The sequence below is a fragment of the Anguilla anguilla genome, chromosome 6 (genome assembly GCF_013347855.1).
Source record: "Anguilla anguilla isolate fAngAng1 chromosome 6, fAngAng1.pri, whole genome shotgun sequence".
Classification (NCBI taxonomy): Eukaryota; Metazoa; Chordata; class Actinopteri; order Anguilliformes; family Anguillidae; genus Anguilla; species Anguilla anguilla.
The window spans coordinates 58576956-58717584 of record NC_049206.1 but is presented as its reverse complement, the minus strand read 5'-3'; the positions used below and the strand labels follow the sequence as shown (position 1 = coordinate 58717584).

The window sequence follows — 140629 nt, the reverse complement described above, 5'->3', positions numbered from 1 at the left end:
AGAGAGAACCCTCCCCCTTCCCCTCCCCTCCCCTCCCCTCACCTCCGGAGCTCCATAGGTCCTCAACCTACCCCCATAACCGACGGCACAATCCCCCCCCCCATATCACATCCATCTGTGTCCACTTCCTGTGCATCTGCTGGTTTGGGAGCAGCAGACTCCTGCGCCTCCTCACCCCCAGCCCCCCCCCAGCCTAGTGACCAAGGGGCAGCTGACAGGCCGGAAAGACCCACTCAGGACAGGACAGGAAGTACGGGGTGGGGCACGAGGAAGAGACAGGCCTCAACCCAAATCCCCCCCCCCTCGTGCTGCTGGTTTTCAGGGCTGGCTGGAAATAGCCCGGTTTGGGACAGGAGGGGCGAGGACGTCCCAGGGCCGCAGACTAACGCGCCCCTTTCTCTCTGCTGATCCCGTAGCCCCAGAGCTCGTTTTTAAACTCTCTGCCCCGACTACGGGTGGATTCCCCCCCCCCCCCCAAGATCAAGAAGCCCGCACAGTGGTCGAAACGTGTTTTCAAACACGTCACAGAGATATAAATTGATTTTTATGCTCATATGAGCGAGTGTTGGGAGTACCTCACTCTACACAGTATTTCTGTTGGACAAGACCAGTTCTCCCCAAACTGTACTGCGACATCGAAGCCTACAGATAGAGTTCTGCAGGAATTAAATGTCAGCAACGTTTTCCTACGGATTTCCTGTTTGGCAATTGTAACACCCTACAAAACTTTACAAAGTAACGAGTAATTAATAAATTCATTGTGAATAATTTAAAAAATAATTGCGGCAATGTGTGAAATAAAACTCAATTCTCTCCCAGATTCTTAAACGCATTTAAAAATCTGACTTTAATCCTTAGCGCCCCCCAGTGGTAACCTACGCTGATGCTGTAACACACCAACACACAAATTTACCAGGGAGTTTTGATTTGACTAGTAATACCATGAAAAAAAAGTGATTTACAGCTTGTCTAGGCATGCATAAAGCAAAAAAAAAACCTCCCAAAAACCTCATAACATAATTGCTATAATTCAGTCAGCATTATTCATTGTCAATCTTAGTAAAGGCTCAAGGCGACAAAAATAATAATCACTTGCATAAACCTGCGATTTGTATTAACCACTACGCAAAACAGCCACGTATTGTGATTGAATGTTAACCTTCATAAATTGCTGGGTTTACAGCCAAGGGAGAGAGAAAAAAAAGCCATCACAGTACGCTATGTTTTGCATACCCATCGGCGTTCGTTTAACAACGTCAAGTCATAACAAAAAATACGAGATGTATCATGTGAAATAACGATGTGAATTCGACAGATTAGCTGTAATAATCTTGGCAGGCGCTGTGAATTCCATTATTGGCCGACCAAAATACGGCATGTGTTTTCCATTATTCCGCACTGTAATTTGCGTCTATCAAGTACACGAATAATACGTCAATTAAAAAGCGAAAAGAGTGCGGCGTTAGAACAAGTACTAGACTTGAGAATAAGCACCAGCGAGGCAGAACTAGGGCAAGTTACAGACGGGAGTTCCCTCAGAACTCGCAGAGCGGAGTTCCAACCACCGTCTCGATCCAAATAAAAGGTGTCGACAGTGGCCGCTTTGTCTGACGAATTCCTTGGCAACCGCTACTTTGAGAGGAACTCAGCTGCGCCTCGCGGCGAGGATTTCACGTGCAGAGAACGAGACCTGCCTGCAGCGCGTCTCTGACCCGAGGACTTTATCATAAACCCTTCTGTTCAGAGCTGGGGGGGGTTCTCTGTGCAACTAAAAGAGGGAAAGACTGAATAAATAAAAGATAAAAGCGATTTCCGGTTTCTGATTCTAACAAGTATTGATACACGGCGTTGGGTAGGATCGCATGTAATCTGGATTACGTAATCAGAATACTGACATGGGCTAACTGTAATCAGTCCTTGATACTTTTTTAAAATGCACCAAACCTTATTAGTTACTTCTCTAAAGATTGCATGCCTACACTTTGGATTACCTCAGTGTACAGTGAACACACACGTGTCTCTACACACACACGCACCTGCACAGGAGGATGAGCAGGAAGATGAGCAGAAAAAAAGAAAAGAAACACATTAAGTATACCTGCATGAGAAGCTTTAAACTCAAGGACGAAACCCACATTTGTTTGTGTCTAACATTCTCAACTCGGAATGGTGGAAGCAAGTGTGGTTTTACTGTTTCTTCCGTGAATCTCGAAGCTCATAGTTTATCGAAATAACAGAACGACATGGAAATAAAACACAGAAACGCGCTACGTGTATACATTGATAGGCAAAGTGGATGAAGCACTCTGCAGAGGCATTTAATGCTGGTCTCCGCAGAACGGGAGCGGATTAATCAGGAAGAGCAGCCAGCGTTCGCCGCATTTTCAATCCGTTCCGGAAATGTGCAGTAATGCTGCACTAATGCAGTTCCCCGCAGAGATCCTCATTTTGCAGAGACTGCAGCCAACATCCTGAGCATCTTAGACAGCGCCAGGCTGCTCTGATTACTGAAAGAATTCATCATTTTAGAGTGCCAGAGTCCATATAAAACATAAAAAAAACAAGAGTGACAATTGATTCTGCATCGTTAGAAAAAGCACACCTGTTTTCGCAAATCACTCCAATTTGTCTGACCTAATTGATTTCTGGGTCTAACTCTAACTGGGTCTGACTTATTAGATGCACTTGCAAGTCATTGGGAATAAAGAAAATCTGCAAAATGTCTAAATGTAAAATAAAACGAAAAAAAAGAGATTCTCCCCTAACAGTCGAGTCCTCTCAATACCTCGTCACGCAAAAGTCAGAGAGTAAATGGGACTGCATTTATATAGCGCTTTTATCCAAAGCGCTTTACAATTGATGCCTCTCAATCACCAGAGCAGTTAGGGGTTAGGTGTCTTGCTCAGGGACACTTCGACACGCCCAGGGCGGGGGATCGAACCGGCAACCCTCCGACTGCCAGACAACCGCTCTTACCTCCTGAGCTATGTCGCCCCTTAGAGGTCCTGAGCTATGTCGCCCCTTAGAGGCCCCAGAGAGGTCGCAAAGACATCTGTTTCCACTGTAAAACTGCGCACAGTGCAGCCCTTCAGCGTAGTCATAACACGCAGGTGCGCAGGCATGCGATGACGGACAGGTGTGCATGGACACGCTGACGGACGCTGGGCCTCCGCTGCGTCTGCGGGTTCACCTTGGTCCAGGTGCGACCTCGCTCTCCTCCGCCGGACAATTACGCCGGAACCTTCCGGGAGGCGGCGTGCCCCCGCAGGTGCAAGAGCGGCCGGGGTGCTTTATTACGTTGCCACGGCGATGGTCGCCACGGCGAAGGTCGCCCCCGCAGCCAGGATGGAAACGGCTGGTTGGTCCTCCAAGGTGAGCGTACCGACGTACCTGCCTCAAGGTGACATCACGACTCGCCCACAATTCCACACGGGGAGATACCGCCCATTATTTATTAATTTTTTTAATTACAATTTTCAGCAGCACTTACTGAATTTGTGTTTAAGAGAATAAGACATGTAATACATTTTGATTGGGCTTACAGAGAGGATCTTGATTTGAGTGGAAAGCAAGAACAGTAAAAGTTGCTTGAATTCGCTTGAACTGCTTTGCAGTTTACATCCTTTTAAGCTTTGAATCAACACATAGTCGCTCTTATCTTCTTAGTACACGAGCTGCTGGATGTATCACAAGGTCATGATACGTGACGTCATGTTTTTACCAGCCACACACACGCATCCAGGGCCAGCGTCACACGAACACCATGATGTCATCCAGGTTCTTCCGGGTCAGGTTGGGCACCGTGGCGTCGCTGGCGGGAAACCCAACGGGCAGGAGCATCAGGAGCTTCTCATTGGCCGGCCGGCGGAGGAGGAGCCTCACCTGCGGGCCGCAGTTCAGGGGCGTCGACGTCACCGTCACCAGGCCGACGTTCTGCGACGGGTGGGGGGAGGACGAGGGTCAGGTGCGGTGGATTGAGCCAAAATGGTGCCATGTGTGTGTTTGTGCACAATGGTGCATGTGTGCATGCTTGTGTATAAGAGTGCATGTGTGCATGTTTGTGTGTAAGGGGGCAAGTGTGCATGTTTGTGTATAAGGGTGCATGTGTGCATGCTTGTGTATAATGGTGCTTGTGTGCATGTTTGTGTATAAGGGTGTATGTGTGCATGTTTGTGTATAATGGTGCTTGTGTGCATGTTTGTGTATAAGGGTACATGTGTGCATGTTTGTGTATAATGGTGCTTGTGTGCATGTTTGTGTAAAAGGATGCATGTGTACATGTCTGTGTATAAGGGTGCATGTGTGCATGTTTGTGTATAAGGGTGCATGTGTGCATGTTTGTGTATAAGGGTACATGTGTGCATGTTTCTCATCTCACCTTTAGTGCAGCCAGTAGGATTCCACAGGCTATAGACACGCTGATCTCATTGTAGTAGTGTGTCTTCTTTTTGCCATTGCCCTTGAGCCCGTAGGTCTGCTTGAACACCAGGATGAGGTAGGGAGCGATGTCCAGGTACTCCTTAATCCAGTTTGTCCTGCAGTTACCAGGGAAACAACACACACTAAAACACCAGCCCGGTCTGCTCACCCCATAATCAAATCTGCAAACTCCCTCAGCGCCAAATGCACAGTTTATGATGCTGCAATAGAACCTGCGGTGGGTGGCAAACTGCAGGCCCACAGAATCAGACAGGGAACAGCCTCATCAAAGCAATAAGCTTTCAATGCATAAAAAATGCACCAGGGGGCGCCCCTGTGCTATGAATGTGATCAGCGAGGAGCTATACTTTGAGCTCCCCTCCGCTGAACAATCTACCAATCGGATGAGACGTATGGAGAGGGGAGGGGTCAGGGGTATACCTGTGTGTGTGTGTGTGTGTGTGTGTTTGTGCTTCCCCTCAATAATGACCAAACTGCCAGTCTGGGTGTTACACACAGTACCTGTATGTACCCTGTATCTCTCTCTCTCTCCCCACACACACTCTCTCTCTCTCTCTTTCCCCCACTCTCTCTCTCCCTCTCTCTCTCTCTCCCTCCCTCTACCCTCTCTCCCTCCACCCTCTCTCACTCCCCCTCCCCCCTCTCAGGTTTGTTTATTATTGGATATTGTATCCTTTTCTTTGGGCTGGTTCTTTGTGGCAGCTGCCTGGCAGTGCTGGTGTAAACTGAGGACAGACGGACTGAAGGTCAGACAGACGGACTGAAGGTCAGACAGACAAACTGCTGGGGGCCGGACTGGATTACATAGGGACAAGATCAATATGAGAAAAACACAATATACATATTTTAATGGAAAGAGATCAATGATTTTGTAACTAAGCAGAGCCTTGGTTTTTCCTTATGTGATGTCCATGCATATACAGTGTACTGTGTTTGCATACACTGCATGTCCAAAATTATCCGGACATGCCTTCTAATTAGTGGATTCAGCTACTTGAGCCATATCCATTGCTAAAGGCGCATAGAATCAAGCGCACAGCCATGCAGTCTCCATAGACACACACAGCAGTAGCAGTACTGAAGATGGGCTGTACTGAAGAGCTGAGTGACGTTCAACGTGGCACCATCGTAGGATGCCAACTTTACAACAAGTGTTTGTGTGTGTGTGTGTGCATACATGTGTACGTGTGTGTGTGTGTGTGTGCGTTCGTGTGTGTGTGTGTGCATGCGTGTGTATGCGTGTGTATGTGCATGTTTGTGTGTGTGTGTGTGTGTGTGTGTGCGTGTGTATGCGTGTGTATGTGCATGTTTGTGTGCGTGTGTATGCGTGTGTATGTGCATGTTTGTGTGTGTGTGTGTGTGTGTGTGTGCGTGTGCATGCATATGTGTGTGTGTCTGTGTGCACGTGGCCACTCCCCTCACCTTAACCTCTGTAGGTCACTGACCCACTTGTCTCCCATCCTCTGCCTGTAGTTCATCTCCTCCTCCTGCTCCACAATCTCACGGATCTGGTGCTTGACCTCAGCGTCCGCCACAACCACGAAGGTCCAGGGCTCCGTATGAGCCCCACTGGGGGCCGTCCCTGCCCAGGATTATTATTATTATTATTATTATTATTATAAGGGTCACATCTGCCTTTTGTGTACTAATGCCGCTTTAGCTACCATTTTAAATTCTACTACTTTGGGACTTAAATTTGCTGGAAATAGTGATAAACCATTTTAAATACAGCACTTGGACATACCGCCCATGTAACCAGACGAGGCGGGTAAACTGTGTGGTCAGCTGTTTTAACTGATTAATGCTAGCGCTGGCTAGCAATGGAAGGCCAGCAGTCTAAACATATATTTCAGTTCACTTTATATTCCAGAAAAGCGGCGTACAGAGGGTATCCAAAAATCCTCGGAGAGCCATTAACAGCATCGTCTTTGATCTTTCAGTAAAGGCCGTATTTTAGTGGGTAATAAATCCTCACTGCCGCCTGCAGTGCGCGAGGCTCTGGCGTGAGTCCGGCGGGCAGAGCAGCCATAGAAAGAGCTCCCCCTGCTGGACAGAAGTGCGCATTACGACATGTCCGGTCAAGACGTGCTCGTGGGCTAAAAATAGAGCCTCAGCCGCTCATTAGACCCCTGCCTCATTACACTGAGCCGACTGTTTTAACCTTGTAGCCCTGGCTAATGAAAGCAGATCAGCTGGCCATTGATTAGAGCAAAGGACTCTGGGACTGGTTCCAACTGAAACACCTTCCACACAGCAGGGAGGTGATCATCTTTCACATCAAACCCCCGGGTTCGAATGTCAATATTTCCTGATACACCAACTACCCCCACCCCACCCCTCTAATCTTACTGGCCCACTACCCTTCTTCCCAAAGTATCCACTTTCACCTCTACCCCATTACCCAACAACCCCTTCTACTCTTACTGCCTCTGTATGCTTCTACCCAGACTACATTACCCATCTACACCTCTACCACACTACCCAACAACCCCTTCTATTCAAAACGCCCCACTGCTGCACCTGCTACTGCTCAAATCCCGCTATCTCTTATATCCCTTTAGTGGTACTCAAACACCCGCTGCCCCTCCCCCTCCCCGCGCTGTGAGGGGGGCGGGCGTTACCCTACCTGCGGTTTGGACGACGTAGTCGATGACCTCGCGGGGCACCGGTTCGGGGCTGAGGAAGCGGACGGACCTCCTCTCGTTCATCAGCTCGTAGAACTCCCGCGAGCGCTGCAGCATGACGTCAGAGGGGTACCGCGGGGGGGGCGTAGGGTACGTGGGGGACGTCCTCCTCGCTGGGCGCCCAGTCTTCGCCTTCCGCTAATAACCAAAAAAACAAAACAAAACAAAAAAAAAACTAACATACATCCAGACTATTAGAGAACCACCTGGAGGCATGTCTCCATGGCTCAGTAAAGTCAGTGTGTGGATAAACGTATTAAGAGTAATGAAAACCAGGATAAGCGGGTATAGATAATGGATGGATGCATGGATGGAACCCGCCCCAATCTCTCGGAAAGCTGTGCTGTAAAGTGTGTGTGTGTGTGTGGGGGGGTGGGGGGGTGGGGGGGGGGTGTCTCAGCACACCCTGTCCACCTGGATGAGTCACCAGAGAACAGGACGATTCAACACAACAGAGTTACACTCTACCTGACCTGTGTGTCAGTGAGCCAACAGCCAATCTGTCCGAAGGTCTTAATCCTTGGCATTAAGAATCGGTACGTGTACATAGTTTCCGCCAAAAAAACTCCCTCCTTCTAACATGCAGCAGCTAATCGATTCTGAATTCTGATGATCTCTCTCATAAATGATTCAACGCCGGTCAGATTCACCACACTGGTTGGTTTGATAGCCAACCTATTCTGAGACATTTTCAAGAGCAATGACTATTTGATAAAATGTTAATTATATAATAACAAAAATGAGTGTGTGTGCAAATGTATTCAACTTCAAATGTTCCTCCAATTTTACTCAACCAGCCAGTTCAACTGACTGGATTTACATTTTCTGCGATTGTTGTAGTTACTGAGGTAAACAAACACCGTAGTGATTAAAGTTCAGGTTTTGGCAAACATTGTCAAGGTCGTTAAAACTACACAGGAAACGAAAGTGAACACGCAGAACCGCACAGAGCTGATTTCTGAATTCAGCTTATAATCAGCAAACAATACAGAGCCAAGAAACCAGGTGAGGTGAGTTAACTGTCCAATCAATGGCTTCAATTGCTCAGTTAAGTGCTGAGTAACCATGACAACCTGCAGACTCAAACTCAAGTCCTCTAGGCCCCCGGTGTACAATTTTTTGTCTGTTCCAATCACAACTGCAATTTAGGAATTATATATATATAAGCGCTTCATTTTTTTTAACTTATGCTTTTCATGTTTCGACGGATTATTGACCCTCTTCAGCCACATTATGTCAGAAATAGGTATGCCTGCTATGAAGAATAAGTGTCTCATCGCAGGGGAGGCCGACCTTTCCTCGGAAACCATTCTTCAGTGGATGGACATAAGCTTTATTTTTTTTGTGCAATTTTTCTCCCATTTTCTCCCCAATTTAGTCGTTATGCGTTATGGTTGATGCGCTACCCTCTGTTGGTCTGGGGAGGGTGTGGACTACCACATGCCTCCTCCAATACACGTGTAGTCGCCAGCCGCTTCTTTTCACCTGACAGCGAGGAGTTTCACTGGGTACACGAGCTTTTTAAGAAATTTACGAAACATTTCAGATTAATGAGTGGGCTCAGTACAATAATTCCGAGTGGATGTTGGTATGAAATCCAGGAAGTGACCTCGTTCAGCATTTGGCAGATGTTATTTTCCCTCCCAGATTTACATACAGAAGTCCTCTGAACTTCGGTATGACAGCGTACTGTTTGAATGTATTCATGTATTTAGCAAGAGTCTGACTGTACACATAACTGTTGTCCACACACCTTGTGGTGCCAAGTTTAATGTTTGCTTAGTTACTTTTTTTACCGTAAAGATGGAGTGGCTTGGCAATTATAAAACGCGTTTTCAGTCCAAAGGTTGCGGGTTTGACTCCGTGCCAATGTGGTGCCTAGACTAATTCCCTTCAGTAAGGTAACCGACCTCACTTCCCACTCTCAATGCCCACGTGAATTAATGATTAACAAATTCAACGAAATCCATACACTGCGACAATAACTGCTGATTAGCTCAATAGTTGGGCAATTAGTTGAATATGTATAAAACATACAACTGCTGCAGTCAGGCAAACTGAACAGGCTTCATCATAAATTACATTACATTACATTACAGGCATTTAGCAGACGCTCTTATCCAGAGCGACTTACACAACTTTTTACTTAGCACTTTACATTGTATCCATTTATACAGCTGGATATATACTGAAGCAATGCAGGTTAAGTACCTTGCTCAAGGGTACAACGGCAGTGTCCTTACCCGGGATTCTAACCTTCGACCTTTCGGTTACAAGCGCAGTTCCTTACCCACTGTGCCACACTCCGTCCTAGATAGCTTAGCTACAGTATGATGATATTGTGAGGCAACTCCATCTGCTTTAGCCGCGCACAGTATGGTATTTTGGCACCTCACGTCTTTATTTAGGGTTGTAGCCTAGACGTGGACGGAATTATTTATCAGACGTTGGATGTCTGTGCCGTGCGCTTCTGGCAACACTCGTTCTCTGACATGTTTGTGCTGAGTCACCACGTGAGAGAGAGAGTGAGAGAGAGAGAGACAGGGTGTGTGTGTGAGAGAGGGAGAGGGTGAGAGAGTATGAGAAAGAGAGAGAGAGAGAGAGAGAGAGAGGGTGAGAGAGAGAACGACGGAGAGAGAGATAGAGATAGAGACAGAGTTACACTGTTACACTGCAAGCATTCTCAAGAACAGAATGTGCGAGGCTATATTTCCCCTTAAGGTGCAAGATCACAGACATGTAATTAGAATTTTATTAACTGGATATTCTAATGCTAGTGGTAACAATCACTACTGGTAACTAGAAAGTAACTGAGTCCTAGAAAGATTGTGGGAAAAAAACATTCCAAAGTAAAAACCCTTAAACAGGTAAATAGAGTTCTGTTGATTGCAAGAGCGAATGGGGAACGTTTTTAGGTTCGGAGAACTGTCAATCATAACTGTCCACTTATTCCCACATAAATCGGATTCTTCGTGGTCTATACGAGATAAAAGATTATTGGCATAGCCTATAGCAACGCAGGTTGTGAATCAGCATCACCTATCAACTTGTAGGCTACGTTAAGCCTACAAAAAAAGAATAACTCTAAATCGAATCATTCTAAATCAAAACTGATTTCACCTTCAGATGATAAATCTGATGAACGTAAGAAAGGCCTACTGAATAACGCTGCTGTTTCAATCGATTTTTGGAAAGAACAGGTTATGCAAGTTTTCCATAGATGCATATCCATAACGGGGTGCGCGCGCTGCAGTTACCTTCATCTTTGGTGTTGATTTCTGTGTCGTCTTGGAGGTCCTCGTCTACCCACGGCCTGGATTTCACCGCGGATTTGGAGTCGGTGTCTGTTTCCTTGTGTTTCTTCTGAAAACTTTTGAAAAAACGGGCGACGACAACGACGCATAAAACTGCCACGAGCACAGGTGTCAGAGAGGAAAACAGCGCCATAGCAGCAGAACCCAGTCAAAAGGAATCCACGCTTCTAACTGAAAACTCTGACAAACTGGCACCTCCTACTGTTAATGTACGTCGGTCGTTTGAGGTAAGCCTTCAGTGTTCGGTCGTAATCAAACAAGTATTCCAAACAACGGATTGATCCGGGGTGTAAATGAGTCGAAGCAACGAAAGTTTCAAAATTGAAAACATTTCAGACTTTCTTCACTGGCAGCTCTAATAAGCGCGCGAACAGTAGGCTACAGTTAGTACAGTTACAACCGCTACAAAGCTATTGCTAAATACCGTTAACAACACAGAAAAACTACAAGTCTACTACGAGTCATTTTTATTTTGGAAAGAATAACAGTGCAACTTTCTTCACGGAAAGTCATTCAACAATAACAAGTAGGCCTATTATATATTGTTCAAGACAGCACACTGTTTGGCAGTTACTCTGTAATTAATAATTGAAAAATTATCGAGGTTTCCATATCTGTCTATTCTCCAGGCTACTGTTCCACATTATGATATTTCTATGATCTGGTTATACGATACTATCATTTTAACTCGATGAAAGGAAATGCCCTCTGCTTGAAGGACGTGGTGGGCATTAGCCTATTTGGAATGAACCCCAAAAGCCAAAAATCATATTAATCTGATAAAAATCAACTTAAATCTCAGAAGAAAAAAAATCAAGGTCTCCAGCAAGTGGGTGGGAAAAGTATGAAAAATCTTTAAAAATGACACCCAAGAAACCAGGTGAAGTGAGTTAACTGTGTAATAAACTGCTGTAATTAAAATCAATTAAATGCTGAGTAAAAAAAAAACCCCCAAAACATCTACTCAAGTTCCATTTAGGTAAGACTGAACCTGGACCTAAGGCAAACTGTCACATGACATTTTCTTTGACAAACCCTTACCTATACAAGTCCACAGACTCTAGCTTCTCAAGGGGGCATAAATTATATTACCAAAGACACAAGGAGATGATGATTAAATCAGACTCTTGCTGACTGGGAGAGTCTTCAGACAGGGCCGTGTGGAGAGACAGAATTGACATGCATCACATTAAATAAACATCACTGTCTGCCGGGATCCCAGCCCACCGCACTGGCAATACAAAACAGCGGACGGTCGCTCAGTGTTGAAGAAACAAGTCTGTTACCTTTCAGGCCATTTTTAAAATCACGGGGATTTAAAAATCACGAAATCGATTCAGCTCATCTCGTGCGCGCGCGCGTGTGTGTGTGTGTGTGTGTGTGATCGCCCAGTGATCGTTTAAGCTGCTTTTCGGTGAAACTGGTGAAACGTCGTTTCCAGGGCAACCAGCTGTTTTGGCAACCCCCAGGAGAGACAGATATCCAGTGGATATTTCCTCCTGTGCTTACGTGTGAATGAGACTCATCCGTGTGGAAGTAGGTCAGGAAAAAGGTGGGGAAGAGTCGGAGTATTTTTATCAACGGGATATTCTCCCATCTGTCCGGAGTGAAATTTGCATCCTGCATGTAATAATTTTTATTTTATTTTTTTACTGAAATGTTTGTTCTTTCATCTAAATGAAACCACGGCTCATAGTCAAGACTTCTGTAAGGGGGGATGGGGGGTGGTGGGGGGTTAGGACAAATCCCAAGGGCCCTAACTGACAAGGGGCCCTCAAAGAAATTGTGCTGGGATGGGGTAACCTGGGGTGGTGGGGGCCCAACGTGAGGCCCTTTTTCATGGGGCCCAAAATCCCTGGTGGTGCCCCTGCCCACAGTATCCGCACAAACAGAAGCACCCAGGCCCTGAAACAGAAGATTCCGTCCAATGAAAGCGGAGCTGTGTGAACGGCTAACACACAGGAAGCTTTCTGTGCTTCTGAAAGGCATGTTCTTGGATAAATAAGTAATACACACAAGCTGCTCGTCTTGGAGATAGAGAGAGGGAGAGAGAGAGAGAAAGAGAGAGAGAGGGAGACAGAGAGAGAGAGCAGGGGAGAGAGAAAGCGATAGGGAGAGAGAAAAAATGGGAGAGACAGAGAGAGAACGAGAGAGAGGGAGTGAGGGAGAGAGAGAGAGAGGGAAGTAGACGGGGGAGAGGGAGAGAGAGAGAAAACGGGAGAGAGAGAGAGAGAGGGATTTGCTGGAGAACAGGAGAGGGGGATCAGACCTGTTCACACTCCTCTCCTCCGTCTCCCTGACAGAAACAGCCTGAGCTGCTGTCAGCGGCTGATTAAAATGACACGCTTCACTCGCCCCTCAGCGCCGTCAAAACAGAACCGGGCTCTTCCCGGTGATTGCCTTTTTAACGTGGAGTGGTGGGGGGGGGGGGGGGGGGGGGGGGGGGCGGTGTTTTCATAGCCTGTTTGTTCAGCATGCGCACCCTCATGCTGAGTGTTTGCAAAGGTAGCCTATGAAAAAAAAACGAAAAACCAAGCCAAGTCAGGCTTGGTTTGGATCGAATGCCTTATTTAAAGGGAAATCAGCTATTTAAAACGCGAATACCAAAAAAAGTAAGAAATAACAGGAAACGACCACAACTTCCAAGATATGGATTAGAAAACAAAGTGGCACAGGAGAGAATGGTTGGCGTTTCCTAAACTAAATTGGAATCACAGACAGACATAATACACATGAAAGTAAATACCACTTCCTTTTGGAAAAAAAAATTGTTCAACGGTGACATTTTTTTTCACACCAAGTTCATTTGTCGCTCTAATTTTGAGGGGCTCTCAATTCTGCCGACAGTTTGCATGGAAATAGAACCAGTCCTTACTGCCGACTGCCAGGCACCCACATACGGTGTGTTTGGCATTTAACTCCAGCCATGTTAAACGCAGGGCATGCGGTCATGTGATTCGCCGTCTCCATGGTAACGTGATGTATTCCGCTATGATTTGCGTGACCTAAGTGAGCCAGGCCTGAATCTGCCCTCATTCTCAAGATTGCCAGGAAAATCTTGAGATTTTTTATTTTTTTTTGTATGGTAATTTGCAGAGACACGCTCCCCCACACCGTATCTCAGCGAAACGATGGCTCCCAAATTGTCAGGGATCAACCGTTCTTCCTTATTCTTGTGATTCCTGATACTTTGGGGGGTATTCATTCAGCATCATTGGTAATGGTGCAGATTAATCACACTTTTACAACTATTTATTATCCGTCCATCCATTATCTATACTCGCTTGTCCTAGGCAGGGTCATGGGGGGTGCTGGAGCCTATCCCAGCACACATTGGGCGAGAGGCAGGAATACACCCTGGTCGGCCAATCTGTCGCAGGGCACACACACTCACACATTCACTCACACTCTCATACCTGTGGGCAGTTTATAGTTTCCAAGTAGCCTAACCTGCATGTCTTTGGACTGTGGGAGGAATGTAAGCATAAAAATGTGTAGATCCAACAATATTTGCTTATTTTGGCTGCTCTATTCCTGAACAAATGTGTGAATGTTAAGATTCATAGTTTTATTATTGTGGTTCAGATACATGAATCGCTCATTGGAGCCAGTGGTAATCTCTTTGTTGATTAAAAAAGGTGGAAACAGATGGTCTAAAACAGCAGACTTGGTTTGCTGGCAAACAGTTTACAGTAAGCTGTCTAAGAGGATTATCTTTTGTGTGATGTCACTATACCTCCCCTGACCTGGGGGGATCTCACAGAATCTGGCAACCTGTCAAGGTTAACAAAAGCTGAAGCTAAAACGTACAAAATCAATGAAAAAAATCAATTTGTTAAGTAAAATAAAAAAACATTGCGTGGGCACAGAATATCACAAGCGTTGGTGCTTCAAGGGAGGGGTGGTCCAGACCAGGGTTTTTTATGATTCTGTGGGGTGAGCTTTTGAGTGTGTGCAGTGGACTAAGGCAAATATACATTCCTGGGACCAACAGTAAACACGTCACATGACCGTGACATCATGTTGGTTGTATTCCTGAAGAACACAGCCCTGTTCCAACAGCTGGGAAGAAGGTTAATGGAATGGATGTAAAACATTTATCGTCCCTGAGTGCAGCTCTTACGCACAGCGAGCCGATCCGTTTAAATAGGGCGACTTTATCTTCCTCTCTTTGAGCGAGAGAGACACTGCCTTTACACTTTACTATGTCACTCTTTGCTGTCAATCACAACTTTGCAAGAAAAGGCACAGTGCTGTAAATTCAGGGTGTGTTTTTTTTGGGGGGCCCTGTCCCTGAATCAGTTCTTCACCAAGGATCTCCTTGAAAGCGAGCAAGCCATGCTTTATGGAGCAGAAATCCATTAGTTATGCCTTCGGTAAGAGCAAGGCATGACTAATGGATAGAGCTTTTATGTGCATCACTTGAGAAGTAAGGTTGCGGTGGACTTACTCGACCATAAGCTAACGTAAGAGACCAGGCTCGTAAACTCGCCTCCCTTCCCCGCCGAAGACTGCTCACGTGATTAAATATCATCTTCTAGACCGTGCGCATACTACAGCGTTCAGGCCTCGTTTGTTTTGCGATACATCAGGACGACGGCTTCATTGCGATTTTGCGGACTCTTAGCTCTTCTCTCCCCGGCTAAATCATTCGCATTAAGTAGCCTTGCGAGCGCCCCGGCTGATTATTCAAACTGAGGGGAAGGGAGTTAATTCAGCAGCAGACAGAAACGCGCGCGCGCGCGCGCTCGAAAGCAGGGTGCTTCCTTCAGCAGAAATGAAACGCTCTCTCTGTTATTTCACGGCTGGGAGCTGCCAAGAGTTTGTGTGATTTATAGTCACGCGATTGATTTCTCTCTTCTGGCTGCACTGCGCTGAGCAATCGAAGGCAATCCGCTGGTGCTATACGACCTGGACCAGTGAGCATTTGAAAAACATACCAGCCATAAATATTTATTCACACAAAATATCGATAGTATTTTATTCTCCTATTTGCATTCCGCGTTTGTTGCCTTTAAGGCTATGAGAATCTCTGGGTAGAGGTATATGATGGACTGATTGATTTATTTATTGATCTGGTCAGACTGACATTTAAATGTTATTTGTTATATTATTAATGGACTGTTGTCACTCCTGCAGACATCACCTTAATAAATGTATGGATTTTACATTAGATTCCAAATAACCTTATGAGAAAAGACATCATTGAGCAGCCTATTCACTCACATAACTAGTCTTTATTTATAGTGGATTCCAACTGACAGATAGACAGGTGGACCCCTCAATATCAAATCTGTGCACCATAACGTGTCAGTGCGAGATGAAATGTCAGGCCTGCTGTTTGAATTTCAAAATCATCCATCATGTTTTTTATTTTATTTTTTTATTTTTTTACAGGACATGTTAGATGGATTTCAAGTGACATTTCTCATTTGGTTTCATTATTAACATACGTTAACCGTAAAACAAAACCGTTACGCGTTAATTCCTTGTCTCAAGATTCCGTTGGATTTTTAAAATGCTGAGCTTCGAACGGCTTTGCCGGGAGCGATGCGTCAGCGTTCCACCGCACTGATGCTCGACCCCCCAGCGTGCGCGCGCGCGCAGCAGTGCGACCATAGCGAGCGTGCTGCGCGATCGCTCCCGTCATTAGCCATTCTCCTCGCGTTCACCTTGCAGTCATTTATTCAGCCTCGCCGCTCCACTGTCGGCCGGGAAAAGTGGGTCACGGAATTTAAAGAGGCAGCTCCCCCCCCCCCCCTCCTCCATTCCAGTTTGGCTTCTCGCTATCCTAGCGCGTGCCTGCAGTGCAGCAAGGCCGGTTAGGTCTGGGAAAATATGTCATATGAAATAATAAGTATTTACCCTGCAATACTCCATGACAAAAGACAGTGACATCTATTTAAGCTTTTCCTGTGATCTCCCAATCATTATTTATGTTTTACCTACAGCTACCACCAGATCATTTCATGTTAGTATTTATATATATGAATGTATTATTACACATATGCATGTATTATTTTTTAATAATTTCATTTTTTTGGTGGCTCTCTCTTGCAGCAGAAAAGCAAACAAGATGTGCCTGAGGGGGAACTGACTGAAACAGGTATGGGAAGAGCTGGCTGGAAGCAGTGAAGTGGAGAGGAGACTGGTGTCTGAATGCCAGGTAACCAGAGGATTGAGGTGTGTGATGTTCTGACAGGTGACCCCTCTCATCTTACCTGCCCACAGTCAGAAGAGGGAGTGAATGACTCATCTTAACTGGGACTGGGGGTTTGGGTGGGGGGGGGGGGTCACCCTGTGATGATATTTGCCTCACATTTTCAGGTGTCAGTATTAATTCTCTGCATTGGGAAACATTAGATCATATGACTGCAAGAATTTGTTTCCTATTACACCTAACATTTTTCTGAGGGTGGATCCATTCCGATGATGGACCCAGTGTAGCAAGGTCAGCTGTAAATTCCTTCTCAGCGCTGTAGCCGAATTCCATCCTTCATTTCATCAATTAACCCTTCAAGGTGTGTGATCACAAATATGCGATTAGAATGTTCTAAACTGAACATTCTAATGCTGATGTAACAGTCACTGCCGGTAACTGAAAGCAGTGGAGTTCTAGAACACTGACTCTGAAAAACATTCCAAAAAAAACCTACTCTACAAAGGGTTAAAAGAAAAGAAAATTAATTTTACATTCCAGAATGAACTCCAGTTCAGTACAATATATGGGCAGATATTGCTCTGTACAGAATTTCGGTTCTGTCAGAATGGATAATAAAGAAAAGATTGGATGTCATTTGTGTCTTTTTCTCCCTGGAGTGGAATAGAACAGAGAGCACATTTTCTCTGCTGTACTAAACCGTAAAAAGCAGATAAGAGAGGGGGAGGGAGATTTCTCTGCGCAAGACGACAGGATCGCAAAAAGCCCAGTCAGTCAATGTGTCTCTTAAAAGGCTGCACATTAAGATTTATATGAAAAAAACACATCAGGACCACCTACACTCCGAGCCTTCAGAGATTTACCTCACTGAAAAGGCACAGGATGAATCGGGGATGAATGCATGTATGCTTATAATCCAAAATGAAAAACAACAATCTTCAGTGATGTACTACGGAAAATTAGGCCAGACATTTCGCAAAAAAAAAAGTATAATTTCACCATGTTCGTACACTGACTTTGGAGGAGTAAGAGAAGACTGTCCCAAAATTTCACTCGAGCTAATTGCTGCTTCGAGCTGCTCTGCGTGGATGTAGTTGTCAAAGCTGGAGGAACGCCAGGGCCCTGTTCTGACCTTTTACAAAAGCAGAGACCTCAACAAATTCCGACGGATCCAATACCAAGAAAAACGCACCAGCCTTTATGGACGTTTTTTTTAATTTTTTTTTTAAAATGGCAGTTACTGAGCATGTGCGTTTAATTGCACGTCAGCTGGTCCACTGAACCGTACAGATGTTAAATTAGTAGTTACACAATCAAATGAGCGTTTTCGTAGAAATACAGAAATCGTACAGGAAAGGAGAGATGGTTCCAGATCTAACTTCAGTTACGAGGAAGCATTTAACACCTAACCTCTTAATTTCAGTTTGAGAAGAGCCGAGGGATTTAATGGCGAGATTTCTAACATGTTAAATCGAGTGGACTTCTTAAGCTATTTTAAGTAGAACTCCAGGAGTAGAACAACAGGAAAAAGATGGAAATTAGCTGAAGGAGAAGTTTCACTCTCATTTTCTCAGGCTTCTTTAAGTAGTTTAATCAGCTCAAAGATGGGATGGGATTAAATTGAAAAAGGCACCAAGCGTTAAAATGGGGGGTGCAAATCTAAATTCCTGGAGGGGGCATGCCATCTTTCGTTCCTTCCAACCTCACCCCTTAATTTCTTAATCAGTGCAATCAACTGCCACATCCAGAATTTTTTTTTTGAAAACAAATCACGGATGATTTTTGCAAGCTACTCAAATGTTTTGCTGCAGTGCCTTCTACGCCAATTAATTGGTTTAGATCTGCTGTTCTCTGCTAATTACCTGATCTAATTAACAGTACTACCTGGTCGGAATGAAAAACAAATGCATTGAACCTGACCAACCAGTGTGAAAGGCTTATCATTTTTAAAGGTCCACAAAAAGATCATATGGCTAAATATAGCCCTTGCTCATCATACTGCATATCATCTTCCATACTGCATTTTATGTTGCAAATTGAACTGTCATTGGTGCACTTCTCTGGAGAAGTCCTTTAAAGGCATCATGGGTATTGCAGTTTCTTAGAATCCCCCCAAAAAATGTTTTGAACATCTTAAAACCAACATCAGCCCTGATCATCAGAAGTGTTACATTACAAACAAGTGCAATATTTCAAACCACAAAATCATGGGGTACAAAAAAAAAAAACAACCAAGAACAGCACACTTTTTATTTAAAACAGATTAGTCATTCTGCTTTATTGTCAGCAAAACAACTCAATTACCACACGTTACATTTTTATAAAATAAAAACAAATGCTTGCAGATGTATGGAAAACAAATCCTGCAGACTCTGTGAGTTTCTTTAATAAAGTATAAAAAGGAAAAAGCAGTTTAAATAAAAAGCTGGGTCTTTATATATTTCTTTCGTGACACTTAATCCATGCGGTTTGAAAACTTTCACACATTACCATCTCTCAAAATACTTAGAACATCAATTTTAAAACCACTCCATAGCCCTGAATAGAAACTCTTCATACAGTAAATGAACATACCTGAATATTTTTACCAGAGGAAATATTAAAGAGATCTACATTTATATTGTCAATAACACAGTCTACGAGCAGTGGATGCCCTGGAAACAACTGGTATTTGGGGGAAAAAAAATCTATTTTAAAAAAAGCAAAAACAGCACCATATTTTTTTCCTGGTTTTCTAAAAAGGTATTGAGTAACTAAGTATAAACAGGTGTACTGCCAGACAGGCATGAAAAAAACAGACAGTTCTCTTAGCTTAAGCTAGCCAGCATTCCCTTCCTTCTCACATCCCCTTGTTCAGTTATACCCAGTGCTTCATGAAAGAAATGGCATTTTCTTTGGCCGCTTGAGAATAATATGGTGGAGAAAATGCAACCAACAGCCACAGATCTATTCTGAAACAATATTGTCCCTGTAACAGCTTCTGCCAACTCCTTAAAAAACTACACTTCACTTTCGTAGTATTTTGTACAGTCAACAACTTTATAACCTGAAGTGATATAATTGTAACAGCTTCAAATAAACAACAACAAAAAAACAAAAACAAAATGGAACGGTTGTGTCCAGCTTCATTAGTTGAAATTCAAAATTCTCATTCTGTTTGTCACCTGTCGTGACAGCCCCGTAATTTCCGACACGTTCAAACGTCCCCTAGACGGACCAACAGATGCAAATGAGGTGTAGAGCTCTAGAGGTTTGTGAACTTTCAAAAAAAAAAAAAAAAAAATGTCACTACGATTTGTTTGTGTTATTGTGCTTGAGTCAAGCGCAGACAAAAAAAGGTGCGGTCGTTTCTTAAGTCTACATAAATAAAAACCGTTAGAACTAGCTACATCGTACGAGAATAAGACGGCGACTTAAATTTACGTTCGGATTCTCAGTAACGGTACCCGAGGTGCGGTGTTACACGGACTGCAAACTGAACTTCAAAATAATAACACGGGTAACATACACTATGGACCCGTCGTGAAAACGGTCATACTGAAAGACTTGAAGTTTTAAAAGCGCTTATCACACAGGCTTCACGGCCACACGCTGGGCTACAATGCCCATCATGCCTTGTTCTAAGTGAGAGCCCAAGGCTGAGATTTCTGTGGTCTGACCACATTATAACCTGGGTCTGCAGGGTTCAACAGGTTCGCTAAGTGAATAGCTCATGTAGTAACAACAGTGCACACTAGAGGGAGCTTTTGGGAAAATGGCCAACAAAGCAGTTACAGTCATTAGCCGTTTCATGTTAAATGTTTTTTTAAAATATGTTCATTTGTTAATAATGGCTTCACTGAGAATTCAAAAAGGGCTTTTTGGGACTAAAATTACAAAAAAACAAACAATTCTTACACAAACGGTTCTCTACATACTGTTGTGGTAAAATAATGGAAGTGATATGCATCTAGAGGGAAACGAAGAACAGTCAATATGACATGGTTGAATGGTGTTCTCGATTGTTAACCGCTCAGTTGTGATTGGCCACTAAGTTTTTGGTTGTTATACATTTAAAAGCCCTCCGATGATGTCCTTTACCCCCCCCCCCCTTCTCTTTGCAAACACACTCACCTCGGGGTCAGTGTGTAATAGTGTGTAACAGAGTAACAGATTAATTCGGGGGGGGGGGGGGGGGGGACAAAGAAATCCAAGCTGTGAGGCTTTAAATATCAACCTATTGGCAAAAACAAAACCGGTTCTAATCTTTAAAATCTGAAAAACACCATTTAAAAAAAAAAACTAACAAACAAACGGAAAAAAAACAAACACGTCCTTCGAGTAGCGGCCATTTTTTTTTCTCCTTCAGTTTCAGTTTTTTTGTTTCTACATTTAAATACAAACATTTCCTCGATCACTGTCGATCACAAAAAATAAAAAATAAAAAAAGGCGGGAAAAACCCCGAACTCAAAACGTGAGGACCCAGAGGCAGGAGCCCGCTGCGCGTGAGAGACGTGGAGCTCGCGGCTAACGGCTCGCGGCTAACGGCCTGCGCCGCGGCGGCCATTATAGCGGCTTCTTCTGGGGGGCGCTCAGCTTCCGCATTCCCCGTATCCGGCCCAGGAGCTCCTTGACGAAGTCCTGCAAGACACAAGAGCGCCGCACGCAGGAGCCGTTAGCGGTGTCCGGGGGAACCGCCCCACCCCGAGAGGGAGGAGTGGGTGGGGGTGGGGGTGGGGGTGGGGATGGGGGGGGGTGGGGTCCGAGAGGAAGAGGAGGCAACTCGCAAATTTATAATGAGCCACCGCAGAGATGCTGAAAGCGAAGAGTTATGGGGCGATCAGGTGTGTGTTTGTGTGTGTGTGTGTGTGTGTAAGCGTACGTGTGTATGTGCCTGCACTGCAGCCAAAGCACACAATTCACAACCCATAATTCATCAGCTAATTGGCAAAAAGACAAAAAAAGCAGGGGTACACTCCACAGCAAGTCAGGGGTTGTAATTCAGGGGTGCTCTGGCGCCCCTTTATGATCAGAAGACGAAGGCAGGCCTCTGTGCCAGTCCCCTGGGGTTTCCCACGCACTGCAGGAGGGCTGAAGATACCGTGCGCCTCACACACAGGGAGCTGGGAGCCCTGTATCAAAGCAAACGGAAATACTCCACACCTCCTCATCGCCTGCTCTAGGAACGAGTGTGCACTACGTCCTTACAACCACAAAGACAGAGATGTGGCCATTGCGACTTTCACAACAATTAAAACAACTACACAATTACTACCTTAGGAACAGAGCTGTTGAGTTTGTGCAACAATAGTTCCACAAAACACAAAGCTCTCTTCCCCCATTGGTCAGTATGTGTTCGTTACTGAACAGCATTACACACACTGGGCCCCAAAGTAATGACGGTACCGTTACCATACTGACCATGTGACCTTATAGGCTAGTGACCATATAGGTCAGCGTTACAGAATATTTAGTTTGGCAGATGTGTCAGCAGAGGCCATTTTGTTCAAGCACCAGTAGTTCTGTTTAGCAGATTGGACGTGGGCACATTGGGGTCACCCCGCTGAGATGGGGGGGCGAAAAAGCAGTTCCGTCTGGTGGCCCTGGGGGAGGGGGGGGTCCCGACACAATCAGAGTGGGGGCGGTGACCCAAGTGCTGAACATCTGGGGGGGGGGGGGGGGGGTAAAGCTCCAAGCCGAATGCGTCCCACTTCACATGACAGCAACGGACCAGATTTTACACCGCGGTCACGTCAAGTCAAGTCACGAGAAAACGTTCCCCCCCCCCCCCCCCCAAAGCAGCAAGACCGCATTTCATTTTCGCACAGCACGTCAGCTTAAAATAGCAAGCATTGAGGAGACTCACTTTCATCTGACTGCAACCAATGTTGAGTCTCTATCCTTGTGCACACCACGTAAAATTACTTCAAAGGAAAAAATGTTCTGCTTAAAAAAGAACAGTTAAATAATTATCTCACGTAAGCCAATCGTCCCAATCACCTTTTTAGTAGTTAGACCCTTAGGTGGTGTTCAAGTTCTTTAATTCGGAGGGCTAATCATAGCTCTTGCACAGAGTGGTCTGTGAAGGCCAGGGTTCGAGAGCAGCGGCAGACCTATCCTCATTATAGATAATTACATCAACTCAAAAAGACAATTTAAATACAGCGTACTATTTCCTGGAAGCGCCTCCTGTGAAAGGTTTTACTCAAGGTTACAACCACTGGGCCTCGAGTAGCCTGACAGGTTAGAAATCACTACACTGCCAGCCCCCAAATTTAGTCACTTGGTTCCACTATAAGGCCCCATATGTAGGCCTTAGATCTGACCCCATGACCCCTCTAGAGAGGAAAACAACAAAACAAGCGTGCCTTGAAACCCCGCCCTGCGGTAACCATGGTGACAGTGACGCAACACTCTGACGGGGGAGAGCCAGTGACCCGCGGGTCCTATTGTCCGAGCCCGACCAACCGAGTCTCTAATTTGGGCTGCATCGATCCTCTCCGCTTCTGCACATGTGCAGAAGACGGGGTGTCGCTCGTCGTTTGTGAAGAGCGTCACGAAGCCAAACTGTCAGCTTCTGTACCCCCCCCCCCCCCCCCCCCCCCGGTGCACTCCTAAGTCAGGGGCTTCAGAGTCGTCTAGCCCCTGATTGGCTCATCTGTTCCAGCCAATGGGATCTTTTATTTTCTTTTTTCTGTCGAGAGCTCTTCGGCTCTTCAGCAAAGTGCTTTCGCCCTTCTAACTGTGTTCATGTGCAGACAATGGGAGGTTGGGGGGGCACTGACTCGGACTGTGCGCTCCTTGAGAGGGATGAGTGCACCCCAAAAGACGGAGAGAGGAGCAGGTGGGCACTGGCGCATGACTGGGGGGGGGGGGGGCGATGGGGGAGCTAAACAAACACGCTCCACTTCTGTAGCCCCTACTAAGTGGGTTAAGAAGTACAGATCCTCTGCCTCTAGTGATGACCCCAGGGCTCTGTGTGTTGGCCCCCAAAAACAGAGAGCGAGAGAGAGAAAGAAAGAGAGAGAGCGACAGAGAGGAGCTGCAGATATTTTTCATAAACTACAGTAGTACAGACACTGCCTGGTCCCTAACCTCTAACCCCTAACCCCTAACCCCCCGCCCCCCCCTCCTCGTGTGGTACAAGCAGCACAGTACTCACATCTGTGGGTTTGTAGCAGTCCATCAGGGACTCCTAAAGAGAGAAGAGAAAACAGTGAAAAGCTGCACAACTCTGAAGGGTCAGTTAATGTAGTACGATGTGTTTTTTTCATTCTTCCTTCCCTCATACACGTATACACACCTGTAAGGTGAACGACAAGGCAGAATGACCAGAAAATAAGGTTCAGTCGTCAAAAACGAAATGACCTAGCAGCCTGACAACCTTACATTACATTACATTCATTTGGCAGACGCTTTTATCCAAAGCGACGTACAAAAAAGTGCATTTCATGGTCGTAGACAACTGCTAAACACGGGTTCAGTAAGGTACAATACTTATTTTGTACAGCTATTCTAGCCGAGAACAGTGAACACTATTCTGGCCTAACATCTGCAAAGCCAACTAGGCAGAAGAATAAGCTACAGTGATCTCACCTTCAGCTCCACCTATGCGTGGAGTCATGAACTTAAGAGCTTCAACGAAAGCAAAATCAAAAAAAAACAAAAGAATAAAAATAGTAGCATTAGCTCAAGGGTAACGGGTTGAGCGGGATGGATTGTTACTCGCTGACAGCTCAGCGAATCCGCCGATCCGGGCGCATTCCAGTGGCGAGAGCGATGGCGGGCGGGTTCGAGGTGAGCTATGGCACACCGCCTCGAGCCGGCCGCCTGCATGAACACTCAGACCAGGCGTTCAGGGCCACACACATCCCGGGGCCACGCAGTCCAGGTTTTAAAAGTAGTTGCATTTTAATTGTATGAAATTTGTGTGTCTGTGGCTATCAGTTCCCCACCGATCCCAGCTTGCTCCTGGCAACCCCCCAGCAACCACCCCCCTGACCCCCCCCCCCTCCAGGACCACACCTGCAGATGTTTGGCCTTACACAGTGTATTCTGGGGAACAGACATATAGGGGTCAGATAGGGGTCACCACACCCATCCCATCAGGTGAGGCTCCTCCAGGTGAGCTCACCTGCAGTTTCGTAGCCCTCTCGTCCTCGCTGTTCACCTCCAGAAGGTCGTCGATGTCGATCTCCACCTCTGGCATCTCCTCCTCCTAGAATAGACAAGAGAGAAGAGAAAAAAAAGACCTTTTCAGCAAATGATGAGAGATCACGAACTGCATTACAAAGACCCCAGCCATTCTTATTAAGGACCAGGGACAGCGACCCATTGAACCATCCACCGTACATATTCACGAGAATAAAGGTGCTGGAAAGAGAGATTTTAATCCACAATTATCCAACAGAAGAACTCGGGGCAAAACCTAATTAAGGAAAGGACGCCATTTTAAAGTCCCAGAAAGCCTTCGGGTTCTGGAGCACGTTGCTGCTAGGCTGTGCTGACATTTCCACGGGAAAGAAGCTCACGTCTGTGCGTTCATCAGAAGATGCCATTAAAATGGGGGAGATGAGGGTTGGGGAGGGGCGGTGATGCCATTAGCTAATAATATCTGAATTAAAAGCAAAGTCACAGACAAACCAATAAAACATACACGGCACAAGGACAGAACATAGTTATTTAAAAAAACAAAATGTTTCAAATGTACAGCAGCAATTAGGACGGCAACAGATGAATCGTATCTGTGGGGGAGAAAGTTAAAAAAAAACCCCATGTCCACATTCCCCCTCACATTAACAGTTGGGGGTGGAGATCGATCAATTAATCGATCGATACAGGCCTGCATGCTGGGCGATCATCTGTGAACGGTGTCCACTCCTCACCCAGTTATCCAGCTCATACAGGACGGCCCTCATTCAATTCAAGGAGAAGGTTTGGACAGAAAGTGTTTTTAAAATTGATTTTATTATTTTTTTTAACTTGGTAATGAGGTGCTCCCAGCATTTGTCCTGACCACTAGAGCCCCCCCCCCCCCCCCCCCCCCCCCCCACACACACATCCCCATGGACTAAAAACAGAGTAAAAGAAAGAAAGCCAAAAAAAAAAAAAGGTCTTTGCATGCCTGAAATCCATTAACTGCGAGGTGCACTGGAGCAGGACGCCCCATACGCCCCACTTTCTGCTGGAGGACGCGCCAAGAAACACTAACGTCAGCTTCGCTTTTTATTTATTGTCCCCGTGTTTACAGCACGTGAGCGAGTTTCAGAATTCACCCTGGCAGCCCTTCGGTGTGCCAGTTCCCCTGACAAAAACAACGGGACCCCCAGTTCCCCTGCCAGAACCAACGGGACCCCCAGTTTTCCTGACAGACACAACGGGATCGCCAGTTCCCCTGCCAGACGCAATGGGACCCCCAGTTCCCCTGCCAGAACCAACGGGACCCCCAGCTCCCCTGACAGACACAACGGGACCCCCCTCCCCCCAGGAACCTCAAAACAGACACCTGTCTTACCCGGAGAACGCCGGCACTGACACGGACCGAACGAGAGCGTTCTGCAACCGCAAAACAACCCTCATGAATTCGGGCTCTCTGTGTTGGGAAGCTATAAATAACATATAGCCACGAGGGGGAAAAGGATTTCACCATCAGCAATGCACATGAGGGGGGGGGGGGGGGGATAGGGTGCACACAGAGGGGGGTGGGGGAGGGTGGGCACAGCTCTGTAATGGGGAGAGATACTGAAGGAGAAACAGAGACTCCAGATCACGGCCCATTAAACTGGAATTAACGCACAGAATCGAGGCACAAAGGAGGCGCGATTTGTTCACCACTTTATAAATAAGCACCCGTTTCTCCACGTCCAAGGACGGTCGATTCAAAAATCAATTTTTATGAAGTATTATAGTCGTATTAAAAGCTTTGCTCGCCCACAAATGTTCCGTCAAAAGAACAGGTAAAAGGCAAAGAACGTTTGTGAGCAATTTAAAGTAAAAATCGACTAAAAGATATTTTGGAGTATGGGGTTTTTTGTTGTACAGCTAGCCTCAGCCGAGACACCACAGAGGCAGAGTTTGTGTGCGGGTGCGGGTTCTTGTTTTAGCCCAGCACTTCGACACCTGATTCTACTCATCAAGGTTTCGTTAAGGACAGTTAATTGGTTGAATGAGGTGTTGTATTGCTGAGCTAAAACAAAGACCTGCACCCACACCGGCACCTTTTCTGATAAGATCGGGGACTCCTGGTTTCAGTGCATCGGCAGTGAGATCTGAGGACTACCTTCACCCCCCCCCCCCGTCAACACCCCCATCTGCTACCCCTCTGCATCCTCATTTCTCATACCAGTGGAAAAGGAGGGTGGGGGGGTATGGAGGGGGGGTATGTGTGTGTGTGTTTGAAAAATGAGGTCAGGATAAAGGACGTCTCTTCAGAGCCAGTCTCCCCACAGCTGATAGCGTTCCATAGCACCGCGACTGAAGATCGCATTTCGACCCCCCCCCCCCCCCCCAATGCCATGAGATTGTGCTTTTGATCTGGGGGGGGAGGGGGGGTTTAAAAAAAAAAAAAAAAAAAGAGTAAATAACATTCGCCAAGAGGAGGGCGCCGACGTGCTCTCAGACTGCCGACGCACTTCCTGTAACCGTAGAAACCAGAACCAGCGCGCTGCTCCCCGAGCGTCGTGTGATTGGTGTTCCTCGGTAACGTGCGGACTCGGGTGCCAACAACCTGAGAAGGGCTGTTCTAATGCGTACGGCCGGTTCAGCCCGCTTCGCACTGCGAATCCCAGAATTCAGTGCGGGTGGTAATGCCACGCTAAGCCCAATGATAGCTGAATAATCTGATGAGTTTTTGCTTGTAGACTATAATTCAGCATTTTCCATAATTTTTCCAAATTTTCATATTTTTACACTATGCTTATGACAGTTATACTGTATTCAAACCTAGGTCAAATATGTATTGGTCGTACTTTGACTCGTTAGATGCCGGTAAAATGTGGTTAAAAAATAAGAAGAATATTCAACAGACCGAATACATTAAACCTTAAATACCCATAAACGAACAAAAAGGAATCGTTTTCGGTTCGTTAGATAATTATTTGCCTATAGAATGAAAGCCATGAGCCCTATAAAAGCCGCCAATTTCGCCGTCAGTTTGGAGGGGGGGGGGGGCAAAAAAAAACAGGGTCGGGCCTCGTTAACGAACTTCACGGGGGCCGTGGGTAATTGCCCCCCGTGATAAATTTCACGATGCCTTTCATTAATCCGATTAAAAGGTCAAGAGATATGGCTTTAAAAATCATTCCATGACGTTCCGGATCATTCCACGACGTTCCGGGCGTCTCCCGCCCCCTCCCTTGGGGGGACCGAAATTGAATCGCACTCTAATAGGTTTCAAAAGAGAGAGTAGCTCCTCTGTTTGCTCCACCCGGAAAGACTCCTCTTAAAACGGCCACTTAAGACACTTTTCATTAGGCCCCTTGAAAGGCAGCGAGGCGTTTTTCTGAAGCGTATTTATCGGCGCACTTCCTGTTGGAACGCCGGGGAGATCGATACGCGCCCGGCGTCTCCGGCTCCTGCTTTTTTTTTCGGCAGGGAGCTCGCCGTGCACGCGAGCGCTCAGCACGCAAACGCCGACGGAGATCCGAACGCGCCGATGATTGACAGCTCGGGTTGACACGGAGGTTCCAGATGCCGGACAACAGTCGGGTGTTCAATCGAATGGTAGTACGGTTCAATCTAACCACACTACGCTTCATCCTCAACTACCAGATGACATAAATGATGGGACAGTGGTTTTCTCAACAAAAAAAAATGTAAATGGGCACTGTGATAAGATCAGGGTCCCCAACCCTGGTCCTGGAGAGCTGTAAGGTCTACTGGTTTTCATCTAAAAATCAGCAAATATTTCAGACCAAAGTAACAAAGCAAGGCGAGTTAATTGTGCTACTGTAATATGCTGCTATAATTGGTCGAATAAGTTGTTGAATATAATAGCAAAAACCAGCAGAACCCTACGGCTGTCCTGGACCAGGGTTGCAGATGTGTAAATACACATAAATATGTATAAATACACATATAAATACACATAAATGCACTGTATTAGGCCTGATGGACAATGGAAGGAAGGCATTTAAGATGATCTGAGGCAGACTGAATCCAGTAACGCGACAGGTGAGAGAATGCGTCCGCAGAGCGAGCCTGCCGTTCTCCAGTGCGGTGACTTCTGCATGGCAAACCAGCCGTGACGCCCCAGGGTCACCAGATCAATAGGTCACCGCTCACTCGGTCTGGAAACAACTCCAGAGGTGATTTGTTTGCTATTTGCGTTGCCTCAGGGGAATCTGTGCGTCAGGTTTAAAAGGCATCGCTGCGTAGAGAAAGCATAGAGAAGACCGGAACCCATACATGCGCCAAACATGACTGGGACAGAAAAATGCGCAGCTGATGTACATTGCGCACGCTGCCACCGCATTGACTGCAGTGGCTGCGCAGTCTCTGACATCATCGGCCGCAAGCTGATTGGCTGGAGCGTGACAAAACACATTAAAACCGTCTGACCAGAGCAAAGAGCAATTTCCCCCAGAAGGCTTTGCGCTTCTGCCACTGAACCAGGGAGGCAGGAAGGAATCTTATTCGCCGAAGGAAATACATTTCTGTGATTTGATTTTGTTTGTGAATCACACAAAGTCTTGTCAACTGGAAAACACACTGAACACACCACTGTAATCAAAATCAAAATGGGCTGCTCTGTTTTAAACATTACATTTATTATTACAACTGTGTTTAAGGAGGTGACAACAAATTGACGGCACAAAATGAAATATTATGGTTTTGCAAAATGCAAACCCAATGCTTTGTAAAAGAAAACATCTTGAAAAAGGAAGTAAATCACAATCCAAACGTGAAAACACCCCCTTAAGCTTTCTATCAGAAAGTTCCGGACTATGAACTGAACACCAAGTTCATTTCACTGTAATGCAATTACATAAGTCACTGAGTGAAAGATCAGGCTACACTTTCTCCCTCAAATGCGAAAGCAGACGTCACTGGAAACTTTACCTTCCTTCCGCACACCTGAGGCCGTCATCACACACGCAAGCACGGCGCAGAAATAGCCCTGTCTGTACACACGCCACATTAATCACCGTCAATCAAACCTATTACCCAGATTAAAGCTAATGCATTCCCATTCATCTCAGACATTCTGCGCCCAGATGAACCTGCTCAGAACACAAAGCAAACCGGCGCCCGACTGCGGCAGTGGCCAATTAGAGCCGACCGCAACGAGGACTGAGAGAGAAATGCAAGAAAGCCGAAGTACGGCGCGTTTAATTTCACTCTGTGACCTGCGGGCCGTCTGGCGGGAAAGCCAAACTAGTCTAAACCGGTTTTGTGTTGGTATCGTCTACCGCTAGACAGCGAGATGAAGACTGCCCCCCCCCCCCCCCCCCCCCCAAGTCCCTAGGCAGCGATTGGACAAGGATGGAGATCATCATGTAAACATTCCATCAGTGTGCCACATGTCACATGACCTTGCGATGTCACTTCCTGTCAAGGTCACAGGACACAAAAGCATCGCTCCTCTGGTCCGTGTTAAACGTTGTCTCCCACGATGTGACTACGGACGCACAGCAGTTACAGACGCGTGCTAAATCCACGCCAACGCGCCCGGGGAACACCAGCCTTCGGGCCACAAGTGGGAACGTTTTAGATCTGGAACGTGCGAAAGGCCAAATGTCCGAAGGAAAGCCTACAGTTCCTCGTAGCTGGACCTTAAACACCCATCACCACACCAGAGCGATAAGAAGGATACCAAAACGGGCAAAAACCAACAAAGCCGGTGACGTCCTTCGAAAACCCTCAAGATTACACACCTGTAACCAGAACAGGGCCAGATGTTTAAGAGATTGAGCCATCCAGCTGTTAATGGGAGAGGACTTACCCTTGGAAAGGAAAGGTTGACTAATTTAAAAAAAGAGAAAATAACTGAAAGCAACAGAACAAATGATTAGAGTGCACATATGTCAGCGTAGCCTCAGAGAACAGCAGCCTGGAATATGGAACATAATTACAAGCAGCCAGGCTCCATGAAGCACCATAATGGATGGAGCCACAGAGCTGCCAATCATGGATTTTTCTTTTTATTTTTTATGAATGAAGGCTACTCCACTCAACAGTGATTGGCTGAACTCAGAGCCATTCATAAAAAAAATAAAAAAACGGCGAGTTCCATGCAGTCTGCTTTAGCACACAGAAACGTGGACATTCACACAACTGCTGTGATCCAAACCAAGATGAAATTTGTCAATTCAGTCCAACACACCGCACGACGGCATCCCAGTCCGGCTAGATAAGCAGGGAAGTAGTTCAGAATTAATGTGGACAGGAGCCTTCACTTCGGGCCCCCTGGCGACATCTGGCACATCAGAGCGCTCAAAAACTAGCGCTGTGACAGCTGCGGGTCGCTCCGCTGGCTGGAAGCAAAGCATTGTGGGAGTGTCCGCGCGGGGGCGAAGGGGCGTTCCGGCAAGATTTGAGGCTCAGGAGAACGTGAGCGGCATCCAGTTAAGCAGCTGGCGGGGTGGGGGGGGACGCGCTGGAAAAGTGGGTCACCGCGATTAGACACAGTCTACAGGAGGCGCTGTGACACGCACGCGTGGGCGTCCGATGGGGGGGCGGGGGGGGGGGCACCGGCACTGGGGACACACACACGCACAACTTTTGCAGAGTCTGCTGGATTTCTGTGTAACTCAGGACTTAAAGGAGCAGTTGACTGGTCTCTTGTTGTTCCAAATTGTTTGATTGGCTGATTTTGAAGTGAAAAAAAAACCATTAACTTTTCTGTATAGTACCCCCCCCCACTTCAAATGACCAAGAGGACAGTGGCCTTACATTTATATCTCACTTCAGTGACCGCACAGAATTGACATACGTACCTTGTACAGTATCATGGTTACATTTCCTGAAACAATTCAGTTTAAGTGCTTTTCTCACGCGTATGACCAACCTTCCTGAGGACTGAACGCGGACACTTCCCGCGGTCGGACCCCGGACACGCCCCGCGTAAAAACGGCAGCAGGAGACGCACGGGCGTGGCCCTAACGGCTGCAGTGGCAAACTGCAGGCTCGCCGCTCCTAATCTACAGGCCATATAAAACAAAAACAAAAAACAAAGCATAACACACAAAAAACATCTGCCATCTGTCTCGGATGTAGACACAGCCATTAAGCCACCGTCTAATCTGCCTCACTTATCGCTCACAATTTAAAAATCGCTGGCTGCCATTTGCAATGTGTGATTAATGGCCATAACCAGAGAGGCAAACACAACACAGCACCTCTTGCATGGTGACTGGTAACATCGCCATGGAACCCGGGGACGGGGACGGGGGGGGGGGGGCGTCACTAAAAAATATTGACTCATTTCTAATACACTTTACACTTTTACACACTTTAGTGTGTAGTTTACTTTAGTGTGTTTTTTGCTTTGTCGTTTTGCACTACCCATAATAACGTTCGTTCATTGTAGAATAACTTTCATATTTGTGCTCAGTCAGATATTCAGGTGAATTCAGTTTAAATGTATTTAGATTGTAGTTTACCTAGTTGAGTGTAGTTGTGGTCATTCTTGATTCAAACCCATCCTCATTCTTTACTTCTCTTCAACTCTGACCCAGTAAAAAAATCAATTGATTTTTTAAATTAAAATAATAATAGTACTAATAATAATAATAACAATAATAATAAAATAAGCGGCATTTTAATTTCTAAGCAGCTGTTTGCTTTTTGAACCGGGATTTTTCCATTATGACTCACAGCCGCCCGTTATTATTCACAGGCGAGGAGGACTCCTGGTGATCATCTGCGGTTAGGTAATCATCACAGACATCTAATCAGCATCTGCTGTTTGTGTAAGAGATGCGGCTTAGAGAGGGACTGGTGCGGAATATCAGATGAAGGAGCTGGAGCACAAAAAAAACACAAATTATCTTTAAATGTTCAGAACAAAAAAGTGCAACAGCTAGGGCCTGCCGAAAGGTACATTCCGTCATCCCAAAAACGGAATCTCGCCAAACACGCGCCGGGCGTGCGGCTTTCTCCTCGAGAGGACGGCTGGTCCTGTCAGCTGGGCACCTGTCGTGGCACTGTGCCAACTGCGTGCCCAGCGCTACCCGCTGGTGTAGCGGAGGTTCTGAACGGAGCATCGTAGTTTTCCTGCCGCAAAAAACAGCCAGTAGCTGGGGTTGCATCAAGGAACACAAAACTGGTATAAGACAAGTCCTGTAAAAATAGATCCACCAACAATAGAGTATGTTGGATAAATAAATAATAAATAAAACAATGCTGCCAATTATTGGTGGATCTGTTCTGGCTGTAATTCCAGCCTCCCAGCATGTAAACGCAGGGAAGTGTTATCCACCAATCACCATCAGCGTCTGTAACCTGTGACATCACAATTGTGCCCAGTGTTCTACCAGTACGGTGATGTCACAGTGGCCTTATTCCCACTATTCACACCATTCCTGGGATGGTTCAGGGGTTGGAGTGAAGTATGAAAACCTGAAGGCTCAAGGCTGAGTATTCACACATATTTAATCAGCCCTGGGATGGGAGAAGCCAGCGTGAAGCCTCATCTTTAATGCAGCAGCAGTATAACGCAATTATTTCAGGAGCAGAACATCGCCGTTTCAGCAGGGCACTGCTGTCGTAGCCTTGAGCGAAATTACTTATGTTGAATCAACTCGGTAAACACACAGCTGGCTGAATGAATTAAAAAAAGGTAAAATGCAAAATGGCTGGCGTGTGCACATTACACTCGGAAAAGCCAACTATGTAACACACCGCCATGCAAAGGAACAAGAGGTCATACACGCACCTCTAAGCAGTTTCAGATGCAGGTGGTAACTGAAGGAAGGGGGGGGGGGGGGGGGGGGGGTAAGATCACAGTGATGTCATCTTACTTGTATAAAACAGATGAGCTACACCAATCACTGATGACAACCATTAGAACAACGTTTGATTGTGATTGGTGGTGGTGGTGAACCCTGTGGGAATTCCCAGAAAGTAGCCAGTTAGTATCCACCAATCACCACTGGTGGTGTTCCATTTGTCCTTAGCAACGCGTTCCACGATTGGTGGAGCTCCTCTGTTCTCTACAAGATGACATCAGGGCTGTTGGATTCCATCTTCTGTCACCCCCAGGCGAGGATTCTTGAAAAAAAAGCAACTCTTCTTCCACCAGGCGCAGTAAATCAAAAGTGCAGCCTGACTCGCAGGCTGAGGAGTTACCATCATTTGCAAGGCAAAGCAGCCCCCCCCCACCCCCCCCCCCCCGCCCCCGCCCCCGCCCCCGCCCCCCCGACCCATGCGTGTTTATGGCGCTCCAGGCTGCATTTGACGGGCAGAGCCGGATACAAAGCGGATTTCCCCTCTGTCCTTTACCACGCACGCGTGCACGCTTGTACTCCGGACGACGACGTGCAGATCAGAGAGTTTTTCCCTCAAACCCCAGAGTCGCGGCCGCCCCCCTGGGATTCGCACCCCCGCTCCGCGGACTGCCTTCGCTGGAGGGCGGGGCTGCGTGCGTACAGGGTTCAGGAACACCAAGCTCTGCAAGCTCCCCCCCCCAACCCCCCTCAACCCGCCCCCCCCCCCACCCCCATGTTTCGAGGTGCCTTTGAGCACAAGCCCTATGCAGCAATGCCGATGTAATGACACCACAGGCGGCCTGCGCAGACGCAGACACCAGAGGTGGCCTGCGCAGACGCAGACACCAGGGGCGGCCTGTGCAGACGCAGACACCAGGGGCGGTCTGCGCAGACACACAGGCTGACAAGGCTCACACGGATCAGGAGGGGGCCCGCGGCACTGCCACTCTGTCAGAGACCGCATTGTACGCTGGCCTGGGACAGACCCGCCGTGCCCCACTGACACAGCGAAGGGGGCGGGGCTACAGAGCCCGCACAGAGCCCGCCGTTGTACGATCCGATCCTCACGGTCGCCCTGGCAACAACGCGGCAGAGGGCACTGGAACCCTGGGGTAGGAAGGCGCCCCTCCCCCCTCCCCCCTCCCCCCAACTTCTTCTGGACGCGGCCTAGTGGCGATACTGCTCCCAGAATGCAAAGCCCTCCGATGGCCATCGACCAGACACAGGGATCCACCAGGAGTGAGTCAATAACCATCCGAGGGATGCCTTTTTCTAATTAATACGCTTTTGTTTCCAAAGCAGTCCCTGTGTGTGTGTGTGTCAGTGTCTGTGTGTTCACAGTGTGCGTCTGTGTCTATGCACAGTGTGTGTGTGTGTGTGTGTGTCTGTGCGAGTGCACTGTGTGTGTGTCTGTGTGTGTCTGTGTATCTGTGTGTGTGTGCACAGTGCGTGCGTGTATCTGTGTGTGCGCGGTCAGTTTTGTGTCTTGCATCGCTTCCTCCGCTGAATATGCATCAGAATTACTGGAGTAGAAAATCCATCGAGCAGCCTGGCCCGCGGGAAAGTGGGACAAGTGCATCTGCGCCTCGACTGGAATTACCGTCACCGCTCCCTCCTGGCAAGCGCCACCGCCGCCCAGCTTCTCCCCTTCAGAGTTCCGGGATTCGGAATTCCAGAACACTTGCGTTCCAAATTCCATCATGAACCCCACAAGGACTGATCACAGGGCAAAGATTCATCCCTCAAATAAATGTCCTGAAACCATTTTAAGAGCAGGTTTCTTCCCCGAAAAATTCAAAGTCAGTGTTCTAGAACTCCGTTGCTTTCCGTTACCAGTAGTGACCGTTACATCAGCATTGGGATGTTCAGCATCAGAATGTCGGAACATTCTAATCACATATTTGCAATCATACAGCTTAAAACGGCCAAATCCAAGAGGAAACGGACACACAAATCTACGTATCTTTTAGAAAAAACGCACCCCTCCCTCACAGTCTTAGCGCGCGCACACACACACACACACACAGTGTCATCTTTGACATATCAACCCTGCAAATGAGGTCATCTGAACGCGATACATTGTTAATCGATGCATTAATTGTGAAAGTCCGGATGCACAGGACAGGCCCTGGGGAAATGGGCCAGTGGTGGTTAACTGGGGACCCAGCACATTCCACTAGAGCCTGGGTTCAGACTTGCACATGAAACCAGTATAACTGCACTTAAGGCCAGCCCGGCAGATTCAGTATATACCCCCCCTCGGCCTCACCCCCCCCCCCCCCCAGGCTCTGTTGGCTTCCCGGCAGCCAGGGTGGGGGGGGTGGGGGGGGCGGGGGTGGCGGGGGGGGGGATTGGGTTTCGCGGCCGCGGCACCACGACCTCGCCAAGTCACACCGTGGTGCCGCACAGGAGCAGATCTTTCACCACACACACGCCAGTGAAGTACACGGCTTTCAACAAACTGCGAGTGGTGGGCTGGACATAGAGAATCTGTCACCAGAAACCCCGCTCCCCTCCCCCGTTCCCCTTTTCCCATCCTTCACCCAAAGGCAAGTGGCTGCTCCACAAGCAGATTTAATGTAGGGGGTTGGGGGGGCTGCCATTACCATGCCTGCCCATTCAAAGAACAGTTTTTTTTTTTAGGGAAGCCGTTAATGGGCCAAGGCTAATCCAGGACCCACTTCAAAAACACCCCCCTGACCACAGTGCCATAAAACACAATGCCAGAGACGAGCCTTGTGCTTCCCTTGTGAATTTTCCACCTTTCAGACACATGCTAGACAGGTATGTGCTAATAGGAACCATGTGTCTTTGTGGGGGTGGGGGGTGGTTGTGGGGTTGGAGATTGGGGTGGTACACAGCTGGTACACAGACTTCCTGTTGTAAAGTCACATGACCACACTAAGAACTTGTGGAAGGCCGATGAAGTCACCACTTAGTTGCTGCCTGTTTTCCACAGGTAGGCAACGGCCATTTAAATGCACCATGTAGAAAAGCTAGACTAGCTTGTCAACTGAACCTCCCCCCAGCCCCCATTACTCTTTCAATACAACACTTCTGAAAATTGGGAAGAAAATACAACTGCCTTAATTTTCAGTACTTGTTTCAGATTTATAATGCAGCGAAGCCATCGCTAGAAAAGATTCAGTGTGCCATAAAATATAATTCCCATCCAAACGTCAGCTGGTTAAAATGAGGATTAGTAAGACTATAGTGTATCAGTAGCAATACCCTTTGAAGTGACAGTCCCCATGTTATACATCTCATCCGTGGGCATAATCTTTTAAGTTAAATCTGGTCCCTTTCATTTTCAACTCTCTCGTGTCGTTAAAAATGAGAGAGCCGATCATCTCTGAGGGGAAGCGCGCGCATCATGTGAGAACGCGGCACAAATCACAGACGCTGACAGGGGCAGGCAGGTGTCCCCGCCACCAGTACTGTCTGAGCCTCGCGCGCTCTCACAAAGTGATGAGCCCAACCGCGTGACCCTCCCGTCCCCTGCGGATTCTCCGCCTGTGCAAGGGCAGACACCTTTGATCGTGCACCACGTGAAGCACCTCGCTCGCGCCGTTTTGATGTCCACTTGTTACAAAAAAAAAACGGCGCATGATCGATGCCTCAAAATGTCAGGGAAGGACATCTTGTTTTGACATTGTGTTCCACTCACCCCCCCCCCCAGCTTTCATCTTCCTTCTCCGACTTTTTCCCCCCAATCATCTAACCGCTCAATGAACATAATTGCCGGTGAAGCCTCCCGACCAGTCGGCTGTCAAACACACGCCGGTTTATGGCTTAAACAGACGGCTGCGCTCGCGCCGGCGGTGCTCCTGTAGAAATTCTCAACAAACTGAATGGAGGTCAACGAGAAGTCACGGGATTGGCTGGCGTGGGTTCATTAGCATACAAGTCTGGATCCAGGCCGCTCCTCCCCCTCCCCCCATCCGCTCCCGACTCGGTCATACAGAATTTGACACAGAAGTGAAAATAAACGCAGCACTTCTTAATATTCAAAGCATACACTGGCACTTGTTTGACCATCACGGCCTGACCAGCACTACACCTCTTCTGAGAAAAAAAGGGTAATGATGCAACCACACTCCGAGGACGAGTGGCTATTATGCCGAAACAGCTTGCCAGTTACATCCCTAGCATTGCCCTCGAATTAAACGAATAAAGGCTGTATCTAATGAAACTGACCTGACTCACTCCAGATCCGAGCGCAGGGACGGTCATTTAAACCAATTTCATTCAAATCGATCTCTGATACGTTTAAATTCGTTTAAGTTGTGTTTTAATATTAAAATAAGACTAAATCAATTTTTTTGTTAAATTATAGGTAACTTGAGGTTGGACTCGTTCAAGGTCGCAACAATAATTTCCCAATATTCTCGATTTCCGAAAACGTAAAGAAAAAGCTTACATTAATTCCAAATGAAACGAAAATATGAATAATATCAACAGAAGACACCCAGTGAAACGGGTGCAGGCTTGCAAACCCAGATACAGAGTATGGGGTACAACAATTCAAGCAGACAGCAAAGGCTTCACGAAACATAAACTCTAGCAGACAAATGTGAATTTTTCCAATGCTAATATACCAGCCGAAACAAATCCAAAATGCACTACAAAATCGCAAACGCGTTAAAAGTGAAGGGAAAGAAGATAATGAAACGTAAAAATGCTCGCGCACAGACGTAGGATAGCACGGTCGGATATATCCGTTGGTCTCGCGCATATCTGTAGGCTATCCACTATCCAGCCTCGTTTGCTGAAACGGATGCGGCAATGCCGGCGCAACAAGACAAAAGACGAGCATCGTCCTGCAGACGCCACCTGCACTAAGCTATAGCTGCGGTCCTAGGAAAAAAAGACTCCTATGTCCAGCACAAAAGGTGCTGCAAACGTGAACCCCTTTGAAGCAAAATGCATCGGTACTCTTATTGTCTAGACAGGTTTTCGCCTTTTTTTGGGGGGGGGGGGGTGCACAATAAGGAGTAACGTTCTCCATAATAAACAGCTGTTTGAAATTTGGCAGGCAGTCTCCAGACGTCACAGGATAACCCGTGTAATTTATCATTGTCAAACGAACGAGGTGTCGAGTCAGCTACGCGCTCGAGCATTCTCAGTACCATGCAAACAAAGATGTGAAGCGGTGACACGTTTAGCCGGCTGGTTTGTCAACTAGTTGGCTAAAAACGAACGAGCCGTTGTCTTACCTCGCAGTCATACAGCTCGCTAAGTTGCTCAATGATCCACTCTTCTAGGATTAGCCTTTTCCTCAGTTCCTTCCTGTCGTATTTCACGGTGACTTTCCCTTGTTTCTTCTGGACCGGATCATCCCGTGGCACCGGTCCGCTCCCCGCGCAGCCTCCACCGGTAGCCGCCTGGAAAAAAACTCTCCCCGCGGGTGGAGGGAGCTGGGCGCTCGTCTCTGTGCCGGTGGCTGACATTGTGTGTGGACTGCTCACTGCGTTAAAACAGACTCGATATATGCTCACAATATAAAACACCTGCTATTTAAAGCGCACCACAGCAGTAGCAGTCGGTCATCAAAAAGGGAGGCGCCTTTCAACGAAATTTACCCGGCTGTTTTTAACGCTTTCGACGCTGCTAGGCTGTTTTGCGGTAAGAGACGGGAGTGCAAGCAAGCAGTCGCCGCACTTCAGCGAAGCCGGTCTTCGCAGAAAGTGGCGATTGGCTGTTTTAGAATCCGATTCTTCGCATTTTTAGCATGGGCGGAACCCTGTCCCGCCTTTTAGCCCCTCGCGGACGGGAGGTAGGCATAAGCAAATCTACAACAGGTGATTTTTGACTGTCGGGCAAATTTCAAGCTTCGTGACAGTGGTGGATAAATAGATAACCATTATTGGGAAGTGGGAACTAGACAAAAGGAAAACAGTTTAACAGTTCGAGTTATACACACGCAAACTCTCTTTCTAACAAATTAGGTTGTTGTAAAACAAACAAACAAACAAAAACAACCTTTAAGCAACATATCATGAAGTAGCCTATAGTAAGACAAAAAACCTGAAACCCGAAATAGGAGTTTATGGATAACAGCTATTTCTGCAGGACTTCATTTTTCCCTTTATTTAAATGAAGTATACTAATTAGGTTTTACAACAATTTTGAATGTGACAACATACGTAAAGCTTAAGCTATTTTGGATCCAGTTAGGCGCTTGTCTTTCTTTGCAGCAAAAGTTGAAAGCCACTCATTTGAGAAGTGATCTAAAATTCTAACCTTCTAATTCAAACTGCAAAGCAATTGAGCTGACGAGAATAGGCTATGTGTGATACTGGGATCGCACTTAAATATAACGCTTAAGAAGCTGCATACGGCTTCATTTTGAAACAATAACGAGGTGGTAGGGCGCCAAATAATACCAGCCGCTAAAAATAGCCTTGTTAGACTATGAGGAAAGACATTTACGCTTCCACGAACAGTGGCTCCAGTGCGTTCTTCTAAGGTGATGAGTGACGGATTAAAAAAAACTAAATTTAGATCAGCACGTCAGTGGAAAGTGAAAGGCACTCGTTGTCGCTGCGGGACGTGTCCAAGGGGTCGGGCATGTGTGTGTGTGTGTGTTCCTGACCTAGTTGTGGCCGCGCCTGCCTCGAGCCGCCGCATTTAAAGGGCTGTCATGTGTTTGCTCGCACCTGGGACCCTCGCCTCGCGAGGAACTCAAAATAGCACCACGTGCTTACAATACGCACCCAAGTTTCTTTAAGCAGTCCAGGGCTCCCAGGCTCGGTTCCCGAAGATCTACAGTCCTGTGTGGGCTCTTTCATTTCAACCCTAATTTGGCACACCTGATCCTGATAATTACCAGCACAAAGAGGTCTCTGGCTGTTGAGTGATGGTGTGCTTTGTCAGTGTTGAGGTGAAAGCCTACAGGACGGTAGATCTCCAGGAGCAGGGTTGGGCAGCCCTATTTTAGCCTGCCCACGCAGTCACCACCCCACCCCACATGGAAATATAATATTGATGTGGGACAGGGTCAAATAGAGGGTGAGAATTCAGATTTTTAAAGTTTGTGCGCTGGCGAGTCTCTCAGCCAGGTTCGCCCTGACTGTATTAGCGATACAGCACGGCCTCTCATGCCCTGTTGCTTAATTGAGGACTCAGAGGTCATGTTCTCTGTGTTTTTTTTCATGTTAATCTCCAAAGCCATTCTTTAGTGAGACAATCCAGTTGCAATTCCTTTAGGAGGGGAATGAATGATCTTTGACATTTTCTCAAATTTAAGCCTAATCTACAGGCACATGTACAGTATTTACACCCCAAAATGCATCCTCAATTAAATGATCAAATTAAAGAGCATACCCTGGCCTAACCCACCACCCACACCCATACCCTCACCCCACCCCCAACCGAGTCTCTGGACCTCAGCAATTTTTTTTTTGGTGTTGGTTTCAATCTTGGTTGTTGTCAGGATTTTTCAGGTGTTACATCACAGTAAAGAACAGCCAATCCCACGGTGCTGTTCTGAGCTACACCCCCTTAGTTCATTTTCAGACGATTCATCAAAATGGAATGTCTCACCATCAGTGGTTAGGAGACGGAACTTTCAGCATTTAGAATCCAGGGGCCTACAGAATCTGAGTCTATAGAACCCCTACTGCCAGCTCTGGGGACAGTACCGCCGAAACATAACATTCTTTCTGCAAAAAATCAGACGAACGTAATTTATTTCAGGAAAGAGAAGAAATAGATTTTGACAGCGGTAGCTGTAATAACTGTACACAGTTTTACCGATGTCAAGTTTGAACTAAAGTGATTTATTTACCGTGTATACACTCTCATCTGAGGAAAGTCGTTTCTTTCATATTTGCATTCTAACCGTGTTATGAGCTGGAATTCCATATCTGTGAGTCACGTTGAATCTTGTTTGTGAGCGCACAGGCAGAGTATCAGTTGGGCTTGTTCTATTGTTCCTCATACTGACAAACAACAGCCGCAGACTCACAAACGCAAACGCCACTCCTAGAATCAACTCTAGACGTTTTTGTTTTGTTTTGGTTCTGTGTGCTCCAGCACATAGGATTTGAAATGAAACGATGAATATGAGGTTATGGTACGGACCGTTATCTTTAACGTTAGGGCATTTCCATCCATATCCAGTGATCCGTGTAGGAAGCACAGACCTTTTCATACATAGTCCCCTCCATTTTAGGGATCCAAAAGTAATCTGACAAATTAACATGATGATTAAATAAAGTTGTCAAATTTAGTACTTGGTTTGCAGATAATCTGCGTTCGATGGCTGCCTGATGTCTGCGACCCATGGACCTGTGGGTTGCTGGGAAAGATGCTGGGTGTCTTTCCCTGGTGATGCTCTAACAGGCCTGTACAGCGGCCATCTTCAGTTCCTGACTGTTTCAGAGGGCTTTTGCCTCCAGTCTTGCCTGCTGAAACACACATTCAAATGGACAAAAATTGCACCGCTGTCCAAATACTTACAGACTGCACTGTGATTGGACTCTATAGGGTACTTTTTCTTCTCTCATAAGGAAATAACTCAAATGGTACTCCTCATTAAAACTTAAAACTGTACATTTTTCAGCTTTGTGGTTTGCCCTAGATAAATTTTTTCACAATTTTACTCAGAGTAACTTTTGCAAAATAACAGAAGGATGTGCTTCTTTGAAATGTGTTGATACAAACACGAAAGCAACCTGAAGAGATCAAGAAAAACTAGAAGATCAAGCATATTTTTTTCCTGGTCGAATGGCATTTCCAGTATAGATGAAACCACATGCATATTTAATTACACTGTATATTTAAGAAAAGAAAATAATAAATACTAAACGTTAACCAGTGAGGGTGAGCAAATGTCTCTCATTTAATTTTGTTGTTATAATACACACGTCTTCCAAGTGGTTATGTCTTCCACCTGATATCTTTAAATTTCCCTTCTGTATTGCAGCCTCTGTAATACCTTCTTCTTAGATTCAGCACTACTATCTTTTTATTTGCTGAGTATTCCTGTCTTGCATAATGCCTTTTCAGAGTCTTTTTTCACTTTCTTAGGCATAGCACGACAAGATTCCCCTTGTCCTTCGTGATTTGTTTGAAGTGCAAATACTTCTTCAGTGAAGGTGGGCGAAAATTACCTGCTCTGAGTAAAAGGCTTTCCATCTGTTTTTTTAAGAGACAGGTTAGACTGTAAAGCTGTTCAGATGGTGACAGGTGTGCATCCAGAAAGCTAATCTCTAATGTTACTCACAGCTTGAACGTTAGGGTGTGATTCATCTCCTGTGCATTACTTTGAACACATATTTGTGTGTGTGTATGTGCTTGAGCGTGAGTGAGTGAGCGTGAGTGTATGTGTGCATGTGTGTGCGTGTGCATGTGCGTGTGCATGTGAGTGAGTGTGTGTGTGCATGTGAGTGAGTGTGTGCGTGTGTATGTGTGCATGTATGTGTGTGAGTGTGTGTGTGTTTGCGTGTGTGTGCATGTGAGTGAGTGTGTGTGAGAGAGTGTATGTGTGTGCGCGCAGGTGTGTGTATATGCATGTGCATGCGTGTGAATAAACATGTGTTTGCGTGTGCTTGTGCATGTGCGTGTGTGAGTGAGTGTGTGTGCGTGCATGTGTGCATGTGAGTGAGTGTGTGCATGTGTGTGCATGTGAGTGAGTGTGTGTGAGAGAGTGTATGTGTGTGTGTGCGAGCATGTGAGTGAGTGTGTGTGTGTGTGTGTGTGAGTGTGTGTGTGCGTGTGTGTATGTGTGCATGCGTGTGAGTGTGTGTGTGTGTGAATGTGTGCATGTGAGTGTGTGTGAGAGAGTGTATGTGTGTGTGTGCATGTGTGTGTATATGCATGTGCATGCGTGTGAATAAACATGTGTTTGTGTGCGCATGAGCAGCGCTGCCTAACCTCTGGGTGATTTACGTCGCATGCTAGGTTTTCCGTTAGCGCAGCTGGCGACGCGGTGCTGATGAGGTCACGGGGGTGACTGAGGCTAAGGAGCGAGAGCTGGGGTCTAATGAGGCTGCTGCTGTCTGATTAAAGTCATAAGCAGGGAGGGAACACAGCCGACTGTAAATCTATTCATATTTTAGCAGTCTGTATGTAATGTGCTACACAAATGAAGTGTAATATCAGCGATGCCATATGGGAGTTGGGTGGGGAGGGGGCAGATTCATTTAACGATTCCTGACTGACAAAGGCCCTCGGAAAATTGTGCTGTAATTGCGCAGGGATGGGGATGGGGGGGGCTTGGGGGGGGGGGGAGGTGATCTGGAGTGGTGGTGCCCCCTGTGAAATCTTTTATTGGGGCCCAGAATCCCTGGTGGTACCTGTGTGTGGTGTTATGATGATTATCCTGTAGATAGATAAATTATTATTATTATTGTTGTTGTTGTGATTATTATTATTATTATTGTTGTTGTTGTTGTGATTATTATTATTAATAATAATAATAATAATAATAATAATAATAATAATAATAATCTGATACTGCTGAAGAACAGTTATTCTGGACAATTACTTGTTCTTTCATAACTGCCCGAGTTCGAAACTGATTTACTTGCCTATTACTGAGAACCTTGGATGCAACATGTATACTCAATAGTAGGCTGTTTCGGACACGGTCATAGTATATGACGGCGGTATTGTGGTTAATTGGCGAAAGACTCCGCCTGCTGGATACATGCTCGCATTGCAACCGAAAGTGCCAACAGTCTGACCGGTAGATGTCTCTCTGCACCACGCAAGTATCTACCCTTGAGGGATAAATCTAATCTCACGCAGGGGTTGTCAGGGTGTTAATATTAATGTATTTATTACTTCACGTTTATGACTACTTGCTTGGATTCATATTTACATACATATAGAACGTGAATTAAAATTCAAAGTGAAAATGTATTAAAGTTAAAAGACTTGCTGGCGATGCTGGTAAATTAATCTCAAGGCGCGCGCGCGCCCGCGGAACCCCGCAAATGTCTTCTGAAAATCTGTCAGTCAGGGAATACGGGCTAATCCGGTACTCTCACCTTCACCTGTCCGCCAGGTGCTCACTTCCTGGCTGTACGTGGTGGTTGTCCCACGGCTAGTCCTTTCGCCTGACGTCAGAAGAAATGGCGGATCCGGAGAGAGCAGACGTATCTCCGTTCGACTCGGAAGGTGAGTGTTCAGCCTGATTTAAAGTTTTTTAAGTTAATGATATTTGGCAACCATGGTAAAAAAAAGTGACGAATGAATTCAGTTGTTGGCGATGCGGAAAGTTTACTCCAAGAGTGCGGGCGTGCAAACAGGTTAAAGTGAATGGAAGCATTCGTGTCCGATCACAAGATGGGGATTACCGTCAATTTGGCACGGAACCAGTGTATTAAATAGGCTACAATCTAAGGGTATGATAATGACCCCGTTAAAAGTGAGTGCGGGACAGCCATGGGATTTGGGATATCGATTATGAGAGTATAGCCTAGTCCGTTCTTTTATTTGTCCAACTTCATAAAATCTCTGTTTAATTCCGTTAAGGATCTCGCATTCTGGCCCTAGTCTGCAAACCAGCGGATACCATTGAAATAGCCTACGGGTTTGATGCAACCCGATCAGGTGCACCTTACTATAAATGGTGCGCTGTTTTTTTTCTTCTTCTTTCCTACTCGCTCCTGCTTGTGTTTCCGTTGCAACTTGTATTTCAAATAAACAGTACGCTTGTAAATATTTTCAGTAAACTACTGTCGAAACGGCTGTTGGTGGATTGAACTCGACGGACCTCGGTATTCTGTCCTGGTCCCAGAATTGGACGTAGCAAAGCAATCGTCTTTTTTTGTCATGGCCTATAGTCTCCAAACTGCTGCGTAATTACGTTTAATTAAAATGAGTCATTTCAATAGTATCAATAGTAGGAAACTATGTTTGTCAGAACGTGGGCTATATAAAATGTATTTTTGAAATTGTAGACCTATGTGTCGCGTTTAAGCTGATAATGATTCCGTAATTAGATTAATGATCCCAACACGCGAGTTTGGCTGTACACACCGAAGTCATTGTTGCTGCATACCAGATGCGTTTTTAAGAAAGCTGAATGGCCATGCATTATAAATGACTGTTCGTTTCGTTTCGTTTTGTCATTTAGATTATTTTGGACTGTGTCACGGTAAAGTAGCCTATCAAAATAAAACCCACATTGCATTTAAAGTAAAGGACTTTGTAAGTCTCTTTTAAAAGGCTACCAATGGTCTGATTGGTCAAAAAGACAAAAACATAAAATAAATCCAACACTGTTCTGTGAAGCCGTGGGGTCTATCCCTTACAGCAGCTGTCACACCTGAGGCTGGTGACTTGGAACAGGTATCTGAAGGTGTGCACTCAGGTGTCAAGGAAGGGATTTGTGATACCCTGTTGACAGCAGAGTATCGTATCCCCCCGCTGTCAGTATCTGGTTTCTCTTTCCTATTAGCCTTTAGCCTGTGTCTCCCGCAGATTCGGCTTTCCGCTAGTAGTAGTTGAGCTGATGGCCCGCAGGAACGCTTGTCTCTGGGCTTGGCAGTGTCGTAAAAAAGCCTGTTTCCCCGCTGAGGAGACGCAATGCTCCTTATCGGACCAGACCGTGCACGCGGCAAATACTGACGGATTTACGTTCCAAGCGGATTTCACCTCTGGGCTAATTCTTTTGGAATCTCTCTCTCTCTCTCTCTCTCTCTCTCTCTCCTGTGAGAGATTGAGTGTGTTGGCAGAGATCTGAGTATGTCCGCTAGTTCTCAGTTTATTTTACAATTGTGTGTGTGTGTGTGTAGTCCGTAGTGCATGGGAGAGAGACAGCAGAGTTGACGACGTGTAAGTACCGGTAACCGGGCGAGCTCTTTTAAATGCAGACATTGAACAAGAAGCGTGTGCAGATCATACTAATTAGTAGCACTGTTCCGACCAAGTCCTCTGGAACAATCTGTTCTGTGGCCTGGCGTCGGGCATCCCTTCTTTCAGTCGATAACTGAAACGCACGGAACTAGAGGTTTGGGAACTGCGCATGCAACCAGGTGACTGCTGGTTTGAATCCTAGTGGCACAGCTTCTGTACTAAGCTTCAGTTAATGCATATCTGTATGCGCCGATTGCAGACACGTGTTCCCCTGCAAGTGTGTAAGAAATAAAACAAGAAAAGTAATACAAAGTAATAATCAACATAAGAAAAATAATAAAAATTAAGAATACACAAAAGCCTTTGAAGTTGAATGAGCACCCACACAATACATTGTAATTAAAGATGTGAATCCTTAATTTCGGACTAAAACAGCTTTTTAACTTCACTGGTGTACTGCTGAGCCTCATTGGTAATCGATGTGCTCACATTTCATATAAATTAATTTAAAACTGTAGACGTATCATAATGGATTTCGCTGTATTAATATGTGGATATTGAAGAGGTAGGGTGCGTATGTATTGCTGTGTTGATATTTTAAGCACAGCCCTGGTGAGTCGGCCCTTTGGTAAATATTTGGCAATTCCACGGCCCGGCCAGTACTGAGTGTAGCCATGTGACCATGTAGCTGCAGCCATGGTGATGCTCAGCTGTAAAAAATCTGCTTTGGTTCGACTCTCATTGTGTGTGCGTGTGCGTGTGCGTGTGTGTGCGTGTGCATGTGCGTGCATGTGCATTTGTGTGTGCATGCATGTGTGTGTGTGTGTGTGTGTGTGTGTGTGTGTGTGTGTACGCATGTGTGTGTATGCGCGCGCGCGCGCGTGTGTGTGTAAATGGAGAGCTATGAACACTGGAAGCCAGCAGTGCACCCCCCACCCCCAGAATAAATGTGTTGCAGAATAAATGCAAATCCTGCAGAATTTCGCAGAACCCTGTTATTGGGTACAACATTTGCAGCTTTGCTCAATAAATAATCTCCAAGTGTAATAAGTTACCAGCTGGAGTTGGTGCCATCCCAGAATGCTGTGCTCAGCATTTGCATTTATTGTTTCATTTTATTTTATCAGTTTAAAATAACGTTTGTGTTTGTTTTAATTATGTTCATGTTCATGTGCCTGTGCTTGAGGGATCAGTGTTAAAATCAGCGGGGCTGTGGAGGGAGTTTTAATACACCCATCTTGGGGAGGACCCGTGAGATCAGTCTCATACGACAAACGATCACATGAGAGAAAAGGGGGCGGGTGCTCTTGAGAGAAGGGGTGGAGTCTCACATGTTGGCACTTCAGACCCATTTGACCATTGGAACGGCTATGTTTGCTTAACCATGCACACACACACACACTCACACACACACACAGACAGATGCACACATACACGCACGCACATACTCATGCACACACTCACACTCACACACATACACACACACACGGTCTCACTGTACAGAAATAAAAGGCAGCACTCTGTGCTCGAAGAGCGGCATTGTGGGTAATGGCGCTGCGCGGTTAGCGGTGGCGTTCTGCAGCGGAAGGGCGGCGGCGCCGGCGGCTGTACCGTTCCGGAAGACCGCACCCCCCCCCCCCCCCGGTTACCGGCGAGCGATCCGCCGCCACGCCGTTAGTGTCCGCGGCAACCGTCTAACGTTTCATCGTCACGGCAACCGTCCGCCAGGACGCGGATCGGCTTCTCCTGCCTTTTGTTCCCCGCTGAATATTTCAGATCACCCCCCCCCCACCCCCTCAGATCCACTCCCAACCCAACCCCCCCACCCCAGCGGTGCCAGCATGAGACACAGGAGAGAGGGATAGCAAAGGAGGGAGAGAGAGAGGGAGGGAGAGCGAGTCTGCTGTCTGTGCCTGGAGGAGGAAGAGGAGGGAGGAGGCTGTCAGCCTTGCGTTCGTGTGCTCCGCTCAGACCTGGAAGAGCATCGCCAGCATCTGGGCTTAAAGGAAGTAAGGACAGAGAGAGAGAGAGAGAAGGACAGAGAGGGAGGGAGGGGAAGTGAGAGAGAGAGGGAGACGGAGAGAGAGGGTGGGAGCAAGAGAGAGAGAGGGAGGGAGGGAGGGGAAGTGAGAGAGAGAGAGGGTGGGAGTAAGAGAGAGAGAATGAGAGGCAGGGAGAGAGAGAGAAGAAGGGAGGGTGTGAGTGAGTGAGCAAGAGAGAGTGAGAGAGGGAGAGAGGGCAATGCTTACAGCATCCTAGTCTATCTGTCAGTTCCGGATTATTCTCCAGGAGGCTGTGGGGAAGCAGCAGGGCTGAGTGTGTGTCTCTTTTTAAGGTACCCCTGCCCTTCCCTCCCTCCTCCCCCCTGACCCCCCACCCCCCTTCGTTTCGTGACTAGCCGCCGCCGCCGCCCCTCCGTACGCTCGTCAGCTGGACGCGGACCGTGAGTCAGCCGCTATATCGCGCTTCTCTCTCTCTCACCCCCCCCCCTCGATGTTTGGGAAGGAGTGAATGAGCAGGCAGCCCGTGCTGATGCTGGAGACCGTTAGCCAGCCTCAGCTGGGCGGACCGGGAGAGCGTTAGCCAGCTTCAGAGACACGGAGTGATAGCCTGCTTCAGCTTCAGTGATCCGGAGACCGTTAGCCAGCTTCCGACTGGAGTCCAGCCGCTGACTGAACATAGAAGGGAAAGAAAAAAAAAAAACATTTATAAAATAAACCAACAAGGAGGAGGAATACAAATAGAAAACTAACAGAAGAGGAGGTTCCCCGGCCCCCCCGCCCTGCGCCCCCAGCGGGGGGTGGGCTTTCGGGAGGATGCCGGGTTTGGCCGGCGGGGTGCGGCAAGACCGGCTGAAGAAGGGGTGCAGCCGAGCGGCCGCCCCGGGACTCTTCACCATCACCGAGGAAGACGAGCAGCAGAAGAGCAGCAGCGCGCCGAGCAGGAGGCGGAGAGGTAGGGGGGGGCGGGTGGGGGGGGTTCAGCGGGGTTCCCGAACACCGCCGGCCCGGTTCGGCCCGGCCCGGCCCAGCGGCACACACGCTCGCGCCCCGGTGTGCGAACACGCCGTCCGCTGTGCCCCCCCCCCCCCCTCAGGACAGGGAACCGGGGCAGCTCAGCACAGGGCAGATGTGTACCCCGACTCTGGCTCATGGGACAGTTAGGATCGTGACAGGACCAGGGTGGAGGGGGAGTTAGGGCTCTTGCCCCTACTCTTCTGCTCCTCCACCCCCCGGAGGGTGTAACGCAATGCCTCCAGAATACTCTTAGTGCAGACGCAGAGGAACGCCATTGTCATTTCCACCTCGCGAATCTCAGGAAATCTACAGGTCACATGGAGCCGCGAGGGGAGGGAAGAGAACACTGGGAACCCATTCTGTGGGGGGGGGGGGGGCGGGAATTCAATCTGCAATTAGGTTCCTCTTTTGCCGTTTAGGGTGCAAGGGTTGTCCTCATTACGCTTCATAACGAGTTTCCTAAACCTCTCTCCCGAAGACCTCTTTCCTTATTCAGCCTCTGCTGGAATGGCATGCGTTGTTTTGTTTTGTTTTGATTATTTTATTTTTAAAACCACGAGCCGCATGCCCTACATTTTTTCCCCACCCCAGATTATTTTACAGATAAAACCGTTATCGTTGGTACCTGTGAGACGGCCTGCGAAGGCCTCAGGGCTTTTTGAGACGCGCACGCCGTGGCGTTGAAGTCGGCGGCATCAGGAAGTGGCGTCAGGAGCGGTCTGCCGCTGGGAGCGGGCGGTCTGCCGCTGGGAGCGGGCGGTCTGCCGCCGGGAGCGGGCGGTCTCGCGCGTGCTTAGCGGAGTCGACTCCTGCACGCGTGGCGGCCCGTGTGCGCTCGTACAGAGCGGCGGACTGCGTCACGTCTGCCCTCCCTGCCGCGCCGCGAGAGCGCCCGGCTCTCATCCGGCTCAGGAGAGAGAAAGAGAGGAGAGAACTCTCTTTCACCCTCTTTCCAGGCCTATTTTCCTGTTTTTATACGCCGGTAATTGTAGCCGGTCCTTATTCTCGTATCGTAATCGGTCGTAATTGTAGTCCGTCGTGGTCAGTCATGAGTTTTACGGAACTGTCTTGAGTAGTTAGATAGTGAGTGTCGGTTTCCTTCTGTGTGGGAATGAATGCTTGTTCTGCTCGTTGTCGAATGCTTAGCTGGGACATTTTTTTAAGTACACTAGCTGCAGTCAGCATATTTGATGCTGTGGTTGTTTATGCATAAACATCATACATCCCCATCCCTGCGAACCCCTCCCTCTCCCGGCGTAGCTACCCTTGCCAGTAACTGCTCTGAAAATTGCCGATTCGGATCGCGTGGTGTCTTACTTCTGAACTTTCAGGACCTTTGAAGTGTCCATGAAAAATGAGTAAACGGTAGAGGCAGTTCGACCCTTCTTGTGGTTAGAATGTTCTTAACTGAACATTCTAATGCTGATGTAACAATCAGTACTGACAGATGAAAGCAGTGGAGTTCTAGAACACTGACTCAGAATTTTGAAATGTGTTTATTCCAAAAAAAAGAAAAAAAGCAGACTCTACCAAGGCTGAATGTCCAATAAGGGCACGTCACGATATATTGAGTGAAATTCCAAATATTGAACTGTTTGTTTTGTGTTGCATAATGTATTCTGACCTGTACGACAATTGCCTCTTGCCGCGCCCAGATAAGTGTTTGTCCATTAAGAGCCTGTAAGATAAATATACCCTCAGTGTTGGGGACTCTGGCCGTGAAGCCACAGGTGTTCTCCCTGAACTCTGGAGCGCTGGAGATGTTGGCCCTCGAGGGGCCGTGTTTTGAGTTGGCCTGCTTCAGCCTGCCTCTTGAATGGCGGTATTCACCATGGCGATGGTGCCGTTCGGTGGCAGGCTCTGTCTGTCCAACCCCCCCTCCCCCCCCCGGTGGCCTGACAATGGCGGCTTTGATCTGCCGCCAGCGCCATCGTTCCAGAAAATGGGGCATTTTGAGGTCCCCCTCTCCCCCGTCCCGTCCTGCCCCGTCCACGCATACCTCAGTAGCCACGGAAGCCTGTGGTGTTTAGAAGTTAAGGCCTCCATTTTGAACTTTGATGATTATTATATGTGATTTGTATTACCCAGTGAACATTAATTGTGGTCATGGCTCTCCAAGTTTGGTAAAACGGCACGAAGGTGCAGCGATCCCGTCTGAATTCTTTACCGGCTGGCCAGAGCGAAGGATCGCCGCACCTGCCTGTGTCTGAAACCCCGCCTCTGTCAAAAAATCCGGAGCCGGTGAACCTCAGTGGGATGTTTTTTTTTGCGAGTGGCTGTGACGATGGCGATGTTATTTCTGGCTGCTCACGAGGCTCTTCCTCACCGACTTTATCTCACAGCTGAGTCAGAGCGTGTGCGTTTTGAGCTGCTGGATTCACTTCTCAGGTACACGGGTTTCCGTCGCTGAAATATTTACCTGCGTTACCTGAGATGGCTGCGGGACGCCAGCGTGTGTCTGAGCACTCAGACGGGGGCGGGATGTTCCTCTGCTGAACTCCCAGGTTGTCTGCCTCCGAAAATGAGCTCGGAAGGACTTGACCTCATGTTATTGATGACCTCGCGGACGGTCAGGGTCGACACTCTGCCTAAACACTTTAGTCTGCTGGTAAAAACCAACATAGATGGGCTAAATGGCCTGTCCTCATCATTACATTACTTTACATTACTGGTATTTAGCAGATGCCCTTATCCAGAGTGACTTACACAACCTTTTACATAGCATTAACATTGCATCTATTTATACAGCTGGATACATGCTGAAGCAATGCAGGTCAAGTACCTTGCTCAAGGGTACAGTGGCAGCATTCGAACCTGTGACCTTAAGGTTTCAAGACCAGTTCCTTACCTGTTATACAACACTGCCGCCCATCATTATGCGTCCTTATGTTCTTATAGTCTCAACTGCTTCTCACAGTGACAACCTCATAACAGTGCTGTTTTCTAATATAAAGGAATGCGATGGCTGAATTTAACTTAAGGAACAGCTACACACGTAGGAAGGGTGGATTTGCATAATTGTACATTTGCTGAAGGCTACAGCAGTAGTGCTTTAAGTTACAGTGTCGGGGATCAATTCCATTTCAGTTCAGTCAAACCTGGAAAGGATTTAAATATCTGTTCTATGGACAGCTCTCAAAGTTCTCCATGAACTTGCCAGGGTTTGAGCTTATTCTCTTTCTTAAGAATTATGTAAAAGTAAGCTGAATTAAAATGAGTTCATTGAAAAATCACTGTAGGACATCATAGCATTTTTTCCTTCAATGAAATTCATTGTAATTCATTTTCTGAATTAATTGGCCCTGATTTAAACATTTTCACTAGTTTAATATATTATTAATATAATAAATGTTTTCAGTATAAATTAATAAAATAATTAACTATACTTATAATTATAGAAAAAATTGGCATGCTGCTGCTGCTGCTAATAATATTCATAGTCATCATAGTAATAGTGATATAACACAATAGTAGTGACAATATTAATATTTCACAGTGCAATTATTTGACTGGTATGACCAGGCCCCTCCCTGTTGTGGCGCGAGACTGACAGGTGTAAGATGGAGTGGAATATAAACACGAGCGGTCCAAGGGCCTTAGCACTCCTTACAGTATGTGAGGTTGTGCACAGGTGTTGGTCGAGAATATTCCTGTTTGTTCTTCAGGAGGGGTAGCACCTGAGCTGACTTCTTGCTTCCTTCTAGCGCGGGGGGCGAAGTGCCAAGCGACAGGTCGGACCGGATAGCGGGGGCGTGGTTCACGTGACCCGACAGAAATGTAAACACTGGCGTGTCACGCTCGCAAAATCGGCTGACTGGCTGGTTTTGCATTGTGGACGGGTCGGTCGGTGTGGGGGCGGGATCGAACCATTCCAGATGCCACGTCAGCACGTCAGCTGTCATTGTCCCCCGCATGGAAAAAAAAAACTATTAAACTCTGCAGGAAGGTCGATTGCCAATATAAAATCACAGTATAAATAAAAAAAAAAAATGAAAAGACTAACGTGACGTTAGTTTCGGTTTTAGAGTGTTTACAATCGAGGCGCGTGTGTTTGCGTCCGTGAAGTAGCTTCAGCATAATCAATTAATGTATGCACACGCGCCTGCAACAAATAGCCCGTTGCTAATGCAATCTTGTCCGGACGTGTTTGTTTCATTGTTAAAACGATAGCGACCGGAGAGCTGGAACAAGCGGACGCTTTAGTTTACATAATCAGCAGCAGGGCTCTGGCGACGGTCCCCTCCGGGGTCCTGTGATGTCATCGGCTTGTAAACACAACGCTTTGTGTGCGCGAACAATGCGCGCGCACGCATGACCAGCCGCTAATCCCGCGTAGCTTCCCCGAGACCGCGGTGAGGCAGGACGGGCTAAGTGGCCCCTCACGATTGGTTGATTAATGCTAGGAACGGTCAGTGTATGGTTATGATAGAAGTGACTGAGGCAAAATTAGAGGCGAGGGATACGTTCTGTGGTTATTTTGAAGCCGGACACAATGCAGTTGTTTGGTCAGTCAGGGCTGGTTGTTGACACAGGCAGTCGACCAAGGGGGGCATCTGTCTGAAGGGGGGGGGGGGGGGGGGGGGGGGTCTGCAGTCACTATCTCCAGCACACAACCCCCGCCCCCCCCCCCCCCCCCCGCCAGGTCTGCAATCTGGCCTAGGGCAGCGTAATCGAGCAGTGGCTGTCCCCCCCCCCCCGTCATCCGTGACTCTGGGTAACCCTCTCATTTAATACTGATGCAGTGGGAGCGTGCGTTTCAGCTCACAACAGCAACCCCCCTGAGGCCTTATCAGTTTATAGTGCGCTGCAAAAATAACAGCGCATTGGCCGTGTCACGTGGGTTTCCACGACGACTGGCCCACGAGCGCCTTCTTCTTTTCATGAGAAGCGCTCCCTTGACATTGAGTTACGGACAACCCCTCCCCCCACCCCCACCCCCCCAACACCCGCCCCACACACACGTTGCAATTAAGGCAATTCCTCTCTCTCTCATCTCAAAGCCTTCGGGTTTTTGAAGTGGTTTACTTCATGGGCGTCAAGGTTACGTGACTGAAGGAGGTGTCCTTAAAGGTAACACTCCCCCTACCCCCCCCTCCCACCCCCACCGTAACCACCTGACCAGGCTCGGTGGCGTGCGGGTTGTGTACACGTGCAGGTGCTGTTTGTGTTATTGTACATATGCTGTAATTATGGTGTGATTGTACTTACCCTGAGTATAACTCTCAGACTCTCATTAGCATGAGGCAGAAAGAACCAATAGCTGTCGCAGAATTTATGGAGAGGGATTGTAAAGTTCGGCTGCAGTGCTGTGTGTGTAGGGGAGGTGAGCGGTGGGGGGGGGTTAGGGGGAGCCCCTTTTGGCCGAGGACGCAGAGGAGTGCTGAGTTCAGCTGCGGTAGAGGAGTTGTTTTTTTGGCAGGCCTGCTGTTTGTGCCCCAGCCCTGTGCCGCTGCAGCAACACCCCCCCCCCCCCCCACCGCAGCATCACGTCAGGGGATGAGGCGACTGAGGCAGGCAGTGTGTAACTTACTGGGTAATCAGGCTGCCTCCTGCCTGTTTGTGTTTGCTTGGATGACCGATTTGTCTGCTGCAGTTGCTTAATATGTGCATCAAAGCAGAGCGATGTTTTTATTTCTGGCTCAGAGGGTGATCGGTTAATGGGTTGGTAAAAGTGTAACGATGCTAATTCAGCGCACGTATCGTACCCGAATACCGCAAAGCTGAAAGGCTCCAGCTCGGAGCCGTCCTGTCCTGTGGTTTGCGTGTTCAGGCGCAAGGCTGGAAGTTCCCGGGCAGTTGAGTCGGGGCATTAAAATCGTCCGCATGATTTGACCCGTGTTTTTATCTGCATTTTGTTCAATGGACTTAAGTGGACTTGATCCTGAGTTTGGTTACACTGTTGTAAGTCGCTCTGGATAAGAGCGTCAGCTAAATGCCTATAATGTAATGTAATGTAATGTGTTAAAGTTCACTTCACTCCTGGTTTTCAGGAATTTCGTGTCAGCAAAAAAAAAAAACATTCCGCTTTTCCAATACTCCCTGCCTTTCCTGTGATGGAAAAGGAAAAAAACAAAAAACAAAAGCAAGAACCGCTGTGATTGGTTCTCGTGGCTGTGCGGCAAATCATGACTTTAGCCAGTGAGGCACTGCTCCTGCCATTGTGTCTGCATGTATGCACGGGCGTGTGTGTGTGCGTGCGTGCGCTTCTGAGTGTATGCGCGCGTGTGTGTGTGTGTGTGTGTGTGTGTGTGTGTGTGGGTCCAGCAGACCTTGGATGAGCCAGAGCCTCTATTGTGTGAGAAACTGTGTGAGAGAGCCTGCAGAGGTCAGGGGTCAGGGGTCAGGGTTCAGGGGTCAGGGGTGAATAATTAGGGGTGTGGGAGGCATGGGGGAGGGTGAGGGGTTAAAATCGCCCTGCGCTGCCCTTGCTGACGTTACGAGGCCTGCAGAGAACACCGCGCTCCGCCGGGACATAAAAAAAATGAATAAATCCGCATCAAAAGGTGACCTCGAGGCTTTTATGTTCGGCCTGGTCCTGCGATATAATTCCCATCCTCCTAAGATGTGGGGCAGCGCGGAACCTTCTGGATCGCATGTCTTTGAAGCCGTAATCTTTCCTGAGGCGATTACAACGGGAGACTGTGTGCTCAGGAACCCGTCTCTCTCTCTCTCTCTCTCTCTCACTCTCTGTCTCTCTGCCTCTCTCTCTCTCTCTCTCTCTCTCTTTCTCTCTCTCTCACTCTCTCTCCATCTCTCTCTCTCTCTCTCTCCCCCATCTCTCTCTCTCTCTCTCCCCGTCTCTCTCTCTCTCTCTCTCCATCTCTTTCCATTTCTCTCTCTCTGTGCTGTCTATTTCACTTATTTTTTAATCGGAGAAATTAGCTGTTACAACTTTACAAGCCCACCTCTGCTCTTAACGATTTCATTGGCCGAATCATTTGTGTCATGTGACATTTTAACTGATAATGATTGGCGACTGTTTTTGTGTGCCGATGTAAAATGTTTTTTCCCGGTCTAATCTGCCAGTGACCTGGCGTTGACGTTCAGAGCTGACCGAGTCTGTGTGACCACTGAACGTAGAAACTTCTGCGCACACGGAACCTTCCGGAATGGAATTCCTCGTGGCTGTGCATCATTGCAGTTCTTTAGCCTGCGCAGCTTCCAGTGCAGTCACACTGTTGGCTGTAATTGGTGTCAGTGGCTGTAAAATGGGCCAATGAAACTGTGTCTCTTGGGGCGGGGGGGGGGGGGGGGGGGGGATGGGGGGCTGTCTTTAACGGTACAGGAATAGCTTTGATCCAGATGTCTACTTTCTGCTTCCTGTTCCGTGAATGTGAGTGCCTTCGGAGATGTGATGGCGAGGCTGATGTGACTGGGACACATCTGGTGTGCGCGCACACACACACACACACACACACACACACACACACACACACCCCATCAGAACATGGCTAAGGTAGACATTCAGAAAGGGCTCTCTCATATTCTGATTGTTGAAGATTTTGTCTGTTCAGCTGTAACTGCCGCTTTGTGTTCCGTTATGTCTGACAAACGGCCTTTTCGAGGACGAGAGCCGTGACCTTTTGGCGAGCCTCCTGGGGTAGATAAGAGAGGGAGAGGAGGAGTGGAGCGTTCTTCATCCATCAATGCCTTAGGTACCAGACCATAGACCCCATCCATGCACTAGAACAGTGCCTTAGATACCAAGCCATAGAGCCCATCCGTGCACTAGAACAGTGTCTTAACAGAATTAGCAACCCAGAAGCCTTCTGCCTTGTGCGTCTATTTGCAATGTCGTTTACAGCTGACCTAATTTTACCTGTGTCTCACTTGCTAAAGAGGGTTGGGCCGCTCTCATCTGTAATATCCTGTAATGGGTTGTTTTACCTGCCTGGTCCAGGCCGTGGAGAAGGAGAACGGATCGATGCTCTGCTCGTTAGCGTGTGAGGAATGAGCGTGTGAGGAATGAGCGTGTGCTTAATTGGTGAAGTCCGGCTCGCAGTGAGGTCTCGCGCGGAGGGTACGCTCAGGACAGCTGTGCCAGGCGGTGCTAATTGGCGAAGTCCGGCTCGCAGTGAGGCCTCGCGCAGAGGGTACGCTCAGGACAGCTGTGCCAGGCGGTCCTGAGTAATATCGCTGTTTGCTGCTTCGGCTGCCGTAGTGAAAGGACCCTTCCCCCTCCCATTTTATTTTATTACCCGTGAGGCTGGAGCAAAAACCAGTGCTGGTCATGTGCTGCGTGTGTGTGTGTGTGTGTGTCTGTGTGTGAGAGTGTGAGAGTGTGAGTGTGAGTGTGAGTGTGTGTGTGTGTGTGTGCGTGTGAGTATGAGGGAGAGAGATAGAAAGAGAGAAAGAGAGAGAGGCACGTATGTGTTCTGTTCTATGTGTGTGGGATCTCTCTGCTCGTGTGTGTGTGTACTGAAACTCGTTCACCTTACGGTGAGATTTAGACCTAGCAGAACCAACACTGCTCCCTAATGCACATACAGTAATTGAGGTCTGGGAAAGCAGTTCCCCCCCCCTCCCCCCCCCCCGGGTCGGCCTGTTTCCTGCTCATTTTATGGTTTCCTGTGTCCTGGTGTTTCAGTGCATCCAGATTGATCAGTGCTGATTGGCTCAGGGTGAGTAGGGTGAATGGACTCCTTTTCAGCACCAGTGGCGTAATAAGCTGCAGTACCTCCAGTGACCACTGGGGTCTGTGAGGTTCAGAGGGAATGTCAATCCTGGGCCCCCTGGTGTTGTTATTTCAGTGCATCCAGAACGATCGATTGGCTTGTTGTATTTTTTTTTTTTTTCACCAACCAGAGCAGCAGTTTACTCAGAAAAAGGATTACTAAGAATCACTTAGCTCGCACATACTTTTAAAGATTGTAAAGATTGTTTTGTAGCTGAGTGCACCATGTTTGTTCGGTGGAAACGATCAGGAACAGACAAAATTGATCTCGGGAGAAACCAGAGCCCCTTCAAAATATATCTCAGGGCCCGAATCGCGTTCCTCAGAGCCACACAAACAGAACCGCGGAGGCTCCACTGTCTGAATGTGGGCAGATGATAAAATAATGAATTAATTCGCTGATTAATAAAGCGCTATTGCATAACAGCCCCGCTCACGTTTGGGCAGCCTGGATGGTCAGGTGTCAGGGTGGTGGCGGGGGCGGGGGGGGGGGGGGGTGTAAAGGGGGCCCAAAAGGGGGCCCTAAAACAGCACGAGCCGAGCCCCTCTTTGTGTTCTCTTCCCCTCTGAGTTATAGCACAGATGACAGGCCCAAGCTGGCCGGCATTGTCCCGCCTGTGTGATGGAAATGGAGGGGGGGTGTGTGTGCAGCGAGGGGGGGGGGGGGGGGGGGGGGGGGCACTGCCACCGCTGACCGGTTGGCCCCTGGCTTAGCCGCCACTAAGCCGCTCGCCCCCCCCCCCCCCCCCCCGCGCTAACGCGTCACGGTGGAGTAGCGCTATTGGAGGCCCTCGTGCTAATCGCTTGCTGAAAATTCATCCGGTGGGGTGGAGGGCGGGGGGGGGGCGGAGCGGTCGCTCGGTCACTACATTCGTGTGGTGGGGGGCGTGGCGGGACAGGGGGCAGCCACATCACAGCTCCTTTCCTCTTCTCTCGCGTCTGTGGTCTTGTGGGACGATTTACTTTTGCTCTCTCTCTCTCGTTCCCTCGTTCTCTCTCCCTCATTCCCTTGTGCTCTCTCTCTCTCCCCCTCTCCCCCCCCCACCCCTTGGGGACACCCCAGAGTTAAGCGCGGATTCAAGTATCAGGGATTCTCTCTTGAGCACTTGTGCGTGTGCATTTAGATTTTTTTTTTTCCTCAGCCCTGTGTTGCTTTGTTTGTCGTTAGTTTCGTTTTATTTTGGTCCCTCGTTCTCTCTCTCTCTCTCTCTCTCTCTGAGGATTAATCCTCACGCACTTTGGAATGTAGGCAGTGCAAGCGGAGTGGGGGGGCGGGAGGCAAGCTTATTGCTGTTTGTCCAGGTGCGGGAGGAGAGGCAGCCGCACGTCTCCTGGAACAATGAGCGCAGCTCCAGGTGAGATTGGGGGGGTTACCGTACTGTACCCTTTGGACACGGGTTCGAAAAACGCTTCGCTGTTTTACCGTTCGCCTAATCCCTCGCTGGCTTGCGTGATGGCACCTCTTAATGATTACCGGTGATTAATCTCTGGTGCTGTATACAGTGATCATATGTGGCGTTGTATAAGTGTTGGGGGGGGGGGGGGGGGAGAGGGAGTGGGGGGGGGTGGCTTGAGGAGCACTTGAAGCGATTTTAAAAGTCTCAGGATTATTACTGCGATAGTGAGAAGCTTCTGTGGTCATGTGTGTACATTTAAGGGGTCGTGGTGAGATGAAGTTGACCGGGGGACACGGTGGAGGGTTGAAGTTGGGGTGGGGTGTGGGGTGCGGGGTGTAGGATTTGCATTCAGGGTGCAGGTCAACAGAAAAGGTTAGGCTGAATGGGGCATTTAAAAAGCACAAGGGGTGGGGGGGGGGTGGGACCTCAACCTGTCAGAAAAGGACATGAGTAGAAAGTTCTGATGACCCAGAAGTGGGTTTATTTACTTTAGCCTTCTACAAGATGCATGCCAACTTCAACTTTAAATGCATTTGAGTATATTTTACATGTCACTGCTAAGAAATGTTAACTATTACAGTCAGGGAATTGCATTGCTTCACTGCAGATTAATGATTCATCTTTAGTTTCTGATGATGTCTCTGTTTTTTAGGTAAATTTTTTCTTAGGTTTCTGCCCTAAAATAGTTGTTGTTCCAAGTCTCTTTTTTTATAGAGCCTGCAGTTTTTTCCCTTTTTTGTTGCAGTTGAGTGCAAGGCAGCTTTCTTTAAAAAAAACATTTTTTCATTGAAGAGATTGCCTGACAAAAGCCGGGGTTTTAATTACCATATCCATACATGGGCGTAAATCGCGGGGTGGGGGGAGGGGGCGTAAGGGGGCGGGGGGGGTGACCCGTCTTGACTTCTGAATTCTTTCCTCACCCGGAGCAGCAGATATGCTTCATCGGGTCTCTAGCCCTGTTAAAAATGGCGGAGTTCGATGACCTAAACCACCGCTGATGAGAACTCCCCTGTGGACTTTAAACGTGTTATAAGTTCCCTTAATATTCACAAGAAGCTCACCTTAGTTACTCTTTATTTACTTACTCTTCCCCCTTTCGCCATTGGATTGTATTTTCCATCAAGTCTGGCTTTTAGTTTTTTAGCTTTAGTTTTTTTTGAGAGGTGTGTGAAATGCATGCTGGGAAATGTAGTTGCGAGTGCACGGTTCATGTCGTGTAGGAGAGGGAAGGTGAAAAAAAAAAAACCCAGAGGATGTCCTGTTAAATCCGCTTTAACCTACTTTATCAAAAATAGCAGCGTGCCGGTTTCGACCGGGGTTACAGACTTAGTGCAAGCTGCGTCGCAATCTGCGTACTGCAGCACGGTCACCAGAGCATGCAGCATTTCCTGCATTACCAGCATGCAGTTTTACCCGCATGCATATTTACCTGCATGCATATTTAACAGCAGTTCACTGACACGCAGTTCGGGTGTATGAAAATTAAACTGAAATTGAAAACTGAATTGAGTTTTTCTCAAGTTCTAAGTCAGGGTTCTAGAACTCCACTGCTTTCAATTATCAGCAGTGATTGTGACATCCGCATTAGAATGTTCAGTTAAGAACGTACTTGTGATCTTACACCTCAAAGGCTTAAATACAATCAGTTAAATTAAAAATGAATAAAGCAGAAACCCTTCCTCATTGTAAGAACGCAGACGTGGCTGTAAATCAGCGTATTGATCCCACTAAGTTTGTTTTTGCTCCGAGATTAGTGCTAAACTTACTTTTGACATTCGTCTGACTTTATGCATATTTGCCTTTGGAGCGTTTGTAAATGCACAGCCGTGTTTTCCTGATTTACTGCGCCGGTTCTGTGTTCTGGGGCAGTTGTGCGGTAGCGTGCGCTGGTAGCTGGTTTTCGGTACTGTGGCAGTGTCTTACGTGTGCCGGTTATTTGCGTTCTGCACGGTGCAATGATTAACCGTAAGGTCACCATAAATATGTAAATGCCGTGGAGGGGGCACTGCCTCTCTGCGGTGAACAAAAGCCTTATGGTTCCAAAGTCCCAGGGCCTGTGATTACACAGGTCAAAGGTCGGCTTGTTTACAGTTGGCGGTTGTTACGGAGTTGTGGATGGGGGAACTTGACTTTGTACATTGACTGTGCTCTTGCTCATGTATGAACCTGGCTGATCTTAGGCACTGATCTACTATGTTACCGCATATGCTTTAACTGATGTTTTACAGTGCTCAGAAGTTCTTTGAGTCACTATATTGGTATATTGTTCAGCACACCTGTATATGTTATCAGGGTTTCTGTTTTTGCCATCGGACCAGGAGGTCACGGGTTCAAGTCTCACAACGGGGTACTGTTTCTCTGCAGGGGCCACCTTGCTAACAGGTGTGGCGCTGTGTTTTGGGTCCCACTTTAATCAGGGTGCCAGTGGCGGGTTGGCACTGGGTTAAGGGGGACCTGAATGTTCCCTCAGACTGTCTCGGGGAGTCTTTGAAAGTGTAGCCTACATCAAATGCCCATAGACGTGCCCGTGAACGTGTTGCGTGGGATTGCAATGAAACTTAATTTCCCCCATGCCATACAGGACTCAACAGAATAGAATAGAATCTCAATAGAATCCTAACTATGATGTCACAAAGTTGGCGGATGTTTCAATGGAGTATAGAATGCACCATTGTTTGCTCAGCAAACAATGAAGACATTGTCCGCCAGGTGAGGCAGCGCTGTACCTGGACAGATGTGTGCATTCGTGACACCTCGGACCTCCAGGGTTTGAAATGAAGCCCAACTAAACCGTTCTTCCAAAATGGAGACAATCGCACGCTTTCTCTAGCCCGCATTAGCTCGTCCAACAGGGGTTTGTTTTCGCAGGAGAACAGGCCGTTCTCTTTCTGTGGTAACTTCTAATACTTTTCTTGAGGGTGAATTCCGTGATCTTCTTAAATCTAAACTGGTGAATCGCAGGGCTACGCCTTTTACAGCGCTACTTTATAAGGACTTGGTATGGCCAAATGGATGTTTTTTCCTGTATTTATTTTCTCTTGTGTTTAGCAGGAGATATAAGGATAGTATCGATGCTGACATATCGGGAATCATTATCTTTCCTTTGCGTGCGCATGAATGCACTTTGAGGTTTAGCACAAAACAGGGTCCCCTAACTACCCATATTCTAAAGAACCCAATGAAGGTAATCCTCTTAAATCTCGGAGAAGAAAATGTTGTAGTACACGTCTCAAGGCCCCTAAGCCCATATCGACTGTGCGAAATATGAGGCAATTAGGGGTGGAAAAAAACAATGTTTTTCAAAGATTCGAAGTCTCGAAGTCAAGATAATTGGTTCCAAGCTGCCGGACGAAATACAGTAGACTCTGCAAATGGCCGCGCGGCATTTTAAACCGGGAAAGTATGGCTTGTTGTGGCCAAACCTCATCGGCCCAGTTAATCCAAATTCTCATGAAGCTCAAACTCGAGTTGCTGAACCGTCCAGGCCAATGTCGAGAAGCTTTATGTTTTAGGGGCGCGAACGATGGTACTCCAAATGCACACGGCAGTGTCGAGCCGCTCCAGGTTTCGCTTGGTAACAGGCACGCACCCTCAGTGACCCGACTGACCGTGTCAGCCATTAAAACCCTCACCCTGAGCTGGCCAGCGGGGGGTGGGCTCGCCATTGTGCTGTATCGCTGCCTCTGTCCACTGCTGTTGTGACGGCTCTCTGTGGCAGTGACATGCAGCATGTGCAAAACTCCTCCCATATTAAAAACGACTGTCAGGATGGTCATAATCGGCCTCGGGTGGAGTGGGGGGGGGGTGGGTATGTGGGGGTGGGTGTGGGGGCACTTAATGGAATGAAAAATACACTGGCAGGAAAGCGGTAAAGCAGTAGGGCAGGGATCATCAACTCTGGCCCATCGAATCCAAATCCAGCCCTGGTTTTCTTTTCTCCCAGGTAATTAGCGCTACTGATTGGCCAGACTGTCTTCACACCTGACTCCCAGGCAAAGGGAGGGTGGAAAACCAGCAGTTCTCGGCCCTCGAGGACCGTGAGTTGCTGACCCCTGCAGGAGGGTATATAAACTAACCAGCAGGGTGGACATTATGCCACAGCATCATATTTTTCAGGACATCTGTATGTTTTTTGCTAACTTTTGATTTGCATTTAGCAGACTGGAGGACCTTTTGCATTTCTACCTATTTATGCATACAATTATGTATACACTGACGTAATTCAGGTTAAGTACTTTTGCTGAAGGGTGCCAGGGCAGTGTCTTACCTGGGAATCAAACCTGCAACCTCTAGGCTACAAACCAAGTTCATTGACCATTATACTACACTACTGACCATATCTGTTCCTCAAACTGGGGCTTTTCCTATATATTGCTGCTGAATGCCTTTTCCATATTTCCATATTTTTGTGGAAACTCTCCAATAAACTCTGTCCTGTAGGAACTGGATTAATTGTGAGTCTGCACTGGGCTTTCGTTACAGTTGAACTTGTTTTGTCATGAATCATGGGTAAAAAAAATCAATTGTGATGTCACAACCCTTTCATTTGAGCGCTAATGGTTATGTTCTGTTGTAATTATAATTCACGACTAAAATCAATTTTCATTCCATAACCCTCATTTGGCTCTAATGGGCCTTCCTTAAATGTCAAATGCTTCATTACTGCACCATCCGTAACCCTCAGTAATTTTCTGCCTTTATAATAAAGGCACTTTGGCTTTAAGATGAATTTGAACTATGTCCACGTCCTGTGCGACTGCTCACTCAAAATGCACATTAAATATTAAAACTGGCCAGCATCTTGATTCTCAAGGCTGATTCACAGTTTAATAAAAGTTGGCCGCTTGGATCTTTCTACCATAACTGGTTCAGCTTAATTTTATGCATGGCAACATATCTCCCTGGCAACGAGAATTGTTGCCAGTTTTAGCCCACTCCTTTTAACTGTTTTTTTTATTTTTAAACTGACTGGACAGGTCGGTGTAAAACATGGGTTTGGCCTGCCTTTGATATTTATAATGTGAACCCACCAGCGAACGTGAGAGGACTCAGAAACACATTAACAGTGCATGGGCTCACCATGCCCCCTTAAGCTAACACTATTCGATTATAAAAACAGCAACAACAACAAAAAGCAAACAGAACAGCCAGGAATCCATTTTCTTTTTAAACGTCTCTCTTCACGGTCTCACGAAGACGCTTAATTGATTTAGTGAGATGGAGAATTACCGGTCTGCGACACAAACTCCTGAGGTCTGTTTTCGGGTGTTTTTGTCCAAGGTCGTCTGCGTTCCCTGGTCCTCTCCAGGCTGTCTCTGAAAGTGTAGAGCCTTCAGGGGCCAGGTTGCTTTATAGATGGGGAGGATTTTTTGGAAAGAGTCCCCGGGTTTATCTTTTCTCTCTGTTCTGTCCTTTTTGCCTGATTATTTTTCCTCTATCCTGCACTGAAGGGAACATTACTGATTACGGTTCTGCTTTTTTAAAATTCTTGACAAAATGGGCACCGGTGTTGGCGTTGCTGTTTGTTCTGTTAGAACAAAAATATGTGTATATATATATATGCCAACAACTTTGTTCCAAAGCCTAAACTTCCAGAAACTGCACTCTTTCAGTATACCGGGATATAATGTGGAACTTGCGCGATGTGTATACAGCGAACACGGGTTCGAATGATCGGGGGTGTTGGCTCAGTCGACAGAACTGCATCTGCTGTCCGTTCAAGAAGCTGCAGTGGGACAGGACTCTGTGGATGTCTGTCCTCTGGTCTGTGTGAGACGCTGCACTTAATGCTGCACTTAACGCTGCAACGTAATTGGCTGTGAGAACTCCCCAGATGAACCAGCGGTGATGTAAAGTTCACCGTGTCCTTGGCGATTGGATGTAGCCCGGTGTTCTTATGACCACACACTGCATACTGTCAGGGTTTGATGGGGATGTGAGTCTCTAATGATGCCCTATGGGGACTGGAGGTCATGCAAGGAAAACCTGTACAAATACTCCAGGATCAGTATCAGCCTTGTTCCTATAATGGCCTCGAGTGGGATTAGGGCTGTGAAGACTGATCCTAGATCAGCCGTCGTTGCTGATGGAAGGGTAACTTTCACTGGGGAGTCAGCTGCACTGATAGGTCCGATCTTTCCTTTGATGACATCGGAGCTGCTTTACCTCCGTGATAGTGGACGGTCGTGGCAATGTGCTTTAACCGTGCGTGTTCATTCAGGGGAGAGCTGTCATTGCGTGCTCATTCAGGGGAGAGCTGTCATTGCGTGTTCATTCAGGGGAGAGCTGTCATTGCGTGCTCATTCAGGGGAGAGCTGTCATTGCGTGCTCATTCAGGGGAGAGCTGTCATTGTGTGTTCATTCAGGGGAGAGCTGTCATTGCGTGATCATTAAGGGGAGAGCTGTCATTGCGTGCTCATTCAGGGGAGAGCTGTCATTGCGTGCTCATTCAGGGGAGAGCTGTCATTGTGTGTTCATTCAGGGGAGAGCTGTCATTGCGTGATCATTAAGGGGAGAGTTCTCATTGTGTGATTATTAAGGGGAGAGCTGTCATTGCGTGCTCATTAAGGGGAGAGCTGTCGTTCTGGAGAGCAGACAAAATGTTGAGAGATATTCGTTTTTGAAGATGTGGTCAGTCAAGCCCACACTGCAGGTGAGTAATGTAAACACGGTATGAAATACATATACTGTAGTGAGCTGTAGTTCTGGGGGCGCAAGTCACATTGAAGTCATAAAATATGCAAAGGAGCGCTCTGTGTTCCTGTCTCTGTCCGTGTTCCTCTTAACGTGCAATCTGCATGTCTGCAAAAAAAAAAAAAAAAAAAAAAACACTTCTGCATATTTGATAAACTGAGCCTGGCTAATATTTCACTGCTCTCTCTTCCCTAAATTACTGCTGGTTATCAGAACTCAGATAGGATAAAGGGGCGTCTCGTGGCGCAGCCTGTAGAGCACTGTCCACATGCTCATTACGAGCCGCGACGTCGGCGGTTCGAGTCCGACCGCGTGACCCTTTGCCGCACGTCTCTCCTTCTCTCTTCCCCTGGTCTTCCTGTCTCTCTACACTGTACTGTCCAATAAAGCTGAAAAGCCCAACAAAAAAACTCAGATAGAATATGTAAATGGCAACAACAAGCTATATGCCTTTACATGTGCATATTCACCGAGCTTGATTAGTACTAGAAGGAGTACGGCTTGTGATGCAAGACAGATTTCAGAGAAATCTGACAATAAAGTATAATCTAATTAGTGAATTATTTCATTTTAAATTCCTGCTGGGAATTGGTCTTTGAGGGGGAAAGTGGAAAATTTGGGGTGTGGTTGGTTCAGAGATGAGCTGTCATCACTTCCTGGATCTGCAGTGGGGGTGGTGTGTTTTTTATTATTCAAAAAATATATATTTTTTGAATAACTGGTATCCTTTGGCTTAGTGGTACACGAGTAAATTAGCTAGACGCTGTACACAAATTCATTTCTCCTAATTCACTGCAGTAAAATACACTTATCGTATAAATGCTTGCGAGTACACTGGAGTATGGATATTTTAAAATAATAAAACATTGCTTTAAATAATTTGGTTAATTTAGAGCACAAATGGGGGGTAGCCTTTCAGTTTAGAGGATCTTGTCTATCTAGTGAATCCTTTTCTGATGTAAAACATTCAGCAGTGAGTTTGTAGTTCAGATCCTGCCAGCTTTACTCGTGTAGGTGTTGGACATGATATGGAAGTGTACGCGGCCTGAAATATTTATGAACGCTGGTAAGGCTGACATTTAAATGGAGCACATTCACATTGTTTATTTCCTGCTGATGTTCAGTGTGGATTCGGGAGGGAGGCTGCTAATTTCAGCATAGTTCAAAAAAGCTTTCAGTCTCTGCTCAGAAAGATTTTCCTCGCAGAAAAAACTGAACTATGTTCCCCCCCCTCTGAAGACATTGTCGATATCCCTGCTTCACTTGGTTCAATGGGAGCCACTTTGACATTGATTTTGGACGATGTTTGTTTGCTGTGTAAAATAAATGTGGGGGAGAAAAATGGCTCTGGAGCTGAAAGATTGTTAAACTGGTAAATGAAATATTCATAAATATTTTGGTGGTATTTTAAAAGGCTAGCCTGTTATGAGGCCAATGCCATGGCTGATGATATTGAAGGAATTGGGAGATAAATATAGCTGCCTTTCTGTGAAGGCCTGTAGAGGGGAGTGTTGTCAGGGGGGTCCGGCATTAACTGGGACACCAAATATCACCACAGGCGCAGGCCTGCACTGGAATTCTGGGACATTTTCCTAAAACGGGAGGCCTACTCATAAAAACTAGAGCAGTTGGCGTCTGGGCCTTCAGTCAGTGAGTCTGGGGAACTGATTCGGTGCTGTGGTTCGCAGAACTGACAACGCTGGAGCCCAATAATAACTAATACTTACCTATAATGCAGTGCATAATTAGACTCTCTGCGTTGGCTGTGTGTAATTATGTACCGGTCTGCCTATAATAATTTTTTTTGTTTTTCAATTAATGTGATTTTGTTTCTAAAAGTCAGGCTCCAGTTTAGGCCCTGTAGGGGTTGCAACCTCTCCGGCACATTCGATTCTGTAAATTACTTTGTGCACTTGCATTTGTTCCTTCTTCGTGTAAATAATAAATAAACAAAATAATGAAAAAAAATAATACCTGGGGGAAAAAAAACATCCCTGCCTCAGCTGGTTTGTGTGCCCAGTATATCGTGTTGTTAAAGGCTTCTGATTGGCCGGTTCTCAAAAGGAGCTGTCAGGCTATTCTCCCGGAGGGGGAGGAGCTCTGTTCTTTTCTCTTGGCCTGGGGTTTGGAACCAGTCCGCGACTGAAGTGATTACCGCTGACCCCCCCCCCCCTCGCTGGGGGTGGGGGCGGGGGCGGGTGACGGAGGTCGGCTTTGGCTCCCCCCCCCAGCCTTGTGTTGCGGGTAAATTAAATTAGGTTAGACGCCGCCGCCCTCCGTTTGGAAAACCCGGGACCATCGGCCAGGCCGCCGGCCTGCGTGCCAGCCTGGCTTCAGCCTACGTCAAGGTGCGGCCGGCGAAACACAGGCAAGGAGCGCTGGAGGTAACCCAGGGACTCCGAAACGCCAGAAACGCACACCAAGCCCTAGTCAGCAATTCGCCAGGCCGCGGCGTATATATAATCACGATGAGATTACACCGCTGTGATGATTCACTGTCTGCACTAGAGAGAGAACTGCATCTGCGATCGCAGACCGATTCCTCCTCATCTGTCCTGCACCTGCTCTGCTTGGCGTACCGTGGAAAATAACCGCGTTCCAGAAACACGCTGATCGTACAGTATTGAATTTCCCATTATGGAATTTCTCGGGTTATAAAAGGGACCCTGAGTTCTCCAGCTTTTTGGGTCGTATAGATTCCTAGCGCCTCTGTTCCATTTTCTGCCGATTGCTTGAATTGATTGCTAGCATTTGATTGGCTCAGACAATGCCAGGGGGTGGGCCTCACCACGCTCTACTTCTGCATCAAAATGGAAGGTGTTTCTTGCCACAACATGGAAGCCAAAGAGGTGGTATTAATTCCTGCTGTTAAAATGGGATGCCCTTGCACCACGGAGGCAGTTGAACACCCCCCCCCCCCCCTTCCCCCCCGACCCACTCACAATCCCCGGGGAAAGGGGTGCATGGGTGCAGGGTGCTCAGCGTTGCCCCTGTCTAAAATTCGCGGAGAGCTCCGTGCTCCAGAGCTGGCGAGACGGTCCATCTGTCCCAGGAGACAAATCCCGACGCCCCCCTCTCAGACAGAGGGATTGTGGGTATTAATTAAAAAGCCAGATTACCCCCGCAGGTTCTAGAATCCTGGGGGATGACAGGGCTCTCGTGTGATGACACAGTGGCACAGTCTCTGTATGATTGCGCCAAGTTTATCTCGGGCATTTGATGAGCTCGGAACCTGATGCACAGTAGCATGTACACAAATTATGAGGCTCTCTGTATAGGCTGCATCTAGTCATTTACCCATCTGATTATACAGCTGGGGGGGGGGGGGCAATTTAAAAAGGATGTTCAGAGGCATTAATGCTGTGCCTCCCCACCCTGGATTGGAACCCGCAATCTCCTGCTTGACACATTCCTATGACGAGATCCTCCTTAACTGCCGTACTGACGTTCTGAAGGGTCAGTCTGTGCACTAGGTTTCTTGGTGTGTTGAAGTCACTGACTGGCCACACAACTGGTTTCTTAGGCCTAGATTTGCATCTTATTTAACGGAAACCAGAAAGACCTGCAGACACTGTGGGTCGGCCTCACATACTGGCGCTGTGCGCCCCCTGCTGTCCTCTCAGGAGGCGACACCACCCCTGAGGCTTGGAGTGTTCCTTCACAAGACACACAAAATATTTTGATGGCTTTCATAACTTTTTTTGTTGATTGCAGTTTTTTTGGTAAAAATGGAGTCTGTCACTTTACAGGGGAAGAACATTCCTGCTTATAACACTGTTATCACCAGCCTTATGGCCCCCTTAGATGTGCGAACGTAAAGGACAGAGCACAGGCCCCAGGTGGAAGCCAAGCCAGACTGAAATGAGTCTAGCTATTGAACTGGGTTTCATAACAGCCTGTCGCAAGTCAATAAAAGCGGTTGAAAAATAGCCCGGTAGTCGCTAGCACTGTGTGGCCTAACGGTTTTACAGCACTAGAGCCGCTGCAGAACAGCTGTGATGAACGGTCAATGTGTCTGCTTCCCCTGGCGAGCCCAGTTAAATCGCTGCTGCTGCTACATGGGGCTCCGCACGTAGCATTTAGCTAAAATGGTCGTAAATCCACACGCCAGGTGGTAAGCCCTCAAAATTGTCTGCGTCAGAGATGGGCAGTTCCATTTTTTTGGGAGGTGTGGTGTGGGTATGCAGTGGGGTGGGGGGTGGAGGAGGGGGGGGGGCCTGCTCAGAGTTTGATGTTTAAATGTAACAAACATTTAGTTCCACCTAACTACGGTATCACCTCTTGCACATATAAAGTATACTCCTCTCTCCCACCCTTTCTCTTTCTTTACTGTATCCTAGCCTCTCTCTCATTCTCTCTGCTCCCTCTACTGCAGGCTTTCTCTCTCTCTTATATACTGTACCTCTTGCTCTCCTGGGCCCTACCTCTCTCTCTCTCTCTTTCTCCTGTGTAATACCCCTCGTCCTCTCTCTAACGGAACTGTGCTGTTCTTTCTCCCCTCCTCTCTGATGGAACTGTGCTGTTCTTTCTCCCCTCCTCTCTGATGGAACTGTGCTGTTCTTTCTCCCCTCCTCTCTGATGGAACTGTGCTGTTCTTTCTCCCCTCCTCTCTAACGGAACTGTGCTGTTCTTTCTCCCCTCCTCTCTGACAGGCGGTGGCAGCAGCAGCTCACAGCCCAAATCGGAGGAGGACAGGAAACCACCCTGCCGACCTCCTTCCTCCGGGACGGGTCAGAACAGCAACAGCAGCAACGCTGGCAGCAAACCAGGTCTCTCTCTCCCTCTCTCTCTCCTTCTCTCTCTCCCTTTATCTCTCTATAACTCCCTCCTCTCCATCTCCCTCTCTCTCAATGCCTATCTCCCTCTCTCTATGTCTGTCTCTCTATCTAGCTTTCTCTTTCTCTCCCTCTATCTCTCCACACCTCTCTCTCTCCATCTCTCTCTCCACCCTCCCCCCTCTCTCTCTATGCTTATCTCTCTTTCTCTATACCTATCGCTTTCTCTTTCTGTCTCTATATTTAGTTCTGTCTCTGTCTCTCTTTCTCTTTTTATTCACCATTTCCAGTTACCCGCAGCTGTCCTTCTCCATGCCATCTGGCCTCCTGTACATGCCTGTGTTGTGCCCTGAGGTGTCCCCGTGTAAATATTTCAGTCCTCCCTCTAACCGCACTTGTTTAACGACTGGCCTTTCTCTTTCTCTCTCTCTCCCTCTCTCTCTCTCTCTTTCTCTCTCTCTCTCTCTCTCTTCGCAGAGCCGCTGGTGTTAAAGATTGATGAACGGCAGAGGCTCGCTCGCGAGCGCAGGGAGGAGCGGGAAAAACAGATCGGTACGTATTTTCCGCGTCACGAGGTCGGAGGCGAAGCGTCACGGCAACGCTCACTTCCTGTCTGTTCCTACGGGCAGAACCTGGCGGGAGCGCTGTTTGAGAGCGACAAAAGCAGCGGACAGGTGGAGGGTGTGATGCGTTTGGCGGGAGGACAAAAGGTGCGCTTAAAGGATATCGTCTGGCTCTTAAGCCTCTCCTCAGGCCCCAGTCCAACCCACTTACCAGTATGCAGCCTCGCCATTGGTCCCGAGCCCTTCCTGGTTATGAATACGGAGCTGTTCCATTGGCTGTAGCCTGTGAGGCATTGTAGATGGCTATGTAGGTCACTGTGTTCACCCAAGCTGCAGTGTGTTTGGAGACCTGTCTTCCTGTCTGTGTTAAGAGAAGTTTCATATGAATGATTCATGATTGGTTATAAATATGTTAAATTGGAAAGATATGTTTGTTTTGTCAGTCTGATTGCAGTACAGAGTTTTGGGGGGAAAATGTAAGCTTTTTATAACTTCCTCTTATGGTTATGTGATGAGATAACCTTTAGAATCATGCTTGGGGGGATATATGCTTTTCAGAGTCTTTAAAGGGCATGAGAACATGCAGAATGACGAGCCTGTTATATCCTAAATGTATAAACTGGGCCACAAAGTGCGAAAGCCGAAAGAATCAGGAAGTGACACAGATTATTAAAGGCTGTGATTTTGCTGAGTCACAGAGAGATTCTGCCCACCCCTCGCCCCCTCCCATTGTTTGCGGTTCAGTTACATACAACAGTGTGTGATTTTTGAAAACAAATAATATGGCTGTGTAGTACAGACATTAGTCTCTCCCAGAATTATGATCAGAGCAGTAAATACGCCCATTTGATCATAAGTGAACATCAGTCAGCAAAATGGCGGCGGCTCACAGCTGTATGGCGTGTCGTGGGACGGTAAACTCTCTGGTTCTGTTACAAACGAGCAGAGTGTTATTAGGGTATTATTCTCTGGTGTAAGAATGTCCTGCGGGCAGCAGCCCAACCCGCGAGTGCCGGTGCGTGGCGGGATTGGGGCGGTAAAAACGCCCAGTGCGTGGCGGGATCTTCGCGGTAAAGTCGCCCGGGGTGTGGCGGTAAAGTCGCTCGGTGTGTGTGGCGGTAAAGTCGCCCGGGGTGTGGCGGTAAAGTCGCTCGGTGTGTGTGGCGGTAAAGTCGCCCGGGGTGTGGCGGTAAAGTCGTTCGGTGTGTGGCGGGATCAGGGCAGTAAAGCCGCCTGATTGGTTGCAGCGGCGCGGGAGGCGGCCTGGCAGGAGCGGGAGGAGCGGGCCAAGCAGTACTATGAGAGACAGCTGGAGGAGCGGCGGAGGAGGCTGGAGGAGCAGCGGATCAGGGAGGAGAGGAGGCGCACCGCCGTGGAGGAGAAGAGGAGACAGAGGCTGGAGGAGGAGAAGGTAGGCCGCACAGGGTCAGGGGTCAGGGGTCAGGGGTCAAGGCTGACACCCTCCTGGGCTCAGGCACCTGCAGCCTGAGGACTGATTGTCCTGTTCCTATTGCTGATTTGCTGGTCTGGACATGATAGGTTTTAAAATATTTAAAGTTATTATAAATGATTAATATTGTTATTAAAATGGTTCGCTGATGTATCCACTGCTAGGGCAGAAGGGTGTGTGTGTTTGTGTCTGTGCGCGAGTGTATGTATGTGTACGCATGCGTGTGTGTGTTCTTGCGCATGGTTGTGTGTGTTCATGTGCGTTTCTATATTCTCTTCAGCCCGAGGATTTTAAATCCCTTCCATTGAAGATTAGATGCGGATGGATATAGAGGTCAAATAATAATGGCGGTGCAGTTTGATTTAGTGCGCAGTCAGAGCAGCATTACTCTAAAGACTCGTATTCAATAAGATGCCATTTGTCTTTCCGGAACAGTCCGTCTCATTCGTTACTATTCTTATTCTGTGAAGCGGTCTTATATTCCCAGTTTCGCCAGTCCTTCATGAAATTCTTTTCTTTCACTAAAGGTTGATGAATAGATACTGTCAAGGCCTTATTTGCACTAAAATCCTTTGGTGAGCGCAAAAGTACTGCATCGCAGGAACATAATTCTAGAGCAGCTGACAGTAGCATTAATCAGATCAGCTTGGAAGACTGAAAACAGGTGAATTCCGTGGAAAAATCTCGAATGGAGAAATTATGGACTGGTTAATAATTAAAAGTTAATAAGCTATAATTATACTTATATTCCAAACTATTCCAAAAACCCCAAGGGAACTTACTGATTGTCCCCCAAGCTTTGTGATGTCATAATGTCATGGAATGGGGAAAAACGATGGCGGTGTCCCGGGCGTTCCGGCCTTCTGATTGGTCGATTGGCCGAATCTGACCAATCGGGTTTGTGCGTGCGCAGGTGCGGCACGAGGCCGTGATGCGGCGGACCCTGGAGAGGAGCCAGCGAGCCAAGCCGAAGCCCAACCGCTGGTCCTGGGGCGGGCCACTGCACGGAAGCACCGCCCACACCAGTGGTAAATAACCAGGCCCGGTGGCCACGCCCACTCTGACTTGGCCCCGCCCACTCTGACTTGGCCCCGCCCATTTCGAAGTATTCTTTAATTACTTTGTATTTGATCCTCCATGCTGTTACGCCTGTTACTGCTCATGCATACAGATACCGACCTCTGCAAGAGCCAGGCTTTCATCTACGCAGTTTATTGAAGCTCATTTCCTTTCCCTTTCTGCGCAAAAGTATATTCCCAGCCTTTTCAATCTTGTCACGCTGCTGCTGCTCTCAGGTGTAATGACAGGTTTCTCTATGATTTAAGTCTCCATTTTTGACGCAACGTGTCTGCCTGCCTGTTTGTCTGTGTCTGTGTCTGTCTCTGTCTGTCTGATCTCTGCCGTTTTTGTTGTCGCATTAATACACATGCGCATGAGCTTTTTGATTTGCTGTTTTTTTTTAAAATGATGAGAACTGAGTCGCTCATCATCTTGTTCCTGCTCTCCCCCTTTTTTTGTTTTTTTTTGTTTTGTCTTCTCTCGCCCAGGTTTTGTTGAGTCCTCTTTCCTCTTTCCTCTCGATCTCGCCGGCCTGGAACAGCACTTCCAGGGCACGTTCAGTTCCGTTCGCAGATACGGTACTACGCGATCGAACGTGGAAATGACTTCTCTCTCCCCTCGCGCAGTAGCGGAAGTACCGGAAGAGCTCGGTTCTGTACCAGTAATGGAAGAGCTCAGTTCTGTACCAGTAATGGAAGAGCTCAGTTCTGTAGAACGTGCACTAATAGTAGGCATGCTTTAACGCTAGGCGACCTTAGAGTAGAGCACTTCAGTATTAATACATTAGGTTCTATCTTTTTTTTTTGTGAAACGTATCTCTGGAAATGGATTGGCCTGAAATATCTGATGCAATTCGGACGAAGCCGTAACCATCTCGATGTGGACTTTCAGTATATCTGCCCTCACCCCCCACAAAATTAAACCCCCAGTCATTTTCTCATACCATTTGAAGACAAATTGACAATGAGAATAATATTTTCATTTGGCAACTGGTCCCAGATACCAGTTTGTACCTCCTGAGTAAATGGTGGGTCCTGATACATACAGCGAAGTAAAATGGCACACACATTAAACACTGGATTGTTTCATACAGTTATCTAAATGTGTTTAATGTGGGTGAAGAGTTGTCTCCTAAAAAATTTAAATAAAAATGCAGGGATTTATCAAGCCAATTCCTCAAAGTACCAGAACATATTCCCCACATTGGCATCAGTGTCTTTGTATCGCTTGTTTCCTGGCTGATGGATTGTGCCAGGTAGAGCAGGTCAACCTGTAGAGGAAGGAGGCCTCTGTGCTCCGCCAGGGGTGATATTGGGAGAGTGCATCTCTCTCCTCTTCCCCTCCTCCTCTCTTCTCCTCTCCTCTCCTCTCTCCATAGAGGCCCGCCCACTCCGGGCCCTCTGGTTGGGTTAGTCTAGACCCTAGACCACGCCCCCTCCCCAGGACACAGTCACCTATTGTCTCCCGTTTGTTTTAGATGCAGAGAGGAGGTCAGTTTCCACCGTGAACCTTTCCAAACACGCAGATCCAGTCATTACTAAGCGGCTGTCATCCTCCTCAGCAACCCTCTTAAGCTCTCCAGACCGAGGTACAGTTCCCCCCCCCCATACCCTGACCTAACCCCCCCCCACTTTGACACTCTCTCTCTCTTGTCTCTCACTCTCTCTTTTTCTCTCTCTGAACCAAGAACGCAGGTCTCATCCTGTATTGACGTACAAGCTACCTGTTTCCCTGACAACCGTACTGCCTCAAAACAATAAGACGCAAGAAAAGAAAAAAATAAAGAAAGAAGCCCTTTACCTTGGTAACTTCAAAAATAGACTAGCGCAAAGAACGAGGAGAGCTGGTGCACACCCATCCATCACTCAGTCATCTTGTAACTGTTTGGTTTTTGAGGTACTATCTCTTTAAATGAGGTGGGTGCATTTGATTACAGCTAGCATCATGTTAGCGTCCAGAGTGGGGAAGGGGGCAGTGCTAACGGACAGTTGTAAGACAGGACCCCATAGACTCCCTCTCCGTAGCTGTTTAGCTGGCTATCCCCATTCCTTAAAAGAGTAATACACTCCAGCTCTCTGTATTCTGCTTTTGTATCAGTCAGTTTTTGAAGTTATCCAGGTAAGGATGCTCTCTTTATACGATTGTCCTGGTTGTTTAATTTGCCAGTTTATTCCTCTTTGCTGTACTCACTTGACTAATGATAGACAAATAACCTCTGGGTGACTTGACATTGACTTTAGCTCTGTCGGTTGTGAATTGGATTTGTGTGACACCAGCCTGGTGGCCTCTGACCTCTGTCAGCATGGCTCTGGACCAATCAGGAGACAGCTCTGAAGTGTGTCATGTCTTGTTGGCTCCTCCCACACGTTACTTGTCTTGTGTTCCTGTGTCACTGCCCATTCTTGTAATAAGTGTCCATGTTTCACAAATCATTTGACTTGTGTCCACATTGCCCTGTTTTGATTTCAGATTGCTCATTGTCCTTTATATTTGAGTTTCTGGAGTTTAAGGTTGAAAAAAGAATGCAGCAGATATTGATTGTATAACATTTTTTTTTATATATATATTGAAAACACAAGGAACCTGCCTGAAGTCTGTAATGAATGCTTTGGATTTATTTGCTTTATTGGACATGCGCAGTTCAAATTCGTACTTCAACAGATAATGTTAACCTGGCTAACGCTTGTATTATTTGCTACTGTTGCTTGTTCAGTCATCAAAAATGGAAACGTGTTATTTGGCTGTGGTGGTTTCTGTGTTTTACCTTCTCCAGGATGGATGGATGCATTTTATTTCTCTATATTGGGGTTAGAAAAATGAAAAAGCACTTGCTGGTAGTAACGTATTTTGGTCTGTCCTCCCAGCCTTACAGAAATGGAGCCCCTCCTTAAAAAAAGCTCAGTCTAAACCCCGCGTCTTCAAAGAGAAGACCCCTCGGCACACGTCCTCAGGTGTTTCTGGGAAACGGGGTTTTTTGGGGCATTTTCAGACTTTATCCCACGGAGTTCATTCACGCCTCACAGCTCCATATCAAACTGGCTGGAAATTGTGTCTCCTTATACCCATATAGGCCATATTGTGCTCTGCTTACACCCCTACTTTTGTGCCCACTTAATTTAGTAAACAGATCTAAATCAAGGGCATATTGAAGAAAATGTGCATTTTTTTGGGTCTTGTGTTTACATCGTAGGCTTTATGAAGCTGCTCATAAATATCACAGCTCATTTTTGTAATTCAGGCAAAAGATCTCAACTACTGGTGCATTACCAGTGTATTTTTAATTTTTGCTTGTATGTACAATAGCATTTTGAGTCCATCGTTTTAGCTTCTAAAACCAGAACCGATTCATAGCTTTTAGGGGTCATTTTGATACTGTGGTAAGAGCGTTAACTTTTAGGGCCTCTTTCCTAGAGATCGTCCAATCTCCAGCCTAGTTTCCCCCCCACCCCCCACCCGCTGGGGGGCCCAGTGGGCGGGTGTCAGCCGGAACGATCGAGTGCTGCCCGTGTCATCGCACGCCATTGGCTAACGCCAGAGCTCAGCTTTGCACTTCCTGTGTTTGCACTCACGCACGGATACCTGGACTGCTTCACCGTTTTAACACAGATCCAAGGCGCTGTGAATCGCTAACCACAACCGCGACTTAACACCATCTGCGCATTAACCCACAGGCTTATCGAGAAAGCTGGCTGTAAGATACAGCTGCATCATCATCACCCCCCCACTTCTAATTTAGAGTGGGACGGCTGTTGGAATGTGGCTTAATGAGTCCATGCATGTGTAACTCAGGCTGCTGAGCTGGGAGACGTCTGAAGTGTTGCATGTGATGTGAGAGTTCCATACAGGGCCTTTCTGCTGGCTTTGGGCAGACTCGTCGTGCAGTACCTGCGCGTACCTGAGGAGGGCGCTCATCCGCTCGCTGGCAGCACATTCTCATCGCTGTTTAACATGCCGCCTGCGCCAGGCAGCTGCCCACTGCCACACTTCACCCACGCCCCTGCCACTTCTGTGCATAATGTGTGTGTGTGTGGGTGTGTGTGTTACCTGTGTGTGTGTGCTTGTCTGTATGTGTATGTGTGTGCGTGTGTGTGTGTGTGTGTGCGCGCGTGTGTCTGTCACAGCCTCGCGGCGGTTACCGTTGACCCCCTGGGAGAGCAGCATGGTGAATCGTCTGCTGACCCCGACGCACTCCTACCTGGCCCGGAGCAAGAGCGCTGCGTCGCTGTCCGGGGAAGCAGGTACCCCCCCGCCCCCGCCCCCGCCCCCCCCTCCTGTCCCAGCGCCTCGCAGAACACCAGTAGCGGCTAACGAAGCGGACTCTTCCAGAAACAGAAATGGCATCTTATTGAATAAGAGTCTTTAATGCTGCTCTGACTGCACTCTAAATCAAACTGCACTGCCATTATAATTTGACCTCTATGTTCGTCCGCATCTAATCTTGTACGGAAGAGATTTATAGTCCACAGGCTGAAGGGAATAATATAGACACGCACACATGCAAAGCAAACGCACAAGTGAACATACACACGCATGCGCGAGCAGGCACGCACGCACGCACACCTACCTGCCAGACCTGGGCTCAATTCCATTTCAGTTCAGCCAGTTCAGGAACATTAAACTCTGCCTCACTGACCACTGAAAAATGCCTATTATTTTTTATGAGTATTTTAGAACTAATGGCTGGCATTTCAGTTAGTTTCTGGAATTGACTGAACTGAAATGGAATTGACCTTCCAGTTAGAGCTTGGCTGGATCTATGCAGCATCCAGGCAAGTGCAGCGGGTGAGTGTTGGGCAGTTTAGTGCAGCTTAAACACTTTGCTTTGCGTATCTACCATTTATTTTTCTAGTAATGTGAGGTTTTGGTCATTTGTTAATATTTATTTTTGGAACAACCCAGCGCTCCCCTTCTCCTGATACAGTGGGACGCAGGTTTTTTTGTCTGTCGGGCTGTGACTGGCAGCGATCATGCCGCACCCACACAATGCCCCTTTGAGGACGAGTTTGGCCTTGTAACGCTGTTCAGGGTATAAATGCTCTTCGGAAATCAGGTTGTGCCATTTTTAGATCGTCCTTTCTTCCCCCCCCCCCCTAAAACTACTGACGGTTAGCAGGAGCTTGGATTACATTTTAACGTAGCATCCATTTATACGGCTGGATATTTACTGGAGCAATGCACCTTGCTCAAGAGCTGCAATGACTGTGTCCCATCTGGGAATCGAATCTGCAACCTTTGAGCTAAAAGACACGTGGTGTAGGTCTGATAGTCTGGCTTGCATGTGATAATTAGACCTCCGGATGAAGAAAATGCTTTCAACTGCGAGGTTGCAGGTTTGATTCCCTGGTGGGGCGCTGCTGATACAGCCTTTAAGAAGCTACTTGACCTGAATCGCTTCAGTGAATATCCAGCTGTATAAATTGCTTGCATTTTTAAAAACCTGTAATGCTGTGTATTTCGCTCTGGTTGAGAGCATCTGCAAAATGCCTTGGATTTAAATTTTGCTGTGTGTTCGCTCTTGTATATGAGAAGTGTGTAAATAATGTGTATGAGAATGCTGCAGTGGTCGTACAGCACTGAAGCTCTCTCTGGCTGTGGGGTGATGGGATGCTGAAGCTCTCTCTGGCTGTGGGGTGATGGGAGTTTCTCTGCAGCCCTGGTGGAGATGCTGGGTTTTATTCTAACGCGCTTTTGCTTGGTTGTAATTCTGCATTAACTTGCTCTGGGGATGGATGCTGAGGTCGTGCAGTTTTCTCACCGTTTGCTGCTTCCTTCGTTGATTTGATTTGACTAACGTGTGTGGAATCAAGTGCAGTGCGTTACTCAGTCATCACTGGCACCCTCCCAACCCCCCCAACCCCCCCACCCCAAATTAATTTTGGCTGACAGTTCGGTGCAGTTTTGTCCTGGTCGGCAAATTAATTGAACTGTCCCTAAAATAAGTCTTTTCAACCAGCTGTGGTGTAACCCCATCCTCCCATGGAGGGGGTATCTGGAGGTGTCCCGGCTGAACAGTTTCAAATTTAATTTCAATTCTTCTTTTTCTATTTAGTTTGGAATAAGACCCCATAATTTCCTCACCCTTAACGGGGACTTTCCTCAAGGCCCAGTCTCAGTAAAGCTGGTTTGATCCATTCGGTCAGTGATGACTGCGTTCGCCATGTCTGTCGCGCTGAGTAGCGGGGTCTAATAGTCGCTCAATGTTGTCTTCTTTTTCTTTCCTCTCCTCTCTTCTCCTCCCTCCTTCCGTTTGCCATGCTTCTCCTTCTCTGCGCCTCTCCCCCTCTTTCTGCTCCTCCTCCTCCACGGACGCCGCTCTCCCGCGAACGGCAAAACCGCTACCCCCCCCCCCCCCGCCCCCCCAAACGGCCGCGTAGTCATCCCCGTTTGTCCTCGCTCAGCTTCCTGTCACCCCATGTCCTCCACGTCCTTCAAGTCCCTGCAGTGCCGGAGCGCGGATCGACCCCGCACGGCCCTCTCCAGCCTGGACAGCGTGCACCGCCGCAGGACCGCCAACCCTGCCACGGTACGGAGCCGCCCGCGGGCAAGGCGCTATATCAGCCCGGTGTCAGGTCGTAGGTCAAGTCTCTTGTGCCAGTCTGGGGAAAAAAGGGTCCTCTTTGGGTCAGGGCTGCCCAGCCTTGTTCCTGGAGATCTACCGTTGTGTAGGTTTTCATTTCAACTCTAATTTGGCACACCTGATTGTACTAATTAAGCAACTCTGTGAGATCTCTTGCTGTTGAATGCGGTGTCGTTTGTTAGTGTTGGAGTGAAAACCTACAGAACTGTATTTTTCCAGGAACAGGGCAAGGCAGCTCTGCCTTAAGGGTATGACACTGTTTCTGTGTATCTGTCCGTCTCTGTCTGCCTGTATCTCTCTATCCGTATATCTAGCCATCAGCATAGCTGTGTGGACAGTACAAACCAAACTAACTACAGTAAATGCAGTTCTGTGATCACTAAACAACAACTTTGTCAGCAAAGTTGCCTGAGTGAGAATATGTGCTCAAATGTGATTATGTTTTTATACATTTTTTTGATTCATTTTTTGGGGCAGCTGAAAGATGGCTACTGTGCTGCATTATCAAAACCGAGGACAGTAGTTTGCTTCTCGTGTATGTTAATAACCTGTTAATTATCTGTTTGCATTTTAATAATCATCATCAAAGGAAGTTGTGTGGAGAACCCACTTAGAAACTCTAGTGGCAGTTGAAATGACGTTTGAATCGATACGCTCTCAAACGGTTCGTTTTTTTTTTGTTTTGTTTGGTTGTTGTTGTTTTTCTGTATACACTTAGATGGCAGGCCAGTGTCTGACTCAGTCTGATCTAATTTATTGGACGCTTTAGGGAGTTTTCGCACAGCCCATCCGTCTGAATGCGAGAGCTTATGTAATTAAGCGCTTAAGGATGAAGACACGGCTAGCTAGCGCAGGCCGGCTCCTGGAGGGCTGTTTCAGTCTAACCGCGCTGATTATGGCTTTATGTTCGGCTAACAGACGGCCAAGAGTCCGTTTCACAGGGCACCCAAGGTAACGTAACCTTAACTGCGGATATTCGGTTAACCCTGAGGACGGAACAAATTCGAAAAATGACGACCCCTGTGGACGGAAACACGAACACGCTAATCAGAATGGAGTAACGGCGTCGAGCGCTCGTTTATTGCACGCAGATGAAACGCCGTGTCGGCATCATGTTTAAATATTTTAGGGATGTCCGACAATGTTAATTCAGAACAATCGTGTTCTGAATTAGTTTAATAAAGCGACTTCAAATAAATTATTTCTTTTTTAAATCAAGCTTATCGCAACGAAAATGGAACCTTTTTATGTCCTCAAGTACTTCATTTCCTCAGGTCTTCTCCACCACACTGAAAGAGTTATGCACTTTCCTCATGTCTGTGTTTTCCGAGCCAGTCAGTGTGTGCGCTAAATAAATACTGACGGCTGTTCGATTGAAAGTGGATCTCCCTAATATTGTCAGCTCCTCCTGACAGGTCTTTGTTTTTTCTGATCAATGAAGGGGAACAAACGAGACAAAGACTACGTGCGGAAGTCTTGGAGCAACCTCTCCGTTGCTCCCAATCCTGAGGGAAGGAGGTCATGGTGTCCAGGCAACCAAAGGAACAGAACCACACTGCCCTCACCTGTGCGGTAGGGGAACTGCAAGCGTTCTCAGAGAAAAGATTTGTCTCTGTAATAGCAGTGTGTGCTTGATCGAGGTCAGGTTATAGGATTATGACAGCATGCCCAATCTTGTCTGTTTCCTTAGTCTCATCGGGTGCGATATCCCATCGTCAGAATTCATACAAATGTGAAGCGCCAGTGTCTAATAAGCTGAATTAATAAAAATCATAATACATAGCTGAAAATGTGTTCCCCTGAATTTTTTATTGGCAATGAATGGAATTATTTGTTAAGTCTGTATCGTTTGACAACAACAACAACAATAACAACAAATAATAATAATAATACTAACTGAAAAATGTTCCCTCTTAAATATCATTACAATGGTCAAAGCACCTGATCTCTTAACTGTAACCCGCTGATTGGAGTTTATTTTAGCAAAATTCCTGCCTTGTGATTGGTTCCCTTCCTGCATTCCAGAGCCACACACAAGGGAGCCCCGCGGCCCCCCACCCCAAAGCAGGTGAGGTCCCCGCCCACAGGGGAGGAGACCCCCACGCCGGGTCGGCCCCTTTCCCCCGGGAACGTTCGGCCCGTGAGGGCGGAGCCACAGAGTCCGCAGAAGGAGGAGGAGCCAGAGAAGGAGGAGGAGGAGGAGGAGCTACAGAAGGAGGCGGAGATTCGAACCCCGGGCAAAATGAACCCCAACGCAGAGTCTGCATCACCATCCAAAGAGCCGCCCAGCGGTGAGTCACCACGCCGACTGCACTGCCATAGCAACCATAAATTCACGAACGCGACGCTAATTTAATTTCAGTTCTGTCTATTTAGGAAATTATTTGAAATTCGGTTCATCGTTTTGAAAATCCTCATAGAACACATTACAGGCATTTTCTGAGGACGTGAATTGAATTGCAGCTCCTTCACTGAATTGCCCTCTGCCATGAGCAAAACAGACCTGGGCCCGTGTGTGTAGAGCATCTGTGTATTGATCTCGGATCAGTTTAAGTATTTAAGCTCATAATCGATGAGGCTTATTTGAGGACTGGGGACACCTGACCCTCCGTCAGTGTCCTGAGGTCCCTCGATAGGCAGTTCATGGGAGGACTCTGGGAACACAATAACATTCCCAAAAGCAGATTCTGTTCATTATCCAGTTTTCTCTATATCTATTCTCCTCCTTTTTTGGAGTGACTGAGGTACTGGAGAGCTCCAGGCTCTGTTTGTTTTCACTGTCTAATGTACGTATTCTCTGAAGTTAATGGTGTGACTCCTCCCCCTTCCCCAGCAGACCCCGCCCCTCCCTCCACCCCGCCCTCGGCCCCACCCTCCACCCCGCCCTCGGCCCCGCCCTCTCTGGCCACGCCCCCCAGCGGGGGGAGGCCCTCGGCGGGCACCACGGACCCCGAGGAGGCCACTCGCCTGCTGGCGGAGAAGAGGAGGCAAGCGCGCGAGCAGAGGGAGAGGGAGGAGGAGGAGAAGAGGCAGAGGGAGGAGGCGGAGAGGTAAGCAGCGGGCGACGCCCCGCTTCAAAGGCAGATCCACCCTCCTCTCCAGTCAGAATCAGCAGCACTCTGGTCTATTTTAATGGGGAAAGTAGAAGGGTAGGAAGTAGGTCTTGCTCTGTAGGTGGATATAGAATGTTGGTGGGTGTGGCTCAGTAGGTGGGTGTGGCTCATGTTGGTGGGGCTCAGTAGGTGGGTGTGGCTAGGTAAGTGGGTGTGGTTCACTCGGTGAATATGGTTCAGTAGGAGGGTGTGGTTCAGGTGATGGATATGGCTCAGGTGGGTGTGGCTCAAGAAGTGGGTCTAGGCTATAGGTGGGTGTGGCTCAGTATGTGGGTGTGGCTCAGGTGTTTTGTTCTTTTTTTATCGCAGGAGAGGAAGAGAGGAGATGGCGCGCAGGAAGGCGGAGGAGAGAGCCCGGCGGGAGGAGGAGGCTCAGCGTCTGGCGGAGGAGAGGAGGAAGAGGGAGGAGGAAGAGAAGCACGCCGAGGAGGAGAGGCTGCAGAGGGAGCGAGAGGAGGCCGAGCGCCTCCAGAAACAGGTCTGAAACGTGCTCTTGGCATGGTTGTTACGCACATCATGTGCCTAGTTGTGCTGGTGAGCAGTAGTGCACAGTTCCTGTGTCTTGAGCAAAGGGGCTGTTTGGCAGCAGGTATTTCATTCTTGTTTCTGCAGAAAGAGGAAGAGGAGGCTCGCCAGAAGGAAGAGGCGGAGCGGCTGAGGATGGAGAGAGAGAAGCACTTCCAGAAGCAGGAGGAGGAGCGCTTGGAGAGGAAGAAGGTACGTGTGACGTGTAACCATGGTGACGGAGGGCGGGGCCTGTAGCACGCACCACAGGCTGTGCTGTGTGTTCCATGGAGTATCAGCCTCGATTGTGACATCACAGTCAAACCTCCAGTCACAGAGGCGGGAGGGTTTCATGACACAGGCCCTGGACCTGCTAGATGCTGATTGGTTCAGATACTCTTTGTCTGGTTCCCAAATCAGAGTCTAGTGCCTTTAACTTTTCCCGGAACTAAATTGATGTTGTTGGTGGAAAGCAGTAGCAGATTATCTATTTTTCATCTGCAGCGACTGGAAGAGATCATGAAGAGGACTCGGAAGTCGGATCCCGCAGAGAAGGTACGGAGCTGTAACCACGGCAACGAGGCCCCCTCCGCAGCGACACGTTTAATACATCACATCTCCAGTCGCCCAAAATGGGGGGAGCTTCTACTGAGATGATAGCAAGTTGACAAACTCAGCCAATCAAACCAGCGGTATGGTTGTGCAGAGCAGAGTGCGTATTTACTTGTGAAGATAAGTTGCTGATGATGGGCAGAATGCTGTAGCTCCAGTTAATGAGGAGCACGTCTCCCCTGATCACCAATTTGCACCAGCTGCATTTTTCCATTTTTAATTTATTTTCTTTTTTTTGTTGCAGAAATCCGTTCCTCACAGGAACGGAGAGTTCTCTGAGCCGAAAACGGAGTTAACGGGTTTGTAAACTCCGCAATCTCACACAGTTTCGGGTTTGAAAAGCTCACTTTTTAAAAAGCAGGTTCACCAAAATATTTGTTCTGATGTTTGATGATGCTTGTAGTTGTTAAAGCATGATGTACCTGTTCCCATCTCACCACTTGAGTCTAGAATGTAGGACTGAATGATGTCTCTGGCTTTGCGTACCCACCGCAGCGTCGACTCCACAACTCACGCCACCGTCCGTGACCGTGACCAGCGCGGAGGAGGACCCAGACTTGGAGCACGGTGACCGAAACGGACACCGAGTCCACGGACACTTCGCTCCCGCACTACCTACGATAGCTGAGAGGTGAGGCCTCCTTTATTTACCTGTCTGCCTGCCACCTGTCCTCACTGTTTCACAGAACTAAAATATTTTTTAAATAAATTCACTGTGATGTCCCCGGACGGCCATTTTAATTGAAACGTCGTCTTGTATCCTGAATTTTAAAGCTCTGTAATTACAGGAAGTTCTAACGGATGAATGACACGATTGGTCAATTGCTGACACGTTCTGGGCGTGACTTAAAAAGACGAAAAGCCAAACAAGGAAGTTCAGACAGTGGTCTCCTCTTCCAGTGGGAATATTCCGGTTGCTAGGGAAAGTTTGCGAGAGATCTCTCTGATTGGCTGTCCCGCCCGCCTCCCCCCCCCAGTTCCTCAGCAACCGAAGCCCAACCAAAAGAGAACGGGGTCCCGGCGCAGAGCGACGTGTTCGAGGAGGTGATCGAGCTGCCGGTGGGGACCAGGCTGTCCCGGCTGGAGGACGATGACCTCATCCCCGTGGTGGCGTTCCGGGAGAACGGCTCCCTCCGGCCGCTGGCCAGCCTCGAGGAGGTGCAGGCGCGCCAGCGGGCGGGTGAGTCATGCGGCAGCCCGGCCACGCCCCCTTTTCACGCTGACCACGCCCCTTTCCATACTGGACACACACCCTTTCATGTCGACCATGCCCCTTTCCATACTGGACACACCCACGTTTGTGCTGGACACGCCTCATTTGCATGCAGACCACGCCCCTTTTCCTCCCGCCATTTGTGCTACTGCACCAGGGCTGTCAGTCCAGTCGGGGAGGGTCGCAGTGTCTGCAGGTTTAACTCCAGTCCTGGAGGGGGCGCTGTGTCTGCAGGTTTAACTCCAGTCCTGCAGGGGGCGCTGTGTCTGCAGGTTTAACTCCAGTCCTGCAGGGGGCGCTGTGTCTGCAGGTTTAACTCTTTTCCTGGAGAGCCGCAGTGTCTGCAGGTTTAACTCCAGTCCTGGAGGGGGCGCTGTGTCTGCAGGTTTAACTCCAGTCCTGCAGGGGGCGCTGTGTCTGCAGGTTTAACTCCAGCCCTGGACGGCCACAGTGTCTTACATTGTCTTTACATTGTTCATTGGTCACTCCTTGGGTTTCATACCTATTTAAAAGACACAGGGCTACACTGGAAAAAATATACGTTATTTTCGTAGCTGTTATCATAGTACACTTAATTTAAACTTGAAACAGCAGGTACAGTGTATACTTCTACATGCATGTTGCACAACCAAGCACTTACCCAGGGTTTTATCTCCTCATAGAGCCACCCTAGGTGCCTTGTAGGTAAGCTGTGAGTTGACATTCCTGTGCAGGTGGGTGAGATTCGGAGCTTTGTGTGACTTTAACACGGGCCAACATTACTGGGCTACTGCCAAAAGGAGGCCAAAATTTGGAGGTGAAATCATACTAAAACACTAGACTCTCATCCAAGAATCAAGAATTCATCCAATCATTAACACCATTCACACAGTTTAATTTGAAATTTAAACGTGACGGGTTGTAATGAAGTGCTAATTTTCTGTTTCTATTTTTTGAATTTCAGATGTTATCTGAGAGCCTGTACTGGAGGAGATGGATAGCTGTACTAAGATTTGCCCGCCTACCCTTCCCTGGTGAATGAGGCAGCCATTTTCCTAAACTGGCACTTTTGAGAGGACACTTGAAAACACCGTTTTTTTTTGTTGACGGAGGACTTTAAAACTAAAAAACGAAACAAAAAACGAATTTTTCCCCCCTATTTCAGTAGTCAAGGTGACCACTCTCTCCAGCTGATTGCGCTTCCGTGTGCTTTTCGTGTTTAGACGGCTTTCCCTCCTCACTCTCGAGAAAACTGGCCACACAAGATGGACGCCGTGTTTTGTGATCACGCTTGGCGGCTGGGAATACCTTGTCTTTCCCTTCAGTTTTTTTTTTTTTTTTTTGGGGTGTTACTAATAACTGTACTTTGAAAATCAGCTGTCATGTCCTCTTATCTAATACTTGAATTCCTCTTCACTGTAGACATAGTGAACGATGAAGTAGCCTATGCTAACAAACCTAGTGGTGAAGGTCGAGCGAAGGACGCTGGGGCAAAAACGCAGTTTTTCTCTCAGTAAACCAAGAATCGTGCACATACTGCTGATTTCACATAGTTTTTTAAAATCTCTGTAAAATATAAATAGTTCATAAATTCTTTTGTTAAGCTTTCAGCTTTAAGCCCCCCATCACCCCTTATTGCATTTGGGACGTCCCATGTGTCATAAGAAGCAGCTTGGCAAATGAAAGATTGAAAGCTCCGAACTTAAGATTTCAGTTGTTTTAGAATAATTTCAAATGTGTGAGTATAAGGAAAAGTGTATTGAATCACTCTGTTGAGCTTCTGTTGAATTTCTGTTGAATTCTGTTTTCTATCCAACTTCCAGTTTTCCACCCCCAACTTCCTGCATTTCAAACTTTCATTTGAAAAGCAACTCCTTACCAAGTATCTTGGCTATAATAAGGGGTGGTGGTCTTTGTTGCTTTGGCGAGGTAGCCACAAAATGTGTCGAATATGGATTTGCGTACCCAAATTTTTGTATGATTGTGGAAGTAACATGATCCAACAGATTTATAATCTGTCCAAAAAAAAAAAAAAACGAAAAAAAGAATTAGATGATTAAATTTTGTTTCGCGCTGCTATTTAGTAACCTTTCCTTTGCCTTACCGGATCATGAGAATATGAGATTTGAATGATTTGTGAAAGTCAACACTTTTGCTCGTTTAAGAGCACGCAACTTACAATGGACATGGACTTTGAGCAAAAAAAAAAAAAAAATCATTATATTGCATTCCGAAAGATGTGACTTCCACATAGCTATTTTCTTCAGGCTGATAATTTGTTTTTGGCAACACTTGAACTCTTTTCCAACACTAGGCATCGCTGCTACTGAAGCATGGTTTTCAAACTTTGCTCTTCTGGACCAGTTCCACGCCAGAGTCGTTTCAGGCACAGTGAAACTTCTTTGTGCGGGAACAAATGACGCTGGCAGGCCACATTGCTGGTACCTCGAATTTGAGATATTGAAACATTTATGCAGGGATTATTTACTTCTAAAGTGAAGTATGCAGAGGTAAGATGCATAGAAATAAATATATGAAGACTTCTCTCCCTCTCTCATATATATATGTGTGTGTGCGTGTTTGTGTGTGTGAGAGAGAGAGAGAGCAACAGAGAGAAATCCAGATGTGTATATTTTATTAAAACTGATTTAAATAAAGCTTTAGAAACGAAGGGGAAACACTGGAATCCATTCACTGTAAAGTCGGAGGATCACAGAAGTGGTTTGTTTTGGTACTAAACTGCGCTGGGGTTCTCCTGAGCCGGTTCCGTCTTGTGTTTCCTCGTGATCCACTCCTGTCCATGTTCATAGGAATTCTATTTAATGAGACCTTTCTGTCGATATATAAATAAATAAATTTAAAAAATGAAATAAAAAATAAAAAAACGTTGTAGTTTTCGACCATTCGATCTGTATAGCATGTAAAGAAACGCAATAAATTTTGTTTGGAAAAACCCTACGCTCGTCTGCCCATCCCTGTTCTCGCCCTTCAAAGTTGACGTTTCTTGTTCAGTCTTACAGCTGTAAGACACTGTGTTCAGTTTGAATCGAGCTGTAGCATAGTTTTTACGGTGGTGATGCAGCTGCGTCCAGATGCTACAGGTTTGTAAGGTGCGTGCGTTTGTGCGTGCATGTAACATTTTGTCATAGACGAAGCCCGTGGTACATATCACACTGCAGAATGATGCGTTATATTTTTTAATAGGGCGCACGTGCAGTCCATCGACACAATGTAATCATATGCAAAAAAGTTTTGAATTTGTGTTTCCGCCCTTTACATATGAATATATGAATTCATAAATAAATTCAGGAAACCATACACAGGCTCAGGTGAGTTTATATTATATAACGCAATTTAAAACAAAACAGAATCTGTTACTATTTGCACTTCAAAGCTTTATATTCATGATAGAATATTATGTTCTTGCCTGTGAGTAACTCCCTATAAGAACGACAGAATTATTATAGCTTACTATAGTAGTACGAGGTTTAATGCACATCCTCAGGTTTGGGAACATTGCATTTAAAATCAGAATAGTGCCCGTCTCAGATCTCTGAACTATTAATTCGGTGTTTATGGAAAAGGTCCCATAAGATGTATTTATACATATTTTATCAGTCAACCACAATAGAGGCCATAAGACAGAATTATCTCACTGCTTGTCCTGGCATTTATTGTGGAAATGGCATGATTGGAATTTCTGTCAGTGATAAAGAGTGATAAGATTGTGTCACCAAAAAACCAAAACTAGACTGTTATCCATTGTTCAAATAAATAAAACTATGGTGCTCGAACACACCTCATATTTTAACCATATGGGGCATATTCACAATGTGGCAGTAGATGAGTTAACTCACAATTACAGATTTGTGCTCAATTGAACAGGAATTGAACATGTACACAAGCACAGAGATCTGCACTAAAGATGTTTTGAATAGTGATTTAACTATTTTTGGAATGCTACGAATATCAGCACACTTCAACAGAAGAAACTGTGGTACATCCTCCGGTCATGAGGTGGCGGAAAGCATTAAATTCACTTGGTTGCGATCAATGTACCTTTAAAAGATAATCGATATTAAAAGGATACTTTCCTTTGCTTGACATTTTAACCGGTCGAGTCTGGGAAATGAACTACTACACCACTGTTTATGCTACTACACCGTAACCGCAACTTCATATATTTGAGTATAATTCTGTACAAACCGGAACTTCTTTCTTGAAACAGGAAAACAAATAAGTACGTTCTTTTTCTCGTCGCTCGCTTTTTTTTTCTTTCTTTTTTGTGCGTGTAATGCGCCGTACCCTTTAACCTTGGAGTTTTCGCAGATAACGGAGAAAAATAACAAAAAGTAAAACAGGTGTGAATGGATCCTAGCTGGAACAGAATAGGCAGATGTACACGATTTTGCACAAGCTTTGCAACTAGCGTATACGGTAATATAAATGTGTCGTTTTAATGTTTTTTTCCTCAGGCACTGTTGAATTGAGCGACGGAGGCGATTATACAGCTGGCTACTGTTTATTTATTATCGCTAACTGCCGGCCGGTCTGTTTATTTAGTTTATGCACAAGGCTGCCTAGCTAGCGAGCCTAATGTTGATTCAGGCTGGATTTGACTTGTCGCTTGATACCAACGAAAGGGAAATATCGTCTTACAGTGAACACAATAGCATAATAATATTTCAGTCAGATTGCAAGCAGTGTCAAAAGAATGCTTCATGCTTTATCGACAGAGGGTGTGTCATTGCTGATGGTCGCCGAATTAACGTTCATTGAATGCGGTTGTTACACTTGGCTACCAATAATTAGCTAGCTAACTAATCGGCTTGTTGTGGCGAACACAAGCGTACTCTGGCTGTTTAGCTTGCTAGGATGCTAATAGTGCTGTGTTGTTGATCGGCCGCAGTCAGCTGGCCAGCTCGCAGTGGGCGTGTTTAGTCTGTCTCACTGTGTCCTTGCTCTACTCTAAATATTTTAGTTTCCCGGTTGAATACAAATAATACCTAATGTATGATGGGTGGAGAGAGTGAACAAAACGGAGATGAAGACATTCTGATTTTTAAAATGGAAAGGAACTATATGATTATTATTTAAAATGTTTTTTTTTTTTTTTTTTTTAGGTTGAAAGAAACTGAGACAATGGTGCGGTCTAAATCCCGTACACACTCATCCAGATCGAGGTCTAGGTCTCTGTCCAGGTCTAGGTCCAGGACCAGGTCCAGGTCTAGATCCAGGACGCGATCGCGGAAGAAGAGGTACAGGTGAGTCATCACCTGAGGAAGCAGAAGGCCAAAATGTTGTCCGTTAGTTTCCCAAACTGCAGTTTGAAGATGATAAAAGGAATCAATTGATAAACTTTCATTCATGAACTTTGATTGTAGAGACCGGCACACTAATAAGGATGTATGTGTGTTCCATAAATTATTTTGAGGTATATTTGAGTGTTTTTTTATTTCCCTCTAAGTTGCTTATAGTTTTCACCAGCCGTAAATAATATCCATTATGTCTTCTACATCTTGAATGGTTGTTTTTTAATGTAAAAAGCGCAGCGGACTCTCCCTGCTTCTCTCCTGCAGTTCCCGGTCCCGCTCCAGGTCGTATTCCCGCTCGCGGAGTCGAGACCGGAACTACCCGCGGGAATACCGCCGCGACTTCCGCGGGAACCGGGGCATGAGGCGGCCCTACGGCTTCCGCGGCAGGGGGCGGGGCCTGTACCCGGGGGGCGGGCGCTTCCATCACCGCGGGGGGTTCCGGCCCAACTGGCACAACCGCCGCTACTCCCGCAGCCCCAGGAGGGGGCGCTCTCGCTCCCGCACGCCCAAGCGCAGGTCCGCCTCCCAGCGGTCCCGCAGCCAGTCCCGCCACTCGGGACGCTCGTCCGGTTCCCGCCGCTCTTCCGGCTCCTCCTCCTCGTCCCGCAGTAGCCCCTCCCCCAACGCCTCCAGGAGGCGGGCCCCGCGGGACAAGGCGGGAAAGAAAGGTGAGGAGGGCGGAGAGGGGGCGGGGCCAGGGGAGGGGAACGGCGACCGGCCGGCGGGCGCACCCGGGGGTGCGTTCCTGGCCAAGTCCGAAATGAAAAGGCCCGCTCTGGTGCCCGACAGCTGGTTGGGCGTTTCGGCCTACGATGACGGTAGCCCCTCCCCTTCCTCCGCCCCTCCTGGCCAGAGCTCCTCCCACCCTGTCGTTCCGCCGGCCTCCTCTGTCCACCCGCGCTCCGAGGGGCACAGCCCTGACTCCGCCCTCGGCCAGTATAGCCCCGCCCACAGCCCTCGTGGGCGGAGCCCCGGAGAGGTTTTCTCCGCCTCCACGGGCAGCAGGGGCGTCTTCCTGAAGAGTGACAAGCAGGATCTCCAGAAAGGTGGCAAGTTTTTCAAAAGGTGAATGCTGCTTCCCTGCAGGCCAGGTAACAGGTCTGTAATGGGTACTAGGAATCAGGGTAAATTTATTCAAAACATTTATTTTTAGAAAGGTGAACAAAGTGGGGCTGAATGTCCTGTTGTCATAATCACTTTCCTTATGTTCTTATGTCAATTATTGCAGCTGATAATAAATTTGAAGATTCTTTGATCATAAGGGGTTTTTTTGGTTTAAGCCTTTGGATTTAGGAAGGTAGTGCTCTGCTGTACATTTGAAGTGCTGTGATGTTGTGGGTATGTTCTGTGGGTAGACAGTGGGTCTGTCAGGGTGTGTGAAATGAACCACGTCGCCCCTGTTTTTGCAGGTACGCTGAGGAAGAGGAGGAGGAGGAGGGCAACAGCAGGACGTCCCGTCGGGAGAGGGGGGCGAGCTCGTGGGACAGCAGCAAGCCGCAGACGGACAGCGCGGTGGTGAAGGGGGGATGGGGGGCAGCGGAGCTGGGACCGGGGCCCAAAAAGAAAGGCGAGAAGGTGCCCTTCATTGGGGACTCTCCCGACGTGCCAGCGGAGGAGGAGGAGGGCGAGGAAGAGGAGGACGAGGAGGAAGATGAATCGCAGGCCTATAGACAGCCGTATAAGTTCAGGCTGTCCAGCCAGTCTGAGTCTGTGAAGCCTTACCTGGGGGAGCCCCACTGGGGCCTCGATGACCCGGAGGACAGGGGGAAGTACGCAGGCAAGGCTTTGAAAGCGGGGAGGGAGGGGGGCGGGGCTTGCCTGTTTAAAGACCCAGGTTACGTGCTGAAGAGGCCGAGCAAGGACGGCCACTCAGAGGAGGGTAAGGGGGCAGAGAGGCGCGAGGATAGGCCGACGGGGAAAAGGGACACGCCCACCTCGTGGCACGTGAAAGCCGGCAGCCTGAAGGAGCTTATTACCCAGGGTCCTTTGCTGCAGAAGGTTGTGGACGTGCGGGACAAGGCTCCCGTCCGAATCGAGAGCCCGTCCGGAGCCAGGCCGGGGTCTGGCGAGGGTCCTCGTCCTGAGGTGAAGGTGAAAATGGCAGCCAAGGCTTTCGAAAGCGTCAGGTGAGCATGCTGTGGCCATTTCTTCTTCTCCCTCACTACCAATGTGCGGTGAAATAACTCTGTGAAGTAATTGCTTTTGTTTGTGTGTGTTTGCATGCGTTGTGCTTGTGTATGTGTGTGTGTGCGGTATGTGTGTGTGTGTGTGTGCGTGTGTGTGTGCGCGTGGTATGTGTGTGTGCGTGTGCATGGGTGTGCTTGTATGTGTGCGCGTGCATACGTGCATGCGCATGTATGGGCGTGTGTGAGTGTGCACATGCATGGGCTTGTGTGCATGTGTGTTTCTGTGTGCATGTATGTGCGGGCGTGCGTGTGTGTGCATGTGCGTGTGTGTGTGCGGTATGTGTGTGTGTGTGTGTGTGTGCGTGTGTATGTGTGTATGTGCGGTATGTGTGTATTTCTGTGTGTGTGTGTACGTGCGTGTGTATGCACGTGTGCGTGCCCCTCTCCCAGCTCCGTGGCGGGGGACCGCTCTCTGGCGAGCGCTCTGGCCCAGGCCCAGTCCGGCAGGCAGGAGCAGGGCTTCCGCTCCGTCTTTGAGCACATTAAGAGGCCTCAGGCACTCAAAAGCTCCGCAGAGTCCTTTATCCTCCACATTGTGTCCCTGGTCCACCACGTCCAAGGTGTGTACAGCCCGCTTTCCGCATCTCACTGCTCTATTTAAATAAGAGGTTCTGTCATTATTTAAAAAATAAGGTTGATATTTGACTTGAAACACATTTGTTACATCTGCTGTTAGTTTCTCTTTGTCTGAAATTAACTAAGCTGACCTGTTTAATCTGTGTGTGCTGGCTACTGTTCATTTTCATATTTATTTATTTTTTTGAATGAAGATAAATTGAGTAAAATTTCAAGTGGGATTTTTTTATCGCAGTGCAGTACAGTGTGCAGCAGCTGACGTTGTCTCCAGAGCAGAGTTTGCCCAGTGACGTTCTCTTTTTCGTTGCGAATAGGTCATGGCAGTCCTGGAGTATGCCCCTGAACTGCCAAGCCCCCATGTTACAATGTAATTACACTTGAGAGAGCTGCAGAAGGCTCAGCCTGGCTCAGGCTGAAGGCCCTTGAGTTCCTGCTGTAATGTCGGGTTGCTAGCTCCAAAATGCCCCCCTCTCCGCCATGTTGGCTTTGGTTGGAGCGCTACGCTTGTAGTGACAGACTCAAGTCCGTTAGCGGGTTGGTTTTGAGACGGCAAGGCGGTAAGTTGAACCGTGAAACGAAAAAAAAAAAAAAAAAAAAAAAAAAAACATTTTTGTTTGCATTTGCTTGGCTCTCCAACCTGCTAATATGATCAGAAGTGCAGTGATATTACTGCATAATGATGGGATGCATCAATCGTGTGCTCTGGTCTCTGTTGCCCCCATCTTGTACTTTACTCAAATTTAGTAATTGTTAATTGTTTGTTTTCATAAAGTCTTAAGTCTTAAAATGTAGGCTTAACAGAAGGTTGGAGATAATTTTTCTTTTTTGTAAAATGAGACTATATTTTAATGTAAAATTGGTTGTCACAACTATTCAGACTGACCCAAGTAAACAAAACCACAGAATAAATGTCATCCATTGTGAATATTGTTGAGTTTCACATTGGCCTAGACCTATTTATACCAGATGACTTAATAAACAAATAAGTGAATGAATAAATGGCGAGGAAGCCTGTTGCTTCGCAGGTTGTGTGCAGAGGATTGTGGGAAATGTCAGTGTGCGTAATCTATGCCTCTCTCTCCCTGCCAGGTGTCCCCATATTGAGCATTGATTACCTCCCACCTACCTGCCACTACTGACTCACTGTCGCACTTAGAACTAACCGGGCAGTGTCTCTCCTCTGACACCAACAGAACATTACTTCAAGGCAACAGGAGTGACCCTCCATGAGCGCTTCACTGTCTATCAGAAAGCTGCCGTGGAGCAGGAGGCCAGACACAAAAGCCCTGAGATCCACAGGTAAAGCGCATTGCATTTAGCATGAAACATTTAGCATTTATCCATTAGCATTTAGCCTTTAGCTTAAAACATTTAGCATTTAGCTTTTAGTATTTAGCCTTTAACATTTCGATTTTAATACAAAATGTTCACATGTTTTTCTTTTTCAAAAGGAGGATTGACATCTCCCCTAGTGCTTTTAAGAAGGTGAGACTCTTTAAAGAAGACTTCAAGGTGAGCAGGTCAAGTGACAGTTAATTTAAAAGAGAGTGTGCTGAAAGAATCGCGTAACGACTGTGAACATCCACAGGTTGTCGACGTGAGTGGACCGTGTTAATGTGTGAGAGGTTGAGAAACGTTTTTCAGACGTTATCCCGTCAGTGTTTGATTGTCACGCAGGTGACTCTCAGGTAGGTCGGTTTACATTTCCGCAGATCTCTCCTCTTTCTCTCCGTCTCTCTCGGTGTTCAGCAGTGCGCATTATCTTGAGCTCTCTTAAAGACCGCGAGTTTTGACTGTTAAAAATAACTAAATACATTTGTCGCGTTCCTACAGGGTGAGGGTAAAACACGGAGCGAGCCGGTCGATTTGCGGCAGAGTATCGACCGGAGACGGAAGGAGAGGAGTCGCGAGGGCGAGGGTCGGCGGGACTCCCGCGAAACCAGCCCGTCCGCGAAGCCGGAGAAACCGGGAAAAGAACTCAAGGACTACAAAGATTACAAATCTCTGAAAGAGGAGAGGTAGGCCCCGTGGGCGAGGAGCAGCACCTTATTATTTACGGCTGCTTTCTGGTTACGAACGTAGACTTTCTGCTAACGGATTCAGTTTTTCATCTGATGCTTATCGGTCATGCTTGTGCTGTTCCACTCTTTCCTTCCTGAACTGTTTGTGTGAAAAAAACCCCCATCGTTTTGTTTTGCAGCGGTAATGAATGTTTTGCGCCTTTTGTTGGATGAGGACAGTTGGGATTAGCAAACAAAAATCACATGATAAAAATGAGATTACCCAGGCAACTGCGAGAGGTTGGACCTTCATTGCAATGCACCTCTTAAACTGATTGTGTAAGAGAAGCAGTTTGCTATTGCCTTTTCGTTTTTTTAATGTTCCATTTCCAAAGCGATTCCTTCTTTTGATGAATATCTCCCAAACATGAATGAATAAATAAATCAGTCCTTAAATTACATTTTCCAGTATTGACAAAGCTAATAAATGATAAATGATAATAATGGTTGGTGATTGATCATTTTATATGTGTGGACAGTAGACTGGCCTCCCTGGGAGATGGAATTCTGACTCCTGATTGGCTCTCTCGCAGCAAACGCAAAAGCAAGGAGAGGGAGCGCTCCAGGTCATCCTCTGGCTCCTCGCTGTCCCGGGACGACAAGGACAGGAGGAGGGGGGCGAAGGAGGAAGAGGAGGGTAAGCCCCACCACGAGCCGAAGGACTATCCTGGCTATCAGGGCGCTGGGACCCGTGCCAGGGGAACTTTTGTAAGTACCCGTATGACGCTGGCATCTGTGCCAAAGGTGTGACCTTTTTTTACAGTGCTTGGTTAGTTAACTCGCCGGATTCTTGGGTTGCAATTACTTAATCTCTCCAGTTCCAGGATTGCCGAAACTTGATGTGCACTTTGTGAGAATGACACTGGCAATGACAAAGTGCATTTGATTTTACTCTGATACACAAAGGTAAAGCAATGGGAATTCTGTGTTACACGTACATTTATGTATCACATTTCACAATCTCAAGGCCTCTTTTTTTTACTGTGAAGGAAGGAATTTAACCTGGGCCACCACCACTGAATGTATACAGGAGGTAAGAACCGCTGTGGTCGCTCTCTCTCTCTGGTCTTGCAGCAGTTCCGTATCAGAGGGGGCCGGGGGCGGGCCAGGGGTGTGTTTGGGGGTCCCGTCCCCGGACCCAGCGCGCCCAACACCCCTTTTCCGCAGAGGCCCAAGGAGGAGGAGTGGGACCCGGAATACACGCCCCGAAGCAGGAAGTATTTCCTGGTTAGTTTTCCGTTCCCTGGAATTCTCACCACTGTGAGAAACTGTGTGTATATAGGGGAGGAAAACTGGCCACTGAATTTTTTTCTTACCTCCAGGTGACTCGTTATGGCTGAGTTAGTTATTGTTGCTCTTGGTCCATTTAATTTTTGAGTGGTTCTGTAAAGACCTGGGCCACATATGCATTATAAATAACTGAACTCTTTAAAATGTGTTGCTAAAGAAAACATGCAGGAATTGTACTAGTGTCAAAAGAGTTCAAGTAGTTCATGGAGTAACTGAGGTTCTTTTCTGTGTGTTGGATGTCTTGCACGTTGGCGATGTAAGTGACAAACGGCTTTGGCCCCTCCCCTAGCATGACGACAGGGACGACGGCACGGACTATTGGGCCAAGAGAGGGAGGGGGCGTGGCCTGTTCCAGCGCGGGAGAGGGCGGTTCCCCTTCAAGAAGTCCAACAGCAGTCCCAAGTGGACCCACGACAAGTACCAAGGGGAGGGGAATGTGGAAGAGGACGAGGAGGACAACAACGAAGAGGGCGAGGAGAGGGAGGAGAAGCACAAGGAGGAGAAGGTTGAGTGAGAGTGAGGAGGAGGAGGAGAAGGTGGAGTGAGAGAGAGAAAGAAAGAGAGGAGGAGAAGGTAGTGAGAGAGGAGAAGGTAGAGTCAGGGAGGAGAAGGTAGAGTAAGAGAGTTGATTCTTAATCTCATCGCTCAAAGCGATGCCTCCATTCCATCTCCGAACGTCCACAAACCCAAGGACTATGGAGTTACTGAGCTATGGCGCCTGCAGACTAGATGGGGCGTGATCTCCAACTGAGGAAACATTTTAAGCATAAACAACTATTTAGAAGAGAAACTTAAGCCTAGTATCAATGCAGTGTTGCTGTAGATCACTGTTTCCTTAAACTTTGTTCACATTATGAAGAAGTCCTTATGAAATCAGTTGCTGGGCACCTACTGTGTACTTCACGTTCAGGTATGTCACCATTACGCTTTCTGAACGTTGCTCTCCCCCTTCGAATGTGCACCGTACTCTTGTCGATTTAGCTTTAATATACAAGTACAGAGCTGCTACTTGAACTAAACATTTTATCCGAGCCAGAAGGGGTTGGCTTTGCAGTGTGAAGAACAAATCCAGAGAGTGTTACTGTGGCTCAGATAAGACTTAGAAGGTGGTCGTCTGGCACCTGTTAGAGATGTCACTTTGTGTTGAGTATTGGACCAAGTTCAAGCAAGTTCGTTTGACTGTTTAATTGTTATTTGTGTCTGGCAGAACATGGCGTGTAGCATAATTATCTGCAGGCTTTGGAAGAAGTGTGCATATTACTGTTGATGTAGTAGCTTTAATTTGATTAAACGTTTTGTTCTGAACAGTCTGTCCTGCGCACGTGTCTGTGTGTACGTTATCCAGTTATAGAAGAGACATGGTGAAGGCATCCCATTTCCGTCCGTGTTTATTTCCTGTAAACGTGCAGCAATACAACATTTGAAAAACCAAATGCGCGTTTTACAAGCCTTCTCCTGACTGCACGATGCTCACAGCCAGGTTGCAAGCCAACTGTCACCAGAGGGGTAATGTCAAAGCACACCCCCTCCCTTTTTGTAAAGGATTAAAAAAACAAAACAAATATTTACAGAACACTAAAAAGTCGACAGCAGTGGACAAACAGACAATCTCAGAGTGTAGGAAACGTGAAGGGCACTGCAGCGAGAGTGCTGGTCACTGCACATGCAGAGTGTCAGCGGTGAGCCAATGGGTGCCTTTGTGGGCGTCGCCACGTTCAGACTAACTGATCCTTGAACTGTTAGCCCCTCCCACTCTACTACCAAGACATGAAAATCAGGGGATCGGGGGCCCGTACCTCGAAGCAGGATTAATGAGTTGTCTGCATAACTGCACCAAGTAAAACACGGAACCTCCCACATCTGAAACATGGACTGAAGTAAAAAGAGCTGTCCCGTGTTCTTACTCAGTGCTGTTACACCGCCAGCTCAGTAATCCTGCTACGTCACGTGGCCTGAATCACAAAGCAGGGTTGCTAAGTTAGCTGGATAACTGCACTCAGTAAAACCTTGAACAGCTCTTTTTACTTCAGTCCATGTTCCAGTTTTGGGAGGGTTCCGGGTTTTACTTGGTGCAGTTATCCAGCTGACTCAGTAATCCTGCTCTGTGAAACAGGCCTCTGTGCTGCTCGATCAGCGCACACACCCCCAGCAGGGTCAGGGTTCACCAGTAGAAGGTCTTGGAGAGGAACCCGGCCGCCGCGTTCAGCCAGCTCCCAGTGGAGTCCTGTTTGGCGGTCGTCCTGGAGACCGCCTTGTCCGTGTCCCTCTCCGGGCTCTCGTCCTCGGGGAGGTAGTCCGGCAGGCTGGCGTTCTCCTGGACGGGCGCGCCGGAGGTGCAGAGGGGAACCAAAACCTGCGTTCAGAGGGGGGAGGCGGAATCACGGGAGGGCCACACGTTGAACCACAGGCAGAGACCGGCGCTGAGTGGATCCACTTACAGACTCAAACTGGGGCTAAAATACACCCACAGTCACGTTCTGCACTCATACAAACATGTTCAGTGCTTGCGTGAGAGCAAACGTACGTTTTCAACGCCTGAATGAGGGAAATGAAACCCGACTTCCTGTACAGTATTGGGTAGACATGTAGCCGCGCGCTAACACTCACCTCTTCCCCCGATTCGTTCTTCACCACCTGCTGTGCGGTGAGCACTTTGGTAGCAGCGATGGCAGAGGCCAAGCTCTGGAAAGGCAAACAGAAAAGACCCTAAATTCAGTTACGGGTTTGAATGTGAGCACTTTGAAGGAGAGAGAGAGAGAGAGAGAATGCTGTGGCACAATAACGAGCTACTATGACTAACAGTCGTTTTCTGTGCTTGTACCCAAGAATTTGGATTAGTGCGTGAACATTGCTTCCCCAGCTGAAACGGGACAGGTGAAATAATTTGGAGGAGGGGTAAAGATGGCGGCACGCACCTCGGTGGACAGATCGGCGCGGATGCGCACCGTGCACCTCCTCAGGGCCATCTGGAAGGTGAAGCTGATCACCCCTCGGACCTTCAGCAGCGCGTCCTCACAAAGACCCCGCTTGTCCTGCAGATGAGCGGAGAGCAGTCCAACGGTCACCAGCGGCAACAATACAACATGCTACAGCTACTGCTACAGACATGGAGCTTAACCTGCAGATCAGAGAGCAGTCAAACCGACACAGGCGGCTAACGTACAACACGCTAATGCTTCAGCTACAGACATGGAGCTTAACCTGCAGATCAGAGAGCAGTCAAGCAGTCACCTGTAATTGGTCAAAGATTACTAATCACACTTCACAGGATAGGATAGGCCACAGTCGATGTCTGCATTTGGTATTAAAGGAACACTAATGGCCAAACGTACAGTAGTGTCCAGTCCCTGTATGTACAGGGTGACGGATTTGGCCTTCTTGTTGGAGCTGTTGAGGAAGAACTGCGGTTTCATTTTCCTTCTAGATCTTTCCGGGGTTCGGGGAGCTTCCGGCGCGCTCAGAATGCCGTGCACTTCCTGGGCAAGCACGGCGATGTCATCGTTAGCCCCGCCCCTACAGACAACAATGACATCAATATTAAATAAACATACCTGAAAATACAGCATCAGAAGCATGTATCACAAAGCAGGATTACAGAAACTGCACTGAGCAAAACTCAGAACCCTGCCACATATGCAACATGGACTCAAGTAAAAAAAGCTGTTCTGGGTTTTACTTAGGACAGTTATCCACCTAACGGAATAATCCTGCACCGTGATACAGGCCACAGGTTTATGTAATCCATTTTGACATGACAGAATTCGTAAATTTCACTAAAGTAGGACTTGCCTCTCCATCAGATTCTCCAAGCTCACCATCATGCCCAGTTCATTTTTCATTATATTTATGTTCAATGGAGATTCTGCGAGGTAACGAAGAGTCTGAAACGCAAAAAAAAAAAAAATACAATTAATGCTTATCTACTAGCTTGAGAACTATTCAGAACTCCGGTCTCTCTGGCCGTAGCATGTAAAGCATTTTGGAAATGAACGTAGTTATTAAACAGGCGGTTTTAACCTGTAAAGTGGAGTACAACACTTGGGAATCCTGATGATCTAAAAACAAAACCAAGCCAGGTAGACACCCTTGGTCCTGGACTATAGCCTCTCTGTTCTGCGGTTCTGAAGCCAAGTCCCGGAGCTGGGTCACGACGGCGAGAGCGTCCATCATCCTGAGATTTCTGGTGATAAACAAAAACAGTCCCCCCCTTGTTTATACTGTAACCAGGTTTATAATGTATCCGGTCAGCTAAGTGTTGTTGATACCTTTCTAACGTCACACTTTGACGACCATAAAAGAACAAGAAGAAATGTATAATAGCTACTGTAACGTTACATAGAACTGCCACCTCAAAGGCAGCATGCTAGCTCAGTTAGGTTGGATGGTTTTGTGTTGCAAGTTTAACTATTTAACTGTGCAGGCTAAAGAACGTTCAGCGAGGTCGCTGACTCCGCTACAGGAGCAAAACGTATTCAACTAATAATCACTTGCAATTAATTCGTTAACTACTAACGTTACTAATATTGTTGTACCAAGAAAAGGACGGTCAACGGACGCCAGCTAGCTAACGTCATGCGATAAACCTCAGCTAGCTAGCTAGTTATAGCAATTGGTAGCTAACGTTAGTCTACTCACTGTTTCCAGCCACTTGCCTACTGTTTCCTTAAACAAAACGAATATATGAAGAAACGTCTTCAGAAACACAAACTATTCGTGAAAATTATGTCGAAAAAACGAAATAACGCAGAATATTTGACACTTATATTTAGCTGTATCCCAGTCTTACCGACACAGCAATCTTGCGACACTCCAAACGCCAGTCAAATTTTCGTACGCCTCTTCCAACCTCAGACGTGATTGGTGGATGGCCGAAACACACCTTGCTTCTTAATGCATCCCCATTGGTTTAGCTTAATCAAGAACTTGAACTGTCCAACCAGAGTCATTTTTGCTCACGCGGCTTTATTTGAGTTCATATGCTCAGGGAACGTGACGGACCTGGGAGCTGTTTATACCGTTTGATGATTTGTATTTCAAGGAAAATATAGCTGGCGATCTAAATCTTTTAATTATAGATTATATGAAAACAAGAAAACGGTAGGAATTACACTTACTTGCAGGCCTAGTTACATTGATACGCTTTTGCAGCTGTGCTTTGCTTGCTTTACTGTCGTATTTTGATGATCAGCGCTTTCTTGTAGATGAAAGCACGCTGCAGCATCCTGCAGGCATTTAAGGGGGTAGTGAAGGGTTTTACACCGCATCTGTTTAGCGTTTATTTGAGTCGCTAATAACTATCAGATACAGATAATACTAGTGGATATTCTATGTTTTTTTACGTATACGTTTCTTTTTTGTTTTGTAGATTTGAAAGCATGTGGAAATTTGGACGCCCCTGCGCTTAACTGTCAGATGTAACGTAGTTCGTCGCCGCCTCGAACATTTCAAACGTTAAGGACGTACTTCTCTGGAAGTCGTCATTTCCCCGCAAGCAAATGTCTCTCCTCGCTGACATCCTTGACCTTTTACGAAATCTTCTCGAGTATTTTGGAGTCCCAGCCGACATGGTAATAACTTGTTTATTTATTCATTTACCTTTATGTGTATTTCAGCATTGCTAACCTTTAATGCCAACTAGCCTGCGGATGGTAACATATTCGTGATCTAAAGCTAAGTCAGATTATATTGATAGCTAGTTCTGGCAATTTATACCGATATTGTCTTGATTATAGTGCGCATACATAATGTGTTTATTCGTTTCGATTTTCTTGTGGTCTCATACACATATAAAAGTTATACAACTGCTTAGCTCATCTATTGTTTGTGAACGAACAATATGGAATTATTGTTCAAACTAAGTGATACTGTAAAATATGTTCATAATACAGTTTTTTGTTTGTTTTGTTTGTTCTTTAGTTAGTGCCGGTGTGGGACAATCAATACTGCGGGCAGTATCGCAGCATAGTTCGCATGATTGGAACTAACCTTCCCTTGAGTCCTCAAGCACGCGTTCATTTCCAGGTACAGTACACCTAGCCTACCACCGGGAAAATGGGAAATTTTACTTAGCAGAACGTAACATGTTTGTTTGATGGAGTTTGAGATGAAAGGAAAGATGCGCACAGAGTGCATGTCTGTCCATCCCAAGAATCAATCAAAATGGGGGCTGTCATCTAGAGTAACATGCAAGGACTTTGTGACATTGGGAGAGTATGATAATCCATACAGAGTCTAATAATGGATCGGTAAACGCCGTATCGCATTTGTAGGGCATTAAAAGTGTGGAGGCACTCCATATCCCTCTTAAGTACAGAGATCGCCTTACAGCAGTAGTGTTGCAAAGTTTTGCTGAATGTTCGCCTGTTCCATTAACTCTTGACATCCTTGAGTTAAAGAGCTGATCTAAAAAAAACGACCTTACAGCATTTCACGAATGAAACGCCGCTCCTGAGCATTTTGGAGGTAAATTAATTTAAGTTTCGTTCCGCAGATTCCCCTGCAGGTGTTTGAAAGGCACGGTACTGCTGATTTTCCGTTAAACGGGCCAGTTATACCGTCCTTTGCGGATGTGATGTGGCTTACTGAAGATGACGGGGAGGTCTTGACAAAGTTCAGGTAATGACTAATGAAGATAGTGTTAACTGAATGAATACCTTCACTCAATGCCCTTCAAAGCAAACACTTTTGATTATGTTTAAATAGTTACTTAAGCCCCAAGATGAAAAAATAAGTTTTAATTGACTTTTTCCATATTTTTTTAATAAAAATTAAAATAAGAAAAAAGCCTTTTGGTATTAAAGACTCAATTTCTAAATGAGGCGTTGTTCATGTTCTGATGGATATCCCCCCATGCAAAATTTTAGCTTCCACGACTACCATATAATTATGTGTAACTATTAAAAATGAGGGTTTGATCGTGCTGGGTGTTTAATAGTGTGGCTGTGCTTCATTATGTTGTCGTGCGTTTCAGAAATGACGTTCGTCCGCTTGGTAGACATCACGCGAGCCAGCGTCTCCCGGCTCCTCCGGCGCTTGCGTTAGCTCCAGCGCGAGGATTCGCCACGCTGAGGGGAAGTCAGCCTCCGGCGAACACCGAAGCCTTGAGTAAGATCACGGCGCTGGAGGGCGAGCTGCTCCGGTTACGCGCACAGATCGCCATGATCGTCACCATGCCCTCAGGTGAGTGTGCGGTCGGTCGCAGACTCGCCGCGCCAGGGGGTTTTCAACCAGGGGTTGGCTGCTGTGGGACGTGGGGAGTACTCTGGAGCTCCTAAAACTGGCTGTCCCCTTTTAAAATAGTTTGTTATATAATATACTGGGGAAAATAACTATGTCTGCCCCTACCATTTTAAAATTGCTATATACAAGCAATGAGAAGTAATTACATAGACATTATCATTAAGGGAGCATAATGGATGCGTCAGTCAGTCTAATTTTGATTCCGCTATCAGAAAATATCTCCCAGGGGTACTTCACAGGGGGTATGTGGGGTTCAGGTAAATTATCGTAGGTAACAATATATCTGCAGGTGCTTATGGGGGGTATTGGAGCTCACATTACATTTACATTTGAGAGCTGAAGGTTTTGGGTTCAGAGAGTTACCATTTCACAATGAGACTGAAAATCTTGATGTTTACCATTGAACATGGGCGAACAATACAACTAATAGAAGAATATAGTTGTTGTACAGCAATAGTAAGTAACAGTGATAAAATGAAAAAAGCAAATATAGAATCCAGGGTTGTGAGTTGGCGTGTCATTTTCTCTCCACCAAAGATGGCTGCGTTCATCGAAAGAGAGAATTTCAGTGTGTTTATTCAGACCAGAAACAGCCTAAATACACTGTCCTACCCAGAGTTCAGTGTGTTTACACACTCCTGGCCAATCATATGCGTTTAATTTCCTTCTGCTGTGCAAATTTGAATGTGACTGCTGTGTATCCCTGCTGGGTGTTTGTAAACTGAGTGCTATTAATAACCAGTGCTGTTTTACACAGTGATGCAGTGTGTGCTCACGTAGTTATTCTCCATTTGGATACACAGCCTTTATTCAGCAGGCTCGTGTAGCTGCATTTGGTGTTGACCTCCTCAAGGTCGTGTTCTCGAGCCGGAGGGCGCAGTCCGCGATTGTTTTACACCTTTGTGGTGGGGGGGGGGGGGGGAGCCGAAACCGCAGTGTCGCTTCAGTGACCTTCTCTCTTCCAGGTACTGCGCCCTTCCAAAATGCTCCTGCTACCCCGGGGAGGTCCTCTCCCCCTCCTCCTCCTGTTCTCACCTCCACTCCCGCCCCTGCGCCTCGCTGCCCTCCCCCTCCCCCACCTCCTCCTCCCCCTGCTCCCCCCCTGCCTCCTCACTGCCCTGCTGCCATGGAGACGCAAGCCCACGGCCCGATCAGGCAGCCGCGGCGCACGGCTAGCAGGGAGGAGCAGGATCGGAACGATCGGAGGACGGGTTCGCCGTCTGAGAAAGCTCCCAGCATGCTGGACGTACTGAAGGACTTGAATCAGGTTAAGCTCCGTGCAGTAGAGAGGTGAGCATCAAGCGCTGTGTGCAGTGTAATATTTAATAACCTGCCTGTCTGTTCTGTAACACTTTACCATGAAGTGCCAATAAGCCTGCATAACACTGTTATAATCAGCTGTGACAGCATATTACGGACTATAGCCCATGCCATGCCACTGTGATTATGTAAGCAGTGTTATTTTACAGCAGTTACTTTGAATTTGTGCTGTTAAAATTCCCTGCTTAACTTATGACAATGTTAAGATGTGCAGTTAGCTGTAATGCACTGTCATGATTGGTTATGACAAATTTAATATCATGATTATGACAGTGTTATTCCGGTGTGTGTGAAACAAAGTAAAATTAAAGCGTAAAATCAAATATTGTGTTCCTGACTGCTGTTTTTATGTAATGTTATGTAAAGTAATGTTTCTAATGAGCTGTGCTTGCCTTCTATTCTACCAGTTTTCAGCAATATTCTGAGTTTGATTTGATTATAGATGTGCAGTTTCTAAACTCAAACTCAAAGCATGTGTTTAGGAAGCCAGCACACCGATATTGCTGTAAATTAAACCTTCGGTTACAAGCTGTTCTACAGTCTGTGGTTCTAAACGCACCACAGACGTGGATGTCAGTTAAACGTTCGCTAATAACCTGGTCTGGTCTGACGCACTGAAATGGCGCTAAGTCCAGTTCCCGTAAGCGTGTTTCCTACGCAGGCGCGTGTGTAAGAGACGTGCGGTGTGATTCCGTGTGCAGGTCTCCTGGCGGAACGCCGGTGATGAAGAGGAGCAAAAAAGCGGTTGACCTCGGCGACCCGGCGGCGCTCATCGCCGAAGCGCTGAAGAGGAAGTTTGCGCACAGGCGCAAAGAGGACTCCTTCGACAAGGAGAACCGCTCTTTCGAGCTCTCCCCGTTTGGAAGCCCCGAGATTCCCAGTGTAAGTTTATCCGTGTTATTAGTTTCTTATTTTATTATTACAAAAAAAATAATATTTTCAGTCCGTGAGAGTTGATTTTTGTTATTTATTTCTTTATTTATTTATTCAGTTTACTTTGTATGTCTTACGAAATGTTTTGAGTAGATTTGCACTCTTGTAATACTGGATATCGGTCTACAGGGGGTGCTGTTTCACCAGCCAAAATGTTTTTTGTATTTTTAGTCAGTGAGTCGTTCAGGCCAGATGTACAGAATGTGGAAGTGTCCGATGTTAATGTAGTGGTTATTCCTACTAGCTTATAGCGGGAAATTAACTATTTTCACTAGCGCAACCTCAGCAAGAGCTGGCGTTAGCGTCACAAGCTCAAGTGATGTTTTACAGTGAATTACTGAAATAGTGTGTGTCAACCTTCCCAGAATTGCATAACACGGATATAGTATTGATTTAATGATACGAGGTGTACATTACATTATTACATTACAATCATTTGGGCAGGCGCTCTTATCCAGAGTGAGGAACAGTGATGGATAAAACCAGCGTTTCTCTCCGAAATACAAAAATATGGTGTCATTAGGAAGACCTAGAGCCCGTTTATAATCACCATGATCAATGTGATTGGATAGAATAGATCTCATTTGTGGCTTGGTGTGCGCACAGACTCATGACCGATTTTTTTTTTGTTCAGATCCCTTTTAATATCAGGTGCGGTCAGGGACGACTACACCTGTGATTGCCATGGCAACGAGCAACCAGTCCGGTGAGAGTGGATGCTTCTCAGACTACTGATACTTCCTCCTGCAGTATTTTTTTTTGTTGGTTTACAGTTTTTTCCTAAGGTCTACTAAATGTCTGTGTTAACCTTGGCCCTTGACCCTTGACCTCTGCAATGCTTTGGTCTCTGGCGGTACTTTTTCTGGTTTGCAGTTTTCATGCAGACGGCGAGTTTTGTTTTGGTTTTGGTGTAAATATATAGGATTTAATTGCTGTACAGAGATTTGAGGACATTGTTTTGTACAATGATTTGTCCAGATTGATTGTGTTTTGTTGTCATTGTTCCTCACGTGGCGGAAATCGCGCGTGAAGTCTGTCGGTCTTCTCAAATCGCACTCCAAAAACCCTAATTCTGTGCGGTCAGGTTCCGAGCTAAACTTGCATGGTGAATGACACCACCCCCACAAACGACTCAGCGAATCACAACAGGTTCTGTTCTCCCATTTGGGGGGAACAACTGCAAATACATGTGCCTATGGGACTGAGAATTCCAGGAGAATGCAACAAAAATGCAACCTGCAACGTGCAATGATTTTATAAATGTCTTGTCTATACTGCACTGTAGTAGAATTGAATTAGTGTAATATTCTAAGTGTGTATGTCTCAAGCATGTGAAACTATGGACAAGCCATTGGGAATGCTCAGCTATGCTCAGCCAGCCCACTGACACACACTGTGTGAATGTTTATGTGCCTAGCGTGGTGGGGGGGTTCGTGGGTTGAAAAAAAAAAAAGGGCAAAATCCTCCAATACGCTTTGGGATCAGGTCTCTCCCTCCCCCTCCTGGCCCGGACCTCACCCCCCCCCTATGATGAAACAGGCAGCAGGATCTACACCTGTCCCGTTGGAACTGTCCTATCCTGCCACCGAACGAGGGGTGGGGTGAGGGGGAAATGGGGGCGTACCTCGTTTGGGTTACAGGGTTCACGCTGGGGCGGGACGGGGCTCGAGCAGAAAACCGGGCCTGCGGGCGATGCCATCCTCGCAGGGTCCCGGCCCTTCATTCAGGAACAGGGCACCGTGGAAACGGCGAGGGTTCCCACGGCAACGAAGGAGCCGCGACCTGGGATTTGCGCGCTTAGCGTTTCGCTGCGTGGCTCCGTCCCGTGGACTGGCTCTTTACTGCGTGCTCCTGGTGCTGCCGCTTTTTGGGAGATCCGTTTTGGGGGGGGACGAGCTCAGACTCTCGCTGTCGAAGCGATGCTTGGCCTGGTGGGCTTTCGCCAAATGAGGCCGTTCTGCTTTTTACTCACTTACTGGCGAGTTTAATGCAACCTGCATCTTCCGGATAACAAAAGGCTTTTCAGCCTTTGGAACTTTAATTTCACGTTCTCTTCGCGTTTTCATTTCAGCTAACAGATGAATCGCAAGGTGTCCCTACTTCAGCTTGTACAGTTACGGAAGCACTGTCTTAATGCTGTAATTTAATTTTTTTTTTTTTGGGGGGGGGGATTTCAATAATGTAGCTGCATGCATGACGATAACAAGGGCTGGAGATGTAATTTTTTTAAATCAAATGGCCAGCCAGCCAGAGATATTCACGTGAATCAGGCCACGCCCTTTAATGTTTTATTTTGTTTTGTTTATTTTGTTACAATGTGAAAAGAGCTGATGAATAAAATGGTTGGCTTGGCACCGGCCTTTCGTCAGTTGTTTGAGTTCTGATTTAAACTGAACCATGCACATGTGTACACGCGCGCGCACACACACACACATGCACGCACACACACACACAGACACATCCACACACACACTCTCCTACACATTCCTGGATCGCAGCACCATGGTGAACCAAAGTTAATCTATGAAATTGAGGGCAAAGCGCACGTTTTGGACACATTCACTGCCTGTGTGATGTGGACGCCATATTGACTGTGATTCACTGTCTTTACCGAGGCCCTCTTGGGTTCTCAAAGTGAGCTCTGACTCATCTTGGTTGGCATTCTTGGCCAGGGGAAAAATTATGACCCCCGACTGACCTGCTCGTGTCACCGAGCCAACCTCTTTCACTCTTTGTCACAGTGGCACAGTATCATAGTTAAATGTTCACCGGCATGTAGAAGCTGATGTCAATCCACCAAACTTCCTGAAGTACAACCATGTGACTGGAGAACAAGAATGATTGATTGATTGAATGTGTTTCTACGGCGACAAGGCCCCATGTTAAATCCGGCTACTGGTGTTCATGGCAAAGGACTCAATTCTGTGGTAAAACTACAGGGAAATGACCTTCAATTACTTATACAAGCGAGTGAATAACCAATTCATGAAGCAAATGGGAAAAAAAATGCAGATTTAATTACAGTAGGTTAAAAAAACAGTAATTTTATTCATCACAGTGTTTGGAAAATTATGGCATTTTAAGTCCCATGAAAGTGATGGATTTCTATAGGAACACAGTCTTCCTGCACCGGAAGGCTCAGTTCACTGGTGTGCGGTTCAGCTGTGATAATGAATTGTTTCTCTTCCTCGAAAGTTCACGCAGCTTGTAAAAAGGTAAAAGATGGCACCCACTTGTAAGTGGTTCGCGACGGTGCTACAGGATGTATCGTAGAAATGAAAACGTTTTTCAGACCTGGCCTTGTACAGCGTTTCAAGTATGCTGAATGCTAACAGAGAACGTAAAGCCAACAGACGGCTGGGATCGTGTCCAGGCAAACGGCCTTTCAGAATGAACACTAGCGTGAACGGGTAATCAGCTACAAATGCTGTCGTACAAACTACAGTTAATAGGGATTACATTATTCTGGTGTCATATTTACCAGAAAAAAAATGGATGAGCTCCACCAATCATGAAGTTGCTCAGGAAAAAAACAATTGATCAACGCAGGTGATAAATTCTGACTGTCTGAGATCACTGTGGGAACTACCAGGATGTAAGCAGACAGTGTCTTTCTGGATCTAGCGAAGTAGGTTTCACCAGTGAAAAACATAGTACAAATACAGGTAGTTTGACTTATAAAAAAACAACATAAAATAATTTATAATTAAACAATTGTGTGTGGTAATCAGCAGAAAAAAAGTTATGTTAAGGCTTTGTTATGTGTGCACATAAAAGTGTAGAGTTGTTTAATTATTTACAGTTTATTTGAAAAGTAACAGTATATGTGAGTGACAAGTTACCCTTGTTTTATACAGGTACCAATATTCATTTGGCAAGTGAACCAGTAGCTTAATTTATGAAATATACAATTATATCCACTAAAGCGACATAAAAGCTTATAAAAATTTAGACATACGACATCAAACTAAGCCAGGTGTTCATCTTGTTTGGGGGAAAAAACACTTCGGGTTCATAGCTTTGTTTTAGAGACTAGTCTAGCACTTGTTTTTTTTATTTTTTAAATGCAGTAAAGCAAGTAGGGGACTGTCCAAATTTTTGGTGCAAATATTAGAAAAAAGAAGGTAAACATGTTTTTAAAACATCCTGTAAAAAAACTGGGTTTACAGAACAGATCGCTGAAGTGCAGCCCAGCTGCTGTTTTGTTTGTGTGTGTGTGTGTGTGTTCTTTTTTTGTTTTTGTTTTTTTTTTGTCAGTCCTCTGAAGACGCTGTGCTCCTCCCCCCGATGCTGCTGGGTTTTCGGTTTCCCGGACAGAGAAACTGTTGGACAGGGCTTTCTCGACTGCCCCGCCCCGCGAACACCCCCCCCTCCCCCCCCCCCCACGCCCCCGCAATGGTCCGTGCTGAAACCGTAAAAACAACAGGAGAGGCCGCGGGGAATGTCAGAGGGGGAAACGGGGGGGGGGTGCTGGGTGGGCGCGGGGGTGGCTGGGGGCTGGTGAGGGGCGGGGGGTGGGAGGTGGCCTGTGAGGGGGGAGGTAACTGAAGAATCGGTCCGGCCAATCGCTGGCTTTGTCTCTCCCGGCGGCGTTAGCGGAACGCGCTACGGCCCAGCGCATGGGCTGTGATCCCGGAAGGAGTTTTTTTTTCCCCCGCGGGGAAAAAGCAAGGGGTCTTTTTTTTCGGGAGATCCAGGGAGGGGGTGTCTACGGGACACTCTCCTCCTCCTGCCCCGTGCCGGGGGGGGGGCACGCCGCGTCCTGCTCCCCGAGCCGCAGCCGACCCCACTGCTCCTTGTTCTTCCGCAGGTGTCCCAGCATGCACTCTGCCAGCAGGCTGCTGTCCGTGAAGCGCGCCCACTCCTCGAACAGGGGCTCCACCAGGAACGTGATGAAGCCTGCGGGGCGAGCACACGGGACGGCCTTAAAACGACGGGACCGTCAGCACTTCCCCCCCCCACGCGGCTTTTACCCCAACACAGATAACAGTGACACGGGAATCAAATAACATGCAGCACAGCAAACAGGGAAACATTCACGTTTGCAGTGGCAACCTGGGAAATCAAGAGACTGTGCAGCCAGTCGTATGCAGGTTATGATCAGGTGGACAGATTGAGCGCTGATTTACTGCAGAGCAGTAGCTTCAGAGAGAGAGGGAGGGAGAAAGAGGGGGGATGGAGAAAGAGAAAGAGGGAGGCAGAGAGAGAGAGACGGAAGGAGGAAGAAAGAAAAAGAAGGGAGGGAGGGAGAGTGAGAAAGAGAGGTAGGGAGAGAGGGAGGCAGAGAGAGAAAGAGAGATAGCTGCAGCTGGTGCCTGCGTTTTTAATGAAGGCTGAAAAAAAAAAAACGCACCCCAGTAAAGGTCAGCCCCGGCGAGAGATTCACCCGCCAATCATGCTCACCGCGGCCAACAGCCCAGGACGGCAGCGGAATGCTAACGGCAACCGCACCCCCCCCCAAACACCCCCCCCCCCCCCCCCCCCCCCGTTCCTAACCGACCCCCGTCCCGTCCTCCTACAGGCAGGTAATCATGTAGAGGAGGGTTTCTGGGTCTCGCTCACCTGTCTGTATGACGGGGACAGAGTTGGACCGCTGGTCACACAGGGGGCTGACCTCCAGCTCAAACCGTCTCTCAAGGTCACCTGAGACAGGGGGAGCAGAGAAAGAAGCGCTTTATTATTATTATTATTATTATTATTATTATTTTAAATAAGACAAGAACCGTAATGACGTCTAGAAAAGTGACAGGAGGTTCAATAAGGACAAAAGATCTGTGGTTATAAACACTGGAATATGTTTGGTTTGTGGTCCTATTAACAGGTACACAGAACGCACACACACACACATGCACACACACACACATGCGCACACACATACAGGCACATACACCCACATACACAAATGCACAAACACAAATACATTTAGCTTTATGTACGCTTAAATATATAACTGTAATTACTACCCTAGCAACAATAACCCCAGTAACCAAAATGAACTTCATCTGTGAATGATTTTCATTTAGTTTCATTTCACTTCTCTATTCTTTCAGACGACTGGCTTCATAAATCTCCAACTCGTATAAATCCCAGATTGAGTTCATAAAGAGCCAACTGGTCTATTCAGGAAACTGGCTGTATGCTAAGATTTTCTGTGGGGCAGCATGATGGCAGAGCCTTTGCATGTGTGAGAGTGTGTGAGTGTGTGTGTTACTGTTTATGTGTATGTGTGTGTGTGTATGTGAGTTACTGTGTTTGTTTGTATATGTGTGAGTGTGTTACTGTGTGTGTGTATACGTGTGTCTATGTTACTGTGTGTGTGTGTGTATACGTGTGTCTATGTTACTGTGTGTGTGTGTATGTGTGTCTATGTTACTTTGTGTGTGCGTGTGTGTGTGTGTGTATACGTGTGTCTGTGTTACTGTGTGTGTGTGTGTGTGTGTGAGAGTGTGTGACTGCTCCGGGTCCTGAGGGAGATCTCTCATTACGAGGGTCCCCAGGGATTCACGGCTCATTTAGGGAACAGGCTCAGATACACCCAGGAGCGGCCGGGTACGTGACCGCCCCAGAAGCGCCAGGAGGAAATGCGCCCTTCCTGTTTGCCGGCTCACTTCCTGTTTTAGCACCTCCGTGGCGTCGTGGTTACGCAGCCTTCACAACGGCGGCCACGCCTCGGTAACCATGGAGAGCCAGTCTGGGACGGTCAGCCCCCGAAATGTGGAGGACGGTGGTATGTGTGGGGGGTAGGGGGGGGGTGTGTGCGTGGCCTTGTCTGTAGAATTTAAGGATACGGGGGCAGAACTCTTTGCACACTCTCTCTCTCCATTGGAGAGGCTGTGGGTTGGGGGTAGGGGCGAAGCTGTTGGTGGAGGCGTAAGGATATGGGGGTAGAACTCTTTGCACACCCTCTCTCTCCATTGGAGAGGCTGAGGGTGGGGGTTAGGGGCAAGGGCTGTGGGTGGGGGTTTGGGGTTGGGGCCTGTGGGTGGAGGTTTGGGGTTGGGGCCTGTGGGTGGGGGTTTGGGGTGGATGTGGGGGTGGGGGCAGGGAGGGATCTAGGCGGAGCTGCAGGTGGAGGCGTAAGGATACGGGGGCGTGGTTTCGGGAGGTGCTGCGGCTGACCTTGTCTGTAGAACTCTTTGCACACCCTCTCGCTCCATTGGAGAAGCTGTGGGTGGGGGCTGTGGCTGGGGTTTGGAGGTTAGGGGTGGGGGGGGGATCTAGGCGGAGCTGCAGGTGGAGGCGTAAGGATACGGGGGCGTGTTTTCGGGAGGCTGACCTTGTCTGTAGAACTCTTCGCACACCCTCTCGCTCCACTGCCGGCTGAGCTCCCAGTCCCGGCACGGGTTACAGATGTCCGCGCACTTCAGGGCGATCTGAGCGGGCGGCACAAACACGCAACACGTCAGGGGGGTCTACACGCAACACGTCAGGGGGTCTACACGCAACACGTCAGGGGGGCTACACGCAACACGTCAGGGGGGTTACACACAACACGTCAGGGGCGTTACACGCTACACGTCAGGGGCGTTACACGCAACACGTCAGGGGGGCTACACACAACACGTCAGGGGGACTACACGCAACACGTCAGGGGGTCTACACGCAACACGTCAGGGGGGTTACACGCTACACGTCAGGGGGGCTACACGCAACACGTCAGGGGCTCTACACGCAACACGTCAGGGGGGTTACACGCAACACGTCAGGGGGGCTACACGCAACGCGTCAGGGGGTCTACACGCAACACGTCAGGGGGATTACACACAACACGTCAGGGGGGCTACACGCAACGCGTCAGGGGGGTTACACACAACACGTCAGGGGGACTACACGCAACGCGTCAGGGGGGCTACACGCAACGCGTCAGGGGGGCTACACACAACACGTCAGGGGGGCTACACACAACACGTCAGGGGGGCTACACGCAACGCGTCAGGCGGCTACACGCAACACGTCAGGGGGGTTACACGCAACACGTCAGGGGGGCTACATGAAACACATCAAAAACCAAGACCCAACACTAAATGACCACGCTGCTGACTGGCCATTTTAATTATGCTGTAATCACAGTACGTAATGGCCGCTACGAAATTCTCCCGTAGTGAGCACTATCAGACCTTTGTTTTCAGCGTTAAAAAGCTCAATTCCTATCACAGCGTTCGTTTTTTATGTAGACAATGAAAAAATGTTTATTTTGGTTGTGCAGTTCAAGTGAGATCTGAGTGTGAAGAATCAGCAAATGCCAAAAATTCAAATGCCAAAACTTCAAATGCAAATGCGGGGCGTGGCACTCACCTGCAGCACAAAGTGCCGGTGGTCGGCGTCCTCCAGGCTGATGTCGTCGCCGTCCAGCTGGGACTTGAAGCGCCCCAGGAACTCGTTCTGCCGGTTGATGTCCGTGGCCAGGATGAGGGACCCCAGCTGCTGCTCGATGTCCTGTCTGAGGGCGGGGGCGGGAGGGTGCAGAGGATGCTGGGTAAAGTCTTACATCAGTTATGCTAGGTAGGTATAAAGCAAAGTTTTGGAAATATTCAATATACTGCTTCTGTTCAAGTTTTAGTGAAAATGTTATTTTATCTTCTGTTATTGGCAGTAGCATATGTAAACAAAATGGTGGATATACTCAGTGAAATTGAGGCTCTCCGATACACCTCTCGGTATAGCAAACACGTACACACACACACAGCTATTATGATTAATTCCAGGAACTATGAGAAACTGTCAGACTTTAAAAACCAGACTTGACCCCTAGACGTTGAGTGTATGACAGTGTGTATGACGGTACAGGTTTGGAGCATTTGGCCCTAAAACTCGTGGTTTATGGGGACGCAGGTATGGCAGATTGGCCCTTAGACCCGCGGTGTATGGGGACGCAGGTATGGCGGTTTGGCCCTTAGACCCGCGGTGTATGGGGACGCCGGTATGGCGGATTGGCCCTTAGACCCGTGGTGTATGGGGACGCAGGTATGGCGGATTGGCCCTTAGACCCGCGGTGTATGGGGACGCAGGTGACTCACGTTATGTCAGCAGGCAGGTGGGACAGGAGGCCCGACTCTCTGAGCATGCCCACTGTGGAGCGCCAGTGGTGGCTCTCCAGCACCGAGGTATTCTGCCAAAACACAGAGCTCTGCGTGTTAGAGACACACTCCTAAACACACACACATGCACGCACACACTAATGCGCACACATACAGAGACACATATGCACACACACACACACACACATACACACACGCACATACACACACACACACCTATACAGACATGCACACACACACATGCCACAGAGACACAAGGAAAGCCTGTAGTCGACACTGTAGGTTAAAACTAAACTGAAAAGTATTTGGGCACTCTATGACTCCCTGTTTCACAAAGGCAGGTTCTGACCAATAAGGCAGCCCCATTCTCACAGAAGACCCGCTACAGACAGAGCGCTGACCTGGTACAGACTGGCCAGGTGGTGTTTGGTCTTGATGAGGAAGGGCTGGTTCACCCCCGGGTGATCCACGTCATGGGCCGCGGCAGCCATGAGCCCCAGGAAGATGTCCATTGGAGTGAGGTACTGTGCCAGCTGTCAAACAGGATGCACAGTTAGCATAGCATCATTCCATCACATTACACTGCATTCATTTAGCACTTAGCATAGCGAAGCTTATTTAGCATAGCAACATTACATCACATTACACTGCATTCATTTAGCACTTAGCATAGTGCAGCACAGTTAGCATAGCTACATTACATCACATCACACTGCATTCATTTAGCGCTTAGCATAGTTAGCATAGCACAAATTTGTACAGATCTTTTTTTTCTGAGAGTGTACTCGTGACTATGAGAGTTGTGCTTTGCCAAACCTATCAGGAGATGTTTTTTTGGGGGGGGGGTGGGGGGTTGGGGTGGTCCTGTTTACCCTTCAGATGAAGGCCCAGCCTGGCTCTGTCTCCATCTGCCAGCGGCCAGAAGCCGCGCTGAAGCCAAAACAACTATGACCTTTGACCTTACCGCCATCTCTGACCGTGATCATATCTGCTGCCAGGAGACAGCAGCCGAGGCTCTTTACTTCCTCTGTCTACCCAACAGACAGGAAACGGGGCGATGTGGGGGCGAAGAGGGGGGATGTGGGGGGAGCGGGTGAAGGCAGGAGGAGGAGTCGCACTCCCGTTTCCACGGCGACCCCGCTACCCTGTCGTACGTACCTTGGGCTCCTTCAGGTAGCAGTGCATGGCCTGCGTGACGTCAGCGGCGTGCACGGCATTGTGGTACGGGTTCTGGCTGTGGTAGTCCTCCTGCACCATGCCTGCGTATAAAATCACAGAAAATACACATTTCAATTTCAATTTCACTTTCAAAGCAAAACACTGAAGTTTCGGCCAAACATGATCATGTTCCTCATAACAAAGGAAACATACTGTACGAGTATGTGCGAGTGTCGTGCCTTTGATCTTATTTACACAAGGTATTGTTTTGCAAGGTAGCACCTCACCTCACCTAAACCTTCCCACACATTACACCGGCATCTGAACAGGGAAACACACTGCAGTAAACTTCCCTGTGAGGCAGAGATAACGTGTGTGATGCCGCACTTGGTGGGCTCCATTCATTTAATTCAATTCAATTCAATACAACTTTATTTGTAATGCGCTTTGTCCCGAGACACTCTCATAAAGACACTGCAAAAATAGTCTATCTTAACAAGTGTTTCAGCCTTGTAATGAGATACTTACATGTTTTTCTTTTATTTTTTACATAGAATATATTATTTTGTTTTAAGTTACTTTTTGCTTGACAAGTGAAATTGTCTCACCCCATTGACAAATCTTTTATAACAAAAAAAAAAATATTTTGTAACAGCAAAAAAAAAGTAACAGAAGTAGGTCTTATAAATAAGTTTTGGTGCCAGGAAGGGAGTTGGGGATGCTGTCCACCAGGGGGCAGCACCAGCCAAACACACAGGTATGGCCACAGCTGCAGTGCATTGTAATCACTTCAGCTGTGGCCTATTACCTAATCACCAGGCCTAATAAAAGGCCTAGTGCTCAGGCCTAAAGGGGGGCAACTTTTTAGGAGAGTGGTGTGTGTGGGTGAAAGTTCTCCTTTCTGAGTTTTGTCATTGCTTTTCCTGAGAAGCATTTGCTTGGCAGATTGGCCTTTTTTCTCTTTGTTTGGTGTAGATTTCTGCTTGGTCATCATTTTTTCCCTATAAAAGACGGTAAGCCAATCATTTTTGTTGTTTTTCCTGTCCTTTCACCACATGATCAGTGGCCGCCCCCAGCCCTACATCCCAAAGTATATTTACAAAGTAATAAAGCATAAAGTATATAATATATAAGTTAGTACCTATGAATAAGTTTTCTTCTAAATATAAGACTAAAATGCTTAAGACTTATTTTTTTGGTTTTCACAGTGTGGTGGCGCACTTTATGGGCTCTATGTCTTTAATGCTCCTCCCCCTTTTCTCAGAAGCTTGGGACAGCCAATCAGATTCATCGGGGCTCACCGATTCAGGAGGGGTCGGATAAGCACGCCTGTAAAGTCATCACTGCTTCTAATCACGCCGCCATTCGGCCGTCTGAAGTGAACACCGCTGCCCTGGCCTGGTTTCAGAGGAGCAAGGTACTGTAACCTCTTTCATACAAGATGGCGACCGTCGACAAGTCACCAGAACAACGTACGAAAAAGGTACAAGAACGGGGCGAATAGTTTGCATTCCCTTCACCGGTCGCGATCCCAGCAGCAGTGCTCCTGAGGACACGCGCACAGCGTTCTGTTGCTCTGTGAGAGATCAGCTTGCCCTCGCACTTGCGAAACGGAGAGGTGACTCACGTTTTCAGTGCTCACGCGGCGCAGAGCAAAGATCGCCCCGGAGCCAAAGGAAGGAAGCGCTAAAAAAATGACGCGAACGGAGCCATTTGTCGAAGGCGATCGGAAAAAGATTTTTTTTTTCTCTTTTTCTGTGAATTATGAAGAGACTATGTATTCTGTGAATTCTATAAATGTCGTTTTCCTGACAGGAAGGTGTTGTTTTAAGATGTGTACATAGGGCAAACAACCCCATACGAGGATTCGAAGTAAAGTAAATTTCTTAAGAACACATACCCAGAAATCTATGCAGCTTCACCATGTCCAATTGGAAATGATGAATAAGTCCATAGACGTTGAAAAGATGACACAGAAGTGTGACTAAGCTATTGCCTTGAATGGGGGAAAAGGAGAAAGTGTTTTATATGAGCACTACAGCAATGAACAGCCAAGTATGCATGACATGGTACATGACAAACACAGTCCAAACCTCGCAGATTTGGTTATGTAAAAAAAAAAAAAAGGCACATTCCCTGCAAGGTCTACATCAGTGAAAGCTACAAAAGATAGGTACAAAACACAAAGAAATAGGCTATATTGTCAAACAGGATTAACAAGGGGTCTGTAACCTTGGTTAATCAATCAATCAGTCAGACAATCAATCAAAATGTATTTATCTAGTCCATTTCACAAAGTATTTGTCCCAATACGCTTCAAAGGAAAAGGGTTGCACGCAGAAACCCACACACACACACAGGCACACACAGACACACACATGCACTCAGACACACACACACACACACGTGCGTGCGCACACACGCATTGTGTTTCTGCAACGCAGGTCGCCACACACTTCCTTACCATTGGTGAGACGGTCGAACAGGAAGATGTCAAAGTTCCATGTTCCGACCTTTGACAGCATATGCTGCAAAGCAACAGGAAGTACAGTCAAGACTGTTCCGTCCAATTTGTAATCACGCACAATGTAACATGCTTTGCATCACATTATGCTAGCAGTAAATACATAATAATGTAGCTACATTGACACTTTACATTTATTTACATTTAGATTTAAACATTTATCACATGCTCTCATCCAGCGTGACCCACAAATAAGTGTATCCAACATGTTAATAAATCCTGAACTCCATTAAGTCACAAATAATCATAATTGTTCTGAGTATAGTGCAGTCTTTTGGCTTCAAATGATGGCCTAAATGTGAACTGCCGTTTAATTTATTTAAATAGGATTTAACGGGTAACTTTTAGGGTTTCCACAGACCCCTGCTGGTCTTTGATGGAACTGTCAGGGGGTCCCTGGCCAGACTTGATAGGCAACCACTATAGATAGTTTTGGGAAAGTTTTACACAATGTAATTTTTTTTTTTAAATATCACCCTTTTTAACTTATGATGAAGGTCTACTGGAAGCCTTTGAGCCTGCATGGTGGGGGGGGGGGGGGAGGTGTCCCCGGATGAAAAAAAGTTGAAAACCCCTGGAGGCCATCATACTGAGAACTCGGCTCTCATTCACAGTAAAACCCGAGGGGAATGGAGGTGGGCGGGGATCGCAAAGGGTAGCCGCAGCCAATCGGACGCAGGCGTTAGGGCTGAGATTGGTGGCCGGCGCTCACCGCGGCCTGGCCCAGGTAGTCCTCGTCCAGCAGGTGCAGGGAGGTGTGGGGGGTGAGGCCCCTCAGCAGTCTGGAAGCGTGGAAGTAGCGCTGGAAGCTTAGCAGCCTCTTCACCTTCTTCTTGGTGCCGATTTCTCCCGGGTGAACAGTGGCTGCACACGGAACACGAGACAAGCACGGGCCCGTGAACACACAGGTAACCAAACGAACACGCAGGTAATCAAACAAACACGCAGGTAACCAGTGAACACACAGGTAACCAAACAAACACGCAGGTAACTCAAGTACACACAGGTAACCAGTGAACACACAGGTAACCAAACAAACACGCAGGTAATCAAACGAACACACAGGTAACCAGTGAACACACAGGTAACCAAACAAACACGCAGGTAATCAAACAAACACACAGGTAACCAGTGAACACACAGGTAACCAAACAAACACGCAGGTAATCAAACGAACACACAGGTAACCAGTGAACACACAGGTGATCAACGTACACTCTGGTAACCTGTGAACACGAGCCAAGCCGTGGTCAGTGCAAGTACTTTTCAAAAGTGAATCCAATCTTAAATTATTTACATTATCCAATTGTGTTTCCCGCAAGGGTCATTCAAATTATATATCAAATAATGGTTTCTTCATTATTTTTTTTTACTTTTTAAAGAACTTATGGAAGTGGTATGGGAGAAAAAAGAAAATACAGAAGTAAATTGGAAACTGCAAAAACAGTAGCCCTGCGTAGCAATAACCTAATTGGCCCCAAATGATCTCCTGTCACTCCCTATACCCTTCGGTTGCTTTGGAAACTGTGAATGAAAGCGAGGCTGCACACACAGGTGGGTAATTAAAAGCAGCTGCGTTAATACGCGGGCAATTACATGCGTCAAAGTGCGAAATCTCTGAGTGTAACCTTCCCTGGTAAAATACAACACAGCGGGCTTTTCACAGGAAACGAGTGAACAAAAAAAGACCACAGCCCACTCTGCCTCGAGTTTAACAGAGGTCTTTCCCCTCCTTCGGGCACCAGGAAAACGCGTAGCCGTTTCACAGAAACGCAAACGCAGCCGAAGACATGGCCGCGCTTATCGGAACGAGCTCAGGCGCCGCTCCCACATACCGCACCGCCAATCCTTAACCTGAGCTGACACCTTTAAACGGCTGCGTAACACAGCTGTTTAACCTTTAATACTACGAGATGATGCATAGTCTGTATCGCAACTTCAAACACCTCCAGCACTGCCTGGCCAATCTCGGTCACAGTTAAAAAAAAAAAAAACTTTTCTGAACTTCCTTAGCTACAAATAATTCCCGTTTATTTGGTTTATTTTAAATCATTTCCTTAGCGATCACTGTCCTGTATTCAGAATTATACGCCAGTTATGCGTCACTCCAAAGTCCCTCTGACCACAACAGGAAGTGACCTAAAGAACTCAGGATTGATGACGAGAATAGGCCAAAATTCACATAATTAATAAAAGACACGTACACAATACATAAATACAGCTGTCAAACTGGCCAAACACGTGGCCTCTGGTGCTACCATTGCTCAGGCTTTAAGAGAATTTGTTAATAAAATTATTTTTGCTTTTATATAAAAACAGAAGGAAACACAGTATCATCATCCCAGATTCCTTGCATAGGAAGATAGGCAGAACTAGAAACTACTGAATACAAGGTTAGCACAGCGATGCATGATGACGAACAGAAATGAACTCACTGTTTAACAGTCGCAGGTCGATGAACGGGTATGACCCCCTACGCTCGGACAATACTGCTGTCTGCCCTCTTAGGCCTCCATCACCTGAGAGAGGGGGGAGGGGGGGAGAGAAAGAGTGAGAGAGGGGTGAGGAGGGAAAGGAAGAGAGATGGAGAGAGAGGGAGAGAGAGGGGGGAGGGAGAGAGATGGAGGGACATCATAATTTGGAAAAGATCATAATGTTATATACAGGCTGCCTACTTTAATGTGGTTATTGGAACTAATGTTGTCCAAAGTGTTCTGGATTTTCATGATTGCCAGATAATCACAGTTACTATAGTGAGCAATCAAGAGCTATCTCACAAAATTTTCTTTGAACACCACAGAAACAATTGAAAAAGAAAAAATCTGGGTCATTCAACGTGGTATAATAAAAACAAAACCTTAAACAAAACCTCAAATGACCCCGAGAATGGGATTGCCACAGGCGTTTCCTGTTGTGGTTTCAAAATTAAGGCCCTGGTGTACAGAAGAGCACAGAAGAAGTTACCGTGGGGGCTATCGGTTAACACACCCACGGCGACAAAGAAAGATGCGTGTTGGTAATTTCCGGGGAAAACACGTGTATCCTCGCTAAGTCATATTGCTCCCCCTTCAGTGATGTTGTTTTCACCAAAGGTTCAGCATCAAGTAAATCCATCAGAATTTAACCTCACAACATGTTGTTTATTCATTGACAACCACCACACGTGTCCTTAATTTTTTTAAAAACCAAATAAACAGCAATAAATTTAAATCAGACTGTAACGGAGCTCATAAAGGATGTTGCAAGAGCGCCATCTTGAATTCCGACCCCAGATGTCCACAGCGCGTATAAAACTGATGGATATTACGACAGATAAGTAAGAGGGAGTCAGCGAAGGACATGGAAGTGAAAATCCGCCGTGCTGTGAAATATGCCGCGTTTGACAACTCACACACGGCAGTTTGTCACCGTTCGTTCAAATATTCTCTGACGCAAATCCTCGTATCGCATCTACTAATCGCCTTTCCTAATGGCAAAGTGACACAAGTGCATTCAATAGATTTTTTTGTTCACACAGATAAGCAGTAGTAGACACCCCCTCAAAAAAACAAAAAAAGAAAAAAAAAAACGCTGATTTGCGATGACAACTTCACATACTGCACTGCTGTGGGATGTTTCTCAATGCCCCCAGCCAACCATGAGCACACGCAAACATTGTTTAGCCCCAATTTGGGAACCATAGCAACTCCGCAGTTTATAACACATGTGGCTTCTATCTGGGTGTTTTACATTCTATGAAAACGGGACTGCACATGGACTCACGCACGCCACCGAGTCGATGACGCCGTGAAATTGGTTTACTAAAATGGGAGCTGCGCACAACAGCCCATCTGTCCGCACTTGAACGCGGTCCGTGTTTGTGTGCGTTTTATTAACATGTAATCTACAGCTTATTAACCCTTTAACCCTTTAAGGTGTACAGTCATAAATGTGTGATTTGAATTTTCTTAACTGATTTTCTTAACTGAATTCAGTTATTTTTTTCTTTACATTCTAATGCTGATGTAACAATCACTGCTGGTAACTGAAAGCAATGGAGTTCTAGAACACTGACTTAGTATTTTGAAAAAACATTCCAAAAAAAGCCTGCCCTTTACAGCGTTAAGTGATTACAGTTTGTTTCAGTATTTTCAGTTGTGTTTCCAAATCTCGGCTGGCTGTGTCAAAGTCCGTGCTTCAATGTAGACACGGTGTACGCATGTGTTATTGTTACGCGTAAATAAAAAAACCGAAACAGAACGATCTGGCACGCAGCAATTCCCCGGTGTTTCGATTCTTGAAGTGTGGCTCATGGAAAGACACGTGTGGTGGCGTCCGACCCGTAGCAGCAGGCGGAGGACACAGAGGGGGTCGTTTGTTTCCGTCTGCCAGCCTTGATGCTGTATCTTTCCCTCATCAGCCTTCCAAATGGTCTTAAACTCTGCCCCACATCAGTAACACAGCGCTCCAAGAGAAGGCAATAAGAGAATTATGCCATTGTGGCACCATAGTGATATATCCAGTCACTAAAATCTATGTTTTTTTTCATAGATGTTGCGCCTAAAATGGTGCTGGACATGTCCAACTCCCACTGTAACTTGGAATGTCCAAACACAGCCGCGTTCACACACGGACCCCACTGCCGATTCGCGGTTCTCCTCCAAAACGTGTACTGCCGCCAGCTGCTTGTACTCTATCGAGTAGAATGAACTCTCAGAGTAGAATGCACACACATCAGAGTAGAATGTACTCTATCAGAGTAGAATGCACACACATCAGAGGGCACATTGTGCGTGTTCCTGTAGACATTCCCCAGATGTGTCCCACTGCCTCCCAGCCTACACCAGGGCTCTATGAAACGGCGTCTGTGTGTGCAAACGCTGAATTAATGTCCCTGCCCACTGCTGGTCTGCAGGCCTCACTGTTCATCCAATCAGATGCCATCCAGAGAACGCTTTACACAACAACCAAAGCGGAAAACAGAGTTCTTTAAAAAGTACGGCCCGTTGTTCTTTTTTTTACTGCTTTGTGAACTTTGTTCTTTTGTTTACTACTTTTCCACTTCACAGACCGGTTTGTGGAATTCATTCTTAGCACCATACCACCAGCATGTGCGGATAATTAACCACACGTGCGCATAATTAAAAAATGCTGGTTCGTGGCTGATTAAGTATAGTATTGACAGAATCTTTTAAAAAGAAAAATTGAGCGCCATCCCAGCACAGCTCACAAACACGTGACCCGGAGGTGTGCTTCTGGCATCTTTTTTCTTGCTCCATTCTGTTACTGGGCATACTGTTCATTTTTGAAACCTAGAAGTTCATTTTATCTGGGCTAGAATTTCACTTGCCGAATTAAAGGAAAAAAGGAGGTTTTTGTTCACTGCACCAGACGGATCAGAGTTAAAAATGCACTCCCACCGAAAACCTCAATCCACCGGTGAAAATATTTCATATCGGTCATATGGTAAAACAGGAACAGAGGATGGGAACTTATCAGAGATTCGGCCAAAAAACCTTGGAATACATGGCAAATGGCAGACACCAGAACCCTCCCGGAAAAGAGGAGCACACCCAAGGACGCAGATGGAGACAAAGCAAGATGGAGAGAGAGAGAGCGAGACGCAGCTTTATCGATCTGCAACTCTGTAGCAGCAGGTTTAGCTTATTACAAGCAGCTGCGCATCGGAGGGAGGGGGGTTGCAAGTTCAAACCCCCGAGCGTGGCATTGCGGTCATTCGTTTGCTTGAAAGCTTCCCCAGAAGTGGTTCAACAGTAAAACTGCAGCTGTGTGAATGCCTCCTACAAAAGAAACTTTGAATGCTTTGAGTTCAAAGACACGCCAGAAATATCCACAAAAGTCCATGTTCATGGAGGACTGAGGGGTCTGCATACGCTCCTACTCTGGTCCCTACTGGACTCACATGTACTCTGTCAATGTTGAATGAACACAGGACATTTTACCGTCTAAATACTTTTTTTTTTTTTTTCTGCGTGAAATTAGTACACCTCCAAGTTCAAGCACTCAAATTTGGGGTGTGTTATGTTGCTGGATGGGGGAGTTTGCCTCTTCGCTTTGAAGTCTTTCTGGTCGCCGTTCGCCGTCAGGGAAAGCGCTTCTGACCTACTTACCGCCGTCTCCGCGCGGGTTTCTGTTCAGCGCGGTGGCGGGAAGCGGAGGCGGAGACGGGCGTTTGGCTTCGCGGGCGGACGCTAGTGCGTGCCGAGCGCCTCGTTCCAAAAAAAGGGCCGGAACGCACCCCAACGGAGGGGTGTCCCACACACACGGCTTGCTGCCCTGGGTTTCCAACCCACCCCCTCACTCCCCCCCCCCAGTTATCCACCCCCACAGCTCCTCGGTTCCACATTTTAACAGCAACAGTTGTGAACTCTTTTTTTTTTTGTTTTTTGCAAGCAACAAAATAGAAGATGACTGGGCCTTTTGACTTCTTCAGTTTAGCTCTCTTCCTCATCTGTGGTTTTCCACATCATCATCATCAACCAAGAGCCTGGCGCAAAAGAACAAGAGCAAGTGACGGTTGACTTTAGCCCGTCACGAACCGACCACGAACGCTTTTCCGTCGTTCCCCCGCCAAGCTCAAACGGCACCTCAGCCAACCAGGTAAAATCAGCTACGTTTACCGGCGGGGTGACACGGTCTGTCCCTGCCCTCCAAAACGGCGGGACTCTTCGCGCGTCTGTCTCTCCAGGCCAGTTCGGCCTGTTTGAGGATTTCGGGGACCCGGGCGGGAACACCAGGGGCCCCACGAACGGGGCCCACACCTGACCAGGGGGCCGACTCCTCCCTCGTGGTCGGGTTCCTGCCCGGGTCGGGTCACCCCATTCTGAGGCTCCTCTTCTCTGCCCAAAAACAAATGAGGGGGTGCAGCCTTCCCCCAAAGTCCCACCGGACACTCGCCCGTCCGTCCCAACTGCCGCCTGTTCGCCTCTCTCTCCTTCCCCCAGAAATTCTGTCGATCGCCGGTTTGCGTCTTGCACCATTTCTCTCTTTCTTTCTCTTCCTCCCACACAATACAGAGAAACTGTTGTCTGATTGAACACACTTCTCCCATCAGAAAGAAAGAGAAAGGGAAATGATAGATGGAGGGGAGGAAGAGGGGAGGATTTGTGCGTTTGGGAGAGTCCAGTGGGAGGAGCTCTGGTGCTCTCTCTCTCTCTCTCTCTCGCCCAGTCTCTCCCGCTCTCTGCCTCTCTCTCTCTCTCCCCCCCTCTCTTCTCTCTCTCTCTCTCTCTCTCTCCAATGTCTCTCTCTCACCACCGCGGGGGCCACACACGGTGAAGCTCATGATCGGTGGGCTTGAGTTGAGTGCGAAACTGCCAGCGTCTGACAGAACCTCCCGGCTCACTGGCTCACAAATCCAAACTGACCTACATTCGGCTTCCCCTCAAAAAGGACCCCCACCCCCGGAATATTTCTATTGGGGTTTTTCCAATGTTTATCCGGCTATCCATTAGCACAGCTGGATGTCTTCCCGAAGCGGTTCAGGGGGTGTACTTCACCAAGGAGGATTAGCTGAATTAGCTGGATAACTGCTTCGAGTAAAACCCAGAAAAACCAGCTCTTTTTATACTTCAGTCCATGTTCCAGATTTGGGAGCATTCCGGGTTTCACAAGGGTGCAGTTTATCCGGCTAACTCCGAAATCCTGCTCCGTGAAGCAGGGCCCAGGTTAAGCACTGCGCTTAAGGGTACTACGACTGTGCCCCATCTAGAATTTGAACCCGCAATCTTCTGAGTTATCAAGCCAAGCTCCTCAATCATAGGACCACACTGCCACACTATTCCTTATTGACCTTGTTTCCACGGGGGAGTGAGTGTGTGGGACTTAGTGGGAGCTGGGAAATGTGCAGTGCATTCTGGGAAGGGAGTACAAAATCGGGGGGGGGGGGGGGGGGGGGGGGGGGGGGCGGGGGTCCAGCTGTCTTCAGCAGTTGCGTAAGCAGATGGAGGGGACAGAATGAACATGAAGACAATGAACTGTACCCCGTTTGTCAAATCAGATCAGATCATATTTTATTTGCAGAGCGCTTTTTACAGAGACCTGCCTCAAAGACCCTTGACAGATTAACAGAAGCAAAATTGTGCAAAAACCAAGGCTGAACCCCCAAAAAGGAATAAAGGGAGGTTAAAAAAAACTCCCTGGTGGGAAGAACAACACTAAAACAGTGGTAAGAAAAAACTCCCCGATGGGAAAAAGTAGGAATTCGGCTATAGAGGGGGAGCCCATCTTCCACTGGCCGGCCCGATGTAAAGTAGAGGTAGAATGGATGTAACAGAAATGCAACAATGGACTTATCACAGCAAATAATCAAATGGCTTCAGCAGGTTGCAGTTTGGACATTTTCAGAAGAATAAGCACTTTACCAGCACAAAGGAACAAGGAAGCGAGCCTGCTCACCAAAAAAAAAAAAAAAGTTTTCACTAATGTGGAAAATTCCTCACAAAAAAAGGATAAACATCTTCATTCAAAGTTTTTTTTGCTTGATTTTGTAACTGGAGACTCTGAACCTCAACACATACAGTGCACTGCAAGCTTGCAGGGCTTTTAAGGATTCAGAGTATAAGTGTGTTACGGATCCAAGATAATTTATTGTCAGTGATGACACTGGCCACGCCACATGTTTATTAAGGGTCTGGCAGTTAGTCAAAACATCGCAATGCACTCTTTTTTAAATGAGCCTTTCACCCTAATAAATGCAAGGCTGGAACTACTTTAACAAATGTAAACCAAGCTGCTCTTGACTGTTTGCCACAGTGGCCTCGTGGGAAATGTAGTCAGTCTGTCGGGAGCCTCCGGACAGGCCTCCTGTAAACATCTACAGTTTCCTGAAGGACGCGTAAGCGAAGCAGTAACGGCGGTATGGACGCGCGCGCAGAACGTCCGCGGCGGTAACGTCTCCGCGTCCGCGCGCGGTTTTCCCGCGGCGAAGATTTCGCGGATGTGAAAAGTGCGACTTGGCGCCGGGCAGGTCAGGTGACCCCGAGCTCGCGTGCCCCGTTTCCCAGGCGACGGGGATCAGCCTTGAATGTCTGCGAGCAGAATTCCGCTGCTTTCGCTCCGTGCCAATTCCCCGGTCTATGCACACACGCACACACACACGCTCACACACACGCACACACACACACACACACACACACACACTCACTCTCACTCTCACACACACACACGCACACACACACACACACATGCAGGCATACACGCAAGATAATAATAATAATAATAATAATAATAATAATAATAAACCTATCTAGAGGCCAGTTCAGGCCCTTGAATAATCCTCCTCTGTGTGTGTAATCTTCTGAGAAGCGCACGATGGAATCCGCCCAGACGTACTTTGACACGGCGCTGGATGAAGAGGGTTAATTTAAATGAGGTCAGAGATAATGACTCTATTATGTCTCTCCCCCTTGTGAGAAAGCTTGGGTTCGAACCATGGCCTCCTCCAAAAAAAAAACCAAAAAAAAACGAGATGGCTTTCACCTCTGACAACCATCAAAGCAGGCAGCTAAAACAATTAGCACAGTTTTCCATCCTCCTTAAGAACCAACGCAAAGGACACAACCACTCCATCGCCAACATCACCCTGCTGATACTGAAGCCGCACTAGGCTGGGTTGTCAACCCTTCAGGGTGTAAGATCACGAATATGGGATTACAATGTTCTTAACTGAACATTCTAATGCTGATGTAACAGTCGGTTAAATCGACCTGCCTGCAGTTCTGCTATTTGTGGTGGTGCAAATAATTTGGTGGAAAAGCACACTTCTGGCTGAAAGGTTTGCTGGAGTTCAGCGTATCGAACGTGAATAAAAGCGGACACACGTTTGAATTAATAGCAGGAAGTAGTAGTAGTTAGTAGCAAGTAGTGAGTGTGAGTTTGTGTGTGTGTGTGTGTGTCTGTGTGTGTGGTGTGTGTGTGTGTGAATCTCTGGGAATATGTGAATTTTTGTGTGTGTATTTAATCAAGGTCAAACAATAACATAGGGCTGACTGGCAACAATGTGTCAGTCCTTTTGATGTGGGCAAAACCGGCCATTATGCCCCAATGCTGAGTGAGTTTCTCAGATAGCCCAATCGCCACGGCGACTGAAAACGCCAAACTCAGATTAGACGCGCCTTTTTTTTCTCCTCGCCCCCCCCCCCTACCCCTACAAAAACGCTTGCCTTGGATTCCCACGTCCTTAACAAATTCCAGCCAGTGGGAGATTGTGACTGTCAAGGTGGCGGCTGGGCTGCCCCCCGCCCCCCCCCTTCCAGAAAGCGCAGGAGACAGACACGCGGTTATGAATCAGACCAGTCAAGGTCGCCCGTGAGGATCAAAACCTAGACCGGGGTGGGGGGGAAGCACCCGGGAGGGCAGCCAGGGGCTATCCTGGCTCCAGTGTCTGTGGCGGCTCCAGCAGCTATGTGACCTTGACCTTGACCGTGACCTTGGCCGTAACCGTGACCGCGCCTTGTCAACACGCTCCAAGACCCACGGCCAGGCCGAGGGAATATTAGGGACTACACTGAAATAAAACACATACTTGAGAACAAAATCTATATTGTAGCACTTCACTATTTTTATTTCATTAAACCAGGCTCGTCGATTATGATCGGAATCTTGTTCACAATGAAGGGCCTAGCACCATATATGGGCAGATGGAGGCATTGTTATGGACAGGAAAAACTCAAGAAGTGAGGGGGTGCACTTTTGTTGCCAGTCATTCAAATACAGGCATTAGCCTATTTCGCCCTACAACCTTCTGGTTAGAACCATGTCCACTGTGGCACCCATGTGCTGACTGATTGCATTAGAGCCAAAATGGACTCCAGGTGTCCAAAGGCAACCTGCCGCATTAGAGCCGGAATGAACTCCAGGTGTCCAAAGGGGTTGGTACACCAATGAAACCCATGTCAGCAGAAGGACGCAATGCGATTCCCTCTGCTCTCATCACCCTACGGCAGATGGTAACGGGCCTTTGCCAAGGGGTGAAGGAGAAGAGAGAGAGAGAGAGAGTGGGAGGAAGGGAGAGGGAGAGAGGGAGAGAGGGGGAGGGAGAAGGAGAGAGAGAGGGGGAGTGGGGACAGGGAAAGTGAAAGAACTAGGGAAAGGAAAAGGACGAGAGACAGAAAGATTGAGAGGGAAAGAGACAGAGGACAGAGAGCGGGGAGAGAAGGATGGAGGGAGACCGAGAGACAGAAGGACAGAGAGAAGCAGAGGAGGACAGGGAGATGAAGGGGGGAGCCAGAAAGCGTGACTGGGTGAAGGAAACTGAAGCGGCTTCTATCTGGGCCCACGGGGAGGGTTACAGGTTTTTGGAAAGGCTTCCGAGAGTCCTGTAACTATCCCGCACCTTTCAGTTTGGCTAGCACCCCTCGGTGACCAGACGGTGCTGTGCCCAGTCTGTGATCTTCACACTTAGGGCCTGTCCCGGCTGAGGCTGTGATCTCCACACTTTGGGCCCGTCCCGACCGAGTCTGTGACCTCCACACTTTGGGCCCGTCCCAACCGAGTCTGTGACCTTCACACTTAGGGCCTGTCCCAACTGAGTGTGCCGAGTCTCAGGAACGCAAAATAACAAACTGGGTGCAAATCCCCCAAAATTTGTTTAGATTCCTGTTTCCCACACACGTCATGTACATACGCTAATATGTAAATGAGGAACGACAGCCAATAAGGTGAGGCAAAATGAGAATCAAAAGGCACAATACTGAATGACGTATAAAAAAATATATAAAAACATTTGTACATACATCATTTTTTCATCACTGAACATATAAGTAATGAATAAGATACACTTTACATTTAATTCATGTGTGTTTTTACGCATTTCTCAATAATTTTTTATATTTTTTTTTATGTTTGCAACTTCTTCTGGTCAAAACGAAAGCAAGAACACAAAAGAGTAGCAGGAAGGGAAAGGTAGTGGATCAGGTCTTACCCAGCATGTGAATGCATATGGCATTCTGATCTGGACTTTCAAATGAGATCGCTCCACACCTCTGCAGGAAAGAGAAAAAAAAAGAACAGAAGGAATTCGTTAAACTTTTTTAAAAAAACAAAAAAACAAACAAAAAAAAAACAACCACAGCAACGAACGCATAAAAATAAATTAAAAGGAAAAATGTTTCTGGAGAGTGAAACTTTTTTTCAAAGTCACGGACACGTCAAAAAATTGCCTTGAGACACCTGAAACCCCCCCCTGGAAATACCGGTGGACAGTCCAGCCTTCACAAACCTGGAATTACCAGCCAGACAGAAAAACCAAAAGGTAGCGGAGACGACCTAGAGCACCGGAATATAGATCAGCTCAGCGGATGATGCCATGGGATTCACAAACATCCGCCTCCACGCAGGCAGAGATGTATAATTCACCATCCACAGCCGCATCCATAATTGATATCGCCCTGATGGCCGGACTCGGACTAAGGAGGTGGGAGGAGAAGGGTGTCACACTAGATTGGTTGTGATTGGCTGTGAACGTGACGAGTCTACTGTCAAAAACACACGGTCTCCCCCCGGATGCAGTTAACTACAAAACACAGTGAGAGAGAGAGAGAGAGAAAATATTATTTGCAAAATAAAGATACCTGCACCCCCTCCCTTCCTGCGCTCCTCCCCCCCCATCCCAAACCTGGGCAAGAGAAAAAAGAGAATGTATGATGCTTGGCTTTTGGAAATATTAATAATTTGGGTTTAGAGCTTTAGGTTGCATCTTGGTTGCTGAGAGCCGGGAGTGTGATCTCTTTGAAAAAATGTTTTGTTTTGTTTTGTGGCAGTTTGGTTCGTTTGTTGGAACAGTATCGAGTCTGTTTTTCTTTTTCACTCGAACACACACACACACTTCCATACCATACACACACAATTACGTGTTTAAAATAACATAATTGGCTCTTAAACACAGGGGCCATTACATGCACACTGAATTTCAATTCGAGCACCTGTAGTCCGACAGAAGCCTAGATGTTACATCAGCAGCAGAGCATTGTGGGTAAGGTGAAGAGGAGGAACACACTATAAGGGCCTGATTGATGGCTGGGCTCTAAGGTACAGAAAGCCTGTTGGGATTCCAAATTACTGAAGTATTTGGAAAGGCTGGCTAGCATTAGCAGTGGGGGCTAACAGGAGGGAACGGTTAGCTCACATCACGTATCACACATCTTGTGCATTTGTTTACTTCTCTTATGTTTTTATTTTTGGGCTGCTAACCCATCGCCGTGTATTTGGAAGAGTGGTAACACCCCCACGTTTCCCCAATATGGGGGTGAAAGGTGTCCCCCATAACCCCCCCCCCCCCCCACTCCTCGTTCAGGGATTCAGTGCCCTGAATTTGAACGACTTCGCTGGCCTAGCTTCGCCGCGACCGGAGCAGCAGAATTATGTATCGCAGCGGGTCCTTCTGCTCCCTCCGCTGAATTCCGATACTGTATTTATAGCTCGCCTTGAGCTGTCTGTAGGATGCTGTTAATTACCCCAGAGGGGTTTTTTCTTTTCTTTTCTTTTCTTTTCTCTCCCACCTCTGCTGGGGGGCATACCTGTACGGTTCAGGGCAAGGATAATTAGCCTGAGACCGAGAAGACGAACGTCCTCCAACGCATCGAGGGCGTTTGAAGACTCTCTCTCCCCGGCTGTCGAATGAGGGATGGTGCGGACGAGGCAAGAACTTAGGATGGGGCGGAGCTTATATCCCGTAGGCCGGGAGGCTTCCCGCCCACTTCCTGGTTTCTTCCGCCGCAGACTGTACGTTTGTCTGTCTCTCCTCTGTGGATCCGACGAACGTGCTCGTTCTCATTTTTTTAGAAAAAACTCTCTAGCCACTCGGGGGCGCTGTAAGTTACTGGCTGCCGTTAAGATGGAAGGGTCGCCCTCAGGCACCTGCCAACTACAAGAGGTTCCATTCTGAGCACTTTACCTCTACATGGATCTCATAAAAACTCACACTTGTAGACTTGTGATTGGGTCACCTCTACATGAAAACTCTCACCTGTAGACTGGTGCTTGGGTCACCTCTACATGAAAACTCTCACCTGTAGACTGGTGCTTGGGTCACCTCTACATGAAAACTCTCACCTGTAGACTGGTGCTTGGGTCACCTCTACATGGACCCCATGAAGACTCACACATTAAAGGATAACACTGGTAATTATTTTTTTCTCAGTATCATCAACATATCCTATGAAAATATCAAAAATGTTTCTGTTCAATCTTCTGAATGGCTTTTCTTCATATTTTGTTAACTTCAACGCATTAAATAAAACGTCTTCCCTCGTGACATTTAAGGTCATTCCTCTTCACAGTTCCTCGTCTAAATTACATTTCGTGTCATATGTTCGCATCTTTTAAACCACGCAAAAAATAAAACTAGGTCAAACGGCATAGTAAACAAATAAACAAATATTATCACGCTGAACTTATCTATCTCGGGTTGTGGGCATGGTTGCGCTATTGACTTGATTTATTACGAGGGAAACAGCGGTTCAAGGCTCGAGCGCCAAACGGCAAATGCTCGCGCGTGCGTTTTAAGAGCGCTCGCGAGTGCGTTCTTCTGTTTGTACTCGGTTACGAGTTCTCTGTTCTCTCTCGCGCTCTCTGGGATGCGGGTTGCTCACTGCTCGGTTGTGGCCCGATTCCAACAAAAACAGCTCCTCCGTCAGGCCCCCCACCACCCGTCTCACCCATGCCCAGTATCAAATTACCAGCAAAGCAAGCCAACAGCATTGCATGCACATATTCATTTTGGAAAGCCTAACTTTGCATTGGATTTGTGTGTGTGTGTGTGTGTGTGTGTGTGTAAATGTACTACACTGTCGATAGAGTGCATTTTATACTGACAGAGTAGCTTCAATCCAGTGTGGACTCATCTAAACTCTAAAGTTTAATTACCATTAAAGATTTTACTGCGTATGCATAATGTAAAATGTCCCGCGGCAGAGTGAGACGGGTTGCGGAACTGAATTAGTGAGTGGGAAGTTGCCAGCTTGAATCCCTTGTGTCAGGGAAGGCAGGTTTCATGGAACCAAAAATGGCATGGGCTAATACTGTACATGATATCAGTGGCCCGCTGGTTAATTCAGAATGTTTTGTACTTTCAATGCTGACAGTGCATTGTAGCCCTACCCAATAGGCGGTTCGTGAAATCTCACAGTCCAATCGCGGCTTTGCCTCCTTTCTAAATGGAACCTAAACCTAAAATTCTTCGGTAAACTGTTCAAGCTGAATAATATGTACAAATGCGAGTTACGTAAGTTGCCACGGATACAAACATCCAGTCAGCAAATAAATAACGTCTGATGTTAATGTCTTACGAGCCAGCACGGTAAACACAACATCTTTCTTTCAGCGTTATGCCTGTCTTGTTTAACTGAAGTCATCTGGGCGAAAGCACGTCTAGCCCGATGCTCCGAGAAGTATCAGAAAGAAGAGAGCTCGTACGGATTCAGCCAAAGCACGTTTCCTTTCAAGGACATTTTAGATACTTTCCTACTGGTCATCGATGACAAAAAATGAAACAACAGAAACTTTTAAATAAAATTAAAATTAATTCATAAAGAGTGTAGAAAGACTATTATCAACCATCCTATACATGTACATATAAAACGTGTGCAATGAAGATGTATTGTTAACCGTTCGTGCGCTCAGGAGAGGAAATGCCCATATGATCAGTTATTAAAATAATGAACAACAATAAAAAGTTTCCTTTTTTTGGACAGAAGGGAGCTGTTGACATGACGACGTGCTGAATACAGCTAGCGCTGTAGTCGCTTAATTTTTTTGAAGAGGTGCGGTAAAAAGACGAAGAGTCCTAAAGCGGGTAAAGAAGAAAAGAGCTGACCAAGCTGACCTCGCAACAGCATTAGCGGCGACGTGAGGCATTTACGCTATGCTAAATAATCGGCTCTTCTGCGAGTTTCCGCTTTCAACGGTCACCACAGTCTCTGAAGTTTGCTCGGTCACAGAAAAAAAGAGCTCCCCGTTATCGGCCAGTGTTGTCTGGGCCAACGTGACGGTTTTGACTGCGAGGGGGGTGACATCAGCAGTGTCCTTGCCCCTTTTTTTGTCAGTTGGAGAGGAGGGGAGAGTCTGAACCGATTTAAAGCACTTCCCACGAGATTCAAGAGTCTGATTCTGGCCTGGCGCTGGACAGTTCAACAACATGGGGGGTAAACAAAACAAAAATAGCGGACTTCTGAAAGGCTTTATCAAAACAGTCAATGGAAACTACCGCACGGTTAAAATGACAGTTGCTGCATCTTGCTGTCTCTGTGGCTTTGAAAACTGACCTTCCCTTAAGATGACAATAAAAGTTACCATTTTAAGAAGGGTTTCATTACATTTGACAGACAGCATAATTTAAGCAGCTTGGTAACGTTTGATCACATCTGTCCACCACAGAGGAGGCTACACAGGATAACAAGAATAGCCGATTGATTCATGATAAACCCTTGTACACGAGGTGCGTGCTGAATCTTAGTCCCGAACCTTACTACATTGAGCTAAATGGTGAATGAAGTGTTTGGCAGCCTCACTGCCTTTGTGTGAAAATGTAAAATAATCACGTTAGGAGTGCAAAGCGCAACAAGCGGACACAAAGTTAATTTCACTCGTTAAGTCTGACGCATTCGGGTTCTATTTTTAACAGCACTTCTCAAAAAAAAAAAAAAAAGGCAGCTACACAGTGTTTCCACGGTGTTTTAAGTCCACAGTGTTAAATCAACTGTAACAAGGCTTATATTCATCCAATGGGGACTAAACACACTCTTGTCACAGTTGATTTAGAGCTGGACGTTTTGGCCGTGTCGACTGTCCTGGACTGCAGCTGTGTACGGTGTAGGCCGCTCTGTCTCTCTTCACCAATCTAAACCCAACCCCTCAGTTGCCCAGCACGACATGGAACAAGTATTATTTTAATGATGGGGAGGCCTTAGAAATAACTTAATAAAACATACCATTCTATCATACTAAGGCTTTTGTGCGCCATGTCTGTTTCTTTTTTTATTCGTCTTTTTTAACCAATCGGTTTCTTTTTAAATGTTCAATTTTTTTAGAAAACAAACCATTCCAAAAGTTTTTATGGTGAAAAAAGTGACAGCCTGTCCCAGAATGTTGCAGGAAGGCAGGACTTCGGTTGGAAGGGTGTTTCTTGCCACATGTATGTCTGGTGCGTCCCTCCATTATTATTACCCGCTAGGCTCCAGCACTTCGCGGGAAGTGCTGGAGCCTATCCCAGCATGCACTGGGCGAGAAGCAGGAATACACCCAGGGACAGGTCGCCAGTCAATCGCAGAGTACACAGTGTCTTTGTTACTGTGGGAGTACGCGGACATGGGTAGAACATGCAAACTCCACACAGAAAGGCTCGGGCCGGGATTCGAACCCGGGACCTCTTTGACATGAGCCACACACCTGATTCGGCTAATTCGCGGATTCACAAGATAACAGTACCTAGCTGTTGAGTGAGGTGTGCTTTGTTAGGGCTGGAATGAAAACCTGCAGGATGGTAGCTCTCCAGGAACAGGGTTGGTTACCACTGGTCTAGACCATCGTGTCAGTCGCACTCTCAGTTCACGTTCTCGCTACACGTACGATGGGGAAGGTAAATGACCGCACGGAGTCTTTCTTTACCTCAGAAAGCAGCAGAAGCCAGAGATTTAACAGGAACCAGAGAAACCGTTCAGTGAAAGGACCGAAGCGCACTTCGCTGGGTGAAAGACGCATTAGATTTGCAAAGATTTGTAGGCGAATGTGATGCAGAACACCATTGCTCTTTAAGATCAAATCTGTTTCTGCCCGAAAGTGACCTTTCACGTGACCTTTCCCCCCTTGATGTATGCTTTTCTGATCTTCCTCGGCCTCGTTTACATTAAACAGGATGTTAATTTTTTTTTTTGTACGGAGAAGCCCATGCATGGCTATGTGTTTAGGCTATTCTCGTAAACAGTTGTCCTTAACATTTGACATTCAGATAGATGCAAGTGTTGCATTTTTGTCTTCACACGCTCATTTTGGCAATAGATTTTAGTGACTAATGAAACAGCCAAACTGTGAAGAAGAAGAAGAAGAAAAAAAAAAAGATTCTTGCTTTTAATTATTTGTCAAAATTAAGGACAAATGTTGCTTGAATCCAAGCCAAAGTTACAGGACAAATGTTGACTAAATACACATGGTTTTTCCTACCCACACACATGCAAAAATGGGCAAAACAGAAGAAAACAAAAATGAAAGTCCCACTTCTGTTTTAGTGACTCTACTTGGTGTTGATGGTGAAACTCTAGGAGTTGACCTACAATGTCCTACTCACGCTCATCAAAACGAATCCCTAAACACATTTACAAGGGTCTTCACTGTATTCCCTCACAATACTTCCAATGTTCAGTGTTTTTCTATCAGAATTCTGACATTCGGCCAAGAATTACATTACCATCATATTTAACATCTGCACACGGCCCTGACAGCGAGCAAAACAACAGAAACGCTAGCACACACAACTGGGCCTGCATGCATCTCAGTACCCTGACTTACAATAACAGCTGAAGGTACATTTGGAGGAGGTACATTTTTGTTCTTTAGGGAACAAACTTCCCGAAAGGTCCCGTGAAACTACAATAATGTTCTATTTTGGTACTAATAAGTACCTTTTACAAGCAAAAAAAAAATGTACAAATGAATTAAGTACTGCTGGCTACGCGTTCAATTTTATTTTTATTGATTAATTTTTAAAAATATTTATTTTGCTTTTTCATAGTTTTTCTGAGACTGTAGTCCTGTAAGAAAGAGACGGTGCTTCCTACAGCTGGATATGATCTTTGCGTTTTGCACTTGGAAACCAATGAATGGTATGCATGTTCTCCACTCTCCCACTGACCCTAGGCCAGTGACAGTCCAGTGCGAGTCTCACTCAGGGGTCAGGGGTCAGGGAACAGAATTGTTGGTTTTGAATCTGAACAAAGGTCGGGGCTATGACCACTGAGAAAGTACTGGTTGTTGTTTTTAGCACCAGCACTGTACACATCTCTCTCTCTCTCTCTCTCTCTATACAACAGGCACTACAATCTCTTCAACATTTTCTTTTCAAGGTACATATCACTTCCAAGTTTATGTGCACAGTTCTGCATGCTATTTTCATAAATTTCCATTCTACTTTAGTCAAGGTACACGCAAAGTCCCAGTTTAATGATGGCCTCGCGCCACAAAACGAAAACGTACAATGGCTTTTATTTATTTGTATGTGAACAGCACTGAACCGTTTTTAAAAGTTGACTTCTGTTTCACCCGTCAGTTTGCCAGGCAAAACTACACCACAGCCAGGCAGTAGTGTGCCACAGCCCCTAAGGAGCTGCTGTTCTTACAAACAGAAAGTTGGGGTGTTCACTTCCTTGGTGGGGCGTTTATTTGCATCCTTAACCCACAGGATATTCAAGTGTAAACGGCCATCTGACTAAATGCATTTTCTTTTTGAATAAATCCATTTTAATTGCCCTTGACGCGGACATCTGCAAAGTACATTAATATTAATGATATACACGGGTCTTCCCATAGGTAACGAGTGTTTCCTTATTCCATAGGTTTGAATTTCATGTTATAGTACCTCATACATGTTCAATAAGCGTATAACGTAAGCTTAGCTTGTCCCTTAAAGTCTACGATTTAAACATTGCTGTCCATAAAGACCGTTATTTATTGTTAATGGATTTTTTAAGTAACCTAACTGGCAACAGAAAACATGGATCTTCTATAAATGTATTGAAAATGTCCTCCAAAAACTGTAATTGTTTACAATGTCGTTATATTTCTTTCTTTCTTTCTTTCTTTTTTTGCTATAACAGTCACTAGAGGTTACACAACATGTTATAATAATCACGAATGATAAAGTCTCAAGGAGAAACACTCGGAATACCTTAATTTGACGGCGCGAGGACCCACTTAGGCTCGACAGAATTTGCAATTTAGCAGTGTTTCTTAAACCTTGATTTAATAGCCAACAAATGGTACAAGCTCACGGAATTTTTTTTTTCAAAGTAATCCGCTTCTTGGTATGCCAGACGCGTGCAATTCGAAGCAACACGCAGGTGTTCCACAGCACACTGATGTTTTTTCGACAGCCTACAGTGGTCTTATCTGCAAAATATTTTGACTGACTAGTTTTGACATGATTGATACGACAAGAATATTGGCTGATGTAGACATATGTATGACACAGAAGGTATAAATATAGTGTATTAAATGAATTTTCCTGTAACATGATGACATTAGGCTACATTGTACAAATGGCAGTTACATGGCATAACAAAACATTATGAGACAAAATCCCCGCTTAAAAACATATAAAAAGCTATACCGCGTTCCCCTTTAAAGCAAATACATGCATATCACTGCAGTCTTGCGCGTAAACAGAAATGGTTCGTTTCCAGTAGCCTATCATCAATATGTGAATTAACTTATTAATTAAAATCAATTGGCAGAATTAGAAAAGTGAATACATACCTCAACCATTAAACAAGACATTTAACCATAGTGGCAGATCTAGGATCGGGGGATACTGTGAAATCTTGTACGGGTGCTGCTCGCTCATGAAGACACACGGTGCAGAATCCAAGAAGCGCATGCAGGACGAGTGGAATTTAAAAAGCAGAGGCGATCTCTGACACCCTATGCGCAGAATACTTCGTGTAGTAGGCTATTAGTGTTGAGTGACCGGGCTATGTAACGGACCACTCCGATTGAGTCTCTGATATAGCGTTCGGCTGGCGGCGGGGAAGCTGCAGAGGGAGGTGCCGTCAGAAGCGCGAGGCAGGGCTTGGGGATGACAGGCCAATGGGCTTCAGTGATGCCTGGTTGCCGCAGAGCGAAGCTTCGGCGCACTTTTCTCTTTTTTTACCCCGACAAAAACTCAAAGTTTTGACCTCGGATTGGCTGTTGGATGTCACGTAGTTTACCCACTCCAATCAGGGCTAAACGGTGTGAGTGTTCGTTAAATAAAGACGCCTCATGCGCTTCGTTATTTCATGACGTCAAAGGACTTAGATTTTCCCATGAATGTGCTATTATTTGAAAACGGCTACCATTATG

The 140629-nt window shown here is 47.1% G+C and overlaps 7 protein-coding genes across 26 annotated transcripts; 3 read left to right on the top strand and 4 right to left on the bottom strand.

The window, feature by feature from the left end:
- Window positions 1–3423: 3423 nt before the first annotated feature.
- On the bottom strand, window positions 3424–10604 carry iyd (iodotyrosine deiodinase). The gene is given in 6 exon segments (XM_035422192.1): window positions 3424–3933; window positions 4379–4535; window positions 5863–6022; window positions 7067–7205; window positions 7207–7262; window positions 10382–10604. Coding segments are annotated over 6 exon segments (885 nt in total). The 5' UTR covers window positions 10572–10604; the 3' UTR covers window positions 3424–3750.
- Window positions 10605–18834: 8230 nt separating this feature from the next.
- ppp1r14c (protein phosphatase 1, regulatory (inhibitor) subunit 14C) lies at window positions 18835–39221 on the bottom strand. The gene is made up of 4 exons (XM_035422193.1): window positions 38723–39221; window positions 24713–24796; window positions 23741–23773; window positions 18835–21219 (listed from the first exon to the last, which is right to left on the bottom strand). Exons 1-4 carry the CDS (start codon window positions 38954–38956, stop codon window positions 21145–21147), a joined length of 426 nt encoding a protein of 141 aa, XP_035278084.1. The 5' UTR covers window positions 38957–39221; the 3' UTR covers window positions 18835–21144.
- Window positions 39222–48701: 9480 nt separating this feature from the next.
- On the top strand, window positions 48702–88898 carry si:ch73-217b7.1 (ensconsin). 13 transcript variants are annotated; one of them, XM_035422179.1, is made up of 21 exons: window positions 48702–49271; window positions 70750–70866; window positions 71350–71424; window positions 72683–72846; window positions 73799–73913; window positions 74433–74522; window positions 75422–75532; window positions 76809–76895; window positions 78066–78182; window positions 80319–80467; window positions 81963–82093; window positions 82547–82812; window positions 83355–83571; window positions 83944–84112; window positions 84247–84351; window positions 84643–84693; window positions 84995–85049; window positions 85246–85381; window positions 85728–85930; window positions 86626–86647; window positions 86907–88898. In XM_035422179.1, exons 1-20 carry the CDS (start codon window positions 49133–49135, stop codon window positions 86634–86636), a joined length of 2508 nt encoding a protein of 835 aa, XP_035278070.1. In that variant the 5' UTR covers window positions 48702–49132; the 3' UTR covers window positions 86637–86647; window positions 86907–88898. The 13 variants fall into 13 exon arrangements, with proteins under 13 accessions (XP_035278070.1, XP_035278071.1, XP_035278072.1 ...); XM_035422180.1 differs by having other exon boundaries at window positions 86626–86676; XM_035422181.1 differs by lacking the exon at window positions 86626–86647 and having other exon boundaries at window positions 48703–49271; window positions 80343–80467.
- A 1158-nt stretch (window positions 88899–90056) lies between these two features.
- LOC118230049 (bcl-2-associated transcription factor 1-like) lies at window positions 90057–98679 on the top strand. 7 transcript variants are annotated; one of them, XM_035422762.1, is made up of 11 exons: window positions 90057–90182; window positions 91066–91206; window positions 91522–92322; window positions 92667–93383; window positions 93834–94003; window positions 95213–95318; window positions 95471–95531; window positions 95853–96037; window positions 96613–96787; window positions 97154–97306; window positions 97659–98679. In XM_035422762.1, exons 2-11 carry the CDS (start codon window positions 91085–91087, stop codon window positions 97881–97883), a joined length of 2715 nt encoding a protein of 904 aa, XP_035278653.1. In that variant the 5' UTR covers window positions 90057–90182; window positions 91066–91084; the 3' UTR covers window positions 97884–98679. The 7 variants fall into 7 exon arrangements, 6 of the variants coding, with proteins under 6 accessions (XP_035278653.1, XP_035278657.1, XP_035278656.1 ...); XM_035422764.1 differs by lacking the exon at window positions 90057–90182 and adding an exon at window positions 90217–90379 and having other exon boundaries at window positions 95471–95504; XM_035422761.1 differs by lacking the exon at window positions 90057–90182 and adding an exon at window positions 90217–90379.
- Window positions 98680–98739: 60 nt separating this feature from the next.
- On the bottom strand, window positions 98740–102239 carry armc1l (armadillo repeat containing 1, like). 2 transcript variants are annotated; one of them, XM_035422768.1, is made up of 7 exons: window positions 102156–102239; window positions 101387–101549; window positions 101159–101250; window positions 100702–100882; window positions 100285–100401; window positions 99977–100051; window positions 98740–99722 (listed from the first exon to the last, which is right to left on the bottom strand). In XM_035422768.1, the coding sequence occupies exons 2-7, from the start codon at window positions 101537–101539 to the stop codon at window positions 99531–99533; spliced, it is 810 nt and encodes a 269-aa protein (XP_035278659.1). In that variant the 5' UTR covers window positions 101540–101549; window positions 102156–102239; the 3' UTR covers window positions 98740–99530. The 2 variants fall into 2 exon arrangements, with proteins under 2 accessions (XP_035278659.1, XP_035278660.1); XM_035422769.1 differs by lacking the exon at window positions 102156–102239 and adding an exon at window positions 102005–102149.
- An 81-nt stretch (window positions 102240–102320) lies between these two features.
- mtfr2 (mitochondrial fission regulator 2) lies at window positions 102321–109220 on the top strand. The gene is made up of 8 exons (XM_035422767.1): window positions 102321–102466; window positions 102735–102936; window positions 103286–103390; window positions 103860–103984; window positions 104340–104548; window positions 105574–105898; window positions 106630–106810; window positions 107496–109220. The coding sequence occupies exons 2-8, from the start codon at window positions 102865–102867 to the stop codon at window positions 107538–107540; spliced, it is 1062 nt and encodes a 353-aa protein (XP_035278658.1). The 5' UTR covers window positions 102321–102466; window positions 102735–102864; the 3' UTR covers window positions 107541–109220.
- A 2232-nt stretch (window positions 109221–111452) lies between these two features.
- Window positions 111453–140387, bottom strand: LOC118230781 (cAMP-specific 3',5'-cyclic phosphodiesterase 7B-like). The gene is made up of 13 exons (XM_035424094.1): window positions 140045–140387; window positions 131505–131565; window positions 122017–122100; window positions 120294–120445; window positions 119522–119585; window positions 118958–119053; window positions 117058–117158; window positions 116301–116432; window positions 115879–115970; window positions 115157–115301; window positions 114138–114234; window positions 112424–112504; window positions 111453–111760 (listed from the first exon to the last, which is right to left on the bottom strand). The coding sequence occupies exons 1-13, from the start codon at window positions 140063–140065 to the stop codon at window positions 111570–111572; spliced, it is 1317 nt and encodes a 438-aa protein (XP_035279985.1). The 5' UTR covers window positions 140066–140387; the 3' UTR covers window positions 111453–111569.
- Between the last annotated feature and the right edge of the window lie 242 nt (window positions 140388–140629).

Bases quoted from the DNA above. Each gene is read 5' to 3' on its own strand.
- ppp1r14c (XM_035422193.1), bottom strand. From the start codon at position 38,956: ATGTCAGCCACCGGCACAGAGACGAGCGCCCAGCTCCCTCCACCCGCG. The intron at 24,797-38,722 runs GTAAGACAACGG...TGTCTATTCTAG, and splicing joins GCGAGCTGTATGACTGCGAG to GAGGAGGAGATGCCAGAGGT. The intron at 21,220-23,740 runs GTGAGTACTGTG...TGTGTCTTGCAG, and splicing joins ACTGCTACAAACCCACAGAT to GACTTCGTCAAGGAGCTCCT.
- si:ch73-217b7.1 (XM_035422179.1), top strand. From the start codon at position 49,133: ATGCCGGGTTTGGCCGGCGGGGTGCGGCAAGACCGGCTGAAGAAGGGG. The intron at 74,523-75,421 runs GTACTACGCGAT...CGTTTGTTTTAG, and splicing joins CAGTTCCGTTCGCAGATACG to ATGCAGAGAGGAGGTCAGTT. The intron at 84,352-84,642 runs GTACGTGTGACG...TTTCATCTGCAG, and splicing joins AGCGCTTGGAGAGGAAGAAG to CGACTGGAAGAGATCATGAA.
- LOC118230049 (XM_035422762.1), top strand. From the start codon at position 91,085: ATGGTGCGGTCTAAATCCCGTACACACTCATCCAGATCGAGGTCTAGG. The intron at 93,384-93,833 runs GTGAGCATGCTG...CCCCTCTCCCAG, and splicing joins AAGGCTTTCGAAAGCGTCAG to CTCCGTGGCGGGGGACCGCT. The intron at 97,307-97,658 runs GTTAGTTTTCCG...CCCCTCCCCTAG, and splicing joins GAAGCAGGAAGTATTTCCTG to CATGACGACAGGGACGACGG.
- armc1l (XM_035422768.1), bottom strand. From the start codon at position 101,539: ATGATGGACGCTCTCGCCGTCGTGACCCAGCTCCGGGACTTGGCTTCA. The intron at 100,052-100,284 runs GTGCGTGCCGCC...TTGCCTTTCCAG, and splicing joins GCGCCGATCTGTCCACCGAG to AGCTTGGCCTCTGCCATCGC. The intron at 99,723-99,976 runs GTGAGTGTTAGC...CTCTGAACGCAG, and splicing joins AGAACGAATCGGGGGAAGAG to GTTTTGGTTCCCCTCTGCAC.
- mtfr2 (XM_035422767.1), top strand. From the start codon at position 102,865: ATGTCTCTCCTCGCTGACATCCTTGACCTTTTACGAAATCTTCTCGAG. The intron at 104,549-105,573 runs GTGAGTGTGCGG...TCTCTCTTCCAG, and splicing joins GATCGTCACCATGCCCTCAG to GTACTGCGCCCTTCCAAAAT. The intron at 105,899-106,629 runs GTGAGCATCAAG...TTCCGTGTGCAG, and splicing joins AAGCTCCGTGCAGTAGAGAG to GTCTCCTGGCGGAACGCCGG.
- LOC118230781 (XM_035424094.1), bottom strand. From the start codon at position 140,065: ATGTCTTGTTTAATGGTTGAG. The intron at 119,586-120,293 runs GTGAGCGCCGGC...GTTGCTTTGCAG, and splicing joins ACTACCTGGGCCAGGCCGCG to CATATGCTGTCAAAGGTCGG. The intron at 117,159-118,957 runs GTATGTGTTCTT...TTTTATACGCAG, and splicing joins GAAGCTGCATAGATTTCTGG to GCATGGTGCAGGAGGACTAC.